This window comes from Lethenteron reissneri, chromosome 49 (genome assembly GCF_015708825.2).
Source record: "Lethenteron reissneri isolate LAM-NWPU_2019-01 chromosome 49, ASM1570882v1, whole genome shotgun sequence".
NCBI classification, from domain to species: Eukaryota; Metazoa; Chordata; class Hyperoartia; order Petromyzontiformes; family Petromyzontidae; genus Lethenteron; species Lethenteron reissneri.
Window position 1 is genome coordinate 5,666,215 of NC_083827.1, and position 144,179 is coordinate 5,810,393.

The window sequence follows — 144,179 nt, forward strand, 5'->3', positions numbered from 1 at the left end:
GGCGTGGTGCTGGCCACCCACCCCCTCGTGTACCGTTCCGGCCTTCATAGGTGCTCGCTAACAGCACTTGCCCCTACAGTCTGTTAAGGCTATACGGGGGATCTTTGTCTTTGTCTTTGGAGTGGGGAGCGGTGGTATAGTGGTTAGCGCGCTGCGCTACGAACCTGGCGACACGGGTTCGATTCCCGCTCACGGCCAACACCGGTGACGATTATCTGAACCGGTCCCGGGCCTCCCCTAGGTCGACTCAGCCTCAAATGAGTACCTGGTGCGGTGTGTAAACATCGCCGCTAGGGAGACAAAGTCGGCCGGGCGTGGTGTTGGCCACCCACCCCCTCGTGTGCTGTGCTAGCCTTTATAGGTTCTCGCAAACAGCACTTGCCCCTACAGTCTGTTATGGTTATACGGGGGATCTTTGTGTTTGTTGTATTTAGCCACGGTGATGATGGTGTCGATGGTGCGTGTACGTTGAACTTCTTTCGCACCGTACGTAGCCAAGCATATATTTACGTGTTATGAAGAAGGGTCATTGCCCGAAACGTTAGCTGTTATTTTTTTTTTCGTTCAAGGCCACGGTGTCATTGACGATTGTGTTAAATTTTGTTTGTTTGTTAACTTTGCGCGTCCATCACTGCCAACGCAGCACCGGCTTCATCACCACCACCAAACAACGTGCTGTTGTGAACGGTGGTGTGGTGGTGGTGCGGTGGTGGTCCGGTGGTGGTGCGGTGGTGCAGTGGTGGTGCAGTGGTGGTGCAGTGGTGGTCTAGCGGTGGTGTATCGGTGGTGTAGCGGTGGTGTAGTGGTGGTGTGTGGTGGTGTAGTGGTGGTCTAGTGGTGGTCTAGTGGTGGTCTAGTGGTGGTGCAGCGGTGGTGCGGTGGTGTGGTGTGGTGGTGTAGTGGTGGTGCAGCGGTGGTGTGTGGTGGTGTGGTGTGGTGGTGTAGTGGTGGTGTAGTGGTGGTGCAGCGGTGGTGCAGCGGTGGTGTGTGGTGGTGTAGTGGTGGTGTGTGGTGGTGTGTGGTGGTGTAGTGGTGGTGTGTGGTGGTGTAGTGGTGGTGTAGTGGTGGTGTGTGGTGGTGTAGTGGTGGTGTAGTACGTTGCAGCGGTGGTGCAGCGGTGGTGCAGCGGTGAGTGCACCGCGCAACGAACGCGGCGACCCAGGTTCGATTCCCGCTGACGGATAAACAATCGGCGATGGGATCACTGAACCGTTTTAGGATGGACAGTAACATCACCAATACCACCGTACATATGCAATGGATTAGTGCCATTTCGCCGAATAAATATGCGCCATGAATTAGGGCCATTTCCCGAAACGTCAGTACACCGTTTGAAATTTTTAAGGCCACAGCTTTATTGACGTATACGAGAACGAATAGATACACACAGTAGGGAGGGGAGAAGGCACATCTCTGCGTAGACTCATATCGTAAGATATATTTTAACTAACAATAAAAATGCGCGTGCAATCGTCCCTGGCCCCCGGGGGGGGGGGGGGGGGGGGGGGGCTATGTCACTTTGTCGTAAGAGAAATTGTTCGGGGCTTTTCAAAGCGGCCGGTGCCTGTCAGGGGCTCGACACGCGCCAGCCACGTTGGAGGTGGCTGGGTGTCTTATTAACGCCAAACGGATTCGTCGCCTTCAAAGGCCAAGCGAGACGCGCCTCTTCCTCAGCGCAGTCGCTCAGGTGTCATTGAGCGACTGGGCGGGTAGGTGACAGACACCTCGAGAAGCATGCGAAAAAATAAAGACAAAGATCTCCCCCCCCCCGCCTGCAATGCCTCGACAGCATATTGGGGCAAGTGCTGTTAGCGAGCAGCACCTGTGAAGGCCGGCACTGTGGCACACGAGGGGGTGGGTGGCCAACAAACGCGCTCGGCCGCCTTTGTCTCCCTCGCGGCGAGGTTTACGCGTCGCACCAGGTACTCGTTTGAGGTTGAGTCGACCTAGGGGAGGCCCAATACCGGTTGACATAATCGTCACTGGCGTTGGCCGTGAGCGGGAATCGAACCCGGGTCTCCAGGTTCGTAGCGCAGCGCGCTAACCGCTACACTACCGCTCCCCACTAGAAGCACACACACGCGCACACACACGCACACACACGCGCACACGTGCACGCGCACAGGTGCACGCGCACGCACGTGTCCCAGTCGCGCAGTCTGTGACACACCGCCTCTCCCTAGCACGCCTGGCCCCTGTGTGCGCTAACCGCAGCGCCACCGCTCCCTCCACCGTCGTCATCAACAACAACAATCACAACCACCACCTTCCGTGCACGAACCCGCGAAATAGAATATACGAAAGGCAAAGATGTCCCGTGTAGTCTACATAGGTTGTGGAGGGCAAGTGCTGTGAGGATGGAGGCTCTGAAAGGCGCACGATGGGATGGTGTGACCAGTACTACCCGACTCGGCCGCCTTTGTCTCCCTCGTGGTGATGTTTACACCTCGTACCAGCTACTCATTTGAGGCTGAGTCGACCTAGGGGAAGGCCCAGGACCGGTTGAGATAATAGTCACTGGAGTTGTTGGCCTGTGAGTGGGAATCTAACTCGGGTCGCCGGGTTCGTAAATACGACCGCGCAGACACACACACACGCACACAAATCCCTAACCATGCCCTCGTATCATCCCATAATTCACCAGCATTTGATTCAAGCAAAGCCTGATTCTGCTGATGAGGCACTGAATGCTGAAACCGATCCAGAGTGTATCAGTACCGTGTTGAACCACCGTTACTGAACGTATGCACTCCGAGGTGGGATGCGTGTAAAAATAAAATAAACGATAGACACACTTTCACAAGGTTTTTTTCGTTTTCGTAGAAGGGCAAATGTCGAGAGGAGGCGAGGTGGCACCCTTATCCATTCAGTTCGCAGGTGTGGTGGGACGGCACGTGAACACATCCGTGACAAACACGACTCATAGGTGCCGTGGTGCCTGCAACAACAAACAAGAACAAGCAACAACAACAGCCGGTCGCCGATAATCATGTTATTTTACCAGGTCAGAAAGCGACCTTGCTACCACAAATGATAGCTCAACGAAGTGGTTTATCATCATGTGGACATTTAATGCAATAGCAGTTGACTCTAAACGCACGTTGATTCTGAATGTGACCACGGGGAGAGGGACACGCAAACTCCAAATATACAGCAGGCGTCAGGGTCGGGATCGAACCCACGACCTCCTGTAGACCAGGCGAGGTAGTTAACATCTCCTAGCCACCGTGATGATGATGAGATAGAAACACCGCAAACTCCAAATATACAGCAGGCGTCAGGGTCGGGATCGAACCCACGACCACTTGTGTACCAGGCGAGGTAGTTAACATCTCCTAGCCACCGTGATGATGATGATGAGAGAGACACGCAAACTCCAAATATACAGCAGGCGTCAGGGTCGGGATCGAACCCACGACCTCCTGTATACCAGGCGAGGTAGTTAACATCTCCTAGCCACCGTGATGATGATGAGAGAGAGGCGCAAACTCCAAATATACAGCAGCAGGCGTCAGGGTCGGGATCGAGTCCACGACCACTTGTATACCAGGCGAGGCAGTTAACATCTCATAGCCACCGTGATGATGATGAGAGAGACACGCAAACTCCGAATACACAGCAGGCGTCAGGGTCGGGATCGAACCCACGACCTCCTGTATACCAGGCGAGGTAATTAACATACTCGCCACGGTGACACCCTGACGGTGATTCTCGCCACAACACCTGTGCCAGGCTCGGTGCACGTTGCGGCTATCAAGTGAAGTGTGGGGAAATAAATGAATTAGAATGTATCGCTGGCCGGTGGCAGAAGGTCGCGCGGAACAGACCCAGGTGCTATGAGTTGACCGACTCGGATGACCGGGATGACAGATGCACCACCTGTGCTCCCCATATGTTAAGCGTGTGCACAAAGACAAAGATTTCCCACCGTATAGGCTTAACAAGCTCTTGGGGCAAGTGCTGTTCGCGACTAGCACCGCGTCTGCCCGAACGCCTTTGTCTCCCCACTGGCGATGGTTATACACCGCACCAGGTACTCATTTGAGGCCGAGTCGACCTAGGGCGCGGAAGCCCAAGACCGGTTCAGACAATCGCCACTGGCATTGGTAGCCCTGAGCAGGAATCGAACTCAGGTCTCTGGGTTCATACCGCAGCGCGCTCACACAACAAAGATCAAAGATCCCCCGTATAGCCTTAACAGACTGTAGGGGCAAGTGCTGTTAGCGAGCACCTATGAAGGCCGGAACGGTACACGAACGAGGGGGTGGGTGGCCAGCAGCACGCCCGACCGCCCTTGTCTCCCCAGTGGCGATGTTTACACATCGCATCAGGTACTCATTTAAGGCTGAGTCGACCTAGGGGAGGCCCAGGACCGGTTCAGATAATCGTCACTGGTGTTAGCCGTGAGCGGGAATCGAACCCGGGTCGCCAGGTTCATAGCGCAGCGCGCTAACCGCTACACACACACATCCACACATCATCTAACCTTATTACTTCTGCTGCTCGCTAAATGTGCCATATATATTACAAGACAAAGAACCACCGTATAGGCTGGTGGGGCAAGTGCGTTTTGCTTATCGTCACAGGTAATGTACACACGAGTTTACAATGTTATTCTGTAGACACGTTGGTAAGGTGATTTGCATTAAGTGAGAGTAGAGTGAGGTGTGTGTGTGTGCATGTATGTCAGTCAGTCGACCCGTGGCACCTGGGTCTGCCCCGTGACCTTCTGCCAGCGAGCGTTCGACACTTCACGTGGCCTCAAGGTGCACATGGCCTGGCACAAGCGTCGTGGTGACGTCACCGCCACTTAGTGGCGAATGGCGGTTGTTGTATAATATGAGCTCCTGGACCTCCTCTAAGTCGACTCAGCCTCAAACAAGTGCCTGATGCGGTGTTTAAACTTTGGCACTGGGGAGACAAAGGCGGCCGGGCCTAATCTAGACAACCCATCCCGTCGTGTGCCATGCGGACCTTCAAATTTGCTCGGCTAACAGCACTTGCCCCAACAGCCCGTTGAAGGCTATACGGGGGGATCGTTGCCTTTGTATGATTTTGCTCCGCTTAATTTGAATGTAGGCATGCTTATGAAATATCCTAATATATGAGAAATGCAATATTAAATATCGGAGTCATTCTCGGAGGCTTATGCAGTGCGTTGTCGCCACCAAGTGGCCTCGAGATGTAAGTTATAAATTACCCCCCCCCCCCCACCTTTGGCATAGAATCAATTCCACTTTCAGTTTGGATACAGCAAGTCCTCGTTTAGCGCGGTAGATGCGTTCCTGAAAAGTTGCCGCGTCAAGCGAGCAAAACGCGTTCAGCGGAAACAAATTTGCCCATGAACAATGTAGTAACGATAATTGTTTTTTCCCTTTTATCTGGCAACAAAACTGACACCTTTTTTTACAAGGAGTCATGTTTGCATAGATCACAATACCTGCAGTCATAATGCAAACAAAAAACATAACTCTGATAATGTATGCACTGTCCTTGAAGTTTTTTGGTCCACACCCGAGACAGCTTTCCAAAAGGCCTTTTGGCGTCATCTGGTCCAACCCATGTGAGACTAGGCTCTAAGGAAAGCTGTCTCGGGTGTGGACCAATCAACTTCAAGGACAGTGCATACATTATCAGAGTTATGTTTTTTGTTTGCATTCCGACTGCAGGTATTGTGGTCTATGCAAACATGACTCCTTGTAAAAAAAGTGTCAGTTTTGTTGCCAGATAAAAGGGTAAAAAAAAACAATTATATTTTTCTACTGGCAAATGAGGTTCCAATGGTGTAAATGGAGTGACGATGAAGGTTACCGATATAGGACCAGTGCTGGTAGTCGTTGCCGATTGGCGAGCGTATTAGGATTAGAAGGTGAAGACCGGTGATTGGCCGGTTAGGGTTAGGGCTAGTGCCAGTACTCGAAGCTGATTGGCCGGTGTGTTAGGATTACGATTTAAACATCGGTGATGGCTGGTTAGGGTAAGGCTCTAGTCCGAGTAGTCGTAGCCGATTGTTGAGTGTGTTAGGATTACGAGTTAAACACCGGTGTTCGGCCGGTTAGGGTTAGGGCTAGTGCCAGTACTCGAAGCCGATTGGCCGGTGTGTTAGGATTACGAGTTAAACACTGGTGATTGGCCGGTTAGGGTTAGGGCTAGTGCCAGTACTCGAAGCTGATTGGCCGGTGTGTTAGGATTACGAGTTAAACATCGGTGATGGCTGGTAAGGGTCAGGGCTAGTGCAATTACTCCTATCCTATTGGCCGGTGTGTTAGGATTAGGAGGTGGAACACTGATGATTGCCTTGTTAGGGTCAGGGCTAGTGCCAGTACTCGTAGCCGATTGGCCGGCGGGCGCGTTAGTGGATTTGGAGGGTGGGCGAGAGGCGAGGGGTGGGTGGCGATGGTTCGGTGGTGGTTGCGGCGATTGTTCATTTAAATGTGGCAGCGCGCGTGAACGCGAGCGGGCGGGCAGGAGCCTCTCGTGATCGAATTACTCAACACTCGTGAAGATCAACACGGATATGCGATTACTGCCGTCACCTTCACCCCGCTAACGCACTCAGAGGCCACCAGCACCCAACCACCCCCCCCCCCCCGTCTGTCCGTCCGCAGTCTACTCGGCTGAAGGCTGAGCGTGGGTAGGGGCCACGCGAAATCGAATCAACTTTAGAATGCATTTCCTAGAGCCCCCACCCGCTAACCCCCCCCGCCCCCCCCCAATCTCGTTTCTAATTCACTTAGCAGGCGAAGCCATCATTGCGTGCTCTGCCCAAACGAATTTAGCCCTGGATAAATAATAATAATAATTATGGGGGTTTTTTCTATCAACAATACTTAGATTTTTATTTTATTTTGTACCAATAATGATGATGAATATTTATATAATATATAGTTTATATAGTAAGACTCAGAGAGACAGTACGACTCAGAGAGAGAGGACGACTAAGAGAGAGAGGACGACTCAGAGAGAGGACGACTCAGAGAGAGAGGGGGCGACTCAAAGATAGAGGACGACTCAGAAAGAGAGGGGACGACTCAGAGAGAGACGACGACTCAGAGAGAGATGACGACTCAGGGAGACAGAGGACGACTCAGAGGGGACGACTCAGGGAGAGAGAGGACGACTCAGAGAGAGAGATGACGACTCAGAGAGAGAGGACGACTCAGGGAGAGAGGACGACTCAGAGATAGAGGACGACTCGGAGAGAGAGGACGACTCGGAGAGAGGGGATGACTCAGGGAGAGAGGACGACTCGGGGAGACAGAGGACGACTCAGAGAGAGAGACGACCGAGAGAGGACGACTCAGACAGAGAGGACGACTCAGAGAGAGAGAGAGGACGACTCGGAGAGAGATAGGACGACTCGGAGAGAGGAAGAGGACGACTCAGAGAGAGAGGATGACTCGAGAGAGAGGGCGATTCAGAGAGAGAGGGCGACTCAGAGAGAGAGGACGACTCAGAGAGAGAGAGAGCGGGCGACTCAGAGAGAGAGGACGACTCAAAGAGAGAGGACGACTCAGAGAGAGAGCGGGCGACTCTGAGAGAGAGGACGACTCAGAGAGAGAGGGCGACTCAGAGAGAGAGGACGACTCAAAGAGAGAGGCCGACTCAGAGAGAGAGCGGGCGACTCTGAGAGAGAGGACGACTCAGAGAGAGAGGGCGACTCAGAGAGAGAGAGGACGACTCAGAGAGAGAGCGGGCGACTCAGAGAGAGAGAGAGAGGACGACTCAGAGAGAGGGGGCGACCCAGAGAAAGAGAGGACGGCTCAGAGAGAGAGGGCGACTCAGAGAGAGAGGACGACTCAGAGAGAGAGGGCGACTCAGAGACACCAGGAGGAGGAACCACAAACGAGGGGTGGGAAGGCAGCAGCAGCAGCCACGCGGCCATGGGCCCACGCTACCAACAATCGCCCCCCAAGCTCTGCGATCCTCGGCATATGAAGATGTTTTGAGCCAACAGAAACTACACCTCCTTCCTAACCTCCCCACCACCACACTGCAGGTCGTGTGACCTGCAGTGTGGTGGTGGTTGAACACTGTGGTGGTGGTGGTGGTGATGGTGGTTGAACACTGTGGTGGTGGTAGTGGTTGAACACAGTGTGGTGGTGGTGTGGTGGTGGTAGTGGTGGTGGTGGTGGTTGAACACAGTGTGGTGGTGGTGGTGGTGGTTGTTGAACACAGTGTGGTGGTGGTGGTGGTTGAACACAGTGTGGTGGTGGTGGTGGTTGAGCACAGTGTGGTGGTAGTGGTGGTGGTTGAGCACAGGGTGGTGGATGAGGTGACACAAGTGAGTTCGGGAGACCGAGTCCCCAACGTGGGTGGAGTGAAGTTCACGGCAGGTACAAGTCGTCTGTTCCGTGACCTCCTGCCAGCAGGCCTTTGACACTTCACGTGGCACTCAAAGTGTACCTAGCCTGGCACGAGCGCCGTGGTTACGTCACCGTCACTTAGTGGCGAACGGCGGTTGTTGTTGTTGTGGTTGTTGTTGTTGTTGTTTAGCGTGAAACTAGGAGCAGGAATGTGGAACTTTTGGCTGAGCCCCGACGAGAGAAAGTTCCGCGGCCTGAATTCGAACATTTAGCTTCGTGCCAAACAAATCAGCTCTCTCTAGCCCGTCTAGAACATCATTAGACGGTCATCCATATATAATAAGAGCATTTTGGCATCAAAATCAAACCGACCATCTGTCGTGAAGTAACAGGTCTGTGACACCCACTTCGTGTTTGCTGATAAAATAAAATACAAATTTTAAAAAAAAGATGCCCCCCCCCCCCTCCCTGTAGCCTCCACAGACTATTTGGGGCAAGTGTTGTCAGCAAGCACCTATTAAGGCCAGCACGGCACGCCTATCAGGGGGGGGGTGGTGTGGCCAACACCACAGAAGCCGGCCACCTTTCGTTTCGCCCGAACGCCGATTCTTAAGCACCGCGCCAGGTCACTCATTTAAGGCTGAGTCGACCTAAGGGAGGCCCAGGTCCGGCTACAATATTCGCCGCTGCTATTCGTCGCGAGTGGGAATCTGGGCTCGCCGGGTTCCTAGCGCAGTCACGCGAACCACACCGCACCACCGCTCACCATTCCATACACAGCAACAATAATACTGGTAGGAACCACCTGGTTCTACCAGCCCACAGGGGATTATTGTGTCCGTCCGTCCGTCGTGAATCCAAAAATGGGAGGGGTGGGGCTGGGTGGAGAGGGGAGGGTGGTGAGGGGCTGGGTGGGGAAGGTGGGGAGGGGCTGGGTGGGGAGGGTGGGGAGGGGCTGGGTGGGGAGGGGCTGGGTGGGGAGGGTGGGGAGGGGCTGGGTGGGGAGGGTGGGGAGGGCCTGGGTAGGGAGGGTGGGGCTGGGTGGGGCTGGGTGGGGAGGAGCGGGTCACCCCGTGGTGCCCTTATAAAACTCAACGTTTAACCTACTCACGACCGACTTGTGCCCGCACTCACAGTCGACCATATTTGCGGAATACACCACGCCGCCGTTGACCCTGGCCATTGACCGAGCAACCCAACGTTCCTACCAGCTCCCTCCCCAGCAGGACAATGTGTTTCCCTGTCTAGAATCGTCTTGGCGGGCTGTCGGTGCAAATGCTGCGAGGTCGGCACGGCACACGAGCACGTGGAGTTGAGCAGCACCACGTCTGCCCGAACGCCTTTGTCACCCCAATGCCAATTCTCACGGCAACCATGTCCTCATTTAAGGTTGAGCCGACCAATGGGAGGAGAGACCAGGAAACGGTTCAGATAATCGTCTCTGGTGTTGGGGCGAGTGCTGTTAGCGGCACACGAGGGGGTGGGTGGCCAACACCACGCCCGGCCGCCTTTGTCTCCCTAGTGTCGGTGGCCTTGAGCGAGAATCGAATTGGCTGACACACAAACATTGATGCACAGACATTGACGCACAGACATTGACGCACAGACATTGGCACGAGATAAAGATCCCTCGTATATCCTGAAAAGTGCTGTCAGCGAGCACCTATGAAGTCTGACACGGCACACGAAGGGGTGGGTGGCCGAGACCACGCCCGGCCGCCTTTGTCTCCCCATTGGCGATGTTTACGCACCGCACCAGGTACTCATTTGAGGCCGAGTTGACCTAGGGAGACCCATTACCGGCTCAGATAATCGTCACTGGTGTTGGTGGCTGTGAGCGGGAATCGAACTCGGGTCGCCGGGTTCATAGCGCAGCGCGCTAACCGCTACACCACCACTTCCCACACACTGACACACAAAGACAAAGATCCCCCGTGTAGCCTTAACAGACTGTTGGGGCAAGTGCTGCTAGCGAGCACCTATAAAGACCGGCACGGAACACCACGCCCGGCCGCCTTTGTCTCCCAAGCGTTGGTGGCCGTGAGCGAGAATCGAACTCGCTGACACACGGATACGCTGACACACAAACAACAACAACAACCGTCATTCAACACTAAGTGGCGGTGACGTCACCACGACGCTTGTGCCAGGCCATGTGCACCTTGAGGCTACCACGTGAAGTGTCGAACGCCCGCTGGCAGGAGGTCACGGGGCAGACCCAGCAGGTGCCACGAGTCGACTGACTGAGATGACCGAGATGACTGGCTGATGCACCACCTGTGCCCCCTACTGTGCCAATTTGCTGTGCTTTAGCCACCCGGCGCTCCGCTCGTTGTTGTGGAGGACGTATTGGACGAGGACGTGGAGCTGAGTGGACTTGCCGATGACCGGTACCAGCGGTGTCAAGATCGGCCTCTGTGGAGGAGGCTCGTGAAGGACGCTGCTACTGGGCAGTTGGAGGCAGTCGCCCTCCAACAACAACGGAGGGCGGAGGAGCGACGCTCACAACAACGAGCTCACAACAACGCTGACACACACACACTGACACACACTCGTGCCAGAATCACAGCAATAGCTGGCTTAACGAGGCAGCCCTCACCATCAATAACCATCAGTGAGTGTCTCCCCTGAAAATTACTCACCCACTAATCCGATTTGCCACCGCGGCAAGCATTTACCTGTGTCAATCAAAATCTAATAAGCGCTCTCTCTCTCTCTCCACTCCGCACTCTGCAAAGACAAAGATCCCCCGTGTAGCCTTTTTTTTATTGCAGACTTGTCGGGGCAAGTGCTGTTCGCACAGCACAGGAAGGGAGGGAGCGAGGTGGGTAACACCACGCCCGGCCGCCTTTGTCTCCCCAGAGCTGATGGTTGTTGTTGTCATACACACCGCACCGAGTACTAATTTAAGGCTGAGTCGACCTAGACGAGCGACCGACATTGGTTCAAATATTCGTCACTGATGTTGGCCCTGAAATCATACACCCGAAATACAAAGGTGCCAGGGTAGCCTCGGCAGGTTGTTCGGGGCAAGAGCTGTTATCGAGCACACATACGTTCACACACAACAGACAAAGGTACCCCATATAGACTATAGACTGTTGGGGGAACGCACCTTCACACGCAATCTAACAATGTTCCCTTCCTGCATGCATCACATCCACCCTGTTCTCATCATCATCAGCATCAGCAGCAGCTGCTGCCATGTTCAATCCACTGCTGGACAAAGGCTCTCCCCGAAACCTTCGCCACATCTCACGATCCCGACATCGATCAATCACACTCAGCAACGAATTTAATCGCTCCTTCTCCTGAGCGGTCGTCCCACTTACTCATTCCTCTCCCATTGCTCTCTCAATCTTCTTTCGTTCCTCTTTCGTTCATCTTTCATTCCTCTCTCATTCCTCTCTCAATCTTCTTTCGTTCCTCTTTCGTTCCTCTTTCATTCCCCTCTCATTCCTCTCCCATTCCTTTCATTTTTTTTCCGTTTCTCTTTCATTCCTCTCTCATTCCTCTCTCATTGCTCTTTAATTCCTATTTCATTCCTCTTTCATTACTCTCCCTTTCCTTTCTCATTCGTCTTTCATTCCTCTCTCATTCATCTCTCATTCCTCTCTCATTCCTCTCTCATTGCTCTTTCATTCTCCTTTAATTCTTCTTTCATTCCTCTCTCATTCCTCTTTCATTCTTCTTTCATTCCTCTTTCATTCCCCTCTTATTCCTCTCCCAATGCTCTTTCGCTCCTCTCTCATTCCTCTTTCATTCCTCTCTCATTGTTCTTTCATTCCTCTTTCATTCATCTCCCTTTCCTTTCTCATTCTTCTTTAAATCCTCTCTCATTCCTCTCTCATTCTTCTCTAATTCCTCTCTCGCGCGCAAGTTTATTTGTTTCGGGAGTGTGAAGGCAAAGGGATCATGGGGGAGAGGGGTGGGGGCTGCCTTCACCCCCCCCCCGCTCCCTCCCCTCACAGCCCCCCTCCCCCCTGTCCCACCTCGATCTAATTTCTGTTTCCTCTCCCCCCGTAGGCGAAATTGTTTTAAGTGGGGGCCAGATGGGGAGGGGGTGGGAGGGAAGTGGAGAAGATGGGGGGCGGGGGGAGGAAGTTCTCAGTGGCTGTGTTCTAAATTACATTAGCGATGGTGTCACCTTCATACATAGCAACACTCGCCTCTTATTAGGATGGCGTGCGCGCGTGTGCGTCTACGCTGGGTGGTGCGCGTGTACGCCTGGTGCGGTTTCGGCACGAAAACATCGCCGCTCGGAAGACAAAGGCGGCCGGGCGTGGTTTTGCTGGCCGCCCAGGGAACAACGTGTGCCGCCGTGTCGGCCTTCATAGTTGTGCTGCTACTCGCGAGCAGCGCTTGCCCCAAAAAGTCTGTTGAGGCTATGCGGGGGATCTTTGTCTTTGTGCGTCGTGCGCGCGTATGTGTGTAGGGGTGTGTGTGTGTAGGTGTGTGTAGGTGTTGTTGGGAGTGGTGGGTGTAGTGGTTAGCGCGCTGCGCTATGAACCCGGCGACACGGCTTCGATTCCCGCTCACGGCCAACACCAGTGACGATTATCTGAACCGGTCCTGGGCCTCCCCTAGGTCGACTCAGCCTCAAATGAGTACCTGGTGCGGTGTGTAAACATCGCCACTGGGGCGACAAAGGCGGTCGGGCGTGGTGCTGGCCACCCACCCCCTCGTGTACCGTTCCGGCCTTCATAGGTGCTCGCTAACAGCACTTGCCCCAACAGTCTGTTAAGGCTAAATGGGGGATCTTTATCTTTATGTGCGTGTGTGACGCTGTGTGCATGTGCGTCATCATCGTCATCATCGTCGTCATCGTCATGATCGTCATCATCGCCATGATCGTCATCATCGTCGTCGTCATCGTCGTCATTATCATCGTCATCATCGTCATGATCGTCATCATCGTCATCATCATCATCGTCGTCATCATCTTCATCGTCGTCATCATCGTCATCGTCGTCATCATCATTATCGTCGGCATCATCGTCGTCATTGTCGTCATAATCATCATCATCGTCGTCATCGTCGTCATCATCATCGTCGTCATCGTCATCATCATCGTCATTGTCGTCATCATCAGTCGTCATGATCGCGAGATATCGTGACAACTTGGGAGGGCGCGTTCCCTTTTCATCCAGCAGTGGATAGTTCACGGCTCACGATGGTGGTGCATGGAATATATTATCCCACACGGAAGACAGAATCGAAAGTGACATAAGACACACACACAAGGACAAAGGTCCCCCGTATAGCCTTAATAGACGTATGGGTGCAAGTGCTATTAGTGAGCTCCTATGAAGGCCGGCGCTGCATACTCAGAGATGGGTGGCCAGCACCACGTTCCGACCGCACTCTGTCGATGTTTTTGTTACACACAGGACCAGGTACTCACTTCAGGCTCAGAGTCGATCTCGGGGGAGGCCCGGGAACGGTGAAAACAATCGTCACTAATGTTGGCCGTGAACTCGGGGGTCATCAGGTTCGTAGCGCAACGCGCTAACCAAAGCACCACCGCCCCAAACTTAAAGGTAACGAAAGGTAACGAACCCCCCCCCCCCCCCCGTACAGCCTTGGGCACGTGCTGTTAGCGAGCAACTATGAAGGCCGGGACAGAAACGAGGGGCTGGGTGGCCAGCATCACCCCCGACCACCGTTGCTTCCCCAGGACTGACGTTTACGCACCGCACAGGGTACTCACTTAAGGCTGCGTCGACCTAGGCGAGGGCCAGGACCGGTTCAGATCATCGTCACCGATCTTGGCCGTGGGCAGGAATCGAACTCGGGTGGCCAGGGTCCGTGGCGCAGCCGCGCTAACCGCTGCACCACCGCTCCCCATATAGGACACGCGCGCACACGCGCACGCGCGCGCGCGTGCAGCCAAAAAAAACCACCCCCAAAACACACGAACACCAAACCTCTGTTTATGAGCTAAGAGACCTCGTCGCAGACAGCTGTGGAACAATAACCGCGGTCAGTCCCTGGAGACGGAGCCGCGGGTTTGTTAGTGGAGTCGTAATCCCCTTTAAGGGAGGGGGGGGGGCAGTCAGGGTGGGTGAGGGGCGGGGGGAAGAGGAGAGTGCGAGAGCGAAGGGACTCCCTGACTCATTACTCTACCCCCCCCCCCCCCCCCACTTCTCTCGCTTTCCACGCTCTCTCGCCATCGTCCCAAACGCAATCTTTTTACGACGCCCGGCGGCCCAACTTCTCCAACTGCCCCCCAATCCCCCCCACCCCGCCCCCCCCATCCCCCCACCCCCGCCCCCCCACCACACCCCCATCCCCCCACCCCGCCCCCCCCCACCAGCCTCCCACCAAAGTAATGCCCCCTAATTGTTTTGTGTGTGTCTCTCTCTCGCTCTCCTTTTCTCAATAAACTCGTTTTTTGTTATTATTTTGTATCACCGGTGAACTGATAAACAAGATTTGTGTTTCTTTTTTCAAATCGTTCGTCTCTCTCTCTCTCGGGAACTAAAAGTTGCGACTGCGGTTATGAACTCCAAAGCACGGAGCGTAATAACACTTCACACTGCCGAACGTATTTTTTGTTAGTTTGTTATTGTTGTTGTTATTATTACTACAAAAGTCTACACTTTGTTTACCCAGGAAAGCATCCACTGAGCCTCAATTGCTCGTTTGTCGAGAGGGTCCTGCCGTATTGTCGCCAGGAGGGAGCTGCTTGCCCCGCGCGTGTGATCCTTGCCGACTGATCCCAGTCTAGATTTGAAGCTTTCGTGACTGCAAGGATTCATATTTTGGGTTTTTTCGGTAAAGTCACGTATGTAAAAAATTACAATTAAAATTAAATTAATTTTAATTTAAAATTAATTTTAATAAGGCTGGGATGATATTCTTAGGTTTTTTTCGGTAAAGTCAAGTAGGTAAAAATTTAAATTAAATTAATTTTAATTTTAAATTAATTTTTTTTACCTAAGAATATCATCCCAGTCTACTTGTAGATTTATTGTAAGGGCTGAGTCGACCTTACGGGGAGCAGAGAGGTCCCGGGACCTGGAATCAGACATACGGGGTGATACAAAAAAAGATTACACGTATATGGGACCATCGTTTATAATTGAAAAAGAACGGATAATACATTGTAACATGATAACAATTCATCTTCTTGGTTCTTTCGGTAAAGTCACGTAGAAGGGAAAAAATAAAATAATAAAAATAAAACATAATGTCTTTTGTTTGTATTTATGACTGCAGGTATTGCGGTCTATGCAAACATGACTCCTTGCAAAAAGGTGTCAGTTTTGTTGCCAGAGAGAAGGGTAAAGAACCAATTATCATATTTTTACTGGCAAATGAGGTCCCCATAGTGTAGATGCTTGCCCCGAGCTCTCATACTCTGATGGTGCATTGTCCTTGAGTTGTGCGCCTTTTGGCGTCATCTGGTCCAACCCATATGAGACTAGGCTCGAAGGAAAGCTGTCTCGGGTGTGGACCAATCAACTTCAAGGACAGTGCACATTATCAGTATTCTCACGACGTTTCGGCCACAACGCAAGCAGCCGTCCTCAGGTGAAGAACAGGTCTGTCGGAAAGACAGCGTCAATAGCTTCAAAAAGTCTTCACTTGTTCGCGATCATTGTCAACGCGTACCTGGGAATTTTCTCCAGGTGGTCTCCAGAGCCGGGAGGTAGATTTCTTGCGGTTTTGTTGCAAATTCTCAGAAGTGTTCACATTTTTTTGAAGCACCCTGTACGTTGTGTATCGACTTTGTACGTGAGCTGGGAAAGAACCCGAGTCGCGGAGTTTGTAAGCGCATTTGCGTTAACCACTGCACCACCGCTCCCCGCACAGACACACACTAAATCACAATCAGCGACACCCGTACACAGAAGCCACAGAAATACGCAAAGGCAAATGTCCCCCCTATAGCCTTTAACAAACTGTTGGGACAAGTGCTGTTAGCGAGCACCTATGAAGGCTGGCACGGCACAAGAGGGAGTGGATGACCAGCACCACGCCCGGCTGCCTTTGTCTCCCCAGTGGCGATGTTTACACACCGCACAAGGTACTCGTTTGAGGCTGAGTCGACCTAGGGGGAGGCCCAGGACCGGTTCAGATAATCGTCACCGGTGTTGGCCGTGGGCGGGAAGCGAACCCGTGTCGCCAGGTTCGTAGCGCAGTGCGCTAACCGCTACACCACACACAGACAGACAGACACACAGACAGACAGACAGTCACACACTCACGCACTCACGCACTAATAATGGGGTCTTAATCAACCCTGCGAATTGATTTTGGCCGGAAGGTTTCAGCAGGCGAGGAATTCCAAGATAAAGCGTCGATCAACGCGTGTTCACTATCGCCTTACACGTCTCGCCTGCCCACAAAGACAAAGAGGCCCCGTATAGCCTTGAACAGGCTGTTGGGGCAAGTGCTGTTAGCGAGTAGCACCTTTGAGGGCCGGAACAGCACACGAGGGGGTGGGTGACCAGCACCACGCCTGGCCGCCTTTATCTTCTCCCCAGTGGCGATGTTTACACACCGCACCAGGTACTCATTTGAGGCTGAGTCGATCTAGGGAAGCCCCAGGACCGGTTCAGATAATCGTCACTGGTGTCGGCCGTGAGCGGGAATCGAACTCGGGTGGTCAGGTTCATAGTGGAGCACGCTAACCGCTGCACCACCGCACGTAACAAAGCCAAAGATCCCCCGTATAGCCTGTAGCAGACTGTTGGGGCAAGTGCTATTAGCGAGCACCTATAAAGGCCGGCACGGCACACGAGGGGGTCGTTGGCCGCACATAACGACCACACACACACATGCACGCGCGCTACTCAGTCCTGCAATCGTACTCAATGATCTTGTGATGCTGCGTTGCCAGCGGTACACAACCACAAACACGTGTGCTCATGGGGTAGGGGCCATTGTCCGAAACGTCGGATATCTTTGTATTATTATTTTCAATTCAAGGCCGTGGCGTTGACCACGTGCGTTGAGTTTGATGTGGTAATCGTAATGGGATTTGTTCTGTTTGCGGACACGAGCCATTGAGATGATGGCTCACCGTTGTCAAGCTGTGTGTATTAGTGGTCGGCAGGGTGTATCACATCTCGATGATGTTATGAACGACACCGACCCTGCCTAATGGGCTAAAGTGTTAGCCCACAGAGTGGCTATTGTGGTCACTAACCTCATCAAGTACTCACTGCGGTGCTACTCAGCCTCGCTTATATCCGCGCTGTAACATTGTACGAGCGTAAAATGTATATATGTATTCCGAAGATATCAGCAGTTTCAGAAACCCATCACTTTATCCATTAGGGGAAGAGTGCGACCCAACAGACACGGGATTTGTCTTCTTATCTCACACGACGTTCAGCCACCACCACCCTGCAGGTCACAACAACACACTCACCCACCCACTCAGTCACTGACACACTCACCCACTCACTCACCGACTCACCCACCCACCCACCCACTCACCCACCCACCCACCCACTCACTCACTCACCCACTCACCCACTCACCCACTCACTCACTCACCCACCCACCCACTCACTCACCCACTCACCCACCACTCACCCACCCACTCAGTCACTGACACACTCACCCACTCACTCACCCACTCACCCACTCACTCACCCACCCACCCACCCACTCACCCACCCACCCACCCACTCACTCACTCACCCACTCACCCACCACTCACTCACCCACTCACCCACCCACTCCGTCATTAACACACTCACCCACTCACTCGTACAAAGACAAAGATCATCAGTGTAGCCTTACTAGACTGTTGGGGCAAGTGATGTTAGCGAGCACCTATGAAGGCCGGCACGCCGCACGAGGAGGTGGGTGGCCAGCACCACGCCCGGCCGCTTTTGTTTACCCAGTGAGGATGTTTAAACACAGCACCAGGTACTCATTCGATGCTGAGTCAACCTAAGGGAGGCCCAGAACCGGTTCAGATAAATGTCACTGATATTGGGCGTGAGCTGGACTCGAACTCGGTTCGCCGGGTTCGTAGTGCAGCAGGGCTCACCAGTGCGCCACCGCTCACTCATCCACCAACTCACCCACCCACTCACTCACTAACCCACCCACTTACTAACCCACTCACTCACTCACCCACTCACTCACTCACCCACTCACTCACCCACTCACTCACTCACCCACTCACTCACTCACTCACCCACCCACCCACTAACTCACTCACTCACCCACTCACTCACCCACTCACTCACCCACTCACCCACTCACTCACCCACCCACCCACTCACCCACCCACCCACCCACTCACTCTCTCACCCACTCACTCACTCACTCACCCACCACTCACTCACCCACTCACCCACCCACTCACTCACTCACCCAACCACTCACCCACTCACGCACCCACTCACTCACCCACTCACCCACCCACTCACTCACCCACTCACCCACCCACTCACGCACTCACCCACCCACTCACCCGCCCACTCACTCGCCCACTCACGCACCCACTCACCTAGCCACTCACCCACCCACTCACTCACCCACCCACTCACCCACCCACTCACCCACTCACGCACCAAATCACTCACCCACCCACTCACCCACTCACCCACGCACTCACCCACTCACCCACCCACTCACCTACCCACTCAATCACCCACTCACTCACTCACCCACCCACCCACTCACCCACCACACTGCAGGCCACCTCACTAAAATTTCTGCTTCTAACCCTCGCATTGCTCCACTTTGGAATTCCCTCCTCCCGTCATCATCATCATCGTCACCATCATCGTCGTCGTCATCATCATAATCATCATCATTGTCGTCATCATCGTCGTCGTCATCATCATCATCGTTATCATCGTCGTCGTCATCATCGTCGTCATCATCATCATCGTCGTCGTCATCATCGTCGTCCCCTTTTCCCCCTAGCCCTCATCATCACCTTGATCTACTCGAGAAACGCGTTACACACTCCTCTTAACTGTTACAACTCTGATAGTGCTGTTAGTTTCCGGACGCTTGACGTTTTGGGCCTTTGGGCCTATATGTAATTATCATTATTATAACAGTACATTTTCCGAGCAACTTAATTGGGGGTTTTTTGGGGCGAATTGTCGACTCTTTTGTTGTGTTTCGTACTTAAAACTAATAATTAGCATTTCATTATTTATCTATATATAGTAATTATGTAATTATATTCATTATAATATTAATAACAAACAGCATATTTGAGGGGCGGTCTGATATTATATTATATTGTTATATTATTTTATTATGTTTTATTTTTATTACTTTATTATTTTCATTCTACGTGACTTTACCGAAAGAACCAAGAAGAATTACAACCAGCTTCATCAGGCAGACAGCCAGATGTGTGTTAAAAGCCTACGTCTTGAATAAAATAACAACAGTCCATCTCAATGGCCGAAGATGGGTGGCCAAAGGGGTCGTCCATAAATGACGTCACGCGATTTTGGACGATTTTTTACCCCCCCCACCCCCCCCCCCCTAGTCACACGGCGTCACAAAAAGTCAGACCCCCCCTCAAATATGACGTCACAAAGCTCTGCCCCCCCCCCATCCCAAAAAAACATGCTTCAAATCGCTTTAAACTATTGTCATTGTTGTGCGTATTTAATGTGGCGCTGCACTCTGATGTTGTAGGAGAAAACATTTATTACAAAGTCTAATTAAGTAGAACGTGTTGTCTATTTAGAAGTTGCGCATTTTGATGTGACGTCACATTTCTCAAACCCCCCTCCCTCTCATCACACATCGTCACAAATGTCTGACCCCCCCCCCCCCCCTAGGTGCGTGACGTCATTTATGGACGGCCCCAAACCCACTGATTGACGCACACGTGGGAAGAAGAGGGCGACTTTGCGCCCTGGGATATCCCCGCTTCCTTTTTGCACGGATGTCTGACGCCCTCTGGTGGCAAGACGGAGACACTGACGCCCCTGGCAGAAAGGAAATAATTTGGGTTCAATAAAACACATTGTCCTGCGGAGGGAGCTGGTAGGAACGTCGGGTTGCTCGGTCAATGGCCAGGGTCAACGGCGGCGTGGTGTATTCCGCAAATATGCCCTACTGTGAGGGCGGGCACAAGCCGGCGTGAGTAGGTTAAACGTTGAGTTTTATAAGGGCACCACGGGGTGACCAGCCCCTCCCCACCCAGCCCCTCCCTCCCCTCCCCACCCTCCCCACCCAGCCCCTCCCTCTCCACCCAGCCCCTCCCTCCCTACCCAGCCCCACCCTCCCCACCCTCCCCTCCCCACCCAGCCCCTCCCTCCCCACCCAGCCCTCCCCACCCTCCCCACCCAGCCCCTCCCTCCCCACCCAGCCCCTCCCCACCCTCCCCTCCCCACCCAGCCCCTCCCCACCCTCCCCACCCAGCCCCACCCTCCCCACCCTCCCCTCCCCACCCAGCCCCTCCCTCCCCACCCAACCCCTCCCTGCACGACGGACGGACGGACACAATAATCTCCTGTGGGCTGGTGTAACCAGGAGGTTCCTTACCAATAAAAATTGATTCTGAGTCTCAATGGAAATTTCTGATTCAGCCAATTAGGATAATTGGGCGCATGACGTCACACCTTCAAAGGAGCCGTTCTTAATTGTAATGTCACGTGGCGATCTACGTCACCGGCTCACGCGCGCTTACCGATTGGTCGATTTGAGATTTCCCCCCTCCCCCCGCCCCCCAAAGTTTTGCATAAATTATCTCTTAACCAATCACAAACGAGATCCGGGCCATGTAAGTGATGGGAGAGTCGTGCATCGATTCGCGCGAGTGCGATCCGATTATCTTGAAATTATTTTCAGTTGTGTGAGATTTGTTCCAGCCAACTATTAAAACTGAAACTATTTACGATTATTTTATTTTACCAGAGGGGTTATGGTATAATAGAAAAAAAAACCGGTCATCACAAATGATAAGCTCAACAAAATGAGGGGTTCGATCATATAACAGCCAAATACTTCGAAAAGTACTTTCGGCATGTAAACAATTTCGCCAAATTGCGATTAAAATAAATTGTCTCGATGACGTCCGATTATTTTATTTATTTTATTGCATCCCCCTCGGTTAAAGTACGAACATTGCCAACAGGTTGTAGAGAATCGAAAGCGATACGATTGCATCCTTAACGGAATCGATTCCACCCGTTCGCTAGAGCTATAGCAAATGCACTTTGTGTGAATCGACGAATCGAATCGACGTTCGTACTCCGTGGTCCGCTCGCTGGTTGACTCCGCATCCAAGCGCTGCTTAGTATTAGGAATCGATTCCTGAAACGATTCCTGAACGAGAATCGAAACGAGAAATGGAGTCGATACAAGCGTAGAAGCCGCGGAGAGAGAGACCGGAGGCTTAGAAAGGTACCTGTTACATTTAATAGCAACATTTATAATTACGTAAAACAACAATTACACGGTTTATTTGATCGATGTTGCGCTGATTAGGCCGCGATAACCTCCGCTGATGTTCGGATTGTGCTCGCGTAGCGGCAAGAGACGCGATTCGCGAGTTTTGTATTAAATGTAACGGGTTTTGATTTCGCACAACGGATAAGCAAAGGGCAGGGAGGCCCTATTGTAAATGGTATTATGTATTGGCGATGGTGTCGTTTTTTTGCTGTGAATGGTAATCATGTAACGGATGCTAATTAAATAAAACATTTGCTGTGCGTTTATTGTATTCGTCATTGTCATAAGGCGAGATTAATCCACTGCTGGTTGATTATCTCCCTGTATTATTTAATTATTATTGCTCCTGGGGCAATGCTACTCACTGCATACTCAGGATGGCTATGAGATGTTAACTACCTCGCCTGGTGTGCAGGAGGTCGTGGGTTCGATCACTACCCTGACGCCTGCTGCTGTATATTTGAAGTTTGCGTGTCTCTCTCTCATCATCATCATCATCACTGTGGCTAGGAGATGTTAACTACCTCGCCTGGTGTACAGGAGGTCGTGGGTTCGATCACTACCCTGACGCCTGCTGCTGTATATTTGAAGTTTGCGTGTCTCTCTCTTATCATCATCATCACTGTGGCTAGGAGATGTTAACCACCTCGCCAGGTGTGCAGGAGGTCGTGGGTTCGATCACTACCCTGACGCCTGCTGCATATTTGGAGTTTGCGGTGTCTCTCTATCTTTCTCATCATCATCACGGTGGCTAGGAGATGTTAACTACCTCGCCTGGTGTGCAGGAGGTCGTGGGTTCGATCACTACCCTGACGCCTGCTGCTGTATATTTGGAGTTTTCGTGTCTCTCTCCCCGTGGTCGCGTGGGTTTTTCTCCGGGTCCTCCGGGTTTTCCCCTCCACATTTTGAATCAACAACATCACTCATTGAGAGTATTTGGCTGCTGCTGGTAAAATAAAAAAAAGTTTAGTTTTTTATTTTATTATGTTTTATTTTTATTACTTTATTATTTCCCTTCTACGTGACTTTACCGAAAGAACCAAGAAGAAGTTTAGTTTACTCTTGACGCCAATTTAAAGCTGGTAATCATTATTCTAGGAATAATATAGGTAAAGGGGCAGCCCTGCAATAGCATGTTCGCGCCACTGCTGGCCTAAGGGCCTCCACTAGAGGGAGCTCTAGGGTGTATTTGGCCTACTCTTCCATGCTCCATGATGGCCCCGATGTCTTGGACCAAGTTGGCAGTACCCACATTATACCCCCACCGCTCGCTCGCAGCCTGCAGATCCCCTTTCCACCCGTGTATCGATAGTTCAACTTTAATGTGCAACTTTATTGAGGAACTACTACTGTGTGTTTGTCTTGCTGTGTGCTCTGGTACCGTTGTTGTTGTGTTGCTTCCCTGCCCCAAGCTTGCATTTAGTGTTGACAAATCGGCAGATATTTGTGGACTTTTGTACTTTTACAAGTACAATTACTTTTATTCATCTGTGGTGACTTGCATACCTATTTCTCTTATTTTGAACTCCTATCGGGTGCTGTTTCTTCCTGTAAGCGATTTGCTGATCCCGTGCCTCTACTGGACAGTCCAAATAAAGATGCTGATTCTGACCCACAAACTGCGGCGTATATACCCATTTAGACGGCTAACACTACAATAAAGTCTTCTTGGTTCTTTCGGTAAAGTCACGTAGAAGGGAAGTAATAAAATAATAAAAATAAAACATAATAAAATAATTCTCACGACGTTTCGGCTCCAGGCTTGGAGCGTCTATTTATGCTGGGAGCGTGCCATTCAGACTCTGTCTACTGGACGGACCTGTTCTCCACCTGAGGACGGCTGCTTGCGTTGTGGCCGAAACGTCGTGAGAATTATTTTATTATGTTTTATTTTTATTATTTTATTATTTCCCTTCTACGTGACTTTACCGAAAGAACCAAGAAGATGAATCCCTGCAGTCACGAAAGCTTTAAATCGAAACTACAATAAAGTGTTTATGTTTAATCGTCCATCGTCACCATCATCAGCCATGATCGATCCCCTGCTAGATAAAGGTCTCCATATCATTATTTCATTATTCAGTGATTTTTATTTTGTATGATATCGTTTGTTCAATGGTAATGAAATATATTGATGTTACGCATTGTTATTTAATGATGTGAACATCGCTGCGCATTGCTGCTACACTGAGAATGCTGTCGATAGTGTTGCTATGATATTGTTAATGCTGAAAACAAGACACAAATGATCGATCATTGGATCAGTGCGACCCCAAATCATGACAGTTGATCTCTGGGTAAACACATTCCTGCGGAGGGAGATGGTAGGAACGTTGGGTTGCTCGGTCAATGGCCAGGGTCAACGGCGCCGTGGTGTATTCCGCAAATATGCCCGACTGTGAGGGCGGGCACAAGCCGGCGTGAGTAGGTTAAACGTTGAGTTTTATAAGGGCACCACGGGGTGACCTGCCCCTCCCCTCCCACCCCCCATCCAGCCCCACCCTCCCCACCCAGCCCCTCCCCACCCAGCCACTCCCCACCCTCCCCTCCCCACCCAGCCCCACCCAGCCCCTCCCCACCCTCCAACTCCCCACCCAGCCCCTCCCTCCCCACCCAGCCCCTCCCTGCACGACGGACACAATAATCCCTTGTGGGCTGGTGTAACCAGGAGGTTCCTACCAGTATTAAATTGTTCCATCGTAGGAGATTGGTTGCATATGAGATAGTGACTGCACTGTGTATGTATGTATGTTGATCTTCTCGCACCATATGTAGACAACCGCGCTAATCGGAGGTGCGGGGGAAGGAATCGGAGGTGCGGGGGATGACGACACTAATGACAATGATGATTACACATTTTATGATGATGCTTGTGATAACTTTGACAATTATGATGGTTATGAAAATGAAGATTTGAAAATGATGGCAATGATAATTACAATGATGATAACGATAATGACAGCGATCCTATCATCTCATTACAGGACTCGACTTATATTCCACCAAGCGTTGATGATCTCGAGCCATCACCAGACCAATTCTCTTCCCAAGAAAACTGAAGCGACAATCTTCAACCGCACCTCAATGGGTTTGTGTTTAACAAGACCTCTGGCAAACTTGCAACATTGGCTTCGGCGTTCACCGACGAAAGGCAACACGCATTTACGCCACTCGGCTGCAATGTAAATGGATGTTTAAAAATACATGCGCTTGCGCAGAAGACATGGCCAGAAGAGAACTGGCAAACGATGTTCGCGCGATGGCCATCGGCAAAAGAAAAACGGGAATGGAGGTTGGAATGACGAGTGCAGCGATGCCATGCGTACAGGAGTGCGGTTCCGGCTCTGTGAATCGTAGATTTTTCCTACCCATACCCGAGACGTGGCCAGGATTTTGAGACTGCTGCGGTGAGAAGATCAACGTGGATTTTTTTTATAGATGACTAATTTATTGGAAATTTAGTTTAAAAAAAAAAGATTAAACTGCCAGATTGGTCGCCTTGTGAGCAAGCCCAAAAGTAAACCAACTCTTGTGAAGTTTTTACGGACTCTGCAAGCCCACTCTCTCAAGGATTCTCTCCGTTACGAAGCAACGATAACTCGCTGCGTAATTCGCCAGGCTTGGCTCGCAAAGTGTGGCTCCTCCCACCTGGTCCCAAGACGTCTCGCCAGCGTGGAAGTAGGAGGCCAAAATACCTTCTGGTGGGGTCCTCTCGTGCCCCCTTGGATTGGAGACCCTTCTGTCAGCGGTGGCGTGTGCGGAATAATTGCAGGGCTGCACCTTTCATTTCCGTCCATGTTCAATGAGGACACTTGTCTGCACGAGTAATGTTTGCGCCGGGCCTCCCATCGGCCAACGACAGTAACTCCGACGATTAGCACATTTGGCTACGTGCGAGAAGAAGTACAACACATTCAGCTTGCCGATCTTCATTATCATCATCGCTTAATGTCCATACCACCCCGTCTATACGGCACATCTTGACGTGCCAGACCCAAGGGACGTTTGAGATCATTACTCGGCAAGGAAGTAGCGATCGCAGGTCAAATACGATGTTCATAAACGATACAAGTTAGACGGAACACCCAACGATTGCCATCACGTGACCCGGTTGGACCAATCGGAGGCAGGCTGGCTGACCTCGGATCCGAAAGAAAGCATTGCTGGAAGGTGAAGGGAAATATCGACAAGCTGCGGAATTTTGAGTAACGCCACAATTTGTGAAATATCCGATATTTTGAGATTGGCGGATTTTCAAGAGCAGCAGCTTTTTGGGGGAAACGAACGGTGAAATTTGTCGTGAACCTTTGGGATTTTGGCGAACAGCGGGTATATCCGCAGGTGGCAATTTTTTTTGAAGAACAGCTGATTTTGGAGTTCAGCGGAAAATTTGTGGGGAATCGAACGGAGGACTTTTTGCAAGAACGGCAGAATATTAGCGAACGGATTTTTTTCGGTGGATTTTGGTGGTTGGTGGGGTGGCGACGGCGACGCACCACGGAGTTTGGGGGATTTCCGCCGGAGATTGACGTCGGCCATGGCGGAGCACGCGGACCTGATGGCCGAGCTGACGTCGGTGGAGCGGATGAGTGCCCAGGAGCGACTGCGCCACGCGCAGAAGCGCCGTGCGCAGCAGCTGAAGCGATGGACGCAGCACGAGAAGGAGGAGCAGCACGGCAAGCGGAAAAAGAAGAGAGCGGGCGGCAAAGGGGGAGGAGAAGGAGGTTCGGGAGATGCAAAGACGGGTTTGGCCGGGACGTCCGGTAAAGCATCGCCCCAGAAAGGCGTGCGTTTTACTCCCAACATCACCCTGTTGGAGGCTGCAGCACGGAACGACGTCGCTGAAGGTGATGTAAAACTGGCAGGACGGGGTGGGTTAGAGCTGTTTGTAACGATGCCATTGGTTGATGTGGATGAATGTCGATTGTTTGGCTCGTTACGCATGTTGGAAAGCATGTGTAAGGTCCATGTTTTTAAATTTGTGTATGTTGCACGTGTTTCCCTGCTTTGGCTGTCATTCCGTGATCAGTCTCTACCACCGAACATCGTCAACTGTGGACGGTGGAGCGATGAATCGGCTCGTGTGCAGGAGATGGATTGTTGCACAGGATAAGGGATGGTGACGGTTTTTGGGAGGGCCTTCATTCAGCAGTGGATAGATCATGGCCTCCGATGATATGTTGTATTCAATGGGTTCACATGACCTCTGTATGTCCACCATAGGCGCTGCAATTCACCGGAATGTTTTTCAACAACGCAAAATAATTCGAATCGCAGCTCTGGACCGAGACGGCGCTCTATAAAGTGACGTTCACTCTGTAAATTAGATTATTGCATATAAGGGCGGTATGCATCACTGCTGTAAGGGATGATGGTCTCTGGTCAAGACTCATCACGGAATGTCAGCCAAAGTCGCGACAACACGCCCTACTTCAGATATGATCTCTGAACCACGCGGCCACTTCACGTGTATATTTATATCCATAGTTTGCTCTCGTGTGTTAGTTCAGTGCAGTGTAGCTGCTGAGCTTGAAGGAGGCAATGCACACGGAGAAATACGTCCACAGCGGAGATGGAGCAATGCGATCGGCTAGCGTGCAGCAGGAACTAGATCGATCGTTGCATCAGAGATGTGTCAGCGGCTTGGGGAGACCTCCGTTCAGCAGTGGATGGAGTGTTGTCCTTCCCCCGTACCTCTTTAATTGTTGTTGATGATGTGATGATGATGCCATATTCTGGCTGCCCGTCATAGTGATTTAGCATTGCCACAACCCTCCCTGAAGCGTCAGCGGAGATGAGCACTATCCCATACCACTCTTTAACAGGGAGGAATGTCACTCTCCTTTACATCTGTATACGGTTTCTTCCCACCCATGTGACGTGGACCCAACGTATGTAATACAGACGCGAATCCAGTAGCATTGACTCTTCTTACACGGGCGATTCGATGCATCTGTCACGGGTTTAAGAATTGATTATAATCAATACATTGTTACAACTTGTTCTGGTCGTATGGGTCTATATTCGTGCACTTCTATGTGGATGCGAGTGTCAAAAGTGCTCATCTCCTGTTTAGAGCCTTGAGCCAGTGGTGGAAATTCCACATTCCTTTGGCAGGGGTAAGTCTATCCTTCGGACAACCATTGTTGACCCCCCCCCCCTAAAAGTGGTGCTCATTTTATCGACCCAGGAGAGATGATGGTCTGGGCTAAGCAAGCCCCAACCAGGACTTAAACCCCAAACTTTCTGTTTACGAGCTGCTCGCGTTACCGCTGACCCGCCTGGTGTGTACACACGTGAGGGATGCGTGCACGTGGAGCGGTGGCGCATTGGTTAGGGCGGTGAGATGTTAACTACCTCGCCTACTATACAGGAGGTCGTGGGTTCGATCTCAACCCTGACAACTGTATTTTTGGAGTTTGCATGTTCTCCCCGTGGTCGCGTGGATTTTTCTCCGAGTCCTCCGGTTTTTCCCAGCACATTTAGAATCAACGTGCATTTAGGGCAGAGGTCGCAAACGGGTTTTGATTCCTAACCTGTACCCGTACCCAGCCGCACCAGGGTCGCAAACGGGTACCCGTACCCGACCGTACCCGTACCCTACCCGTACCTGGCCGGGTACGGGTAGGGTACGGGTATCGGGTACCTGATTGCGACCTCTGGGATGAAGCCATGCTGCAGGCGCGGGTGGGTTGATTCTAGGAACTTGAATTGTGAGAAGAGACAAGACGTTGGGAAATGAGTGACAAGCAGTTACTCACCAGTGACTCACCGTCTACCCGTACCCGGCCGCACCAGGGTCGCAAACGGCTAACCGTACCCGGCCGGGTACGGTTAGCCGGGTATCGGGTAGGGTACGGGTATCGGGTTCCCGGTTGCGACCTCTGATTTAGGGTATTTGGCTGCTGCTATAAATTTCCACGTGATAAGCCACTTTGTTTAGCCGTCATGTGTGGGCTGGTCACGTCTGAAAAGAGCTACGTAGCCCAGTGGGCCTTACCTGGTAAAATAAAAATTTCGATTTAAAGCTTTCGTGACTGCATTGTCTTCTCGACAGACCTGGTCTTCACCTGAGGACGGCTGCTTGTGTTGTGGCCGAAACGTCGTGAGAATAATTTTATTATGTTTTATTTTTATTATTTTATTACTTCCCTTCTACGTGACTTTACCGAAAGAACCAAGAAGAAGAAAAATAAAAATAGTTTATAGCTTTACACAGTAAAACCTTGGATTGCAAGTAACTTGGTCTGCGAGTGTTTTGCAAGACGAGCACATTTTTTTATAAATATTAATTTGATAAACGAGCGAGGTCTTGCAATACGAGTAGTACGTGTATACGCTTTGTCTGCCGAGTGTCACGTGATCACAACTGATATACGAGTGCTTTGATATACGAGTGCTTTAGATTACAAACACGTTTAGGGAACGAATTATGCTCGCAATCCAAGGTTTTACTGTAGTTTCAATTCCCACCCACGCCAAACATCAGTGACGAGTAATATTTTAACCGTTCCTGGGTTTCCACTAGGTCTGCTTGGCCTTGAATGAGTACCCGTCACCGTGCTTTAAACATCAGCACCGTGCCACCCTGAATAGGTGCTTGCGGACAGCACTTGCCCCAGCTGTCTGCGAATCTCTCTGGGGGGGGGGGGGGGATCTTTGTCTTTTGTTTATAATGTAGTAATAGTAATTTACATTTATCAAGTGCGATTCGTCCAGGGATCTCAGCGCATTGCTAATCCGACTGTACCAGGCAAAAATGCCGAGTATTTGTGGAATTTAATCAGAAAAGTTTTTACCTAATCCCTGAACGTCGATCAGACTTTCAGCCCAAGTTCTACACACGCAGGAAAATATTTCAACTTGACTGCACAGGATTGCACATTAGTCATCGTGAGTTATCATCAGCCTTGGTCGATCCACTGCTGGATGCTGGCTTTGCCAAGCTGCCTCCACACCTCTCACGGCCCGGCGATGTGAACGGTCCACGTAGCATCTTCTGCCCACGAGCTGATTTCTTTACCACTGCCATCTCATCGGTGGATGACCTCACGTTAATTTGTTTTACTACTATGAGACCTCCTTTACCAGTGGCAAAATATAGTAATAGGTTTTTACCCTTTCAACTGGTACAAAAACTGACACCTTTATACAAGGCGTCATGTTTGCAATAACCACAACACAAGCAATCAAAATGCAAACAAAAAGAAACAACTCTGATGATGATAATGATATGTTTGCATTTTGACTGCTTGTGTTGTCGTTATTGCAAACATGACGCCTTGTATAAAGGTGTCAGTTTTTGTACCAGTTGAAAGGGTAAAAATCTATTACTACTTTAATTTGTTTGTTAGATTGGTTGAGTGTTTATTGGTGGTTAGTTCTGCAAGTACGTACGTATGTTGGACTTCTTTCGCACCGCACGTAGCCAACCGTACTAATCGTAGTTTGCGGAGAAAGGACAACAAACTGAACACAAAAAACAGTTTCCCAGTTGGATTCCAAATATGAGTAGCGAGTGACATCCAAACCGGCCCTGTGAGTCAACCCCTCCACCTTCACCCGTCCGCACTGACCATCGTGGTGAAGTATGGTTAAAACAACCCCCCATGGTGAACTAGACTTCCATAGTGAACTCGACTTCTATTGTGAACTAGACTTCGATGATGAACTGAACTTCCGTGGTAAACTGGACTCCCATGGTAAATTGGACGACTTCCATGGTGAACTGGACTTCCATGGTAAACTGTACGACTTCCATGGTATACTGGACTTCCATAGTGAACTGAATTTCCATGGTAAACTGTACGACTTAAATGGTGAACTGGACTTCCATGGTGAACTGGACTTCCAAGGTGAACTGGACTTCCAAGGTGAACTGGACTTCCACGGTGAACTGGACTTCCATGGTGAACTGGACTTCCACGGTGGACTGGACGTTAATGATAAACTGGACTTCCATGGTGAACTGGACTTTCATGGTAAACTGGACTTCCATGGTGAACTGGACTTCCGTGGTAAACTGGACTTCCATGGTGAACTGGACTTTAATGATAAACTGGACTTCCACGGTAAACTGGACTTCCATGGTGAACTGGACTTCCATGATGAACTGGACTTCCGTGGTAAACTGGACTTCCATGGTGAACTGGACTTCGATGGTCAGGGGTCAGCATCCCAAATAACAAGAAGAGACTTTTTTTTTCTTTCAAATTTTAAGAGCCGCGCTGCAGTCCTTAGAGAGCCACCACATGCAGCTCCAGAGACACGTAGGTTGCAGACCGCTGCTCGACTCAAACGTCAAAATTAATCCGTTGCATCGTTTTACCATAAAAGCGCCTGGGGAACAGATATTTTGACGTACATTGTGCTGGGACTTTTTTTTTTCCTCCACAATTTTGATCGAGATGTCACGGGACGGAGAATGCGACGTTCTGGAAGGGTCGTTGGCACCACTCTGCGAGGTAAGAGATCGGCCAGTGCAAGTGAGCATCACAGAACTACCCCCGAACATCCCTTCGAGTGACATCGTCCACCTTCGGAGGCAGTACTCTCTAAACTAAAACTTGTTTTACAGCAGGCGTCGGGGTTGGGATCAAAGCCACAAGCTACTGCATACCAGGCGAGCGAGTCAACATCTCGCCACCGTGGCACCCCAGCCACAGAGAAGTTCCTTCGGATCGTCTTCTATCTAAGTACTCCGAGGTCAAGGTTCATTTCCTGGGAGTGATCGGGATTTTGGCAGTGCGGCCCCCAAGCTTTACGAACGCTTTCCTGATGCGACAATCAGAATCGTTAGATCTGTGTAAGTCCCGTCTTGAAAACTCACCCCTTTAAAAAACTGGCCTTTACCCTCCGCTAGTTCTGGCCGTTTACCCCCCCCCCCCCCCCCCCCCCCCGCAGGTTCTGTTAATTTCCTGGCTTTCCATACACGGTGATGACGCATTGGTGGGGATCTACGGACACAATGCGCCACTTACAAAAGTATATTATCGTTGATGTTCGTCACAGGTCTGTCAACCAGATTTTTGTAAATTCTCAGAGCTGGAATTTAGCCAACTTAAGTGCAGAACCACAAATTAAGGTGAATGTTTTTTTTTTATTCAGAACAGTCATTGGTGACCGGGTTAAAGCCATCAACTCAATATATTTGTGAACCCTGTTTAAATACAACTAAGTCTCCGTGAACCTGTGGGTCCCTATGCGAGTCAATGGTGACCAGCTTACTACTCCTGAGAACCCGGTTTAATAACGGACGATTGAATCCCGGACTGGAACTCAGAACCACAGCGGTACCAACTCTGTGCTCTTAACGTCTGAGTCATCGACAACCTATATTTGATGTTTCAAACCGTACCAGGTAAGGTTGAGTCGACCCAGGGGGAAGCTTGTGATCGGTTCAGATTTTCGAAAGTGTTTGCCGTGGCCGAGAATCGAACAGGGCCACTGGGTTAATAACGGAGTCCGCTGACCGCTACACACGACTGCTCCGCACACAAATGTGTGCGCACACACACCAAACACTCGCACAAGGAAACGCATACAAAACACTCACACGCTCACACACACACACTGGACTCAAGGAGCGGCAACCGCAAGCAGCTGAACCGCTCAATAATTAACGACGGCTGATGAAAAGCCACTTAGGGCAACGTGACACCGGGCAGCAGCTCCCCCCTCCGCCCTCCGCTCACCGCCGTGCGCAGAGAAACTCTAACCGGACGCAAAGCCTCGCAAAGCCTCACGCAGGGGTCCGCTCTCGTCAACACGCTCGCTCACTGGCTCGCTCACTCGCTGTCCCACAAAACACTCGCAAAACATCGTGCATACCCCTCCCACCTACCACCACCCCCTTCCGCCCCCCCCCCTCCCGCAACCCCCGGGGCAATAATTCACTCTGGCGTACTGTGTAGCTGTTTGGCTGTTGTTAGTTCGCGGTTGTGTCGATGTGCTTCTCGTGGTGTTGTTACTCGTCTCGGTTTACCTGTGGCGGAACGCCACCACCCACCCCGGTCGTTGTTGTTGTTGTTGGTCGTGTCTGCGCGAACGTGCGTGCGCGCGCATTCCGTGCGTGCGCCCTTCTCGGCTTCGTATTTATATTTGGGCAAACATTGCGGTCTGCTGCTGCTCCCGTTCGCTTGCAAGGCAGGTGCTGGGTGGATTGTTCCATCGCCGGGGTCTTGAGATATGACGGGCGGCTTGAGGAGGACCTCATCCAGCAGTGGATTGACCGTGGCTAACGATGGTAGTGGAGTCTTGGTTCTGCTTTGCCCCAGCAATGGAATGTCCCACTGTTACCTCGCCAGGTATACAGGAGGTCATGGGTTCGATCCCGACCCTGACGCTTGCTGTATATTTGGAGTTGCGTGTCTCTTTCTCATCATCATCACAGTGGCTAGGAAATGTTACCTCCCTCGCCCGGTACACAGGAGGTCGTGGGTTCGATCCCGACCCTGACGCCTGCTGCTGTATATTTGGAGTTGCGTGTCTCTCTCCCCGTGGTCGCGTGGGTTCTTCTCCGGGCCCCTCCGGCTTTTCCCCACCACATTTTGAAACACGCGTTTTAGAGTAATTGCATGCTTCAAATTTCCACGCCATGATAAGCCGCTTCATTGAGCTATCAATTTGTGGCCAGGTCGCCTCTGAAAAAGAGCAGTATTTATGATGATGGTGGCATACATTATAATGTTAGACTTGAGTCTACATTGATAAATTTGATGGACAGCATTTAATTTATTGTGTGTGTGTTTAAAGAAAGTGGGCAGTGATGGTACAGTAGTCAGCATGGTCCGTTGCGGACCCCGATGACCCAAGTTTGATATCCGGCCACGGGCTAACATCAGCGGCGAGTAAAAAATATAAATGTCTAAAAATATAAAACTGGTCCTGGGCTTTCCCGAGGTTGTATTGCAATGTACAGCCCTTTATCACTGCACCGCTCAACAAATGCTTCCCCACATCTCTCGGCCATGGAGGTTGTTTGATCACACATTGCAAGTTACAAAACACTGGCCAGCCCCGGTTGGTGATGGTTGGGTGGCGGGGGGTACCCTGGACATGTTCAGATGTCACCCGCTACCCACGTTAGTCGTGGCTAGTAATGGAAATCGTGCCGGGTTCGTGGCGCAGTGCGCCAAGCACTAACGCCGCAGCGTCGCCCGAGGTTTGCTCATCCTCCAGTGATACCTCGTGCAGAGTGTGGACATCAGCACTGGGGAGACAAAGGCAGCCGGGGTCGTGGTGCCGGCCAAAACTAGCTAACCTCGAATACCACGGCTGGCCTTCGAATGTGCTCGCTATAAACGTACTTGCCCCGACGGCCAATGTAGGCTGCACGGGGTGCAGTGTCTATTCTACCACCAGGCCCACCTCATCAATTGCTTGAGGTGCACCGGGTGACTCAGGTCAGCCCGCTGAGCCGGTAACGCTGAGATCCTGTGTTCGCATTCAGGTTTCAGCCACGCCTGATTAAACCAGTTCGTACAAAGTTGATGGTCTCTGTAGGGCCCCGGCCAATGACTGCACGATAAAATAATTCCGAGTAAAAAATTGTAATTCTTAATTTAAATTCACTCTTAGCTTAATTTTTTGTTTTAAACTCCAGCTCTGAGAATTAAAATATGGGGTTTGCTGCATTGCGACGAATACCAATCCCATAGCAGAGTGAGTGGGAAAGTGAATCCCTAAGTTGTGTGAAGATTTATTTTTTTAAATGCCACCTGAAGTATTTCTCAATTGAAGTCCAATAAATATCTCTTGTGCAACAGTCCTCTGACACACGGGGGTCACGGGATGTCCAAATGAACGCTTCGTCTAATGACACAATAGTGCGCTGGGAATAAATAAAAAAAATTGGAATTGATTCTCCCGCTCACGAAACGCGCATCAAATCAAGCGTGTGACAATCCAGTGCGTGATAATTTTTTTTGCTTCTGAATGAAAATCTATCTAAATCAGCTCAAGCCCTCCCGCAGTCATGTGACCCGTGTGTGGTCACCCCCACCCTGCATCCCACCCCTCTCCCCCCGCCCACTGTGAAGACAGACTCCGCTCAATTCGTGCAGATCACTTCTCTCTGCTTCCACTCTTCCCTTCTCTCATCATCACCACAACCCCCTCATCCCCTTTGACATCTTGGCTTAGTCATTCCGTCTCCCCCTCCTCCTCGCCTTCCTTCACCGGGACTCCTCTTCTCTTCCCGCTGCCACTGCGGCAAGATGTTAACGGCCTCGCCCGGTATACAGGAGGTCTTGGGTTCGATGCCGATGTCTGTATATTTGGAGTTGGTATGTTCTCCCCGCTGCCCATTGTCCCCTCTAGCCATGACGTGTCCTAACCCAAGCTCACTCTTAAGCTGTCTTAAACCTGCATATGTAAACTAAACTACTTAAAGTTATTTAGTTTTTTTACCAGGTAAGGCCCGCTCAACTGTTTAGCTCTTTTAGCAGAAGTGACCTGGCCACATGTGATAGGCTCAACGAGGTGGCTTATCGCTTGGAAATCTATCACAGCCATGTACTCTAAGCGCGTGTTGATTATAAATGTGGAGTAAAAACCGCAGGGCCCGTAGAAAAATCCACGCGACCACGGGGAGAGAGACACGCAAACTCCAAATATACAGCAGGCGTCGTCAGGGTCGGGATCGAACCCACGACCTCCCGCATACCAGGCGAGGTAGTTAACATCTCGCGACCACGGCGCCCCACTAGTCCACGTGTTCCTCTTCCTGTCTCTCGGTTTAATTTGGCACCGCTGAACACCGGTGAAAAAGATCTCCGTAGTTCATCACTGCCTCTTCCGGCTCAAATGTCTTTTTGTTTAAACGTCTTAACGACTTCAAAGCATGTGCGCGCTCCGCGATCCTTTCTTTTGCACGCCGCTCAGCTCTTGTTTCGTTTGCGCGTGTTTCGTTTACGAGCGTCGTTAAATACCTTGTTTGTTAGTCGCACAAAATTACTTTAAAAGGCCGCCGCCCGCAGCTGGACTCTTTCTCTTGCGATGTTGATGTTTGTTGTCTTTGTTGTTGGTGTTGTTGTTGCTGTGATCACGCAGCACCACCCACCTCTCATGTAAAAGAGCCGGGCAACTAGTGCTAAGCAAGTCCATCGACATCATCATCATCCGTGTAACAAATGAAAATAAAATCGAGTCAATCGATTAAGTGCCTTAGCAGGGAGAGATGGGGAGCACTGGTCAATGCAAGATTATTTTGCTCAAAGAGATAGGGGTGAGTCTCATATGCAAGAGTGGCGTGGGTACTATTATAATTATATTATTATTATGACGATTTACAGTCTCTTTGGCCAACCCTTTGCTGTATGAAGATCCTCCCCATGCCTTGCTGAACATGGGGGATATTTTGACCGATTTTTTTTCGTGTTGTCCGATTTGAATGTGTAATTCAGTGGAGAATAAGCGGAACAATTGGTTACTAGAATTAAACGGATGGCAGCCCCTCTCTAATTTGACTCTGTGTGTGTGTTTATTGACGCGTGCAGTGAAACAGATTCTGGAGACCCGAGTTAACCCCGACCTCTGCAATGAAGATGGACTCACCGCCCTCCACCAGGTTGGGATGAGTTATTAACAAACTCCCACTCCACATAAAACACTCGTTTTCACTAAACTGCTTACGTTCCTCCCTTAAAACCCATCTCTTCTCCCGTGCCTACCCTACTGCTACTCCCTGCCCCGGCCACCCAGCTACGACCAGGCCTACCCCAACCCCTATCACTCACTACCCCAACCCCTATCACTCACTACCACAACCCCTATCACTCACTACCCCAACCCCTATCACTCACTATCCCAACTCCTATCACTCACTACCCCAACCCCTATCACTCACTACCCCAACTCCTATCACTACCCCAACCCCTATCACTCACTACCCCAACCCCTATCACTACCCCAACCCCTATCACTACCCCAACCCCTATCACTCACTACCCCAACCCCTATCACTACCCCAACCCCTATCACTACCCCAACCCCTATCACTACCCCAACCCCTATCACTCACTACCCCAACCCCTATCACTCACTACCCCTATCACTACCCCAACCCCTATCACTCACTACCCCTATCACTCACTACCCAACCCCTATCACTACCCAACCCCTATCACTCACCCCCAACCCCTATCACTCACTACCCCAACCCCTATCACTACCCCAACCCCTATCACTCACTACCCCAAACCCCTATCCCTACCCCAACCCTATCACTACCCCAACCCCTATCACTCACTACCCCAACCCCTATCACTACCCCAACCCCTATCACTCACTACCCCAACCCCTATCACTACCCCAACCCCTATCACTACCCCAACCCCTCTCACTCACCACCCCAACCCCTATCACTCCCCCAACCCCTATCACTCACTACCCCAACCCCTATCACTACCCCAACCCCTATCACTCACTACCCCAACCCCTATCACTACCCCAACCCCTATCACTCACTACCCAACCCCTATCACTCACTACCCCAACCCCTATCACTACCCCCACCCCTATCACTACCCCAACCCCTATCACTACCCCAACCCCTATCACTCACTACCCAACCCCTATCACTCACTACCCCAACCCTATCACTCGCTTCCCCAACCCCTATCACTACCCCTATCACTACCCCAACCCCTATCACTCACTACCCAACCCCTATCACTCACTACCCCAACCCCTATCACTACCCCAACCCCTATCACTACCCCAACCCCTATCACTACCCCAACCCCTATCACTACCCCAACCCCTATCACTCACTACCCCAACCCCTATCACTCACTACCCCAACCCCTATCACTCACTACCCCTACCCCTATCACTCACTACCTTAACCCCTATCACTCACTACCCCAACCCCTATCACTCACTATCCCAACCCCTATCACTCAACCCCAACCCCTACCACTCACTACCCCAACCCCTATCACTACCCCAACCCCTATCACTACCCCAACCCCTATCACTCACTACCCCAACCCCTATCACTACCCCAACCCCTATCACTCACTACCCCAACCCCTATCACTCACTACCCCAACCCCTATCACTACCCCAACCCCTATCACTCACTACCCCAACCCCTATCACTCACTACCCCAACCCCTATCACTCGCTTCCCCAACCCCTATCACTACCCCAACCCCTATCACTACCCCAACCCCTATCACTCACTACCCCAACCCCTATCACTCGCTACCCCAACCCCTCTTTAATAATTGCCACATGTCCTCACACCGTCACCATAGCCACACCACCAATCTTAATAGCCACACTCTTTATTTGAGCCACTATCATCTCATGTACAATTTTATAATATAATTATTGTAAAGTGCCCTGGGCCAAGGCGCTACCTAAATCTACAAAAAAATAAGTTAGGCACCCAGACGTGGTGCCAGCTGCTGCAAATTGTATCCCATGGCAAGATGTTAACTCCCTCGCCTGGTATGCAGGGGGTCGTGGGTTCGATCCCGACCCTGACGCCTGCTGCATATTTGGAGTTTGCGTCTCTCTCTCCACCCCCCCATGGTCTCGTACATATTTTTCCGGGTCCTCCGGTTTTCCCCTCCACATTTAGAATCGACGTGCGTTTACAGTATTGGGCTGCTATAAATTTCCACGTGAAGAGCCAGTTCGTTGAGCTATCATTTGTGGCCTGGTCGCCTCTGAAACAGAGCTATGAAGCTCAGTGGGTCTCGGTAAAAATAAAACATAGTAGTAGTTAGTAAGTTAAAGTTAACTTCGGGAAGGCGTTCGCAATATTTTTTGCGTGCGGTCAACCACCAACCCTCACTGCTGCTGCAGCTGCCGCCACAATTTTTTGTTTAAATAGTTTAGTGAACGTGACATACCGGACTTGTAGTCCACAGGTCACCAGGGTTCAATTTAATCTCCTTACACAGCGGTTGAAATGTTGGGGCAACTTTCTCAAATTGCCCCCCCCCCTCCTCGCCCCCCCCCCCCCCCCACCATCACCGCCCCCTATGTCCACCCCGCAATGCAATGAATGGGTTCAACACGGTTAGTTGATCGGCAGGTCGTTTGTGGTAGGGTAATGTGTGGGTGCTCCCATTTCCTCGAGCGGAACCTCTTTCTACAGCAGTGACGTGACAACGGAATCACAGAGCTGCACCTCAATCTGCTAATCTCTCACATTTAACATAGCCACCTCCGCGCCGTCATTGCGGAGGTCACCATCTGATCTCACATTAACATGCTAATTTATACCAATAACATCACTAGCCCCGCCCACTTCGTTTATGACCCTTAGGCTACACCCATTTTAAACTTATAAAACAGTCGGTCTCAGCAGCTATCTACGTGACTTTACCGAAAGACCCAAAGAATATGTATTCCTGCAGCAACGAAAGCTTTACGTCAAGATTTAGCTGGCCAGATGTGACCCTCTTGCGAATGAATCCAGAGACTCGGTAAGGCGTGTATATATGTGTGTGTGTTACATGTGTAGCGCACAGCGCTATAAAATCGGCGGCCCAACATCAATGACGGTTATCTGAACCAGTTCTGGGCCTCCCCTAGGTTGACTCGGCATCAAATGAGTACCTGGTGCTGTGTGTAAACATCGCCACTGGGAAGACAAAAACGGCCGGGCGTGGTGCTGGCCACCTACCCCCCTCGTGCGCCGTGCCGGCCTTCATAGGTGCTCGCTTACAGCACTTGCCCCAGCAGTCTGTTAAGGCTATATGGGGGATCTTTGTTACATGTGTAAAGGAGATCCAGCCCGGGTAAGCCGTGAATTTCGTCTATATTACATGGTCGGCGCAGAGCGTCACACATCAGGGAATTATCTTCTTGGTTCTTTCGGTAAAGTCACATAATAAAACATAATATTTTATTATAATAAAATAATAAAAATAAAACATTATATTTTATTATGTTTTATTTTTATTATTGTATTACTTCCCTTCTACGTGACTTTACCGAAAGAACCAAGAAGATGAATCCCTGCAGTCACGAAAGCTTTAAATCGAAACAGAATTATTTAATTAGTTTTTATTTTTCTTCTTTTATTATTTCCCTTCTACGTGACTTTACCGAAAGAACCAAGAAGATGAATCCCTACAGTCACGAAAGCTTTAAATCGAAATCAGGGAATTACTTCGTTCAGGTGCCGCCCTGAACCCGCTTCTCTCCGCCCCTTTTGTCCCCTTCCCCCTTCCTTTCCGGAACTTTTCCTGACTCCACCAAACCCCTTCGTCGTTTCTCCAAACAGTCTCGCAACCGGCTCCTCATTTCTACTGGGTTCCCCCCTTCCTTCTAGATTTGAAGCTTTCGTGACTGCAAGGATTCATATTCTTAGGTTTTTTCGGTAAAGTCACGTAGGTAAAAAATTAAAATTAAAATTAATAAAAGTAAAATAAAAAATAAAAATCACGACGTTTCGGAGGCAACACAAGCTTCCGTCTTCAGGTGGAACCATCACAGCCCGACAGCTGTATCAAGTAAATGAGGGATTACAGGAGATACCACTCCGTATATATAATTGTTGAGGGGGGGCAGGGCCAGGAACGGCACACTTTTTATTAATATGGTAAGGTGAGGCTTAAGACTAAGAATAGACTGCATAACAAATGACTGAGCCTTTCAAATTCACCCTGACGACCAATCGGATTTGGACGGTCCTCCACCTTCCAATCAGATTGCGGGCCCTATGTAGGCTCCTCCCCCTGGGGACAGCTCCTTGGCCAATGAGAGTCAAGCGCACTGTTCGAACAACTCACGAGTCATTACGTTACGTCCGCAAATTTGCGCGCGTTATAAATTGCGTTATTTTTATTATAAAGACCCGGTGGGCATTTATTTATTTCCTAGCCGGGGTCTTGGCAACCAAAATAGCAAGAAGAGACAATTTTTTTCGAATTCGGTACCAGACTCAATATTCCAATAGCCGCAATGCATGTGAGTACATACGTACGTACACTCAAGTTCAAGTTCCTGTATTAGGTACAGCCATGTGAGCCATTCGGCTCTTGAATCGGGTGCAACCGCAACAAACAAAAAACAAAAACATGAACAAGTAAACATCTTAAAGTGACTATGTGCAAACAGAAAATCCAAGAAAAGACAGCAAAATATTGCAGAAAAAGCACCTTTACACACCAACGCTGTGTGCAAAAATCCCAGTGGGATACAAGTCAAACAACAACAACCACAAGACAACTTAGATTAAGGCCATCAGTCTAACTCTGTACTACAACAAACGAACATGGCCAAACCAAAAAACTTTTCGAAAATCACCAAAATAAAGCCATGAAAGCAATGAAACAGTGATCATAGGAACTGTGACCGAATTTTCACAATAAACGACGTTAACAACATGTGCTACCAAACCCTGTAGCCCTAGCTGGCTGCATGAGTCACTCCACAACAGCAGGAGCATCAGTCGGAGTATCAACATTTTTCAAAGCACCTTTAAGATCAGCACACTAAATCAAAACACAGATCATACTTTGCAGCGATCATCCGGAGCGAAACATTGTATTTTCGGCCACTGAATTGCAGGGGCAGCTAGGGGTGTACAACTCCTCTAGAGCATGAAGCATTCTGTGAAGAGCCACAAGCGGCTCCGGAGCCACAGGTTTGCCCACCCCTGACATCGCCCTTTTGTCAATCCACTGCTGGATGAGGGCCTCCCCACGTGTTGGGTTTATGGTAGGGGTTAATTGATCGCACATCACCACGCTGATCCGTTGCAAATCGGCGAAGGCGGATGGGAGGAAAAACATCTAGGAGCATAGAAGTACAGCGCAACCCTTGGATGCTGCTGTCCGCTACGTGGCCCCGCATGCGCTATGACGACCCGTTTGTGTATGGTGGTGCTCGCCCATCCAAGCACTAGCCAGCCTCACCAACCGCTTAGCTTTTGAGATCGTCAGGCGATATCCCCAGGCGATTTGACTATAGGCGGCGGGGCGTTAATGGGTGAATACATAATTTATATTGGTATTCTGTTGAACGCGATCGGTGTTTTCACGACACACACACACACACACACACCGCGGCAAAAATTTTTGACCAGCAATACAGCATTGTTCAGCATATTTCCCTTGAATTCAAAAGTTTCCACCGTGACTTACACACACACACACACAAGGGCACGCATCCATGCACGCGCGCACACACAAAATAACTCGTAAACAAAGCATAGAAGAATGCTGTCGACTGCCATTTGATATGGGCGTAAACAATGAAGAAAAACCATGCAGAAGCATTGAATTGTGTTGTAACGCCTTTCAACACCTGCTTGAAGTGTTTAAGTAGCGATAATAACAATGGTAGCGCTCGGGCCAAACGTATTGGAAGCAGTTTGTCCACAGGCCGCGAGGAAACCATGGGGCTTGCATAGCAGCTCTGCCCAGGATGGTGCACCTAAGCAGGCAGGACCGGGACACCGTGGCGTGTCCTTTTAGCGCTGGTTTTGTCTCGTTCACATTTTTAAATGCTGCTCTTTTTACGTATTTTTGCGTTTTGTTGGATAGTTATGGTTGCCCAGCCTGCACTATTATTATTATTGGGTTTTCTTGTCATTTACAAATTCTATTTTTGTTGGCATTAGCCAAACTCGTGTGGCCCATAAAGTGGAGGTGGGCACTCCACACACCGTACACAGTTCCCAGAGGCAGACTTTGCAGCAGTGAGCATTGCTGACGATGTTGTGCCGATGAGTTCTAATGAGGACAAAACTGATCCCCAGTTTGTCATCGATGCATCACTGCTGCTGTTGCCAGTCGGCCATGGTGACCACAATGCAATTCTTCAGGAAACGCTGCTGGGTTTTTTTTACACACGTGTAAGTCTCGTTAGAAACGCAATTTTTTTTATCAAACATTTTTTTAAAAAATTCTGGTTTTCTCTCAGAATAAGTCTCGAATAATAACAAAGTTTTGTTCATATCGAATCATCATTACAAGAGTTGCAGTACCCATCCCCCCCTTACGGATGGACGGAGAGAGTGACGGAGGTTTAGGCAGAAACGATTTCGAGCTTAGTTGGGCAACCGTTAAGAAAAACACATCGATTGACCTCTCTCGGAGTAAGGGTCACCTCTTGACCGAAACTTGGCGGGCCGCGTTCCTCACCGGTGTCGCGTTGCCAAGCTATTTTAAATGCGTGAAGGCGATGACGTTACGTAAGCAGGGGGAGCGGAGCCGGCACTGCCAAAAATTTCAGCTTGGGGTTTGCATTTAACAGCCGGTTGAAGTCACGGTCGGGGGTCGAACGAGCCCCTTCGTCACACCGAGATCCTTGGCGTAACGGTCAGCACGCTGGACTTTCGATCCAGAGGTCACCGATTCGATCCGATCTCCCGGCAGTGCGACTGGAATGTTTGGGAGAGTTCACGAAATCCCCACCCCCTTGCCTTTCTCCATCTAGCGGTATAAATGGGTACATTCCATTTGGAGTCTTAACGGCAAGACGCGCGTGGTGGGGTAAAGTGTGGGTACCCCTACCCAGCGTGAAAGAGTAGACCAAATGCACTTTTAAGAGGGAAGTTTTCCATTGCTCCCTCTAGCAGAGTGCCCTTTCTGTCAGCAGTGGCGCGAGTAGGATATTTCACGGCTGCACTTCTATCTTCTTTCAACGATGAAACGAGTAGTGCCAGAGGTGACCAGGTGGGCTCGGAGATGAGAGTGCCGAACTGGCACCGCTGAAGGCGCCCTGGGTTCGACTCTGGGTTTCAATCGCTGATATCAAGCGTACGTTTTGGTGGTGGCTATGCATGCCTGTAATCCGGCGCTGTGGAGGCGGTGAGGGTTGACGGATCACTGTGGGCGTCGAGGAGGGAGCCTGCAGCCTGGGTTGCCAGGAGAAGTCGGCACCGCAAAAATGTGGACTTCACCTGTTCCATTTGTATGGGATTGAGCGTTGCCCCCTCGCACGTGCGCTTGGGTTTTCTCCGGGTGCTCCGGTTTCCTCCCACGTGTGTAAACATTCATGAATTGGCCAAAAACACCTTCATATATAGAGGACCGCAGAGCTTGCGGGGGAGGGGGAGGAAATTTTGTGTCGGCACACCGAGTGACCTCTGCCTTTCCTGCTCACCCACGGTTCATCATCGCTCCTCTGAGTCGTCCCCTCTGTTGTAGAGCGAGCGAATACCGCGCGGTGGCGTGTTAAACGAGTTGAAAGTCTGTTAACTATTATTTTCCACTTGCCTAATTCCCTAACAGCAACGCAGCGATTAACTGTAAACGACGTCCACACTGCGTCATCTTGACGAGAGCTACCGTGAGCCAAGATTATAGACAGACGGACGGAGCTAATGCGTTAACAAGTACAGCCGTCGTTGCAAAGGCCGAACGTTTATCTTGTCATGTGTAGCTTTTATGTAGCGCCTTAACCCAAGGCACTTACCCCATTGGTCAACACACTTTTTCTGGCATAAGGTATTCCAACGGTTTTAAGGTAATTTTGGGGTGCTGATTCCAAATGTGGCATCAGTTTTTGTCTATCACATCAGTTTTTTGAGATATCAAATATTGCATTTTTAATACAAACTGCAGAATAAAAATATTAAATAAATGTGGATATCTACATAAATTTATATTATAAACACACTATCCTAAAAATACAGCACCATATTTTAACACTAAAGCAGTCACTGACTCGCAACAACTTGCAATCATAAGTGACAGGGTTAATTTCGGGTAAATTCAATGAAAATGGGGTACGCCGATAGCATAAAAATGTTGATGTGATCTGAGATCAGATTTGGAATCAGCACCCTGAAATTAGTCTAAAACAGCTGCAAAAGTCCAGGCCAGAAAAAAACTTTTTTTTTGTTGACCAGTGTAATATTGTGTGTGAGATTGATAGTGGTTAAATAAAGAGTGGGGTTATTCAAAGTGGTGGTATCGTTGTTGTGGTCACGGTTAGGAGGACAGGAGGGAGTGGTTAAGAAGTGGTTGGGTAGGCCTGGTCGTAGCCGGGGGGCAGGGAGTAGCAGTAGGGGTTGGAGTAGTGGTAGGGGTTGGGATAGGGATAAGGGTAGTGGTAGGGGTAGTGATAGGGGTAGTGATACGGGTAGGGGTAGTGATAGGGGTAGTGATTGGGGTAGTTATTGGGGTAGTGATAGGGGTAGTGATTGGGGTAGTGATAGGGGTAGTGATTGGGGTAGTGATTGGGGTAGTGATAGGGGTTGGGGTATTGATAGGGGTAGTGATAGGGGTTGGGGTAGTGATAGGGGTAGTGATATGGGTAGTCATTGGGGTAGTGATTGTGGTAGTGATTGGGGTAGTGATAGGGGTTGGGGTAGTGATAGGGGTAGTGATAGGGCTAGTGATGGGGGTAGTGACATGGGTAGTGATATGGGTAGTGATAGGGGTTGGGGTAGTGATAGGGGTATTGATAATGGTAGTGATAGGGGTAGTGATATGGATAGTGATAGGGATAGTGATAAGGGTAGTGATAGGGGTAGTGATAGGGGTAGTGATTGGGGTAGTGATAGGGGTAGTGATAGGGGTAGTGATAGGGGTAGTGATAGGGGTAGTGATAGGGGTAGTGATTGGGGTAGTGATAGGGGTAGTGATAGGGGTTGGGGTATTGATAGGGGTTGGGGTAGTGATAGGGGTAGTGATATGGGTAGTCATTGGGGTAGTGATTGTGGTAGTGATTGGGGTAGTGATAGGGGTAGTGATAGGGGTTGGGGTAGTGATAGGGGTAGTGATATGAGTAGTGATTGGGGTAGTGATTGGGGTAGTGATAGGGGTAGTGATAGGGGTTGGGGTAGTGATAGGGGTAGTGATAGGGGTAGTGATATGGGTAGTGATAGGGGTTGGGGTAGTGATAGAGGTATTGATATGGGTAGTGATAGGGGTAGTGATATGGATAGTGATAGCGATAGTGATAGGGGTAGTGATAGGGGTAGTTATAGGAGTAGTGATAGGGGTAGTGATAGGGGTAGTGATAGGGGTAGTAATAGGGGTAGTGATAGGGGTAGTAATAAGGGTAGTGATTGGGGTAGTGATAGGGGTAGTGATAGGGGTAGTGATAGGGGTAGTTATAGGGGTAGTGATAGGGGTAGTGATAGGGGTAGTGATAGGGGTAGTAATAGGGGTAGTGATTGGGGTAGTGATAGGGGTAGTAATAGGGGTAGTGATAGGGGTAGTGATAGGGGTAGTTATAGGGGTAGTGATAGGGGTAGTGATAGGGGTAGTGATAGGGGTAGTAATAGGGGTAGTGATTGGGGTAGTGATAGGGGTAGTAATAGGGGTAGTGATAGGCGTAGTGATAGGGGTAGTGATAGGGGTAGTGATAGGGGTAGTGATAGGGGTAGTGATAGGGGTAGTGATAGGGGTAGTGATAGGGGTAGTGATAGGGGTAGTGATAGGGGTAGTGATAGGGGTAGTGATAGGGGTAGTGATAGGGGTAGTGATAGGGGTAGTGATAGGGGTAGTGATAGGGGTAGTGATAGGGGTAGTGATAGGGCTAGTGATAGTGCTAGTGATAGGGCTAGTGATAGGGCTAGTGATAGGGCTAGTGATAGGGGTAGTGGTAGGGGTAGTGGTATGGGTAGTGGTAGGGGTAGTGATAGGGGTAGTGATAGGGATAGTGATGGGGGTAGTGATAGGAGTAGTTATAGGGGTAGTGATAGGGGTAGTGATAGGGGTAGTGATAGGGGTTGCGGTAAGCCTGGTCGTAGCTGGGGGGGCGGGAGCAGGGAGTAGCAGTTGCAGGATGAGCTAAGGGAGACGGGATGGGGGAGTTGTTTTAAGGGAGGAATGGCTCATTGACTTTCGCTATCCCCCCCCCCATCCTAGTGCTGCATCGATGACTTCGAGGAGGTGCTCAAGCTGTTGCTGGCGTTCGGCGCCAGCGTCAACGCTGTGGACAGCGAGCTGTGGACGCCCCTGCACGCGGCCGCCACCTGTGGCCACCTGCACCTCGCCCGGCAGCTCGTCGAGCAGTGAGTGGCGGAGCGGGCGCTGAGTGATGGCAGTGGAGAGCCTACGGCCCAAGGGCCGGATGTGGTCCACAACTGCATTGATAATGGGCCACGGGCCATATAGGACCTGTGACTTCATTCCACACCTATGAATTCACTTCACACGACCCATGACTTCCCGTCACACGGCCCACAACTTACATTCCACACAGCCCGTGTTTTCATTCCACACAGCCCGTGTTTTCATTCCACATGACCCATGACTTCCTTCTACATGACCCATGACCTCATTCCACACGACCCATGACTTCACGTCACAAGGCGCACAACTTCATTCCACACAGCCCGTGTTTTCATTCCACACGACCCATGACCTCATTCCACATGACCCATGACCTCATTCCACACGACCCGTGACCTCATTCCACACGACCCGTGACTTCATTCCACACGACCCGTGACCTCATTCCACATGACCCATGACCTCATTCCACACGACCCGTGACCTCATTCCACACGACCCGTGACTTCATTCCACACGACCCGTGACCTCATTCCACATGACCCATGACCTCATTCCACATGACCCATGACCTCATTCCACACGACCCGTGTTTTCATTCCACACGACCCGTGACTTCATTCCACACGGCCTACTTTCCCGGTGGACCCGAGGTCGATTTCCGCTCACGGCCAACACCAGTGACAATTATCTGAACCGGTCCTGGGCGCTCCCCTAGGTCAACTCGGCCTCAAATGAGTACTAAGTGCCATGTGTAATAACGTTGCCGGGCGTGGTGCTGGCGACCCGCCCCCTCATGTGCCGTGCCGGCCTTCATAGGTGCTCGCTAACAGCACTTGCCCCTACAGTCTGTTCAGGCTACACGGGGGGATGTTTGTCTTTGCATGGCAGTGGCGCGGATCTGCTGGCCGTGAACGCCGACGGGAACATGCCCTACGACATCTGCGAGGATGAGGTCACCCTCGACTACATAGAGACTGCCATGGCCTCCAAAGGTACGACGGCTGTGTCCGATGCCATTCTCTATCCGCCACCAACGCCGCAAGCGGTGGCGTTTACGGTGTTGGCGGTGATTTTGCTGGTGGTGATGGAATTGCTGGTCGCGGTGTTATTGATGTTGCTAGTGGTACCTACTCAAGCACTGACTCAATTACTCATCCACTCACTTATCCACTCACCCACTCACTCACTCACCCGCATGTTTGTACTCACCCATTCACACACTCGTGTTTGTGTGTCTCATGTGTGACCTCCACATTTCTGCTCGTTGCTACTGCCGATTCTGCTGTTGCTGCTGCTGCTGTTGTTTGCTGTTGCAGGCATCACCCAGGAAACCATCAACAGCAAGCGCTGCGCCACCGAGCTGAGCATGATCCACGACATACAGGAAGTGTCACGCAGCGGAGAGAACCTGGACGGACGCGACGAGCACGGGGCCACGCTGGTGATGACATCATACTGCCCCCCCCCCCTCCCCCCACTTCATATCATTATTATTGAAATTTTGTATGCAGTTAATTCCCATTGAACGCGCGTTTTTGCTTTAACGCGTTTTTTTTCTTTCCGAAACGTTTTTTCCTTGACGCGCCACCGCGCCCGCTGTAACACGAGTCTGGTAACACGTGACGGACGACTTTTCTCAGCGGCATGGGCATTGGCAGCGTTGTCCGGTGATACTGGGAGCTGGCGCTGTAGTACTCAGTACCGGTACTGTAGTACTATACCGTAGTACTGATACATGCTTTGATACACATCGTGCCCTCCCCTTCTTCCTTGGCTCTTGTTCCAGCGGCATGATTGTGTGCATAGCGTCAACACGTAGCAACATCTCTAGAAATACTACGCAAACACATTTAAAACGGCGTACTGCAGTGTCAAATAACAACGATAAAACGACAGGCTGGATAGAATGGCACCGCCCCCCCTCCCCGCCTTTGAATTTTCAGGAACGCAACCTCCTCTGCGTTAGGCGAGGACTCGCCGTCCGCATGCATACATACACACATACATACACATTTATATACTTTTATGGGATGCTGCCGTGGTGTAACGGTCAGCACGCTTATCTTGCGATGGTAAGGTCCCTGGCTTCAATTCCATCTCCCGGCGCGGCGGTTTGAAACAATTGAGGCGAGTTTCTTAAACCCCCCCTCCCCCCGCCGCCTCTGTCCACCGAGGGGTGTGAATGGGTCGCGACACGGTTAATCGGCGGCTTGCACAATGGAAAGTTTTGGTGCTCCCACCGCTTCCAAAGGTGTCCGGACCAGCGTGGAAGTGTAAAGGTGGTCTAATAATTAAGCCCCTCCGGAGTAGGCTGTCGATCTCCCCCTTGTGGGGGGGAGAGGCGCCTCTCACCAGCGGGGATCTGAAGAAAAGAGATATTGCGGGGTTGCACCTTTACCTTGTCTATGCGGGCATGTGTGTGTGTGTGCGTGTGTGTGTGGCTGTGTGTGTGTGTGTCTGTGTATGGGGAGCGGTAGTGTAGTGGTTAGCGTGCTGCGCTACGAACCTGGCGACCCGGGTTCGATTCCTGCTCACGGCCAACATCAGTGACGATTATCTGAACCGGTCCTGGGCCTCCCCTAGGTCGACTCAGCCTAAAATGAGTACCTGGTGCGGTGTGTAAACATCGCCACTGGGGAGACAAAGGCGGCCGGGCGTGGTTCTGGCCACCCACCCCCTCGTGTGCCGTTCCGGCCTTCATAGGTGCTCGCTAACAGCACTTGCCCATACAGTCTGTTAAGGCTATACGGGGGATCTTTGTTTTTGTGTGTGTGTGCGTGTGGTTGCAGCAATATTGTAGCGGTTAGCGCGCTGCGCTATGAGCCCGCCAACCCGAGTTCAGTTCCCACTCACGGCCAACACCAGTGACGATTATCTGAACCGGTCCTGGGCCTCCCCCTAGGTCGACTCAGCCTCAAATGAGTAACTGGCGCAGTGTGTGAACATCGCAACTGGGGAGACAAAGGCGGCCGGGCGTGGTGCTGGCCACCCACCCTCTAGTGCGCCGTTCCGGCCTTCATTGGTGCTCGCTTAACAGCACTTGCCCCAACAGTCTGTTAAGGCTACGCGGGGGATCTTTGTCTTTGCAGCTGCACATAGCGGCGGCGCACGGCTACCTGCGTGCCGCGGAGCTGCTGCTGGAGCTGGGGGTGAGCGTGGAGTGCAAGGACCGCGACGGCTGGGAGCCACTGCACGCAGCCGCGTGCTGGGGTCAGGTAGGGTCACGGTGGCTAGGAGATGTCAACCAGCATCGCCTGGTCGTGCAGGAGGTCGTGGGTTCGATCCCGACCCTGACGACGCTTGTTGTCTATTTGGAGTTTGCGTCCCTCTCTCCCTCTCTCTCTCCCCGTGGTCGCGTGGATTTTTCTCCGGGTCCTCCGGTTTTTGCCTCCGCCTGGAGAATCAACGTCACGCTTTTAGAGTATTTGGCCTCGATACATTTCCACGTGATAAGCCACTTCGTTGGGCTATCATTTGTGGCCAGGTCGCTTGTGAAAAAGAGCCAGGAAGCTCAATGGGCCTTACCTGGGAAAATACAAAGTTTATTTTTATAGTTTAAGGGTGAGCCCACAAAGGCAACAGATACCCCTGTACAGCCTTAAAAGATTGTTGGAGAAAGCGAACATCTATGAAGGCCGGCACGGCACACGAGGGAGTGGGTGGCCAACACCACGTCAAACAAACCCGCCTTTGTTTCCTTGCTGCTGGTGTTAACACACCGCACGACATTATTTAAGGCCGAGTCGACCTAGGGGAGGCCCAGGACTGGTTCAGATATTCGTCATCGATGTCGGATGTCAGTTGCCAATCAAACACGGGTCGCCAACTTTGTGCAGTGAGCACTAACTACTCCACTTCTGCCCCCTATACACAGCAGATAGAAAGAGAAGGACAAACATCCCCCGTATAACCTTTAACAGGATACTGGGGCAAGTGCTGTTAGCAAGCACCTGTAAAGACCAATCTACGCACGAGGCGGTGGCGTGGCCAGCACCACGCCCGGCTGCTGTTGCATCCCCCGTACCGACCTCAAAAATTGTCCGCAAACGGTTCAAATACCACTTCGCGCACAGCTGCTGACTGAAGCGCGAGGTCGACATGACCCTCGTGGGTTTTTTCACAGTCGTGCTGTCCAGGGGATGATGTCCGACGTTTCATTCCGAGCAACTGGGAGCTTCTTCAGAAACGGAACATTCGGCGATTCGATCGACTCGTTCGTTCGCTCATTCGTTCCTTCGCAATCCCCTCCTTTCCCCGCGTCCGCAGCTGGAAATGGCCGAGGTGCTGGTGTCTCACGGAGCGAGCTTCGATGCCAAGACCTACCAAGACGAGACACCGGTTGGTGAGTTGAGTGGGCCAGGTTTCGGTTGCGGTGACGCGCGGCCCTCCCACAGCGGTATAGCCGCGTTCGCCGCTTGTTTGCAAGGCGCGCGCGGTTCGAAGCCGGGCAGGTCGCCCTGGTCAACACGTCTGCTTCACCGGTGGACGTTCAAGGTCCCGCCGACGTGAATCGTCGAGAGTAGAGGCCGTCGCGTCCTCGCCGCCTTCACAGTCCACACTTTCGTCAAATTTAATAACCATAACAAAAAGTGCACACGGCAAGATGACGCGATTGAGGTTTACAGAAACAGAATCGGAATGTTTATTTATACTGGAGGAATACGACGAGCTATAAAGCGCTCTTTCACAGATGTTCAACAGGGACGGGTAAGAAGTTACAACAACAGACGATACAAGAAAGGCAAACAATCAACGAAAAACATGCAAATAAAACTAAACCACATCCCCATCTTTACCCGGCAAAGCCCACTGAGGTTCCACATCATAGCAATATCGCCGCCCTTCTCTCTGTGAAGCCTCACGTCTCCGCGTGCCCGTGCCGCGTCTCACACTGGCGCGCACTTCCGCCAGCAGCGGTGTCAGCCAGCTATTGCAGGGCTGCACCTTTTGCCGATTCGATCTCCCGGCACGCACGTTGAAATGATGGGGGAAGTTTCTTAAAATCCGCACCCCCCACTCCCACCACCTCCGTCCACAGTTAGTTGATGGTCGCATGTGGTGGAGTAGAGTTTGGGTACTCCTACCCCTTCCAAGACGTCTGCCCAGTGTGAAAAATTAGTCCAAAATGCCCTCTATGGGGGGGGGGGGGGGGGATCATCTCGGAGTATTCCTTCCGCCAGCAGTGGCCGTGAGCGAGTAACTGCAGGGCTGCACCTTTGATCGCTCCCACGTCTCGTAACGCGATGGCGCGACGCTGCTGCTGCTGCCCACGACAGACCTGTGCGAGGACGACGACATGCGGCAGAGGCTAGTGGACCTGAAGATGAAGAGGGACGCCATCATGAGGACTCAGGGCCACGCGAGGTCCTCGCTGCAGAGGAAGACTTCCAGCGTTGGCAGCCGGGGGTACGTGACGATGAGATTTATTTTTTACGGGCGGCAGAGCAGCACATTGCTTACACTCGTGGCTCAGGGCGCGTGGGAAGGGCCCCTGGGTTAATGTGTGGGAGGTTGGACGTTCTCCCCCCCTACCCTGTTCTGCAGAATGTGTGTGTGTGTTATTCTTGCGTGTGAGTGAGTCGGTGGGAAGCGGTAGTGCAACGGTTAGCACGCTGCGCTACGAACCTGGCGACCCAAGTTCAATTCCCGCTCACAGCCAACAACATTGACGATTTTCTGAACCGGTCCTGAGCCTCCCCTTGGTCGACTCGGCCTCAAATGCATACCTGGCCCGGTGTGTAAACATTGCCTTTGGGGAGACAAAGGCGGCCGGGCGTGATACTGGCCACCTATCCCCTCGTGTGCCGTGCTGGCCTTCATAGGTGCTCATTAACAGTACTTTCCCTAACAGCCTGTTTGGGCTAGACTCGTTGGTCTTTGGTCTTGTCTGAGTGTGTAAATACAGTACAGGTAATACTCTACTTAGGATGGAGATGCGTTACGACGACCCCATCGTAAGTCGAAAATATCGTAAGTCGAAGATAGCCTAGCCTACCCAGGAGTCTTACAGAATGGTGATAATTTAGCAAAACAGAGCAAATTACAGTAGCGTACTGTATAAACTATATACTGTATGTATTTATTAATTACAATACTGTATTGCACAGTAAAATGTAAAGTAATAAAAACAAGGTACATTCTTAGCCTACCTATATGACCTGCAATTTAATAGAAAGTTTTTTTCAGGAAACAATCCTATCTGCTATAAAAACAACTTTTAACATGCATTGAACATATCGTATCGTGGTAACCTTAAAATGAAATCGCTAAAGTTACGTATCATACATGCATTCAACGTATCGTAACGTACCATAATGCACTGGACTCACCAAGATTCTGTCCGTCGTCTGCACACTTGAACAATGTTAGGTGGTTCATGGCAATTTTGTCGTGTCGCTATCGCCATCGTAAGATCTAAATATCGTACGTCGGACCCCATCGTAACTCGGGGACTACCTGTATATGTGAGTGGGGAGCGGTAGTGTGGCGGTTTGCACTGCGCTACGAACCCGGCGACCCGAGTTCGATTCCCAGCCACAACCAAGAACAGTGGCGATTATCTGAACCGGTCCTGGGCCTCTCCTAGGTCGACTCAGCCTCGTGTGTAAACGGAATAAGAATCAACATCAGACATTGGAGAGACAATGTGGCCGGGGGCGTGGTGCTGGCCACCCACCTGAAACGTGTGCCGTGATGGCCTTCACAGGTGCTGCTTGCTAACGACACTTGCCCCAACAGCCTGTCAAGAGTCACGGGTGATCTCTGCCCATAATGAACGGTTGTTGTTTATGGGTTAGATCGCGTAAATATAAATGTGTCATTAACCCACCACCACCACCGGACACAGTCCATTAGTAACGTTTTGTCACATGAACAAGACGTGCCATTTGTTAGTTACTACTTAAGCACACCGGCGTGTTGGAGAGTAAACCCGCAACGTTTACAATCTGGGTAACTGTGGCGCTTCGCCGGTGACGACAACAACCACCTTCAATCGGGGATTTTTGCTAGAAGTGGGTTAACGATGCATTTACACTCACGCGTTCTACATACCTGTCAGCCCGCACGGTTTACCCGTATTCTTGTGCAGGGAAATTGAGTTTTCAGGTCCATACGGCATACGGCCGTTTCAATACGTGCAGAAAAAATGTGTCTATTTGTTTGTGTTTTTCCATTGTGATGAACTTTGGGATTTATAAGGGCACGGGGTGACCAATAAGATATGAATTTGTCTGTCATAAGGTAGGCACTGATAAGGGGTTGACAGATATGGAGACCCACAGAGATCTCACAGAGACCCCACAGAGACCCCACAGAGACCCCACAGAGACCCCACAGAGACCCCACAGAGACCCCACAGAGACCCCACAGAGACCCCACAGAGACCCCACAGACCCCACAGAGACCCCACAGAGACCCCACAGAGACCCCACAGAGACCCCACAGAGACCCCATAGAGACCCACAGACCCGCAGAGATGCTTAGCTGTCAACCCACATGGCTTACCCCATATTCTTGTACGGGGGAAATTGAGTTTTCAGGTCCGTGCGGCATACAGCTGTTTCAATACGGGCAGCAACAAACATCGCTATTTGTGTTTCTCCCTTGTGACTTTGTCGGATGAACGTTGAGATGTATGAGGGGCACGGAGTGACCAACACGGTCTGAATTGGTCTGTAATGAGGTAGGCACCGATAAGGGGTTGACAGCTATGGCTCTAACCCGTGAAAACCTCCATTGTGAATGACGTGGGTCCTACGTGCGAAAGGGGGGGGGGCGATCTACGTCGGGGTGATCTCCGCCTGTTGTGCGTGCGACGCAGCAAGGTGAGCCGCCGCGTGAGCGTCAACGAACGCAGCGACCTCTACCGGCGCGAGCACCGCGAGGAGGCCACCCTGTGGATGAAGTTGGACAGCGCCGGGGTCGGTGCGCGGGCGGCGGCGGCGGCCGACGACGACGACGACGCAGACGGCGCCGGGCCGCAGGCCGGACAGAGAGCGCGGCAGGTGAGGGTGTGGGTGGGTGGCGGCGGTGGTGGCGGCGACGCTGGGGAGGAGCAGTCGCGCTTGTCGCGCTGCGCTACGAACCCGGCGACCCGAGTTCGATTCCCCGCTCACGGCACAACGCCGGTGACGATTATCTGAACCGGTGCTGGGCCTCCCCTAGGTCGACTCGGCCTCAAATGAGTAGCTGGTGCGGTGTGTCAACGTCGCCACTGGGGAGACGAGGGGTGGTGCTGAAAACCCAACCCCTCATGTGCCGTGTCAGCCTTCATAGGCGCTCGCTTAACAGCACTTGGCCCCAACAGACTGTTAAGGCTATGTGGCGACTCTTTGTCTTTGGTGGCGGTGATGAGAGTTGGCACAGTAGGAGGCACAGCTGGTGCATCTGCCAGTCATCTCAGTTATGCAACTCCCGGCGCCTGGGTCTGTCCCGTGACCTCCTGTCAGCGAGCCTTCGACACTTCACGTTGCCTCAGAGTGCATCTGGCCTGGCACAGGCGCCGTGGTGCCGTCACCATCACTTCGTGGTGAATGACGGCTTTTATTGATGAGAGGTTGTGATGAGCATGGTGATGTTGATGGTGGTGGTAACGATGTTGATAGAGTTGGTGATGGCGGGTGGTGGCAACAACGTTGACTATAATGATGACCGGTGATTATACTTGTAATGACCATTATGGTAAAGATGATGATAATAATGTTGATGATGACGGTGGTGGTGACAATGTGGATGACGACGATGACGGTGACGATGATGACGACAATCGTGGCAATAGCGGCAGCGGTGACAACCGTGCCGGCGTTAACCAATATTGTCGGTCAACACGGCGGTCAAAGTCACGACGAGGACAACGTTGACCGATGGAGGGTCATGGGTGCCACCCCGACCCTGACGCCTGCTGTATATTTGGAGTTTGCGTGTCTCTCTCTCTCTCTCCGCGTGACCGTGTGGATTTTTCTCCGGGTCCCCTGGTTTTCCCCTCCACATTTAGAATCAACATCACGCGTTTAGAGTATTTGGCTGCTGTATATTTCCCCGTGATGATGATGAGCCACTTCGTTGAGCCATCATTTGTGGCCAAGTCGCTTCTGAAAAAAGAGCCACATAGCTCAGTGGGCCTCACCTGGTAAAATACAAAATTTGTTTAAGTAGTTACTTCGATGACGACGTTGACTGATTCACTTGTATGCCGCGCAGAACGGGGGACTCGCCGAGGCCCCTAGCCGCAACGCCGCTCCGCACAAATCCGGCAGAGCCCCCAAACCGCCGCACCAAGCAGCTTCCGTGTGCTCCCCGCGGGCCTCCGGGCAGCCGCACGCCACCGCCTCCACGTCGTCGGCTGCGGCGGTGACGGTGGCGGTGACGGCGGCGGTGGCGGCGGCGGCCGCGGTGGCAACCGGCGCCGCCCGCGTCCCGGCGTTCCTGGACGACGCCGTCGCGGTCGCCGCCGCCGCCGAACCCGCGGCGCTCCACCGCACGCCGTCGTACGTCGACACGCTGCGCAGGCGCGCCGGCAACTCTGGGCTGGCCCATCACTCCACGTCGTCGCTGCACCACCACCACCACCATCACCACCACCATCAGCACCAGCAACAGCAGCACGAACAGGAATCGTCCGCCTCCGACGGTCACCTGACCAACCTCTCGTCGCCCGACGAAGTGAAACTTTCGTCGGGCTCTCCGACGCCGCCCGCTAGCCTCTCCCCTCCTCCCCCGGCTGGCGGCGGCGGCAGCGTCGGCGATGCAACCGGGGTGGAGGCGGAGCCGGCCATGAGCCGGGCTCGCTCTCGGCAGACGCTCGCCGAGCTCAAGCGGCAGCGTGCGGCGGCGATGCTGCGCGGGAGGGCGCTCTCCCTCGAGGGGCTCGCCCTCTCGCTGCTGCCGTCCGCTGCCGGCAGAACGTTGGCCGTCAACGGGGGACTGCCCGTCGTTCCGGAGGAGGCGTCGGCCGCAGGAGGGCGAGGAGGAGGAGGAGTGGCGCCGCGTCCCGCCGCAGTCGTACACTTCGTTGACGGCGACGCCGCCGCAGTACGACCCGCCTCTCATCAAGTTCCGCTCGATGAACTCGCTGGACATCGTCGGAGAGGCGAGGAACACGCGGTGCTGCGTCGTGATGTGATGACGGATGTGGCGATGACGACTGCGACCGATAACACCCGGATTTGTCCCGTGGCCCCTTGCCAGCAGAGAGCAAGCCTTCCGCGCTCGCACGCGTTGGCCTCAAAGTGCACACTCGCAAGGCGCTTGCATCGTGGTGACATCTCCGCCACCTGGTGGCGAATAGGGGATAATTGGCAGTAGCAGCCACGGTATTGAAGTCGCATGTATGTATGTATGTTGTTTGTTTCCTGGCCGACTGGTGTTTTTCGGGCCGTTTGGGCCTCGGTTCGGCAACCGTAATATAATATAAAAAAAAACGTCCAAAAAGTCTTAAGCATGCTGTGAAAACCCTAACTGGAGGAACACAAAAGTCACAAACCTGAAGGAGCCAAGAGGTTTTGAAATGGAAGTCCTGTTGGCTTTGTAATTTGAACGACCGCTTTGCAAACGGTTGCGTTTTATACTGTAATTCAAAGTGGTACCTTGTGAGCTCGACATTGCAATATCGTTATTTTCTAACGGTTTGATTTTGCTTTTTATTTATGATCGTTAACTCGGACGGAGCCTGCAAATGTGCGATATTTCTTAATTTTCATCGTCTCCAAATGCGGTTGCAATCGAACACTTTCGTAATCCTTGTTCGTGTTGTCGTGCTATCAACGATGGAACCTTTCCCACCGCAGACAAACTATTTAGCGGGATGTTTTGTCCTCACGTAAGAAACTGTTGCGGTCCTTTCCCGTACAAAATAGTAGAACCAGAAAACCCCGAACTTAGACGTCACATTTATTTTCGACAGCCCAGCGCGCGCACCCTCGAGCGATTACTTCCTCTCGAAGTAATCTCGCGACTCGATCAAATCGCCGGCGACTGCTTTTTCCGCACCCGGGGTGAGCAGCCGCGCGGCGAGCGAACTGAAACGGAGCGTTCAGGATCGCAGCTTGCAGCGCGTAACGAAACCCGTCGGTCCCATCTCCACTGAGGGCAAAGCCGGTTTGCGCAGGTTGCTTGCAACTCGTTGCAAGAGACGTCCATGTACAAACGATTTGGGTTGTGCGCATCCAGGTTGCGCAACGGATCGCTTGGGTGCGGAGGTGTACGACGTGGCGTTGGTTTTCGCGGTTGTGTGTTTTTGGGTTGTACCGCGTGTTAAGGGGCGCCACGGTGGCTAGGAGATGTTAACTACCTCGCCTGGTATACAGGACGTCGTGGGTTTGATCCCGACCCTGACGCCTGGGTATATTTGGAGTTTGCGTGTCTCTCTCCCCGTGGTCGCGTGGATTTCTCTCCTGGTCCTCCGTTTTTTTCCCCTCCACATTTAGGATCAACGTCACGCGTTTAAGAGTATTTGGCCAATTTCCTTTGTGGCCAGGTCGCTTCTGAAAAAGAGCCACATAGCTCAGTGGGGCCCTCCCGGAGAAAAACAATCCACCCGGTATTAACCAGGGCGGCGGCCGCTGGGTTCGAAACCGCGAGACCTCTGTGACCTTTGCGACCTCTGCGACAAGCGGGCGAACTCGCTCTCGCTAGCTGCCGCCGGGCCCCGTCGTTGCTGCCCGCCACCCCCTCCCAACGTGAACCGCTCCACGCGCTCGAAGCTCCTTCAAGAGAGGGTGAACGCCTCGTATCCCGATCGAGCTGCCAGCGTGCGGAGCGTGCGGAGCGAAACGTCGGACAACGCGCGGTACAACCCCTCCGAGCTGCGATGGAGGGTCAGTTCGCTTCTACTGTGAAGTTGCGAACGCGCATCGTGGCAAGATATCCATAAAACAGTTTTAACACGTAGTAGTACGGCTTTCGCGACCAATATTATATCCATAGAAAAGTTTTTTTTGGGTTAGACCGCCACCACCTGTGAAAAAGCACATTCCTGCGGAGGGAGCTGGTAGGAACGTTGGGTTGCTCGTTCAATGGCCAGGGTCAACGGCGGCGTGGTGTATTCCGCAAATATGCCTGATTGTGAGGGCGAGCACAATCCGGCGTGAGTTGGTTAAACGTTGAGTTTTATAAGGGCACCACGGGGTGACCAGCCCCTCCCCACCCAGCCCCTCCCCACCCTCCCCTCCTCACCCAGCCCCACCCTCCTTACCCAGCCCCTCCCAACCCTCCCCTCTCCACCCAGCCCCACCCCTCCCATTTTTGGATGCACGACGGACGGACACAATAATCCCCTGTGGGCTGGTGGAACCAGGAGGTTCCTACCAGTAAAAGGTGCCAATTAGTTACTGCTTCAGCACTAACCTGTCTGTTGGGGACTAAACCCACAACATTTACTATTCGAGTTTGACATTTCGCTGGTGATTACAACCAACCTCATCGGCGAAACGGGGGACTTCTTCGTAGTTCTCACTAATCGGTTTAACGACGCATTTATATTTACCCGATCTAACCCAAAACAACTTTTATTATGGATATCCAGAAACACCGAGTGACCAATAAGCAAATATCCCTGAAATCTGACACGGCGAATGTAGCATTTAGCAACTCCAAAGAGTTGGAACAGAGTTCGCTAAACCTTTTAGATGGTTCTCGAAGGTCGATTGTCTCTCGCTCTCTGCGCCGCGCCGTCAAAGATAATCATCTCAACGTGAAGCGTTTACCCACGAAGGCCTCGCTGATTCTCCGTCCTCTCGTTATTGGGTGATGGGGGGGGGGTTAGAGGGGGGAGATTTCCCGCTTGGGATTTTTTATATTCCAATATCAGCTATGACGATGGTAATAACGCGAGCGCATAAGCACCTGGAGGACTGAGGACACTCGTGCTTACTAAAGATCACTAAAGCTACGCCGTGCTGCCCGAGGCCTTAACCTACTTGCTGTACAGCCCTTGTGTAACCACGCCACTTCGTGGTCCTACACACGTGGTTCTCGCATACCATCGTCATCTCCCGATTTTGCGACAAATCGGCAAGTTCTGAAAGCTCATACCTTCGTGAGTCACCAACCCCGCCACCTACCTTGACAACCATATGCACACGTACAGCCCACTGGATGAGCTCCCCTGCAGTCCTCGGCGAGACGGGATGTGCCGACGTTGTGCCGTGGTGGGCTTTTTTTTTGTTCCCCCGAAGCCGGGCACGCAAACGTCCGATCGATGCCCTTGGTTGACGCATGGGAAGCGTAGCCTATCGCTACGCTTCACAGACGGCTTAAAGTCTAATTCTAGATCTGAAGCTTTCGTGACTGCAAGGATTCATACTCTTAGGTTTTTTCGATAAAGTCACGTAGGTAAAAAAATGATAAAAATAAAATAAGTGAGTTATTTGATTTATTGTTATTTATTATTATTTTTTACCTACGTGACTTTACCGAAAAAACCTAAGAGGCTTAAAGTCCACCAGTAGGGAGCAACGGTGGCTGTGTGTAATCCCAATTGAGTGTGCATTTACGGGTAGTTAAACCTAACAAAAAAATGGCATATTTGGACTGTAGAGACAGTGGCGCGCAACAGTGGCCCCCGCTCCGTGAACCAGCGAGCGCGCGCGGGTACGGTCGATACGCGCCAACCGCCGCGGTATTAACCAGGGCGGGCGCTCGCTTCAAACCGCGGAAAACCTTTGCCGCCAGGCCGCGTCACCGCAAGCCGGGTCTCTGACCGTCGCACCTGTAACCTGGCGGCTCGATTTTGCGAGTTAATTTTTATTTGTTTCTTCTTCTAACGTCTGAAGTCGTTTTCAGCGAAACGTCGTCGGGGCGGCGGCGAGAGTTTCGTCCAGTCGTTTGCGAAACACCCCGCCGTGGTTATTCCGTCCGCTAGTTTTATTTCGACAGATTTACCCCCTGATGTAAGGGAGGGAGGGGCGGGGAGGGTGGGTTAACTCCGCCACCACTTAACTTATACACTGGATTTTGTTGTTGTTGTTGTATTTATTGTCGCACGCTTTCATTCTCGGGCGGAACTTTTCCGTCGAGTGCAATTTTGTAAAAGCGACGGCGGTGAGGGCGGAATGATAAAAGTGATCACCACGAGAGCTCCAACGGGGCGCGCGCTCCGGCTGCTGTGAATTCACGGTCGAGCAAAAAAAAAAGTCACTCTCTCTCCGCATTCTCCAGATTTTGAGACGCTCCAGAAAGTAGGACGCACCCCACCCAAATCCGGTCACACGCAACAACGGCGACGACATTACAGATAAGTGGCGGTGTGACGTCACCGCGCCACTTGTGCCAGGCCTAGGTGCACTTCGAGGCCGTCGCGTGGAGCGTCGAAGGCTACGCGCCACTGGCAGGAGTTTCACGGGACAGACTCCGGTGTTATGGGATGACTGACTTGAGATGACTGGCAGATGCACCGCACGTGCTCCCCACTGTGCCAACAATGAATGGGCGAAGACAAAAGATGCCCCTCCGTGTAGCCTTTAACAGGCTGTCGGGGCAAGTGCTGTCAGCGAACACCTATGAAGGCTGGAACAGTACACGAGGGGGTGGGTGGCCAGCACCACGGTTCCTCGCACTAACACATTAACACGCGCACACACATAGCTACCGAATTATAGATGCACCTCAAACTTTTGCTTCAAAATACTGGAGAATACGGTAATGTGTTTTGCCTTCCGTAGCATTTCTGTGAATTCTCAATATTTTTTTGGGGTGGGGGTGTTTTGTCCCCCGCCCGTCTCATCTCGAATGTTGCTATCGGCGTTGTGTTCGTGGGGTGAGTGTTTATTGAAACCCCATTCGGAGCCCTCGCGAGTGAGCAGTGCACCACCTTGAGTAAGCGAATTGCCTGCTTGGTCGTGATTGTAATTGTTGTTGTTCCTGACAGGGCGCCATTTACGGCATGGCAACTTGAGAGGGAGCGCGTTGAGACGCGGCTAAGCGACTCTCATCTCACCGCATCTCATCTCACCGCATCTCATCTCACCGCATCTCATCTCACCGCATCTCATCTCACCGCATCTCATCTCACCGCATCCGAGAGGGATACTCCCCTCCCCCCACCTCCCTCCCGGTGGCAGCTTTCCCTGTGCAGCGCAAGGCGACTCGGCACACTGCCAGTAGGAAGCGCAGGGGGCACGAGGGTTACGCAGAGCAATCATCGCGTCCACCGCCCCCCTACTGGCATAGGCTGGCAGTAGGGGGGGTGGTGGGCACGGTGATTGCTGTGCGTTTCTCAGTCGAGTCGATTGCAGGCGGTTTTGTGAAAATACGGCAAGTGTGAACCACGCCGCCGCCGGCAAACGATGGCCGGTCCGTCGTGGACTTGCACCGTGTTTTTTGGGCCGGTTGACGCTCGCCGCCGCAGTAACGTTACCGGCGTCCCCTCCTCCATCCCGCGGTGGGGCTTTCGAAGGGCGTCGCGCGGGACATGACCATTATGAACGGATTGTCGGGCGAATGCAACGTGACGCTAAATCCCAATTTCGGTCGGCGTGACTGCGTTCGCCGGTGCAGTGTTCGTGCCTTAAGCTTGAAATGGTAACCCGTTAGGAAGGTAGATATTTTTGGAAAGTTTTGTCTGCAGAATTTTTCACGAAACTTGCGACGGTGTCGAACGCTTTTCGCCTCTCAACTCGCCAGACAATCGCAGTCGCTGTTCGTCGTTTTTTTTGGGTAATAATTTTTTCCCCGTGATTATCACCACCGCGTTCGACGCCGCGGTCGTGCTGCCGTCCGACGTTATTCCCCCCTCCCCCCCCCTCAAGTCGTGCCGCTCTGCGTCTTGATCGATGTTTCGCTTGCCTAAAGAAGCTGTGGGCGCGCGAAACGTCGGACATCGTGCCGAACGACGACGACAACGACGATGACAACACGTGGCACTGCCCGAGGGCACAAATGAGAGCCAACAGTGACGAGAGTGATCACTGTGTTACCCAGCAAACCCTCGAATTGAGTCTCGAGACGCATTTTCAAGAGGGTCCTGCTGCAGGGTGTTTTTAGCCACCTTGATGGCATTCGTATTAATCGTGCGAGGAAACTGAAGGTAACACACTCGGCCTCCTCACAGAGAGGTCTGCATCCAGCTTGCTGTGCAGCCTAATGCTGTCACATCTTAGCCATGAGCGTATATCGTTCTCGCACACACGCAATGGCCTTCTGACCGAATCGGATCGCCGAAACCAAGCAGGCTGGCGCCTGGATGGCGCACGGATGGGCGACCACCGTGCACTGATAGCAGGGCAGCCAAATCCATTGTTGTACTGTACCACACTCTATGTTCCCGCATCTACCAACCGCGTACTTTCACCGACCGGTGCGGTGAAGTATGGTCCAATAACCCCCTCTACCAGAAGCCGCACGGCGTAGGAAGGAGGCCTTCATCCAGCAGTGGATTTATAGAGGCTGTACAGTGCTCGTGTACTCAGTGGCTTGTCAGCGTGTTGCCACCATTCGTTTGTTTCAAGTGAATAAATTGCGCAAATTTTTTCCATCGTTTTCGTCTTAAACATTCCCTATCTTTTTTTGAAAGAAAAAATAAAAAAAATGTTTTGGCTCTTGCCAAATTATATTTTTATTTGTGGGGGGGGGAGGTGGAATTTCCCGCCCCCCAATTCCACAAAGAGGAAAGCGGTCCGTTGACGCGAATGTTAAATCGTAGCTTTTTAATGTTCAGTAGGAAATGTATATACACAAAAAATAAACAAATATCGCCGGTATATTTTGGGAAAAGATGATTTCACTAACTTGAGAGAGGGGGCAAAAAAAACACACAAATCGTGTAAACGAGTTGACATTGTAGGTGCTTAGTCACTGTGACTGACATAGAGTTTATTCTAAACTGTTTAGAAAAAAATACCACACGTGTCGCGTGAGCTGTCAACATTGCATCGTGCCTAGGATTGTTTAAATGCATCCCCGGGGGCGGAAGGGGGGTTAGTTTCTCGCACTGAATGTGCGTTTTGATTGTTTGACTACTGCTGCTGCTGCTGCGTTGGCAGTGGTGGACAAGCACGGGTAAACAACAACAACAACAGCAGCAACTCAGCACGTTCGTCAATAAAACTGTGTCCTTTTAACAAAAATGTAAAAATGTTTATAATCGATGACGTTTCGGACCTTTTGATCAATAAAATATTTTGTGCTCAGAAGTGTCTGTCACTGCCCCGAAACGTTGCCTGTTTTTTTTTCTTTTAAAGCCACACACACGAGTGTTACTTTTGAACATGTAGGCTTTCGCGACCAATATCATCCATAATTTTGTGGGGTTAGATCGCGTAAATATATAAATGTGTCGTTAAACCAAACACTACAGGCTCAGTCCTTTATTAGGTAGACTAGCCGTAGTCTCAAGCCGCACCTTACCATAATAATAATAATAAAAAGGGGGCCTGTCCTGCCCCCCCCCCTCAACCAGTATATATACGGGGTAGTATCTCTTGGAATCTCTCATTTACTTGATACAGCTATCGTGCTGTGACGGTTCCACCTGAAGACGGAAGCTTGTGTTGCCTCCGAAACGTCGTGATTTTTATTTTATTTTTATTTTACTTTTATTAATTTTAATTTTTTACCTACGTGACTTTACCGAAAAAAAAACCTAAGAATACCAACACTACCCGACAGCCAATTGGTAAGGTTTGTCACGTAAACACGACTGGCATGTTCTGTGACGGGTTTAACGCCACATGCGATCTAACCCCAAAATAAGTATAACCCGTAAAAACAAAGTTTTTCACTCTAAATCCTTTATATGCATGGCGGCTAGAGTCCTCTCGTCCTCTGGCTTGAGATGGCTGCCACCTATGGGTCAGATGATTGTCTGCCAGCATTAAGCAATTGGTAATTAAATGTTTAATGTGTTTTCCCTAAACAGTGTAAAACGTTAGAAAAATTTTTTCACGAACATCAATTGTCTCGCACAACGAGTCTGTGTGCAAAATGTCAGCTCGATTGGATCACGGGAAGTGGGTTAAAAAACGACCGAAAGATTTGCACGGTCGTAAGCGCGCAAGCAAGCAAGCGAACTTAATATAAAGGATTTAAAAACTGTATTATGGAAGTGTTATTATTCACGAATGTGTTGTAGGTGACACGTGACTTCGTATGAGTCACAGCCCTCGCGAGAAGGTTGATATACTGGATGTGGTGCGCTGCATGTGGACAATATTTACTGAGTCGCTAAACCGGACGGAGACCCGGCTGAAGTTAAGCCCCTTGGGGATGCAAGTTTAAAATCAATTGTTTGGTTGTCGTAAATATTTTTTTGTTTATTACAATTGGTGGAACTTTGAACATTAAATCTTTGATTGGTTATTTTTTGCAACACTGAGTAAATATATGTAACTCTTAATTTGTATTTCTATTAAACTACTGACAATTTAAAACTATAATAATCTGGCCGCTGTCACGAATTCAATTTACAGTCCGAAATTCGGCGACAACCTAAAACATTTTTATTGGGTGGTGTAAAAAAAGCTGTGAAATTTTTGACAATACCGCCGTTGATTGCGAAAAGTCTACGATTGTAGCCTCATGCACTTGATTTAATTAATCTTTCACGCATTCGAGCATTAAACTGTTCACACCAGCGTACACACGTGTACTTGTCATGTTACACACATGGCAATTCAGTTTAATTTTCGTCGACGTCTGAACTCTATCGCTGCCACCCATGGTCAGTGACTGTTCCCAAAAACGCACTCATTGTTCACTCCCTCCGTGTTGGGGACTCTAACAGACACTGCCTGCTCCACCTTCACCACACTGCACGTCACAACAACAACAACACTTGGTGACTCACCCCTCCTCACCAACCCACCCACCACTCACCAACCCACCCACCCCACCCCTCCTCACCAACCCCACCCCTCCTCACCAACCCACCCACCCCACCCCTCCTCACCAACCCACCCACCCCTTCTCACCAACCCACCCCACCCACCCCTCCTCACCAACCCACCCGCCCCACCCCTCCTCACCAACCCACCCACCCCACCCCTCCTCACCAACCCACCCACCCCTTCTCACCAACCCACCCACCCCACCCCTCCTCACCAACCCACCCACCCCACCCCTCCTCACCAACCCACCCACCTCACCACCCCACCCGCCCCACCCCTCCTCACCACCCCACCCACCCCACCCCTCCTCACCAACCCACCCGCCCCACCCCTCCTCACCAACCCACCCACCCCACCCCTCCTCACCAACCCACCCACCCCTTCTCACCAACCCACCCACCCCACCCCTCCTCACCAACCCACCCACCCCACCCCTCCTCACCAACCCACCCACCTCACCACCCCACCCGCCCCACCCCTCCTCACCAACCCACCCACCCCACCCCTCCTCACCACCCCACCCGCCCCACCCCTCCTCACCAACCCACCCACCCCACCCCTCCTCACCAACCCACCCACCCCTCCTCACCAACCCACCCACCTCACCACCCCACCCGCCCCACCCCTCCTCACCAACCCACCCACCCCACCCCTCCTCACCAACCCACCCACCCCACCCCTTCTCACCAACCCACCCACCCCACCCCTCCCCACCAACCCACCCACCCCACCCCTCCTCACCAACCCACCCACCCCACCCCTTCTCACCAACCCACCCCTCCTCACCAACCCACCCACCCCTTCTCACCAACCCACCCACCCCACCCCTCCTCACCAACCCACCCACCCCACCCCTCCTCACCAACCCACCCACCTCACCACCCCACCCGCCCCACCCCTCCTCACCAACCCACCCACCCCACCCCTCCTCACCACCCCACCCCTCATCACCACCCCACCCCTCCTGACCAATCAACCCACCCCACCCCTACTCACCAACCCACCCCTCCTCACCAACCCACCCACCCCACCCCTACTCACCAACCCACCCCTCCTCACTAACCCACCCCTCCTCACCAACCCACCCACCCCACCCCTCCTCACCAACCCACCCGCTCCACCCCTTCTCACCACCCCACTCACTCACCCCAAAGACAAAGATCCCCCGTATAGCCTTAACAGACTGTCCGGGGCAAGTGCTGTTAGCGAGCACCTATGAAGGCCGACACGGCGCACGAGGGGGTGGGTGGCCAGCACCACGCCCGGCCGCCTTTGTCTCCCCAGTAACGAAGTTTACATACCGCACCAGATACTCATTTGAGGCTGAGACGACCTAGGGGAGGCCCAGGACCGGTTCAGATAATCGCCACCGGTGTTGGCCGTGAACGGGAATCGAACTCGGACCGCAGCACTACCGCTCCCCGCTCAAGTGACGGTGTCGTCACCACGGCGCTCGTGCCAGGCTAGGTGCACTTTTTAAGTCCACCACCGTCGTGACGTCATGTAACCGTTTCCTCCCGAGGCCTCGTGGCGGTGACGTCAGCGCCAACTCGGAAACGGCGTCACGTGGCCACATCCGAAATCACTTCCCCCTTTGGACTGAGAGCTGCAACAACTAAAATTTAACGAACGGAGCCGCTGATTTTTTTTTAAACACAAACTCTTAAGTCTTACGCGTTGTTGTTATTTTTTTTTCACAGATTGTTATTCCGTTGATTTATTTCGGGTTTTTTTTTTTTACATTTATATATCCAGGATGGCTTACCATCAACAGTACGCGCAGCCCGGTGGAGCATATGCGGGCGGTGTTCAAGATCAGAATTTCCTGTGGACCATGTTCCAGAGGTGAGGTTGGCTTTCACCTCCTCCGTCAGCACGTGTGTCGTAAAATTATACATATTCGTAGATAGTCTTTGTAATTGTGAGATTCTCGTTTGATGGGGGGGTGGTGGTGGTGAGGATGGTGATGATGGTGGTGGTGGTGAGGATGGTGATGATGGTGGTGGTGGTGATGATGGTGAGGATGGTGGTGATGGTGGTAGTGGTGATGGTGAGGATGGTGGTGATGGTGAGGATGGTGGTGATGGTGGTGGTGGTGATGATGGTGAGGATGGTGGTGATGGTGGTAGTGGTGATGGTGAGGATGGTGGTGGTGGTGAGGATGGTGGTGATGGTGAGGATGGTGGTGATGGTGAGGATGGTGGTGATGGTGAGGATGGTGGTGGTGGTGAGGATGGTGGTGGTGGTGGTGAGGATGGTGATGGTGATGTTGGTGAGGATGAGGATGGTGGTGAGGGTTGTGATGGTGAGGATGGTGGTGGTGGTGAGGATGGTGGTGGTGGTGAGGATGGTGGTGGTGGTGAGGGTGGTGATGGTGGTGATGGTGGTGAGGATGAGGATGGTGGTGATGGTGAGGATGGTGAGGATGGTGGTGATGGTTGTGATGGTGAGGATGGTGGTGGTGGTGAGGATGGTGGTGAGGATGATGAGGGTGGTGGTGATGGTGGTAGTGGTGAGGATGGTGAGGATGATGATGATGGTGGTGATGATGATGGTGGTGATGGTGAGGATGGTGGTGATGGTAGTGATGGTGATGGCAGCCGGTGTATAATAGACGTACCCGGCACGCACCTCACGATTTGCACGGTTGGTTACGTACGGTGCAGAAAAAGTTCCGCATACACAGAGACCCACAGACACCCAGACCCACAGACACCCAGACCCACAGACACCCAGACCCACAGACACCCAGACCCACAGACACCCAGACCCACAGACACCCAGACCCACAGACACTCAGACCCACAGACACCCAGACCCACAGACACCCATAGATTAGCGCGGTTGTCTACGTACGGTGCGAAAGAAGTTCTACATACACGGGGCGTGGAGGCTGGTTGATGGATTGTGTTTCACATCGCGGGCTCGTGAGAGGGAGAGCGTTTTCATCCAGCAGCGGATAGACCACGGCTGCTGCAGCTGCTGATGATGATGATGTTAGAATCTGGTGTCGGTCATGATTCAATCGTCGTTGTCATACGCATCGTCATCACTGCAGCGTCTTCTGTCATTGTCATGAAGGGCATCATCAACAGTGCCATCATCATCAGCAGTGCCATCATCATCAGCAGTGGCATCATGAGCAGCGGCTTTAGCAGCAGCAGCGCTATCATCAGCAGTGGCAACAGCATCATCAGCAGTGACATCATCAGCGGCGCAATCATCAGCAGCGGCGCAATCATCATCAGCGGCATCATCATCAGCAGTGCCATCATCATCAGCGGCAACATCATCATCAGCAGTGCCATCATCATCAGCGGCATCATCAGCAGCAGTGCCATCATAAGCGGCATCATCATCAGCAGCAGTGCCATCATAATCAGCAGTACAATCATCAGCAGTGGCATCAGCATCAGCGGCATCAGCAGCAGTGCAATCATCATCAGCAGTGCCATCATCATCAGCGGCATCATCATCATCAGCAGTGCAATCGTAATCAGCAGTGCAATCATCAGCAGTGGCATCATCAGCATCATCATCAGCAGCGGCGGCATCATCAGCAGTGGCATCAGCATTAACAGCGCTATCATCACCATCAGCGGCATCATCAGCATCATCATCAGCATCATCATCAGCAGTGCAATCATCATCAGCAGTGCAATCATCATCAGCAGTGCAATCATCAGCAGTGGCATCATCAGCATCATCATCAGCGGCATCATCAGCAGTGGCATCAGCATTAACAGCGCTATCATCACCATCAGCGGCATCATCATCAGCAGCAGCATCATCAGCAGCAGCATCATCAGCAGCATCATCGTTATTGGCATTTTTAAAACCATCATCATCCGCAGTAGAGAGACGCGTGCAGAGTACTTGAGAGTAACCCGCAGTGGTTCGAGTTGGCGAGGCGTGTAAGTTACTGTACATGTTGGTATGTACTGTATGTGTAAGCACGTGTTGTAGGTATGTGTAGATACAGGAACAGCACATGCTGTTGGCATGTATATTATGGTATGTACAGCATGTGTAGGTACATGCTGACTGTATGTGCCTGTAGGTATGTGTTGGTAGATACAGCATGTGTATGTACATGCTGTTGGCAGGTACAGCATGTGTAGTTACAGCATGTGTAGGTACATGCTGTTGGTACGTGCTGTTGGTAGGTACAGCATGAGTAGGTACAGCATGAGTAGGTACGTGCTGTTGGTAGGTACAGCATGTGTAGGTACAGCATGTCTAGGTACATGCTGTTGGTAGGTACAGCATGTGTAGGTACATGCTGTCTGTATGTGCCTGTAGGTATGTGTAAGTACATGCTGTCTGTATGTGTTAGTAGGTACAGCAAGTGTAGGTACGTGCTGTTGGTAGGTACAGCATGTGTAGGTACATGCTGTGTGTATGTGCCTGTAGGTATGTGCATACACGCTCTGTAGGCATGTGTCCTGTACGTGTGTGTGTGTACGTGAATTAGCAGGTTAAGTATTCGGTATGTAGGATCATGTACATGAACATCCTCTATGTTTGAGTAGTAGGGTAAGTACATGGGATCATGTACATGAATATCTTCTATGTTTGAGTAGTAGGGTAAGTACATGGGATCATGTACATGAACATCCTCTATGTTTGAGTAGTAGGGTAAGTACATGGGATCATGTACATGAATATCCTCTATGTTTTAGTAGTAGGGTAAGTACATGGGATCATGTACATGAACATCCTCTATGTTTGAGTAGTAGGGTAAGTACATGGGATCATGTACATGAATATCCTCTATGTTTTAGTAGTAGGGTAAGTACATGGGATCATGTACATGAACATCCTCTATGTTTGAGTAGTAGGGTAAGTACATGGGATCATGTACATGAATATCTTCTATGTTTGAGTAGTAGGGTAAGTACATGGGATCATGTACATGAATATCTTCTATGTTTGAGTAGTAGGGTAAGTACATGGGATCATGTACATGAATATCTTCTATGTTTGAGTAGTAGGGTAAGTACATGGGATCATGTACATGAATATCTTCTATGTTTGAGTAGTAGGGTAAGTACATGGGATCATGTACATGAATATCTTCTATGTTTGAGTAGTAGGGTAAGTACATGGGATCATGTACATGAATATCTTCTATGTTTAAGTAGTAGGGTAAGTACATGGGATCATGTACATGAATATCTTCTATGTTTGAGTAGTAGGGTAAGTACATGGGATCATGTACATGAATATCCTCTATGTTTGAGTAGTAGGGTAAGTACATGGGATCATGTACATGAACATCTTCTATGTTTGAGTAGTAGGGTAAGTACATGGGATCATGTACATGAACATCCTCTATGTTTGAATAGTAGGGTAAGTACATGGGATCATGTACATGAACATCTTCTATGTTTGAGTAGTAGGGTAAGTACATGGGATCATGTACATGAATATCTTCTATGTTTGAGTAGTAGGGTAAGTACATGGGATCATGTACATGAATATCTTCTATGTTTGAGTAGTAGGGTAAGTACATGGGATCATGTACATGAATATCTTCTATGTTTGAGTAGTAGGGTAAGTACATGGGATCATGTACATGAATATCTTCTATGTTTGAGTAGTAGGGTAAGTACATGGGATCATGTACATGAACATCCTCTATGTTTGAATAGTAGGGTAAGTACATGGGATCATGTACATGAACATCTTCTATGTTTGAGTAGTAGGGTAAGTACATGGGATCATGTTGTTTACAGGTGTAGAGGTCAGGCCTGAAATTGCTCTCTCACTCAGCCACTACTGACGGCAGGGGGTGTTTTGGCCTACTCTTCCACGTTGTGCCAGGCGTCTTGAACAGGGTGGGGTGCAGGCAAGTTACCCGCGGCCTTCGCTCCACCGCCATCAACTTGGTTGGACAGAAGTTTGATTTAAAGCTTTCGTTACTGCAGGTATCCATACTCTTTGGTTCTTTCGGTAAAGTCACGTAGGTAGAACATAACTTAAATCACGACGTTTCGGGCGCAACACAAGCGTCCGTCATCAGGTGGGAAAGCATGGTCTGCTTCTGAGGCAGACTGTTTTTAAAAGGTTTGAAATGGGTGTAGCTCAAGGGTCATAAAGAAGTGGCCGGGGCTGGTGATGTTACTGTGAGAGATTAGCATGATGTTAATGTGAGACATTAGCATGATGTTAATGTGAGAAATTAGCTTGATGTTAATGTGAGAGATTAGCATGATGTTAATGTGAGAAATTAGAGGGCACGGAAGTGGCTGGTAATGTGAGAGATTAGCATGATGTTAATGTGAGAGATTAGCATGATGTTAAAGTGAGAAATTAGCATGATGTTAATGTGAGAAATTAGCATTATGTTAAAGTGAGAAATTAGCATGATGTTATTGTGAGAAATTAGCATAATGTTATTGTGAGAAATTAGCATGTTGCTGTAAGATAGGAGGAGAGCGGCCTTCTCGACGAGGGCACGGAAGTGCTTTCCCACCTGATGACGGACGCTTGTGTTGCGCCCGAAACGTCGTGATTTATTATTTTTCTACCTACGCGACTTTACCGAAAGAACCAAAGGGTATGGTTGGACAGAGGCGGCGGGGGAGGGGAGCGATTTGAGACGGTGCAAGGATGTTTTTTCAGCTGCCGCGCCTGGAGATAGTGCTTCTCGCAGCGTGGTGTCGTGGCGAGGGGGTGAGCGACACACGGGGCCTGCAGATCCACAGGTTCCATCTTCCCGGGGGGGGGGGGGGGGGGGGGGGAGATCGTTGACACTGGAATGCTTGTTGTGTTATTGTTGTTTTTATGGTTGTTGTGTTGTTGTTGTTTTTTTTCTCTCTTCCTCCGTTTTCATCCCAGAGTCGATAAAGACCGGAGTGGAGCCATTTCTGCGAATGAACTTCAGCAAGCTCTGAGCAATGGTGACTCGGCCACACACATACACACATACACATACATACACCGACACTCACACACACACCCACACACAAACACACCCACATACACACCCACTCACACACACACCCACACACACACCCACACTCTCACACACACACACACCCACACAAACACCCACACACACCCACACACACCCACACACACACAAACACACACACACACACAAACACCCACACACACCCACACACACACACCCACACACACACACCCACACACACACCCACACACACCCACACACACACACTCACACACACACACCCACACACACCCACAAACACACCCACACACACACACCACACACACCCACCCACACACCCACCCACACACACACCCACACACTCCCACACACCCCCACAAACACACACAGACCACACACCCACACACAAAGACCCCCCCCCATAGCCTGTAACAGACTGCAGGGGCAAGTGCCGTTAGCGAGCCGGCACGGCACACGAGGGGGTGGGTGGCCAGCACCTCGCCCGACCGCCTTTGTCTCCCCAGTGGCGATGTTTGCTCACTGCACCAGGTGCTCGCTTGAGGCCGAGTCGACCTAGGGGAGGCCCAAAACCGGTGCAGATAACCGCCGTTGACCGTGAGCGGGAATCGAACTCCGTCTCGCCGTTGTTGTGCCTTTATCGCGGACGCGCGAACCGCTACGCCACCGCTGACCCGCTCGCAAACGACACAACGCGCAAACGACACAACGCGCAAACGACACAACGCGCAAACGACACAATGCGCGCGCGTTGCTGACAAGACGGTCGCGCGCAACATCCCTTTGCCGCGCTGACCAACGCGTCATTTGTTCGCGCGCCCTCGTGCTTGCGTGTGACGCCCGCGTTTCTCGATTGTGTTCGCAGGAACGTGGACCCCGTTTAACATGCAGACGGTGCAGCTCATGATGGGTATGACGACGACACGCGTGTGGGGGGGGGGGGGGACCCCCCTTCCCGTTCCACCTGTGGGGGCCCAGCGCGGCGGGGAGAGAAAAACACACGGTGGTGTTACTGGATCTAGAATATCTCCGCTCCCCACACAACTCTAGTGCCCGATCAGTGCAGCTAGGGTGCTGCCATTGATAGAACTTAACGTATTGGCGGTACACCGGTGGTGCGCACTATCTAATTTTAAAAAAAGCAGCTAATTTTTTTCCCAATTATTTTCCCCGCGATTCGCAACCCCGGTGAGAAACGCTGGTGGTGGTGCGTCAAAATCAGTTCTCGTGATGACGTGCGAAAGAATTCCAACGTACGTGCGAACATTCAGGGCTACGATCTGTGTAAGGTGACAAAATGGCACGAGAGAAATATGGATCGTAAGTTGAAGTCAAATATGGGCGGACCGAACGAGATCGCTGTCAACCCTTTATCGGTGCCTGCCTTATTACAGGCCAATTCAGACCTTAGTGGTCACCCCGTGCCCCTTATACATCTCAACGTTCATCCTACAAAGTCCCGTCACAAGGGAGAAAAACAAACAAATATACGAAACTAATTATTTTGCCCGTAGTGAATTGGCAGTACGCCGTATGGACTTGTCGATGACATCACTGCGCCAACCAATCAGCGGCAGCGAGCGCCCATGGCAACATGGCTGGCATGACATCATCACCCACGTGCGGTTTTTTAGCCGGTCCATGGCCGACTCGCGTACGTTGATTAACATAATGTGAATTATATTAGCGATATTAGTCTTGTTGATAACGTGGACGATGTTCTGTCAATTATTTTTTTTTCATTCGTTACATTGCGTTATTAAGTTAACGATAGACTTGTGCGTCTTCCTGACAATTCACGAATTATTTAAAGCTTTACCAAAACATCATCGTGACTTTCTTGCGTGCTCAGAGTTAAGAGACTTCTTAACATCAACTCCACTCGTGACATTACTTCGCCATAACGATCCATGTTGAGTTAGTCCACATAACGATCCATGTTGAGTTAGTTAGTCCGCCAAAATTCTTGTCATGAACCCTCCACCACCTGACAGGATTTTCACGTTGACAAACATTAAATCGTTGTTAACTACCTCGCCTGGTATACAGGAGGTCGTCAGTTCGATCCCAACTCTGATGCCTGCTGTGTATTTGGAGTTTGCGGTGTCTCATCATCATCATGGTGGCTAGGAGATGTTAACTACCTCGCCTGGTATACTGGAGGTCGTCAGTTTGATCCCAACCCTGACGCCTGCTGTGTATTTGGAGTTTGCGGTGTCTCTCATCATCATCATGGTGGCTAGGAGATGTTAACTACCTCGCCTGGTATACAGGAGGTCGTCAGTTTGATCCCAACCCTGACGCCTGCTGTGTATTTGGAGTTTGCGGTGTCTCTCATCATCATCATGGTGGCTAGGAGATGTTAACTACCTCGCCTGGTATACAGGAGGTCGTCAGTTCGATCTCAACCCTGACGCCTGCTGTGTATTTGGAGTTTGCGGTGTCTCTCATCATCATCATGGTGGCTCGGAGATGTTAACTACCTCGCCTGGTATACAGGAGGTCGTCAGTTCGATCCCAACCCTGATGCCTGCTGCGTATTTGGAGTTTGCGGTGTCTCTCATCATCATCATCATGGTGGCTAGGAGATGTTAACTACCTCGCCTGGTATACAGGAGGTCGTCAGTTCGATCCCAACCCTGACGCCTGCTGTATATTTGGAGTTTGCATGTCTCTCTCTCCGTGGTCGTGTCGATTTTCCTCCGGGTCCTCCGGTTTTTCCCTCCACATTTAGAAACACGCCTTTAGAGTATTCAGCTACTTAACATTTCCACGCGACATGCCGCTTCGTTGAGCTATTATTTGTGGTAGCCAGGTCGCTTCTGAAAACGAGCTACACATCGCTCAGTGGGGCCTTACCTGGTAAAATAAAACAGTTTGAGTTTAAATTTCGATTTAAAGCTTTCGTGACTGCTGGGATTCAGATGAAGAACAGGTCTGATGATGGCTGCTTGCGTTGTGGCCGAAACGTCGTGAGAATTATGTTATTATTTTTTATTTTTATTATTTTATTACTTCCATTCTACGTGACTTTACCGAAGGAACCAAGAAGTTTGAGTTTAGTTAATCAATTCTGACCAATAAGGCCGCTCAACATCGGTGAGCCAAACTTTTCACAACAGAATTCAACATCGACGACCCGACATTTTCGCTCACGACTGGCTTTGTGAGCCCTCGGTGGGGGGGGATCGAGCGTGCCGCTTCGCGCCTTTCTCGTGCCTCTCTCCGCACGCAACGCGAGAAAAAACCCACGCCGGGCGTTGCCGTGCACGCCGCCCCCACGTTCGCCGCTCTGGCCGTCTCGACGCGCAGGAATGTTCGACCGCGAACGCAAGGGCACCATCGGCTTCGCCGAGTTTGCTGGACTCTGGAAGTACGTGACGGACTGGCAGGGCGTCTTCCGCTCCTTCGACCGCGACAACTCGGGCTTCATCGACAAGCAGGAGCTCAAGGGGGCCCTCTCCAGCTTCGGTGAGATCGTTGTCGTCATCGTTAGGAGCGCGTGGGCACCGGAGGAGAGGGGGAAGGGGAGCATAGAGGGAGAGTGTAACGATTGATTTCTGCTGCACCGCCAGCAGCCTACAGCAGCTGGCGTGGACGCTGGTCACCCGTCCGAGCGCGCGCTACGCCGTGTAACATGGCCCAACGTTGGTGGGGTCCTAGTCGCGGTTGAGCCCAAAATTATAATCGCGTCACTTTCATTCATTCAGCCGCTGCATAATCGCCGGAGTCAACAAAATCCGCGCGGTCCACGCGCTCCCTCGTAGCTCTCCGCTGAACTTGTCGCGACACACGACATCGTTTGCGTCGTGCCCACAGCTGCAGTTGTCGGTCGTCGGGAAGACCCCCAGCGGTGGAGCTTGGCTCCACAGAGAGGCACTGGCCCCGTGTCTGGAAGCTGCCCGGCAAGGCCCACTTAAACGGCGTGGCAGGGTGAAGCCGGGCCTTGAGGATTTGCGATAAGGAATTGGTTTGGGCGTTGATTTCGTCCCCCGGTTCTTCCCTCCCCGCCAACCGCTCTCCGCAGTCGTACCCGTGGCTGCCTTAGTGCCGTGACCGAAGGAAGACGTGCGGGAATCGCGCCGCTCCCAACGGCCTTCGGCGTTGCTCCCGGAGCAGTTCCACGGCAATACGGGGCTGTGGGCTTGGCGATGGGGGGAGGGGGGGAGGGAGGAGGGAGCTTCACCGTTTGTCCGTTGCGCTCATCCGCAGGGTACCGCTTCTCGGACCAGCTGCTGGACCTGCTGGTCTGGAGGTTCGACCGCCAGGGCCGGCAGCAGGTGGCGTTCGACGACTTCATCCAGTGCTGCATCGCGCTGCAGGTGAGGAGGATGCGGGGCGCGCGTGGGAAAGTGGGTACGCGGGCGGGCACGTGGGTGGGCACGTGGGCGCGGGTGGGCACGCGGGCGTGGGTGGGCACGTGGGCGTGGACGCCATGCCGGGAATTCCGCTTGCGAGCAACTTGGTGGGAGGTGGGGCGGGGGGGGGGGGGCTTCCGAGTCGATCGCGGCAGGAAAGGTGTTCCGGTTGTCGGCTCGTTCATCAAATGATACTGCCATTGGGCGATTGCCCAAAGCGTCGCCTGTTTTATAGAAATATTTACGTAGATCTGTCCTCTGAAGGCCTACGGCTGGGGTCGGGCAACGAAAATCACAAGAAGAGGTATTTTCTCGGGGGGGGATTCTGTGTAAAAAACAAAACCTCAATATTTCAAGAGCCGCAATCGCAGCAGCCCTTCAGGAGAGAAACCGCCCGCGGCTACAGGGCCGCGGGTTGCCCACCCCTGGCCACGCGGTGTAGTTGACGAGCGTGCCGAGTTGTTCTGCTGTTTGTGATTGTGCACCGCTGCCGACGCCGCAGCAGCAGCGTCGCCAAATCATTTATTGATAGATGTGATCGGGAAGAGGAGGAGGTGGTTGCGCGCGATGGGTGGGACACGCGTGCGGGAAGGAAGAGGGTGTACGGGAAGCGACTTTGGAGGTTCTGCGTAGAGGTGGCAGGGGTGGTGTTCGCGATAATGGTTTAACAGTGGTAATAATGGAGATGTTGATTGCGATTGTGGTGGTCACGACGACGACGATGATGATGGTCGTTACGTCGGCGATGGTGGTGGTGGTGGTGTTGATGGTCACGCGAATGACCTTGATGCTCAACATTATGTCCCGTTTTCCTCTTCTCCAGACTCTGACCGGGGCATTCCGGATGCACGACACGGATCAAGACGGCTGGATCCGGATTTCCTACGAGCAGTTCCTGAGCATGGTGTTCAGCATGCGGTCCTGAAGATCCGCATCCGGAGTTTGTGCCACCCGACTAACTTCGCCATACAGTTGGGATATAATCAGTAGGCATGTAACGATGCGTCAATTTGTCAATGCATTCTTTTTTACAAAAATCAACAGGCGTGGTCAAAGGCGCCCAAAAGCCACAGCCGTCTCTCGCGATCTTGCGAAGTTACAATCCACCCATCGCCTGCATAAATTGCCGATTTAATCACTCCATCTCCTCCGCGGTGGCCACACGCCCCTTGTTCGCCGCTCCATCGTCCACTCGAGCTGACCGCTCGGTTACGTCGTGTGGCGAAGTTGAATTTGAACAATCGCGATTGGATTGAATGGAGACGGTTTAATGTGGAGCAAAAAAAGCAAAATAATCGATTTTTTTATTTGCATGTATTATTGGATCGTTACCCCTTGATCGCGGGTGGGGAGGTCGGGTGGTCGCATCGTTACATTCTGAATTTCGTTTGCGATACAATGCCAAAAAGATGTAACAAGCGGTTATCAAAAGTAGCACTTGGGAAACATATTTGGGTAACAGACAACAACAAAAGTTGCATTTATAATGAGAGCCTTGTTTAAACTTTCGTTTTGTGTTTGTTTCTTTTTTAACCGACCATTGATAACATTTATGCTTAAACTAGATTGTGGCCATATCACAGCCTTATTATCGCACAAAAGCCAACGATTACAAGGCTTGTGACAAGACGGGGGAAAAAAGCGCGCTTACCGACAGGAATCAAACGCAACACACAGCAGGGTTTTCGCAGCCCCCCTCCAATCCCGCGATTCACGAATAGATTGCCGGGAGTTGGATCCGACCTGACCAAATCTGTGCCATTAAACCCCCGCCCCAAGCACCCAGTGGCACGGCCGAACAGATTTCGATGGACACGTTGGAGCGGCGAACGATTTGTTCAACGACTCGCCGGCGACTTGCGGCCGGTTTCGTTTCGGTTCGCTCCCTCGCTCGCTCAGCGGGAAAGCCGAAGAGCTAATTCCCGCGACCGAGCATCTTCAGAAATGCAGGAAGTCAATCTGGCTTTCTTAATTTTATTTGTTAAAAATGATTATTCGGCTATGTTGGGGTGGCGGGCTGTTTTAAGACACACATGGGCAGATCTTCACGTGACCTAACTCCCTCCAAATGAATGTATATTAATGAATCGGTGCCAACACACTCGAGGAGATTTCTAGGCAGCATATGGTGCTCTCGTGACGGTAGAATCGGTCCTCCCATTATCCCGCACCTCCGATTAGCACGGTTGGTCGCGTACGGTGCGAAAAGAGTTCAACATACACACGTGCCTTACATGTCACGTGACATAACCGCACTGCGTGTATATTGACAAGGAGCGCCAGCCTTGCTTGGACCACCGTAGTTACGTTGGCAACGGGACAATGAAACGACTGCTTCACCTTTCTATTTAAAGCTTTCGTGACTGCAGGGATTCATCTTCTTGGTTCTTTCGGTAAAGTCACGTAGAAGGGAAATAATAAAATAAAAATAAAACATAATAAAATATGTTAAATTTCGATTTGAAGCTTTCGTGACTGCAGGGATTCATCTTCTTGGTTCTTTCGGTAAAGTCACGTAGAAGGGAAATCATAAAATAATAACAATACAACATAATAAAATAATTAACTTTCGATTTAAAGCTTTCGTGACTGCAGGGATTCATCTTCTTGGTTCTTTCGGTAAAGTCACGTAGAAGGGAAATAATAAAATAATAAAAATAAAACATTAAATATGTTTTCTTTTTATTATTTAAAATAATACAAATAAAACATAATAAAATATATTTTATTTTTATTATTTAAAATGATAAAAATAAAACATAATAAAATATGTTTTATTTGTATTGTTTAAAATGATCAAAATTAAACATAATAAAATATGTTTTATTTTTATTATTTTATCATTTCCCTTCTACGTGACTTTACCGAAAGAACCAAGAAGACTGCTATAACGCTTTTATCCTCGATTAGTAGGGAGTCTCGTAACTACAGGGACAACGTCGCCGCTAATTTCCTGCCGCTGGGTCGTACCTCGCTCGGGGGGGCGAGGGGGTTTCGCGATCCGTGTCAATTTAATTCTGTATTGTCAAAGGGCCGTGTTCTCGCTTGTCTTGTTGTTTATTACACTGGTTACATATTCCGAGAGCTGTGAAGCCGCGTTGTCGTTTGCGTCTCAAAGCGAGCGAGTCGTGAAGTTCCAATGCGCGACAACTACTGCTGCTACTACTGCTGCTGCTATTCTTATTTGCCGGGTAAGGGCCCACTGAGCGATGATGTGGCTCTCTTTCAGAAGCGACCTGGCCAGCAAATGTGAGCTCGACAAAGTGGGTTCATCACTCAACAATTCACCGTCGTTGCCACATCTCGTCCGCTGCCCATCGTCCCCTCTCGCCGTGACGTGTCCTAGCGCAAGCACGCTTACTTTTCTCAGCGATCAATACGCCGACTTAAACCTGCGTATGTAACCCAAACCGCTTGAAGTTTTTTTGTTTTATATTTTTTTACCAGGTAAGGCCCCACCTGAGCTTTGTAGCTTTTTGTCAGAAGCGACCTGGCCACAAATGATAGCCCAGCGGGAAGTGGCTTGTCGTCACGTGGACATTTATAGCAGTCGAATAACCCCAATCGCGTGATGTTGATTCTAAATGCGGAGGGAAAAGACTGGAGGTCTCGGAGAGAAATCCAAGCCACCATGGAGAGAGAGAGACACCACAAACTCCAAACTTCCAGCAGGCATCAGCCTAGGGGATATAACCCACGACCTCCTGCACACCAGGCGAGGGAGTTAACATCTAGCCACCGCGGCGCCCAGTAAAATGAACGCGTACACCCGGTAAACTTGACACGTTGAGCCAACGTAAGGCCAACGTTCGGTCCAACGGTTTCAACCACGTGCAACAACGCGTTACCCACACCTCCCCCCCCCCCCCAACGTGTGTTGCACGTCTACCGAGCAGTCGGTGGAGACGGAATATTTGAAGAGGTTTCTATTCGAAGGGTCTGCACGGAGAGAGAGGAGATAGAGAGATGTGCAAGGCTTGGAGTTTGTTGAAGTGAGACGGAGAGAGAAGCACGTGGGACCTGACAGGCGCAGATTTAAATGCTCCGTCGTTCTCTGCACAAGCCATCGGTGACCGGCCTGGTGTGACCACCAACACGCCGCACGTGAGAAACTCCGGCTTGTGTGTACGTGCGTACGTTGAACTTCTTTCGCGCCGTACGTAGCCAACCGTGCCAATCGGAGGCGCGGGGGGAATGATGACAAGCTGCGCACAGAAAAAGCAGTTCGCGAAGAAATTAGTTCGTCAATCTGGATGTAAAAGTGGACTGCTTCCAGTGGATTCCTGATATCGCAAGGAAGAGCGTTCCAGACGACTCGTCTGTGTGTGTCTGGTTCTCTGTGTGAGTCTATGGGTCTCTCGGTGAGTCTATGGGTCTATCTGTGAGTTCTATGGGTCTCTGTGTGAGTCTGTTCATCTCTCTGTGAGTGTATGGGTCTCTTTGTGAGTCTGTTCATCTCTCTGTGAGTCTGGGTCTTTGTGTGAGTCTGTGGTTCTCTGTGTGAGTATCGGGCTCTTTGTGAGTATGTTCTTCCCTGTTGTGAGTCTATGGGTCTCTGTGTGAGTCTGTGGTTATCTGTGTGAGTCTATGGGTCTCTCTGAGTCTGTTCTCTCTGTGAGTGTATGGGTCTCTCTGTGAGTCTGTGGTTCTCTGTGAGTCTATGGGTCTCTCTGTGAGTCTGTTCTTCTCTCTGTGAGTGTATGGGTCTCTCTGTGAGTCTATGGTTCTCTGTGTGAGTCTATGGGTCTCTGTGGTTCTCTGTGTGAGTCTATGGGTCTCTCTGAGTCTGTTCTCTCTGTGTGAGTATCGGGCTCTTTGTGAGTCTGTTCTCTGTTTTGAGTCGACGGTTCTCCACGCAAGCCATCGGCGGACCTGGGCCTATAACCACCAACATCTGCACACTTGAGCACCCCCCTGAATCGCGTGCGGCTGGAAATCCATCTTCAAGCCCCGATAATCTCAGCTGCGCTCGCTCCGCACTCTGACCTCAGAACACCAGGGGTCGGCCGCTCTTAGCCAATTCCCAATTAATATCGCAGCTCTCCGTACAATTGCCCGCACCGTCCAATGATTTCTCCAGCAACATTTTTTTTGGAAGATCCCAGAGCCCGAGCGGCTTTCGATGCAGGTGATAGATTATTCTGTTGAAACAGCTGACGATTGTGCTGCTGACGATGCCAGTACAGCCATTGTTGGACATTAAACCGCTGGTTCACGTGGTGCTGCTGATTATAACACATTCCTGCCGAGGGAGCTGGTAGGAACGTTGGGTTTCTCGGTCAATGGCCAGGGTCAACGGCGGCGTGGTGTATTCCGCAAATATGGCCGACTGTGAGGGTGGGCACAAGCCGGCGTGAGTAGGTGAAACGTTGAGTTTTATAAGGGCACCACGGAGTGAGCAGCCCCACCCCTCCCACCCAGCCCCACCCTCCCCACCCCTCCCACCCCCCACCCAGCCCCACCCTCCCCACCCAGCCCCTCCCCACCCTCCCCACCCAGCCCCTCCCCACCCTCCCCTCTCCACCCAGCCCCACTCCTCCCACCCCCCACCCAGCCTCACCCTCCCCACCCAGCCCCACCCTCCCAACCCAGCCCCTCCCTCCCCACCCAGCCCCTCCCTGCACGACGGACACAATAATCCCCTGTGGGCTGGTGTAACCAGGAGGTTCCTACCAGGAATGCTCATGCCTGTTGCACGACCGCTCGCTAGTGACACCAGCGGCATCAGGATGGAAATAAAAAACTAACGCGACTCCACCCAGTCGTTGTTAGTTTGCATGAAGACCAGGACACAAAGTGACGTTCAACATGAAACACTTTAATCGCACAATACTGTCACTTTACAAAGGTCGAGAGGTCGTCACGGCCAGTGCCGTTGAGGCCACGGCGCAGCGCCATCGCTTCCTTCCTTCTGCCAGAGCCTGCAGCTTTTGCACAGTCGAAACCCGACCTATCGGACCTATTTGACACTCTCATCATCACCACCACCCCCGCCTGGCCTTAGGTCTTCTCTTCCCCTTGGTCACTCACATCTGGGTGCCACTGCTGTCCTGCACACCACGTGTCCCACCCATCACTACCTCTTCCTATTCACAAACGCCAAGTCGCTTCACCCCATCCCACTCCATCCTGCACACCACGTGTCCCACCCATCACGACCTCTTCCTATTCACAACCTACAAGTCGCTTCACCCCATCCCCCTCCACCCTACCACACCACGTGTCCCACCGATATCGATAATTGAACTTCAATTTTAAAACACTTTTTTTGCACAGTGTATATATGTGTATGCATACTTGCATATCCAGTATATTTAGGCCACGATACAATATTTTTTTTGCAAACAAATAGAAACATTCCATTACGCCTACCTGCAGCCTGGCATGGGTCTATAGCAAAGGAGGGATTTGCCGGTCAACTTAATCTTACCCGCAATAATACAAAAAAAAAACGTGCGGATAATTGGACACCGTTCCGCAAAGACCCCCTGGGATAAATTAGCGGATGATTGGAAGATCTTTGTCGCGGGTAAATAGATTTTTGTTACACGCGTTTTATTAACTCACTGTTGTTGTCGTATTCCCAAATCTTGTAACTCAATTTTAACCCACTTCCCAATGTGCTATCGACTACAAACTTGGTATACTTATGTCATCCTCATGACAATTCGATATTCTATCATACAAATACAAATTATATATTTTTAAACATTATTTGTATATGTTATGTTTCGGCTTGGGTCTAATTGTCCACGCTCAACTGACGTTGGCTGTAATTGGCCACGGCCCCTTACGCTATGGCAAGCTTCGGGGCCACTTCCTGGAGTCATGGAGTTCTGCCATTACTAGTACATTTCATAAAAGCGTGTTTTTCAAAAAGTTGTTTTTTTATATTACTTGTTTTTTGGGGAACCCTACTGCTCCTGCAGATGATAGAATTCGCTGATTAGAGGTCTGCATATGATGCAGCGGTACATTGCAAAGCGCATTCAAGTCAAGTTGCCTCCCTCTCTGTCTGTGCTGACCTCTTCTGCTTTTCGAGATGCTGATGAACTTTCTACGGTATCCTCAGCGTCGTCGTCATCATCAGCAACAGCAGCAACATCAGTGGCATTACACCATAGCCTGGCGCCTGGTCTCGTCCGGGGATGCAGTTATACGCCCGCACACTCGATAGCTCCGCAGATGATCATCAGCAGGAGCATCGCGAAGCAATTCGCAGTCGCTCTGATCAGCAATCGTCTTCATAATTTCCATTACATCCATCATAATTCATCACTATCACTTGCGTTTCCAGCAGTTGTACAGCACCGGCATTGCAGAGCCGTGATTAAAAAAAACGTCATCAGCACTATTAATCCTAGATTTGAAGCTTTCGTGACTGCAAGGATTCATACTCTTAGGTTTTTTCGGTAAAGTCACGTAGGTAAAAAAATAATAATAAAATAAAATTATAATAAATGATAATAACTACATTAAATCATTTATTATTATTTTATTACTATTTTTTCCCTACGTGACTTTACCGAAAAAAAACCTAAGAGTAGCAGCACTATTATCATCAGCAGAAGCAGTAATGGCATCATAATCATCATCAGCAGTAGCACTAGCAGCAGCATCATCATCAGCAATAGTGGAGGCATTATCATCAGCAGCAGCAGCAGTGGCAGTCCAATCAGCATCACCAAAGAATGTGTTTATATGGATGAACGTGTGGGTGTGGGGAACGGTGGCGTAGTGGTTGACGCAACGCGCTACGAAACCCGCCCACCCGAGTTCGATTCCTGCCTGCGGCTTCAAGGCCGCGCGTCCCTCTTGAAGGACTGCTGCCTTCGTTGTGAAGGGCCGTCCATAAATGACGTCACGCGATTTTGGACGATTTTTGACCCCCCCCTCCCTCGTCACACGGCGTCACCAAAAGTCAGACCCCCCTCTCAAATATAACGTCATAATTCTAGATTTGAAGCTTTCGTGACTGCAAGGATTCATACTCTTAGTTCTTTCTGTAAAGTCACGTGACTTTACCGAAAGAACTAAGAGTATGACGTCACAAAGCTCTGCCCCCCCCCCCAAAACCATATTTCCATTTTGAAAATAAAACATGCTTCAAATCGCTTTAAACTATTGTCATTGTAGTGCGTATTTAATGTGGCGCTGCACTCTGATGTTGTAGGAGTGTTGTTGTAACAATTAGTGTTGTTATAACAATTCTATATTTATTTAAAGTTGCGCATTTTGATGTGACATTTCTCAACCCCCCCCCCCCCCCTCGTCACACATCGTCACAAATGTCTGAACCCCCCCCCCCTAGGTGTGTGACGTCATTTATGGACGGCCCCTGACGCATCGTTTATGAAGGACCCAACGCCGTCTCGTATTCACCACCGCAATGCATTCGTCGACCGAATTCTCGAAAAAAAATCCCTCTTTGTTCAGTCGATGTCCAACCCCCCTGTAGCGTTTTCTCAAGGGCACAAATCTCATAGCTGGAATTCCGACAAATTATAGAACACAAAACAAACGTAAGAACCCGAGCTGTTAATTGCGTTGATGTTTTCATTGCCTTTTTTGCGCTCTTTCTTACTGTGGCAGAATGAATACTGGAGGTCGGTGAAAACAAGGAGCTTTATATCTTCCTGGTTCTTTGGGTAAAGTCACGTAGAAGGGAAGTAATACAATAATAAAAATAAAAATATTTTATATTATTTTATATTATTATATTATTTTATTATGTTTTATTTTTATTATTGTATTACTTCCCTTCTACGTGACTTTACCGAAAGAACCAGGAAGATGAATCCCTGCAGTCACGAAAGCTTTAAATCGAAATTTAAGGAGCTTTATAGCTTGTCGGATTCCTCCAGGATAAATACAGATTCTGTTTCGCCTTTTTTTTGGGGGGGGGGGGTCCTCTGGTCCTAAGACTGGCGCAGCAAGCAGCCGGTTCAAAGACATCGCGCTACACGTTATTATCAAAGCATGCTTGTTTGCATGTTGCTTACCACAAGCATGATTTGTGATGAATGCAGACTTGACGCCTTGCTAAATAGGTTGGCAATGTGGCGTTTGAGCATTTTAACGCCTCTTGTATTATTGTCGGAAGGGTTAAAGCAGTTTAACACATAGACTTTCGCGACCAATATCCATAATAGAGAGGGGGGGGGGGGGTTGGGTTAGATCGCGTAAATATAAATGTGTCGTTAAAACCGCCACCACCCGACACAGCCAATTAACAAGGTTTGTCAAATTGGCCAATAAGCACGGTTTGTCAAATTGGCGTGTTTTGTTTACAAAACAACCTTAATAATTGGCTGTGGCGGGTGGTGGCGGGTTTAACGACACATTTATATTTACGCGATCTCACCTAAAAAAAACTCTATCAATGTTAAAGCATATTCGTTTTTAAAATCAAATTTAACAGGTTGTTGTTTTGTGTCCAGTCGCTGGTACCACGCATTTCGACTATAACAGTTTACAACAGCAATGTCAGAACACACGGACACCACGGCAATATATATAACCTCTGCTTTGTTCACACAATACCAACTTGTAAACAAATAACGAGCACATTGCTACGACTGTTTTCTAATCCCGATCTCATTTCACAAATAAAAAAAAATAACCCTCAACACATTGTGTGTGTGGCCTTTATCGGGGGAAAATATAGAATAAATATATAATAGGCGACGTTTCGGGCAATGGCCCTCTTTCATTGCATTAAACGTCCCTGCATATTTATACATTTTTTAAGTTAAGGCCACGTGTTGAGTTGTTGCTTGTGCACTGTCAACGCAGCAGCAGCAGCACCACCGAATAATCTGTTCAATCAAGAAGGGCACGAGGCTGTGATAGGTGGGTAATGCATACCAGCAAGATGTTTATCCCTTTTGCATTCCGATGACGTCTACGTCGTAAAAACATTTTCGTCCCACCCCCCAATTCCGTTCCGATCACGTACATACACACGCGTGTACGTCATCAAACCGGAAGTTAAAAGGCCATGCAGTAGGGACGTGTGGCACGGTTTGGCACCGGCTATCGTAGAGCGCGGCGGTCGTGTCGCTGCGGTTCTCTGCGGTGACGACGTCTTCAAAAACGACGGCGCTGCTACGCCTCTATAAATAAAATGAACAAGATTCGGCGGTGAACAGGACACCCACCGCAACCTGCAGTCGTCTCGGAACGGGAAAGGGGTTAATCGAATTCCGCATTGCCGTCTAGGCTACACTGACACCCTTCGGCGTGCTTCCCAGATGCCACGCTGGGCAGCCGTTTTGCAGCAGTGAGCGTTGCTGACCGTACCTTGCTGATGAGTCCTTAATGAGGCCGAAAGCAAATGCACCACCACGTTTGTCATCGCTACGTCATTTGCTCGAATCAGTCTGTCACGGCGATCCAAGACGACGAGCTGCCGCGATGCTGTACAGTTCTTTAAGAGCTGCTGGTGGAGGTTTATTTTTAAATCATTTATATTAAGTTCGCTTGCTTGCTTACGACCGTGCAAATCTTTCGGTCGTTTTTTAACCCACTTCCCGTGATCCAATCGAGCTGACATTTTGCACACAGACTCGTTGTGCGAGACAATTAATGTTCGTGAAATTTTTTTTCCAAAATTTTACACTGTTTAGGGAAAACAAATTAAATATTTAATTACCAATTGCTTAATACTGGCAGACAATCATCTGACCCATAGGTGGCAGCCATCTCAAACCAGAGGACGAGAGGACTCTAGCCGCCACGCATATAAAGGATTTAGAGTGAAAAACTTTGTTTTTACGGGTTATACTTATTAACAGTTGTCGTTACGCACATTTTGTCTCACGTGATTTTGACACCTTTTTACGCGATTGTCGTCGTCGGTTGTAAACGTACTAGTTTCCCAGCTTGCACCCGTGATCCTGTTGCGACGACAACGACAACGATGATGGCGATTATGATGGCGGTGGTTCGTGTCGTTGTTTAAACATTTCATGAAAGCCACACCAACAACAACAACAGCAGCAGCGAAATAATGTTGGCCATTCCCTGCCACGTGGCCCGGCTTGTGAATAGAGTACAGTAGTTGCCAAGCAACGCACTCACACACAACCACGTGTACGATACAACAGCAGGAGAGACAAGGCCACGTTACTTTTGAGCACAGCAGGAAAGCAACAGCTCTATAAACTAAAACTGTTTTTATTATTTGACCAGGTAAGGGTCCACTGAGCTACGTAGATCTTTTTCAGAAGCGACCTGGCCACAATTGATAGCTCAAAGAAGTGGCTTATCAAGTGGAAATTCACGTCGATCAAACACTTTAAACGCGTGGTGTTGATTCTAAATGTGGAGGGGAAAAACCGGAGGACCCGTAGAAAAATCCACGCGACCACAGCAAGAGACTATGAGACATCTCCTTTACCAGTGGCAAAATATAGTAATAGGTTTTTACCCTTTCAACTGGTACAAAAAAGGTGTCAGTTTTTGTACCAATTGAAAGGGTAAAAAGGGTAAAAAACCTATTACCACAGCAAGAGAGTTGAGACACGCAAACTCCAAATACACAGCAGGCGTCATGGTCGTGATCGAGCCCACGACCTCCTGTACACCAGGCGAGATCGTTAACTCACCACATCATTCGGCTCATGCAAAAACCTCGCAACCCACGCGAGACTACGACGGGACAGGTGCAGTGTGAGTGGTGCACATCAGCCTGCAATACAGCCGCTTGAGGGGCAAGGGGTTGATGGGTCACGCAGAGATGGTGGGAAACTGCCGAAACCCGCTGTATGGGAACCATGGGTAAAGGCGGTTAGGAGAGAGCAGTCAGATGCATCAAGGGGATTATCTCGATTATTTTTGCTGATATAAATTCCCACGTGATCAGCCCACTTCGTTGAGCCATCATTTGTGAGCAGGTCGCTTCTGAATAAGAAGCTAATAGCTCAGTGGGCCTCACCTGGTAAAATAAAAACAATTGTTTGGTTTTATTTTTTTCTATTTTAAAGGGATTAGTTTACCTTTCCTATACTTTGCACTCCTATCGTGTTTTTGTATTGTGTTTGTTATCACGTTCTGACCTGCCCCTCCCACTGGACATCTGTGGAAAAAGAGCTTTATCGCCCACTGGATTCATCTTCCAGTAGAAATAAATATTCCGATTCTGTAGCAGAGCTTTAATGAGATGCCCAGATTTGTTGCTGTTGCTGCCATGTCTTCTCCTGGCGAGGCAGGCTTACGAGTTTCACAACATCTTGTGTGTGCGGTGACACACCAACCCTCGCAACAGCCACGTGCAGCAGCGGCAGCAGCAGCGTAAGTCACCGCCGCCCGGCTTTTACTTCGAAGAGTTCCACAATGGTCTAAAAAAACACGCCACACCCTTACGAAAGGTTAACGTAAAAAGAAACACATTTGTGTGACAAGTTGTATAAGCTCCTACGTTTAAAAAGGCCTTTTATATTTTACAATTATTTGGACAAGAAACTAATTGGAAAATATTTTACTCAATTCGTCTTAGGCACCCGGTCCAAAGGTCCATTTAAAATACGAGTGGCCATAGATTTGTTGTATCAAAGCACAGGATTGTGGGTAAAAGTCAGGACGATGCTTTTAAGTCGTTAAAAAGTGGCATTTAAACAAATCTAAAATGCAAAACTAGACGGACCCACGTTGGCTCGGCTCGGATGTGGCAGTGGAAAAGTTGTATAAATGAAAAAAAACTCCCAATTGCTTACGAAGAGAGCCGTTATTTCACCCGCGCATTCACTTGTCAATTGCTAGCTTAGCTAAACATTCCGTGTGTGTGCGTGTGTAATGTGTATATGGTGTTTTTTTTTTTACAAAGGGGACCACTTAAACCCGCGATCACATGTGCCCGTAGCCGCCGTTTCACGCCTCCAGTTTGTCGGCCATTTTACTCGAGTCGCCTCCCGCCTCTGCGCGATTGGCCGAGGGCTCGGTCACGTGCTCGGCCGCCATTTTGTCGTCAGAGTCCGCCTTCGCCGCCACGTGCGTTTCCTCGGGGTAAACGACGACGCACATCTTCTGGCACAAATAGGTGATGCATTCTGGGGGAGGAAGATAAAGAACAATTAGAAGATATCCGTTGATTAAACCCGCTGTACCGAGTGTCGCCAGTCTATATAAAAATGTAAGTGGCTTATCACGTGTAAATGTATAGCAGTAAGAACCAGAGGACCTGGAGAAAATTCCACACATCCACGGTGAGAGAAACACGCAAACTCCAAATATAGAGGCGTTGCCAGGATCGGGATCGAACTCACGACCTCCTGCATAGCAGGCGAGGTAGTTAACATCTCGCCAGAGAGGACGAATCGGAGAGCGGGGGGACGACTCAGAGAGGACGACTAGAGAGGGGATGACTCAGAGAGAGAGTGGATTACTCTAAGAGAGAGAGGATGACTCAGAGAGAGAGTGGATGACTCTAAGAGAGAGGATGACTCAGAGAGAGAGTGGATGACTCTAAGAGAGAGGATGACTCGGAGAGAGAGTGGATGACTCTAAGAGAGAGAGGATGACTCGGAGAGAGAGTGGATGACTCTAAGAGAGAGAGAGGATGACTCAGAGAGAGAGAGGATGACTCTAAGAGAGAGAGGATGACTCAGAGAGAGAGGATGACTCTAAGAGAGAGGATGACTTGGAGAGAGAGGGGGGATGACTCTACGAAAGAGAGGATGACTCAGAGAGAGAGGGGATGACTCTAAGAGAGGGGATGACTCAGAGAGAGAGAGTGGATGACTCTGAGAGAGAGGGAATGACTCGGAGAGAGAGGGGATGACTCTAAGAGAGAGAGAGAGGATGACTCAGAGAGAGAGTGGATGACTCTAAGAGAGAGGATGACTCGGAGAGAGGGGATGACTCTAAGAGAGGGGATGACTCAGAGAGAGAGAGGGGATGACTCTAAGAGAGAGAGGATGACTCAGAGAAAGTGGATGACTCTAAGAGAGAGAGGATGACTCAGAGAGAGAGAGGATGACTCTAAGAGAGAGAGGATGACTCAGAGAGAGAGGATGACTCTAAGAGAGAGGATGACTTGGAGAGAGAGGGGGGATGACTCTACGAAAGAGAGGATGACTCAGAGAGAGAGGGGATGACTCTAAGAGAGGGGATGACTCAGAGAGAGAGTGGATGACTCTGAGAGAGAGGGAATGACTCGGAGAGAGAGGGGATGACTCTAAGAGAGAGAGAGGATGACTCAGAGAGAGAGTGGATGACTCTAAGAGAGAGGATGACTCGGAGAGAGGGGATGACTCTAAGAGAGGGGATGACTCAGAGAGAGAGGGGATGACTCTACGAGAGACAGGATGACTCAGAGAGAGAGTGGATGACTCTAAGAGAGAGGATGACTCAGAGAGAGAGGGGATTACTCGGAGAGAGAGAGAGAGGACGACTCGGAGAGAGAGAGGACGACTCGGAGAGAGAGAGGACGACTCAGAAGCGCCAGAAGGTGCAAGAACCGCAGGCGAGTGGGGAAGGAGCCAGCGTCAGCGGCGTCACCCCTCAGCCGGCGTACCGACGAAGCTGTCCAGGCACTTGGGCTTGTTGTGCCAGTAGACGGCCATGTAATAGACGGGCACGCCGGTGAGCATGATGGCGAGGCCCACGCCACACACCACGGGCTCCGACACGAGGCTGAAGATGAGCAGGAAGGCCCAGAAGAGGAGGTAGACGATGGGGAACGCGACGCTCACCTGCGCGCGGCGCGACAAGGTGGAGTCGGCGGGGGCGACACCAATGCCGGATTATAATCCTAGTAGCAAAAGTAGCTGCATGTGTAGTAGCAACTACATGTGTAGTAGCTACATGTGTAGTAGCTACATGTGTAGTAACTACATGTGTAGTAGCTACATGTGTAGTAGCTACATGTGTAGTAGCTGCATGTGTAGTAGCTGCATGTGTAGTAGCTACATGTGTAGTAGCTGCATGTGTAGTAGCTGCACGTGTAGTAACTACATGTGTAGTAGCTACATGTGTAGTAGCTACATGTGTAGTAGCTGCATGTGTAGTAGCTACATGTGTAGTAGCTACATGTGTAGTAGCTACATGTGTAGTAGCTGCACGTGTAGTAACTACACGTGTAGTAGCTGCATGTGTAGTAGCTGCATGTGTAGTAGCTGCACGTGTAGTAGCTACACGTGTAGTAGCTGCATGTGTAGTAGCTACATGTGTAGTAGCTACATGTGTAGTCGTTACACGTGTAGTAGCTACATGTGTAGTAGCTACATGTGTAGTAACTACATGTGTAGTAGCTACATGTGTAGTAGCTGCACGTGTAGTAGCTACACGTGTAGTAGCTGCATGTGTAGTAGCTACATGTGTAGTAGCTACATGTGTAGTCGTTACACGTGTAGTAGCTACATGTGTAGTAGCTACATGTGTAGTAACTACATGTGTAGTAGCTACATGTGTAGTAGCTGCACGTGTAGTAGCTACACGTGTAGTAGCTGCATGTGTAGTAGCTACATGTGTAGTCGTTACACGTGTAGTAGCTACATGTGTAGTAACTACATGTGTAGTAGCTACATGTGTAGTAGCTGCATGTGTAGTAGCTGCACGTGTAGTAGCTACACGTGTAGTAGCTGCATGTGTAGTAGCTACATGTGTAGTCGTTACACGTGTAGTAGCTACATGTGTAGTAGCTACATGTGTAGTAACTACATGTGTAGTAGCTACATGTGTAGTAGCTGCATGTGTAGTAGCTACACGTCTAGTAGTTGCGTGTGTTGTCGCTACATGTGTAGTAGCTACACGTGTAGTAGCTACACGTGTAGTAGCTACATGTGTAGTAGCTACATGTGTAGTAGCTACATGTGTAGTCGCTACACGTGCAGTAGCTGCATGTGTAGTAACTACACAAGTAGCTACGGGTCCCGCACTTTCAAGGGACCCGCGCTAGATACTTTCAAGCTATCAATTCCGGTTCAGTGATTCTGCACTTGCTCTATTACTATAGTACTATACCGCCTTCAGCTTTTACGAACGACTGGGTGTTTAAGGTTAGCGATTTGTCGTATTATCTGGCTGTATAGCAAATGAAAAAAATACAATTACTTTATTATGCAAGTAAAAAATGTGTGTTTTAATATTTACGTATTTTTATTTTATTTTGGGCCCCTTTATAACATTTGCTACAGGCCTCGCACTAGCTTAGTCCGCCACTGGGCGAGACGGCTGCACCACGGCCATCGCAACCTAATTTAGTTCATCATTGTTTTGCTATTTCAATGCGAGTTCGGTACAGGGCGGGGTGGTGGGAAGAGGTGGGGCAGACATTCCACGAGAAAAAAGTAAGAGACCAGCGCAACCATCGTGACCTTGAACCCGTCCACCACCGCTCTGTCTGGCTCTCTGTCTGTCTGGCGCTCTGTCTGTCTCTCTATCTGTCTGTCTGTCTCTCTGTCTGTCTGTCTCTGTCTGTCTGGCTCTCTGTTTGTCTGTCTTTGTCTATCTGGCTCTCTGTCTGTCTGGCTGTCTGTCTGTATGTCTACCTGCTGCTGCTGTGCGTGTGGTGCGGCGGCTCTTAAATTATTTCGGTAAAAAGACCAAAACCAAAAAACATGTCTCTTGTTTGAAAATTTGCCGATGCCGAGTCGGGAGTTCGCGTCTCTCTCTCTCTCTCCGTGCTCGCTTGGATTTTTCTCCGGATCCTCCGCGTTTTTTTTTCCCCACTCCACATTTACAAACGACATCACGCGTTTACAGTATTTGTCTGCTGCCATAAATTTCCACGTGATGATAAGCCACTAAGTTGAGGTGTCATTTGTGGCCAGGTCGCCTCTGAAAAAGAGCTACACAGCTCAGTGGGGTAAAATCAAAAATAGTTAAGTTTATAGTTTAGTTTAGATGTGCGTGTGTTAACGCGCTGCACTACGAACCCACTACAGATAATTTTGGCTGCTGCTGTGAATTTCGACGCGCTGATGATGAGAAGCCACTGCTCGTCGAGCCATCATTCGTGACAGCCAGAACTGCATAGCTCAGTGGGGCCTTACCTGGTCAAATAAAATAAAGTTGAATTTTTATATAGACTGGCGACACTCGGTACAGCGGGTTTAATCAAAGGATATCTTCTAATTGTTCTTTATCTTCCTCCCCCAGAATGCATCACCTATTTGTGCCAGAAGATGTGCGTCGTCGTTTACCCCGAGGAAACGCACGTGACGGCGAAGGCGGACTCTGACGACAAAATGGCGGCCGAGCACGTGACCGAGCCCTCGGCCAATCGCGCAGAGGCGGGAGGCGACTCGAGTAAAATGGCCGACAAACTGGAGGCGTGAAACGGCGGCTACGAGCACGTGCGATCGCGGTTTCATCAAAGGAAATGCCTTCTAATCGTTTCATTACAATTTTTGTCCCCTTCCAATGCATCGCTGAGGTCATATCAATCTGCGGCGTCGTCACCGCGCCTAAACCGCCCCCCGGCTACCTTGATCGGCCGTGGGATGTCCGGCTTCGTCCACCGCAGCACGAGCAGCCCCGCCACAGCCACCCCGTAGAAGAGGTAGTTGATGAAGCCGACGTAGTTGATGAGGGTGTACATGTCGCTCGTCAGCAGCATCAGCAGCGTCGTCACGCACTGCGAGAGAGAGAGACGCAGGAGCCGTTCTCGACTGGAGCCTCAACCGAGTGGCGCCAGTAACCACGGCCGCCTTTGTCTCCCTAGCGTCGACATTTACGCGTCGCACCGGTTACTCGTTTGAGGCCGAGTCGACCCAGGGGAGGCCCTGGACCGGTGCAGATAAATCGCCCCTGGTGGCGGTGGCCGCGAGCGGGAATCGAACTCGGCTCGCCGGGTTCATAGTGCAGCGTGCGAGCTGACCGCTGCACCACACGCGCGCACATACAAAAAGATCCCCCGTATAGCCTTAACAGACTGTTGGGGCAAGTGCTGTTAGCGAGCACCTATGAAGGCCGGCACGGTACACGAGGGTGTGGGTGGCCAGCACCATGCCCGACCGCCTTTGTCTCCCCAGTGGCGATGTTTACACACCGCACCGGGTACTTATTTGAAGCCGCGTCGACCTAGGGGAGGCCCTGGACCGGTTCAGATAATCGTCACCGGTGTTTGCCGTGACCGGGAATCGAACCCGGGTCGCCGGGTTCGCAACGCAGCTAACCGCTACACCACCGCTCCCCACGCACACACAAAAGACAAAGATCCACCCCCCTCCCCGTGTATAGCCTCAACAGACTTTGTGGGGCAAGTGCAGGAGTCAGCCAGCGGCTTGGCCTCCCCCGCGGTGTTGTAGTACAGAGTTAGACTCATAACTTTAATCTAAATTGTCTTATGGTTGTTATTGTTTGACTTGCATCCCACTGGGATTGTTGCACACATCATTTATATACGGTGCTGTTTCTGGAAGACTTTGCTGTTTTTTCCTGAATGTTTCTGTTACGCGTAGTCACTTTAAGATGTTCTTTGTTCATGTTGTTGTTTGTTGCGGTTGCACCCAAGTCAAGAGCCGCATGGCTCACAGGGCTATCTGCACATATATATATATATAAGGCAAAGCTGTGATTATGTGTGTCTGTTCAAGATGTTTAGCTACTTCCTGACATGCAACAAACTGGAAATTTGCCATGTGGGTACTTTCCAGACTGTAAACCATGCACAAATTATAAAAATAGACTTTATAGGGGGGGGGGGGGGGGAGCTCAATAATGCATTTATTTTTTGCACGGCAAGTGAGCTGTGACTTCAAATCTGTCATGTGACCCGCGCACGTGGAAACGTAACGCGTCGTAGTGTAGCGGGTAGCGCACTGCGCTACGAACCCGGCGACCCGAGTTCGATTCCCGCTCACGGCCACCACCGGTGACGATTATTTGAACCGCTCCTGGGCCTCCCCTAGGTCGACTCAGCCTCAAACAATTACCTGGTGTGGTGTGTGAACATCGCCACTGGGGAGACAAAGGCCGGCCGGGCGTGGCGAATTAAGTCCCGGGCGAAGCCGGGTAGTGACGCTAGTACCTAATCAATGAAACTGAAGGTCGCGAGCCCAGCGGGGCGAGAAGGTCCGGGCACTCCCGCCGAGACGTCTTTGCCGGCGCGGAAGAGTAGGCCAAACATCCTCCACCAGGACGGCCTCTGCCGCGGAGGCCGCGGGCAATTGTAAGGGTCTGCGCCTTTACGTTTTGATCGCAGCTGGATGGGAGGGTGGGGTGGGGGGGTTACCGTGAAGAGCAGCGCGGGGATGGGGGTGCACCGTTCCACGTGGATCATGGCGAGCAGCCCCGGCAGGTGGCCCTCACGCGCACCGGCAAAGAACAGCCTGGGGACACACAGACAGACAGACGGACAGACATATAGACAGACGGACGGACAGACGGACGAGCGGACACGTGGACAGATGGACGGACGGATTGACGGGCTGAAGGTTCGACTTGCGGATGGTGTAACAACGCTCGGCTTGTCTGTGTTGTTGTTGTTGGTGTAACAACGCTCGGCTTGTCTGTGTTGTTGTTGTTGGTGTAACAACGCTCGGCTTGTCTGTGTTGTTGTTGTTGTTGGTGTAACAACGCTCGGCCTGTCTGTGTTGTTGTTGTTGGTGTAACAACGCTCGGCCTGTCTGTGTTGTTGTTGTTGGTGGTGGTGTAACAACGCTCGGCTTGTCTGTGTTGTTGTTGTTGGTGTAACAACGCTCGGCCTGTCTGTGTTGTTGTTGTTGGTGTTGGTGTAACAACGCTCGGCCTGTCTGTGTTGTTGTTGTTGGTGTTGGTGTAACAACGCTCGGCTTGTCTGTGATGTTAGTGGTGGTGGTGTAACAACGCTCGGCCTGTCTGTGTTGTTGTTGTTGGTGGTGGTGTAACAACGCTCGGCTTGTCTGTGATGTTAGTGGTGGTGGTGTAACAACGCTCGGCCTGTCTGTATCGACCTGGAGGAGGTGAAGAGGGAGCCGTTGACTCCGCCAAACGTTGACAGCGCCACGGAGAACGGCATCAGCATGGAGAGGGGGCCGAGCAGCTTCTCTCCAAATGTCTGGGGGGGTGGGGGCACGCACCGGGAAGAGAGGGGGGGCACGGGGAGGTGGAGAGGGGATGCGTCGATGTGAAGTTAAACTTGAGACTCAAGTTGAATGACGTTGTACCCACAGCTAATTTAACCTCGTTACAGGTGACGACGACGATGATGATGTGCTGACGACGTCGATGATGACGACGTTACTGCTGACGATGACAATGATGACGATGTTGCTACTGATGATGATGCTGATGGCGATGTTACTGCTGATGACGTCGATGATGACGATGTTACTGCTGATGATGACAATGATGACGATGTTACTGCTGATGATGACGATGATGACGATGTTACTGCTGATGATGACGATGATGACGATGTTACTGCTGATGATGACGATGATGACGATGTTACTGCTGATGATGACGATGATGACGATGTTACTGCTGATGATGACGACGATCACAACGTTACTGCTGACGACGTCGACGATGATGACGACGTTACTGCTGACGACGATGATGACGATGTTACTGCTGATGATGACGATGATGACGATGTTACTGCTGATGATGACGATGATGACGATGTTACTGCTGATGATGACGACGATCACAACGTTACTGCTGATGACGACGACGATGATGACGACGTTACTGCTGACGACGATGATGACGACGTTGCTTCTGACGACGACGTAGCCGACGACGACTCACCACGGCCACGGCGTTGGAAGCGAGCAGCTCGTGGGGAGACATGGCGGTGACGTAGGCGATGTTGGCCGACACGTAGACGATGGTGACGAGCGGGATGGAGATGAAGATCGCTCGCGGGAGATTCCTGCACGCGAGCGAGAGAGAGGGAGGGAGAGCCGTGACGCGACGAGAGGGACCACCAAGTGGAACCGCAGGGAGGCACCGCCGGAGGGACCACCAAGTGGGACCACCGGAGGGACCGCCGGAGGGACCGCCGGAGGGACCGCCGGAGGGACCGTCGGAGGGATCGCCGGAGACACCGTCGGAGGGACCGCCAGAGGGACCGCCGGAGGGACCGTCGGAGGGACCGCCGGAGACACCGTCGGAGGGACCGTCGGAGGGACCGCCGGAGGGACCGTCGGAGGGACCGTCGGAGGGACCACCGGAGGGACCACCGGAGGAACCGCCGGAGGGACCGCCGGAGGGACCGTCGGAGGGATCGCCGGAGACACCGTCGGAGGGACCGCCAGAGGGACCGCCGGAGGGACCGTCGGAGGGACCGCCGGAGACACCGTCGGAGGGACCGTCGGAGGGACCGCCGGAGGGACCGTCGGAGGGACCGTCGGAGGGACCACCGGAGGGACCACCGGAGGAACCGCCGGAGGGACCGCCGGAGGGACCGTCGGAGGGACCACCGAAGGGACCGTCAGAGGGACCGTCGGAGGGACCGTCGGAGGGACCGCCAGAGGGACCGTCTGAAGGACCGCCGGAGGAACCGCCGGAGGGACCGCCAGAGGGACCGCCGGAGGGACCACCGGAGGGACCGCCGCTCGCCCACCGGTAGGGGTCGACGAGCTCCTCGGTGACGTAGTTGAGGAAGTTCCACCCCCCGTAGGCGAAGGAGCCCTGCAGGAACGCGAGCGCCACGGCCCCCACGTGCACCTCCTGCCACGGGCGGAACGCCACGGCGGGCACCAGCCAGTGGTACTCACCTGGGACGCGGGGGCGGGCGGTAGGCGGAGGGATGGATGAGTGGACAGGTGGATGGATGGACGGGAAGATGGATGGTCGGAGAGTTAGCCAGACAGATATTTTGACGGATGAACGGACAGAGACCCAGAGCCCAGAGATTCACACAGAGACTCATAGGCTCACGTAATGATATATAAGATTCAGTGAGGATTTACTGCAGGGTCATTGTCTGAAACGTCGCCTGTATAATATACACTTGAGTTGTTTTGTTGTGCTTGTGCACCTCTGCTGACATGCAAAGGTGCACACAGAGGCCCAGAGACTCACAGACACGCACAGAGATCCTTAGATTCAGATGCAGACGTACAGACACAGAGCCCCATAGACTCGCACACAGATCAATCGGAGACATCATCATCATCATCGTAACCACAGCGACAGACAACTCGGCCACTCCTGACGCCAATTGTCCGTGGAAGCCGACGTATTTCGGTATCGCGAAAGAGAGAATTGTGTAATTAAAGATCGTTATCGCGTGGCAAGTGGCAGTGGCGTCACTCGGGGTGTGTGGGAGGTGCGGAGCGCACTGGGTGCCACCATCAGAGGGGGTGACCCTAAAATAACTGTCTATAAACAATTTTTGTGCAGTGTTTTTGCAGAATTTTTTTAATTAAAAAATATCCCTGTAGTTTTATAACAAAAATATTTTCGTAAGCCCAGCTTACATGTACTGTATCCAATATACCTACAAGGCTATAGCAGCATCCAAATACTCGAAACGAGTGACGCTGATTCTAAATGTGGAGGGGAAGCACCAGAGGACCCGGAGGAAATTCCACGTGACCACGGGGCGAGAGAGAGAGACACGCAAACTCCAAATATATAGCAGCAGGCGTCGGCAGGGTCGGGATCGAACCCACGACCTCCTATATACCAGGCGAGGTAGTTAACATCTCCTAACCACCGTGATGATGATTAGAGAGAGAGACACCGCAAACTCCAAATATACAGCAGCAGGCGTCAGGATCGGGATCGAACCCACGACCTCCTGTGTATCGGGCGAGGGAGTTAACATCTCCTATTCACCGTAATGATGATGAGAGAGAGAGAGACACGCAAACTCCAAAAACACAGCAGCAGGCGTCAGGATCGGGATCGAACCCACGACTTCCTGCGTACCAGGCGAGGTACGTAACATCTCCCAGTCGACCAGCGGCACCCTCTGTGCCGCTCACTCACCCTTGCAGATCTGCACGAGGCCCATGACGACGATGAGCGCCAGTGCGAGGAGCTTGCCTGCCGTGAACACGTCTTGGACACGTGTTGCCCAGCGCACGCTCCAGCAGTTGATCCACGTGAGCAGCACTGGGCAAGGTCGGGGTGGTGGGGGGGTAGTCACCAGGTCAGGTGTGTGTGTGTATGTTGAAGTCTATGGGGAGCGGTAGTGTAGCGGTTAGCGCGCTGCGCTATGAAGCCGGCGACACGGGTTCGATTCCCGCTCACGGCCAACACCAGTGACGATTATCTGAACCGGTCCCGGGCCTCCCCTAGGTCGACTCAGCCTCAAATGAGTACCTGGTGCGGTGTGTAAACATCGCCACTAGGGAGACAAGGCGGTCGGGCGTGGTGCTGGCCCACCCACCCCCTCGTGTGCCGTGCTGGCCTTCATAGGTGCTCGCTAACAGCACTTGCCCCAACAGTCTGTTCCAGGCTATATGGGGGTCTTTGTCTTTGTTGAAGTCTATTGCATGCATCTGCCATCTCACAGCTGTTGCATGTGTCTCTCTCGTCTCGCCCCACCTCTTCTCTCACCTGCATATCTCCTCGCACCTCACCGGGGAGTTCATAAATCGAGGCAAAAATAAATTGACGCTCGGGCCGCCGTAACCACCACCACGTGCGGTGATCACGTGAACGTGCCGTACGTGGACTTCTTTGGCACCGTACTTAGCCCACCGTGCTCATCGGAGTGACGGCGGCTCGCGACCGTTGCCCGTCTGCTGCGTCGCTGAGCTGCATTGGCTTCCGGTTTTTGCCGCACGAATATCAGAATAGCACAAGAACGCAATCTACACTCGCGCTGGAGGAATTCGATGAGCTGAAAAGCTCTTTCTAAATCCTTTATATTAAGTTCACTTGCTTGCGCGCTTACGACCGTGCAAATCTTTCGGTCGTTTTTTAACCCACTTCCCGTGATCCAATCGAGCTGACATTTTGCACACAGACTCGTTGTGCGAGACAATTTATTTTCGTGAAAAATTTTTTCCAAAATGTTCCACTTTTTAGGAATTTTTTTTTCATATTTAATTTAAAATACCAATGTGATAAAAATGAAACTCTTACTCGAGAAAAACAGAAATGAATAATAAAATAAAACCGATGCCACGCATATAAAGGATTTATAGTGAAAAACTTTGTTTTTACGGGTTAATTTTTTTACACATGTCCAGTAGGGGGCACATGGATCAGAACGTTCCGGTGATCGAATCGATACAAAAACACGATTAGGAGTGCAAAGTGCTGTCGAGGAAAGGTTAACAATTCACTCAAAGAACAAAAACCATGAAGAGGTCGCAATCATCACACACACAAAGTGCCCATAATGCCACCTCGCAGACATCGTCACAAAGCTCTGCCCCCCCCCACAAAACATATTTCCAATTTGAAAATAAAACATGCTTCAAATCGCTTTAAACTATTGTCATTGTAGTGCGAATTTAATGTGGCGCTGCACTCTGATGTTGTAGGAGTGTTGTTATAACAATTAGCGTTGTTATAACAATTCTATATTTATTTAAAGTTGTGTGTTTTGATGTGACGTCACATTTCTCAACCCCCCCTCGTCACACGGCGTCACAAAAAGTCAGACCCCCCCCCCTCAAATATGACGTCACAAAGCTCTGCCCCCCCCCCCCCAAAACCATATTTCCAATTTGAAAATAAAACATGCTTCAATTCTCTTTAAACTATTGTCATTGTAGTGCGAATTTAATGTGGCGCTCCACTCATCCCCTCTCCACCCTCCTCAGCTATATAAAGTTTAGCTACCTGATAGTTTATATTCATATCCACATCTCCGGTCTTTTATTTCCCAGCCTTGCACACTAACCATCACTAGGAAATTTGACGTGCAGTGTTTCAATCGTGCAAATGTGTCCACCCCACCCACTCTCCCCCCCCCACATCCTATGTACAGGAGCAGTAGGATCAGTATGGCCAGGAGCATTACGTCCACCCCAGAGGTCGCAACCGGGTACCCGATACCCGTACCCTACCCGATACCCGGCTACTCGTACCCGGCCAGGTACGGGTACGGGTACCCGTTTGCGACCCTGGTGCGGCCGGGTACGGGTACGGGTAGGCCGTGAGTCACTGGTGAGTAACCGTTTGTCACTCATTTCGGGTAGGGTACGGGTACGGGTAGGGAACGGGTACGGCCGGGTACGGGTAAGGAATCAAAACCCGTTTGCGACCTCTGGTCCACCCTGAGGATTAGCCTCTCCAACCCACTCCCTGCCCCCACACTCACCCTGCCCTCGTTCCCCCCACCCCCACCCTGCTCAGCTATATAAACCCTTGTCAGAGCCATCTCTCTTTGGCATACCTCAGCAACTGTTCTCGCTGTGGTGGTCCCCACCTGATGAAGGGCGCTTGTGTTGCGCCCGAAACGTCGTGATTTAATTTAGTTGTTTTCACTTTCTTATTGTATTTTCTTATTATTTTCTACCTACGTGACTTTACCGAAAGAACCAAAGAGTATGGATCCTTGCAGTCACGAAAACTTCACATCTAGAATTTATGAAAAAGTCGATTTAATTAAGTAGAACGTGTTGTTTATATTTATTTAAAGTTGCGCATTTTTATGTGACGTCACATTTCTCAAACCCCCCCCCCCCCCGTCACACATCGTCACAAATGTCTAACCCCCCCCCCCAGGTGCGTGACGTCATTTATGGACGGCCCCATAAACCATCAACATGTGGACTCTGGCGGTCATCCTCACAGCGGCAGAGGATTTTGGACGATGATCTCAGCGACGATGATCACAATAACGACGATGATTATAACGACGACAATCACAACAACAACAACAACGATGATCACAACAACAACAACAACGATGATCCACCGAGAGTGCGTGCGAGTCTCACGGAGGCAGAGCGCGGCGAGGAGTCGCAGCGCAAGGTCGGGCGAGAGGCAGGAGGGGAAGGCGGGCTGCAGCGCGTAGCGGGAGAAGGTGAGCGCGATCACCGCCTGGTTCGTCGGGTAGATGACCAGCACGGCGATCCAGAGGCGCAGGAAGCTGCCCAGTGGTGGTGGTGGCGGTAGTGGCAACGTCACACGGGAAAGGGGGAGCAGAGTCAAGGGGGTGTGGGACGCGGCGCCCCCCCCTCACCGCCCCCCCCCCACCGCCCCCCCCCCACCGCCCCCACCCACCGCCCCCCCCACCGGCCCCCCCCCACCGCCCCCCCTCAACCGATATTCGTCACCGGCGTTAGTGGCCGTGAGTAGGAATCGAACTCGTGTTGTCGGTGTTCGGAGCGCTAATCACTACACCACCGTTCCCCCCCACCCACCAGCCCCCCCCCCCACCGGCCCCCCCCCACTGCCCCCCCATTGCCCCCCCCCCCCCCACCGATATTCGTCACCGGCGTTAGTGGCCGTGAGTGGGAATCGAACTCGTGTTGTTGGTGTTCGGAGCGCTAACCGCTAAACCAGCGCTCCCCCCGCCCCCCCCCCCCCCCCATATACACATGCAAAGACACTGTCACATATACCGTACTTTGCATTTTACCAGGTAAGTTCCACTGAGCTCTATAACTCTTTGTTTCAGAAGCTACCTAGCCACACAGGTCGCTTGCACGTGGCTTACCACGTGGAAATAAACAGCAGCCAAAACTCGAAGACGCACGCTGATGCCAAGTGGGGAGGGGAAAACCGGAGGACCCGGAGAAAAATCCACGCGGCTACGGGAGGAGAGACACCGCAAACTGTTAAAAATACAACAGGCGTCGGGGTCGGGATCCAAATCCACGTCCTCCCGCATACCAGGCGAGGGAGTTAACATCTCCTAGCCACCGTGGCGGCCACAAACTCGTGATTGGAACGTGTTGAGAGAGTTTCGGCCCGCGCAGGAGATGGAGCGATGAAATCGGCAAAAGTCTGTGCGTGATGCTGTACGGGAGTGTCGCATCGGTGGCAGGAGCGTGCGTGGGAGGTGGCGACGGCTCGGAGTGGCCTTCATCCAGCAGTAGATAGATGATGATGGATGAAAAACACGCTGGCAACACTCCTTGATATTGCAGGAGATTGCAACGCTACCCCCTAACCTCCCAATCCTCATCACCCCCCTCCTGAGTTTTTATATTCCCCCTCCCTTCTCGCCCCCAACTTTATTTTTGGGTCCCCAAATCCCCCCTCCCACCCCCACCCCACTTTAATTCCATAAAAGCCTCGTGACGTGACAGGAGAGAAATTATCAAGGGAGATAGGGGGGGTGATGACGATGAGAAGTGCGCTGCTGTCGACGGGAATAGATTCGAGGGACTGAGAGATGAGAGAGGAGAGATTCAGACCCGAGAGATGGAGATTGAGGGTGTTGTACGGAGTAGAGACGTGGACACTGACAACAAAAGCAACAAAAAGGCTCGAAGCTTTCGAGATGTGGCTGTATCGAAGGATGCTGAAAATCCCATGGACAGCCAAAACCACCAACACACAAGTTCTGCAAGATATGGGCACTGACAGGCAACTGCTGAAGACCATCATTAGCAGGAAGTGTTACTACCTAGGCCACATTGCCCGAAACGACCACAAATACCAGCTATTAAAGCAAATCCTGGAAGGAAAATGGAAGGGAAAAAACGACCAGGACGGCCAAAAACGACATGGCTCAGTAACATCAAAGCATGGCTACAATTAACAACAGCACAAACTCTACACGCCGTGCTAGACCGGGACCAATATCATCGTGAAGTCGCACACGCCGTTAGGCAGCACTAAAGAAGAAGAAGGGGGGAGGAGGAGGAGAGAGATTAATTAGCGGTCGATGTTAATTCGCTCGTTAATTATTCCTGGGACTGTGCCTGTGCATCGATGAAGAGGGTGATCGTCGCCACAGAGGCGCGCGGGCAAAGCACCCTCGCAAGCCCCTCCAAAGCTCTGCGATCCTATAGTTGGGTGCTGTATTCCTGGCACCTGGGTCTGCCCCGTGACCTCCTGCCAGCGGGCGTTCGACACTTCACGTGGCCTCAAGGTGCACATGGCCTGGCACAAGCGTCGTGGTGACGTCACCGCCACTTAGTGGCGAATGGCGGTTGTTGTTGTTATTGTGTGCGCGCATGTGTAAGTCTGCGTGTGCGTGTGTGCGTGGCGGGGAGTCGTAGCGAAGCGGTTAGTGCGCTGCGCTACGAAACTGACAACCCGAGTTAGATTCACGCTCACGGACAAAACCAGTGACTATTATCTGAACTGGTCCTCCCCTAGGTCGACTCCGCCACAAATGAGTGCCTGGTGCGGTGTGTAAACATCGCCACTGGGGCCTTCATAAGTGCTCGCTAACAGCACTTGCCCCAACAGCCTGTTAAGGCTACACGGGGGATCTTTGTCTTGTGTGCGTGCGCGTGTGAACGAGACACAGCCGGCATGATTGCAATCGGCGGAGGCGTTGAGAGCGCGCGCGTCATCCCACGATGATTGCCGCGGGGCTCTTCTCGCGATGCCGCCGCCGCCGTCATCGGATATCAGCTGCGTCCTGGCCCGCCCGTCGCAGCGTGAACCTCCCCGTGCCGTCCGCACATCTCTCGGTCTTGATTCACCCACCCCACTCGCTCACCCAATCACCCCATTCACTCACCCACCCCACTCACCCATTCGCCCACCCCACTCGCTCACCATTCACCCACCCACCCATTCACTCACCCAGCCACCCATTCACTCACCCACCCATTCACTCACCCACCCACCCATTTACCCACCCATCCACCCACTCACCCATCCACCCATTCACCCACCCCACTCACTCACCCATTCACCATCCCCACTCACTCACCCATTCACCATCCCCACCCACCCATCCACCCCACTCGCTCACCCAATCACCCACCCACCCCACTCACTCACCCATCCACCCACCCAACCCACTTACTCACTCATTCAACCACCCACTCACTTACCCATTCACCCATCCACCCACCCACCAACTCACTCAACGACGCATGAACTCACCCACCCGCCAACTCACTCAACGACGCATGAACTCACCCACCCGCTCAACCCGCTCATCCATTCTTCCTCCTTTCCACCCACTCACTCAACCACTCATTAACTCACTCACCTGTTCACCCTCCCACCCACTCACTCAATCACCAATTGACTCAACCGTCCATCCACCCACTCATTCACCCAGCCATTGACTTACCCGTCCACCCAACCACCGACCTACTCAACCACCTATTGACTCACCCACCCACTCACCCGTTCATCCATCCTCCCAACCACTCACTCAACCACCCACTCACCCGTTCATCTATCCTCCCTCCTACCCACCCACTCACTCAACCACCCACTCACCCGTTCATCCATCCTCCCACCCACTCACTCAACCACCCATTGACTCACCCATCCACCAACTCACTCAATCACCCACTGACTCACCCGTCCACCCACCTGTCCATCCATCCATCCTCCCACCCACCCACTGACCCACTCACCCAGCCAGGCTGCCGAATATATCGGTGACGTAGCTGTAGTCTCCGCCGGACTTGGGGATGGTGACCCCCAGCTCGGCGTAGCAGAGCGCGCCGATGGCGGTGATGACGCCGGTGACGATCCAAACGACCAGAGCCAGCCCCACCGAGCCGGCGTTCTCCATCACCCCCTTGGGCGACACGAAGATCCCCGAGCCGATGATGTTACCTGCGGGGCCCAGGGAGAAGGAGGGGGAGGTCTTAGAGCCTGCACTTACATAGGCGCAGAGTCCCTGGGTCCCTATGCCAGTCTGTGGCTCTCTGTGTGAGTTTATAGCTCTTTGTGTGAGTCTGGATCTCTGAGTTAGTAAATGTCTCTCTGTGTGGATCTATGACTCTCTGTGTGAGTTTGTGGCTCTCTGTGTGAGTCTGGATCTCTGAGTTAGTCAATGTCTCTCTGTGTGGGTCTATGACTCTCTGTGTGAGTTTGTGGCTCTCTGTGTGAGTTTCTGGCGCTCTGTCTGAGTCTATGGCTCTCTGTGCGAGTCTGGGTCTTTGTGTGAGTCTATGACTCTCTGTGTGAGTATGTTGCTCTCTGTGTGAGTCTATGGCTCTCTGTGTGAGTCTGTGGCTCTCTGTGTGAGTCTATGGCTCTCTGTGTGAGTCTGTGGCTCTCTGTGTGAGTTTCTGGCTCTCTGTCTGAGTATGTGGCTCTCTGTGAGTCTGTGGCTCTCTGTGTGAGTCTGTGGCTCTCTGTGTGAGTCTGTGGCTCTCTGTGTTAGTCTGTGGCTCTCTGTGTGAGTCTATGGCTCTCTGTGTGAGTCTGTGTCTCTGTGTGAGTCTATGGCTCTCTGTGTGAGTCTTTGTCTCTCTGTGTGAGTCTTTGGCTCTCTGTGTGAGTCTGTGGATCTCTGTGTGAGTCTGTGGCTCTCTGTGTGAGTCTATGGCTCTCTGTGTGAGTCTGTGTCTCTGTGTGAGTCTATGGCTCTCTGTGTGAGTCTTTGGCTCTCTGTGTGAGTCTTTGGCTCTCTGTGTGAGTCTGTGGATCTCTGTGTGAGTCTGTGTCTCTGTGTGAGTCTATGGCTCTCTGTGTGAGTTTGGGTCTCTGTGTGAGTCTATGGGTCTCTGTGTCAGTCTTTGGCTCTCTGTGTGAGTCTGGGTCTCTGTGTGTGAGACTATGGCTCTTTGTGTGAGTCTGGGTCTCTGTGTGAGTCTCTGAGACAACCAACTCATCACCACTGGAGGACCCAGTTTAATAACGGGTGGCTGAAACCAGGAATTTAGCTCAGCAGTGCCGGCCCATCACTCTGAACCACCCTAGCCACCCCATTAAACGTGGGGGGTTTTTAATTCCGTGAATTTGCGTCGATGAAGCCGAATCTAGGTCATCGCCGAGGCTAATTTTAAACCCTCGAATGACATGCGCCGTGTAAACATCCCATTTGCTAATTGCAGGGCGGATTTTCGTGGGGATTGAACCTTTCGACTCTGACACAAAGTGGCACGGTGGCCATTGGCAGACACGTTGTCAAATAATGGTAATTATGGGAATTAAATGATGATGGTGTGTGTTATGGTTGCCACCCGTCCTGGCTTTTCCCGGAACCGTCCGATGTCTGTTCTCCTACAACGCGGTGTTCCTAAGGGACAGGTCACACCGCTGAGGCTAAAGAACGCCGCGTTTTTGTAAACATCGCGTTATCATCAATAATGTATAACACGGAGAGTAAAGCACAGTCAGCGGTGACACGCGAGATGCCTACGATGTTGCGTGTGGCTCGCATCTAGAAGCATCCAGCAACGCCGAGGCAGCCGTCACAGCCGCAAATTTCTAACTCGTGCTGCGACGTCGTTCCGTTCACTCGATCGCGTTACATCCAATTCGCATCCGCGTTATAAAAAGTGTGGTCCCTCTAATACATTCATCGCGTTATATATCCAATTCGCGGTGTGCGAGAACGGACTGTAACTGCTGTCCTAGGGCATATGTAATGCTTCCTTCATTCAGACGCTGTCTCCCCGACAGACCTGGTCTTCACCCGAGGACGGCTGCTTGCGTTGTGGCCGAAACGTCGTGAGAATTATTTTATTATGTTTTATTTTTATTATTTTATTATTTCCATTCTACGTGACTTTACCGAAAGAACTAAGAAGATACTTCCTAGGGCTTTTGAGATTCCCCGTTTTTTGTCGTCTTACTTCGTCAGGTATTTCCTTTTTGTTTCTACGATGCGTCCCGGGGTTTCTTTTTTGTCGCTCAGAGTTGGCAACCGTCGGCGGTCGGTGATTGAATGATGGAAATGGGATAATCTTGATTTGAAGCTTTCGTGACTGCAGGAATCCATACTCTTTGGTTGTTTCGGTAAAGTCGCGTAGGTATAAGATAAAATAAATCACGACGTTTCGGGCGCAACACAAGCGTCCGTCATCAGGTGTAGCCCAAGGGCCCAAGGGCTACACCCATTTCAAACCTTTTAAAACAGTCTGTCTCAGCAGCAGACCACGATGCTTTCCCACCTGATGACGGACGCTTGTGTTGCGCCCGAAACGTCGTGATTTACCGAAAGAACCAAAGAGTATGGAAACGGGATAGTTTGGGAACGGAATGATTGTGATTAGGGTGGTAGGGTAGCAGTGCCGGATAAGGCGAGTGCGGGGCCTGTAGCAAATGTTATAAAGGGGCCCTAAATTTGAAAAAAACACGTAAATATTAAAACACAAATGTTTGACTTGCATAGTAAAGTAATTGTATGTTTTCATTCGCTATACAGCCAGATAATATGACAAATCGCTAACCTTAAACACCGAGTTGTTCATAAAAGTTGAAGGTGGTATATTACTATACTAATAGAGCAAGTGAAGAATCACTGGACCGGAATTGATAGTTTGAAAAGAGGCAACATTTGCTGTAGCAAGCGTGCTGTGACGGTTCCACCTGAAGACGGAAGCTTGTGTTGCCTCCGAAACGTCGTGATTTTTATTTTATTTTTATTTAACTTTTATTAATTTTAATTTTTTACCTACGTGACTTCACCGAAAAAACCTAAGAATATGAATCCTTGCAGTCACGAAAGCTTCAAATCTAGCTTGAAAGCATTTAGCGCGGGGCCCTTGAAAGTGCGGGGCCAATAGCATGTGTAGCTACTTTTGCTACTGGGATAATCCGGCACTGTAGTGTAGCGGTTAGCGCTACGCTGCACTACGAACCCGGCGACCCGAGTTCTATTCCCGCTCACGGCCAACACCGGTGACGATTAATTGAAACTGTCCAGGCCTCCACTAGGTCTATTCAGCCTCAAATGAGTACCTGGTGTGGCGTGTAAACATCGCCATTAGAGAGACAAAGGCGGCCGGGCGTGGTGCTGGCAATCCACCCCCTCGTATACCGTGCCGGCCTTCATGTATGTTGAACTTCTTTCGCACCGTACGTAGCTAACCGTGCAAGTCGGAGGTAGCGGGTGAAGGACAACAAACCAAACACAAAAAGCAGTTTTGAAGAAACGAGCGTTGTCAATCTAGACGACGACGATTTACAAGCGGCACAGCTCCCAGTGGCTTCCTCATATCGTAAGGAAGAACGTTCCAGACGGCCGCAGGAGCGCGTCTGAAAGCGCTCGCGACGCCGCATTTGTTCGACGGCCGCGCCAAGTCAAGGGCCGCGTGGCTCACGGGGTTATACCGAATAAATGAAACTGATATGAAACTGAAATGACCGCCGGAGTTGGGTCTCTGCTGGTCAATTCTCCTTGACGAAATCAAGCGACCAGGTGCCGGTGTGGCTCGCTTGCGGCGAGCGCTCTGTGTGTGACGAGTGCTACAATGGCCCCACTCTTGCCAACGACGTCAAGGGGGAGGGGGGGGTGAGTGAGCCAGGCGGCGGGTAACCTCACCTCTTCTCTATCCCCCCACGATCTCATCGCTCCCCTCGCTTCCTCAACTCCCTTCCCATCCATCCCGCTACTCCTTCGCGACGCCCCAAGTGCCGCCACCATCCAGAGAACGCCAAAAGGCGAACAGCACAAGGGCAATGCACTATCAGGGCGTTTATAGCTCGTGGCGAGCAGACACATCGTGGGACCTTTCTTGCAAGTATCAAAGTATAAGAATAGGTTTGACCCTTGCTGGCAATGCAACGGCTGTTAAGGGGCCATCCATTTAGTAGGTACGCATGGAGGGGGAGGGGGGGTTAACCTAAATGCGTACGCTTGCGTTTGGGGGGGTCTATTACAATGTGCGTACGCATAGGAAACGGGGGGGGGGGGTGATGCCTCGATAATAATTCGTCTATATTGGCCTTCAAATGAGTTAGATAGTCCGGCGGTGGACTATCTGTTTGCTTAAACACGTTAATATGATTAACCCTTGATCGTTTTTGCGTGGATTAAATATCGGCCGTTCTATAGGATTCGGGGGGGGGGGGTGCGTTAAGGTGGGGGGTGTAAAAAGTCCGCGTGCGTACAGGGAGGGGGGGGGTCAAGTTTTGACATATTTTTTGCGTACCTACTAAATGGATGGCCCCTACCTAAGATGTTCAAACATCAAACAGGAACCTTTCGCAAGGAATCAAGTCTCTGCATTAACCACACACAGTCCTTGCGGTGAACATGCAAACAAACATTACCAGAGCACGTTGTGTTTGCATGTCCGCCACAAGCACTATGTGTGGTTGATGCAGTACTTGATCACTTGAAAAAGGTTTCTATTCGGTGTTTGAACATGTTAGCACAACTCCTGTTATTGCCAAAAAGGTTAAAACCGATTATAATTTTTTCATGCTTTGATAATGGCAAAAAGGTCCCATTTTTTTCTATGATGTTCGGTAAAAGTACCGCGTGCTGACGATGATTCAATAACCTGCTACACTGTGGCAATGAACACGCGGTGGTGGTTTACATAACGGCGTGAACAGCAGCAATAGACAGAACGTGTCGGCAGCGATGATGATGCTCCTGCTGATGCTCCTGCTGATGCTGCTCCTGATGATTCTACTGATGATTCTGCTGATGATTCTGATGATGATTCTGCTGATGATTTTGCTGATGATTCTGATGATGATTCTGCTGATGATTCTGCTGATGATCTTGCTGATGATTCTGCTGATGATCCTGCTGATGATTCTGATGATGATTCTGCTGATGATTCTGCTGATGATCTTGCTGATGATTCTGCTGATGATCCTGCTGATGATTCTGATGATGATTCTGCTGATGATTCTGCTGATGATCCTGCTGATGATTCTGCTGATGATCCTGCTGATGATTCTGATGATGATTCTGCTGATGATTCTGCTGATGATCCTGCTGATGATTCTGCTGATGATCCTGCTGATTATTCTGATGATTATTCTGCTGATGATTCTGCTGATGATCCTGCTGATGATTCTGCTGATGCTCCTGCTGATGATTCTGCTGATGATTCTGCTGATGATCTTGCTGATGATTCTGCTGATGATTCTGCTGATGCTCCTGCTGATGATTCTCCTGATGATTCTGCTGATGCTCCTGCTGATGATTCTGCTGATGATTCTGCTGATGATTCTGCTGATGATCCTGCTGATGATTCTGCTGATGGTTCTGCTGATGATTCTACTGATGATTCTGCTGATGCTCCTGCTGATGATTCTGCTACTCGTGATTCTGCTGCTGACCATGTTGATGCTTCCGCTGCTGCTGCTGATGATGATAATGATTTTGCTGATGATGCTTCTGCTGCTCCTGCCCATATTGATGATTATGGTGCTGATGATGATTCTGCTGCTGATGATTATTTTGCTTCTACTAATAATGCTGCTTCTGCTGCTGCTGATGATGATATTCTGCTGATGGCAACTATGACGATAATCATGCTGTTGATGACACTTTGCTGCTGATGATGATGATTCTTCTGCATCTAACGGATTTATTTATGCTTCTGATGATATTGCTACATCTGCTGCTGCTGCTAATGATGACGATGACAAAACAACTTAAAATATTCATCAACAAAACCGCCTTCAATTAAAATAAAAACATTTTACGTACTTTATGAAGAAGGGCCATTGCCTGAAACGTCGACTGTTATATACTTTTTCTTTTCAGGTCACACACAATGTTATTGACGAATGTATTTAGATTCGTGCACCACTTCCAACGCAGCTGCATGAGTACCGATGACGATAATAACGACGATGATGACGACGATGGCGACGATGATGATGACTATGAGGATGATGATGACGACGATAATGATGACGATGACGATGACGACGTCACAATGGCAATGTTGCCATGGTGACGATGACGTCAGACCAAGATGGCGACGGTGGCGATGATTGCGCACGAGGCTGGGAACAATGGAGGTCACGTGACGCAGAGGCCCACGCACCCACGATGATGCCGCACGCGCTCACGAGGCCGATCTCCTGCTTGAGGGTCACTCCGCGGCCCTCGCCGACCCCTCGCTCAGGCGACGCCGTCTCCGTCGTCGTCATGGCCGGAGCTCCGTCACCTCCCGCGGACTTCGTCGAACGCTTTCTCGCCGCCGGGCCGCCGTCGCCGTCCATAGCTGGGGGAGTTTGCGGGGCAGCGGGTGCGCGATTTGAGGTTCTGCGACGATCTGCGGCGACGTTGAGGAGGCTGCAGGCGATTTTTTCTTTTACTTCTGGCGCGCGCAAGGAGGTGGGGGAGGAGGGGAGGAGGTCACTCCCCGCGTGTAGATTGAGACGGGAGGGGTGGAGGAGCAACCTACTCGCTCACTGGCTCGATAAAGCGACTCAACTTACGTCTAACTAACGATGTCGTGATGTCACTCAATTAGTCTTGTGATGATGCTGCTGCTGCTGATGATCTGATGAATCCTTAAATGATGAACTGATCGTAATGTTACCTCGTGACGACGTCCCGACGTCACTCCGCTCGCCTTGCGCTGATGCTACTGCTGATCCTCGACTTGTGTTCTCGACAGGAGCCCTCGACGATCACCCAATGTCGCTCATCCAATATCGCCTCTTGTCTTCATGACATCGACAAACTCCTTCCGAAACACGTTCCTCGTACAGTATCTTCTCTAGTGGCTCGCTGTCGCGATGGTTGATCGCAGCATCTGTCCGTCTCAATGAACTCTCGCCGCACGCAAATTTCTCCCCCGAGCACCAACGATGACTCAATTCTCTCTGTCCGTCCGTGCGTCCGCCAGTGCGTCCGTCCGTCCGCCGAGCAATGTGATCTCCTACTCCCAATCTCTTCGGATAATTCAGTCAATCACCGCCGCTCGCAACGCTACGGACGCAGCAATCAACACGCCGTGCCGCGCGCGCACGCTGTTACGCAACCAACTCTTGTACGATGAACACGCGAGCGGGAATGCGAACGCCGCTGCGTTACACGCGCACTTCGTAGACCCCGCTTGCATGTCCCCCGTGCAGCACAAGCTCGAGCTCGCCACACACCACACGCACACGGAGTGTGTGCAGACAAGCGTGGCGGCAACGTCGCCTATGAATACCTCTCTGTATTTAATTGTTATTATTATTGTTGTTGTTGTCTCACTATTATATTGGGAGCGCAGCGAGGGAGAGAGAGAGAGAGCGGGACGTATTGGTGAGGCTTTGGAGGCGACAGCCTTGGGTTGGGTCTGGTGGGTAATGTGTTACTCCCCCCCCCCCCACTCTGTATATGTGGGCGGTTCCGGCTTCGAGACTGCCTCGATTGGGGATTACTTTATTCATGAGCGCCGGCTCGGTTTGCGTCATCCCTTCTCTCGCTGTGCGTCACGCCAACACCGGCTCTCGCAACAGCAAACCGCTGGCTGGAGGCGGAGACAGAATCAGCACCAGGGCGCTGTCCATTTCAATTGCATTGCAAATGGACCCCACGCGTCGCGAACGGTTGGTGATCAAGTGCGGTCGGACTGAAGATTGTATCATTTCATCAGCTGGTAGTTAAGCCGCCCCCCCCCCCCACCACATTGAGCCAGGGAGCTCTGTTGGCAAGGACAGTCACGGCCCAAGATCGTCGGCAGTAGCGGCCGTTAAAGGACATTGCAGCCGTATAGAGTTGTCTTTTTGTTCACTAAGATTCATAGAACTTTACACCGACGGATTATCACAGAGTGGTGAGAGATGGCTTGGAGAAGGTTTCCATCCAGCAGTGGATTGATCGTGCCTGACGATGTCAGTCGCCGATTAACTCCCACACTGGTATCAGTGCGACGGGTGAAGAGGGTTTTTACGGACGACGCCGCACGATACTGGTGCAATAGCCAAGGGCTTGTAACATACCTGTCAACTCCTTATCAGTGCCCTAACGTATTACAGACCAATTCAGACCTTATTGGTCACCCCGTGCCCTCATAAATCTCAACGTTCATCCTACAAAGTGCCATCACAAGGGAGAAACACAAACAAATATACAGCATTTTTAGTTATTTATTTGCCCGTATTGAAACGGCTGTCCGCTGTATGGACCTGAAAACTAAATTTCCCCTGGACAAGAATATGGGGTAAGCCATATGGGTTGACAGCTATACATCTCTGTGTATCTCTGTGGGTCTCCGTGTATCTCTGTGGGTCTCCATACCTGTCAACCCCTTATCAGTGCCCTACCTTATTACAGACCAATTCAGACCTTACTGGTCACCCCGTGCCCTCATAAATCTCAACGTTCATCCTACAAAGTGCCATCACAAGGGAGAACACACAAATAGACGTTGTTTTGTTGTTGCCCGCATTGAAACTGCCAGCCGCCGTATGGACCTGAAAACTCAATTTCCCTGCACAAGAATACGGAGTAAACCGCGTGGCTTGACACGGTATGTTGTACGCTACGTGATCGTAAATTATTCATCCTCCGACAAGAATCGAGTTTTCAAATCCTTTATATTAAGTTCGCATGCTTGCTTGCTTGCGTGCTTGCTTGCTTACGACCGTGCAAATCTTTCGGTCGTTTTTTAACCCACTTCCCGTGATCCAATCGAGCTGACATTTTGCACACAGACTCGTTGTGCGTGACAATTAATTTTCGTGAAAATTTTTTTTCAAAATTTTACACTGTTTAGGGGAAAATATATATATTTAATTACCAATTGCTTAATGCTGGCAGACAATCATCTGACACATAGGTGGCAGCCATCTCAAGCCAGAGGACGAGAGGACTCTAGCCGCCACGCATATAAAGGATTTAGAGTGAAAAACTTTGTTTAATTTTTTTTTAAACATCGCGGGTGAGGCGACCTCTAGTGGACGAACGAGTCACGTGAAGACATTTCTCGATAAGCAGCGACTTGCCCAATCGAATAACGCCCATCGTGTTTGAGGCTGTATCTGAATTATAATTACGACGGCAGATTTTACTTCGCATTCTGTAGATATACAGCGTGGTATTTGATGAGAATCTATGTTGAACTTAATTTTTCTTGAAACAAAAAGAATTGATCTAGGTTTGAAGTTTTCGTGACTGCAGGGATCCATATTCTTTGGTTCTTTCGGTAAAGTCACGTAGGTATAAAATTAAACAAATTAAATCACGACGTTTCGGGCGCAACACAAGCGAACTTCATCAGGTGAGACAACCACAGCAATTGTTTCTTGCTGTGCGTGACGGACGCTTGTGTTGCGCCCGAAACGTCGTGATTTAATTTATTTTATACCTAGTCTTCACCTGAGGACGGCTGCTTGTGTTGTGGCCGAAACGTCGTGAGAATTATTTTATTATGTTTTATTTTTATTATTTTATTACTTCCCTTCTACGTGACTTTACCGAAAGAACCAAGAAGATGAATCCCTGCAGTCACGAAAGCTTTAAATCGAAATTTACCGAAAGAACCAAAGAGTATAAAAATAATGGATATTGCGATTATGATTTGTTAACTTTTTTTTATTTCTCATCCGCTATTGTTTAGTGACTCGTTGCGTTCATCATATAGTTTTTATAGTTAGATTGCGTAAATATAAATCTGTCGTTAAACCCGCCACCACCCGACACAGCCAACAAGGTAAGGGGTTTGTCACGTAAACAGAACGTGCCAATTCCTTACTAGCACAGCACACCGGTGTGTTGGAGAGCACACCCACAACATTTACAACCTGAGTACGACGTATTGCCAGTAATAACAACTAGCTTCATCAGGCGACAGCCAGATTTGTAGAGAAATCCTCCTGTTTCGTTCCTTAAATAGAGGTGTAGATGTGATGAAGTCACTTGTGAGCTCTTTACGTGCGAAGGGGGGGGGGGGGGTTAATGAATGCGTTGCGTTTTTCTGTGGTGTTGCTTGTGTTGATGAAACCCGATTTAAGAGCTTCTTGGCTTACGGGGTACTTCAAAATAAACTGACCTGAAACTGAATCGCAAACATCGATTTGTTTTTACACAACCGATTCCACAAACCACGTGTTACGGTGTGGCCGTCTCCACGTGTTCCGGTGTGTCTGAAAAACCACGTGTTCCTGCGTAGCCGAACCACGTGGTCTGGTGTGGCCGTTACCACGTGTTGCGGTGTGACTGAAAAACCACGTGTTCCTGTGTAGCCGAACCACGTGGTCTGGTGTAGCCAAACCACGTGTTCCGGTGTAGCAGTAAAAACCACGTGTTGCTGCGTAGCCGAACCACGTGGTCTGGTGTGGCCGTTACCACGTGTTCCTGTGTAGCCGAACCACGTGGTCTGGTGTAGCAGTAAAAACCACGTGTTCCAGTGTAGCAGTAAAAACCACGTGTTCCAGTGTAGCAGTAAAAACCACGTGTTCCAGTGTAGCAGTAAAAACCACGTGTTCCTGTGTAGCAGTAAAAACCACGTGTTCCAGTGTAGCAGTAAAAACCACGTGTTCCGGTGTAGCAGTAAAAACCACGTGTTCCGGTGTTACCGCCCCACGTGTTCCGTCGTAGCCCCTCCCCCCCAGCCCACGTGTTCCGGTAAAAATAGGCGGGAATAACCCCGGAAGTGATTCTCGCGTGCTCCACCTCCACCCACCCACCCACCACCTCCTCCCCCATCACTGGAGGGGTCATCGCTCATGGCGGACAGCGGAGTGAACGCGTCGCGAGCGGGTGAATGAAATCCTCCTCCTCTTCCTCCTCCTCCTTCTCCTCCTCTTCCTCCTCCTCCCTCGCCCGTCACCTCTTTTCTGCTTCGACAGCTCGCCGTCGGGCCTCGGAAACTCCAAAAGCCGCCGCTGTGGTTCCGAGACTCGGGATGATAGCCGGCGTCGTCGTCGTCGTAGTCACTCACTGCTGCTGCTGCCAGTGCGGGCGCAGCAATGCCGCTGTTGTACTCTACTCTCTATGCTCTCTCGCGTCGGTCGATTCACTCCCCTCCACACCCCACACCACCGCTTTGCACTGACCAGCAGCGGTGAGGTTCGTGGTTAGAAGCAAACCCACCACCCCCCTTCCTACTCGCGGTCATCCAGCAGTGGATTGTGAATGATTTGCTCATAATCTTAGGTTTTTTCGGTAAAGTCACGTAGGTAAAACATCAAAATTGATAAAAAATAAATAATAATAAAAAATAAAGATCACGACGTTTCCGAAACGTCGTGATCTTTATTTTATTTTTATTAATTTTGATTTTTTTACCTACGTGACTTTACCGAAAAAACCTAAGATTATGAATCATTGCAGTCACGAAAGCTTCAAATCTAGAATGCTTTGCTCGTCGTGCAGACACATCTGTGGGTCGCCGTGGGGTGCTCACGCAGTGCCGGACTAAGCTCGCACGGGGCCTGTAGCAAATGTTATTAAGGGGCTCTAAATAAAATAAAAACAAGCACGGGGCACGCAAAATACAACTACTTTTTTGCATCAAACCCGATGTGTTTATTGATATTGTAAAACAAATTTGGAGGCTTAAGAACCAAAGGGGCGCAAGTTTCGATTTAAAGCTTTCGTGACTGCAGGGGTTCATCTTCTTGGTTCTTTCGGTAAAGTCACTTAGAGGGGAAATAATAAAATAATAAAACAATTAAATTCTCACGACGTTTCGGCCACAACGCAAGCAGCCGTCCTCAGGTGAAGAACAGGTCTGTAGGACGGCTGCTTGCGTTGTGGCCGAAACGTGAGAATTGTATGTTATTATGTTTTATTTGTATTATTTCCCTTCTACGTGTCTTTACCGAAAGAACCAAGAAGCTGCAGTAAAGGTTATGAATCACTGATGTAGATCAACTCAAGCCTTCTGTACATCCCGTGACTTGTATTCGGGCATCCCGACTCGTGAAAACAGATGCCGCTTCTTCCGTGCAGCTCAACTTCACTCGCTCCTTCTTTCCTTCCCTCTTCTCCCCTCATTGTTACTACCACCACCATCCTCTCATCACCACCACCATCCTCTCATCACCACCACCATCCTCTCATCACCACCACCATCCTCTCATCATCACCACCACCACCACACTCTCATCACCACCATCTTCTCATCACCACCACCACACTTTCATCACCATCACCACCCTCTCATCACCACCACCACCCTCTCATCAACATCACCACCACCCTCTCATCATCATCATGACCACCATCACCACCACCATCCTCTCATCACCACCACGACACTTTCATCACCATCACCACCCTCTCATCACCACCACCCTCTCATCAACATCACCACCCTCTCATCACCACCACCCTCTCATCATCACCATCACCACCACCACCCTCTCATCACCACCACCCTCTCACCACCACCACCCTCTCATCATCACCACCCTCTCATCACCATCACCACCCTCTCATCATCACCATCACCACCCTCTCATCATCACCACCACCACCCTCTCATCATCACCACCACCACCTTCTCATCACCATCACCACCCTCTCATCACCACCATCACCACCCTCTCATCATCATCACCACCCACTCATCACCACCACCACCCTCTCTCATCACCACCATCTGCTTTCTTCCTTCCTTAAATAGAGGGGTAGATGTGATGACGATGCAACCCAAAACAACCTGTATTATGTATGATATTGGTCGCGAAAGCCCTACGGGGTAATGCTTGTTTTAATGTCAGATTTAATGAAGGAAGACGTCGGGTTGAAGGCGAACGGGCTTGGTCGGAACCCGTCGGCAAGGAGGCACGAAGGGGTGACGGCACCCAAACGGATTGGAACGCTTCCGAAAAGGACGCGGCCACCCAAGGGGAGATGGAGCGATGACATCGGTCCATGTGCGGGTTTTGTAAGGATTTGACTCATCGCCAGGGTCGTGAAAGGTGGCGGTGGTGGCTTGCGGAGGCCTTCATTCAGCAGTGGATCGATCGTGGCTCTGATGGTGATAATGATGAGTTGCCCTCAACGTAATGAAGCTGTACTTCGTGTGCGTGTGTGTGTGCGGTGTGATTGCTGTGTGTTGCGTAAGCAGAAGTCGGTCCAAGGCAGGAGGCAGTTGCCGGTGGAGTGAAGAGGAATGCTCGAGATTCAGACGAGGAGGATGGCGCCACTGCTGCTAAGGTATCTCCTCATTCTCGCTGGGCCGTGATCCGACTAATCTGGTCATCTAAAAACCATGAACAAACTTTTTTTATTTTACCAGGCAAGCTATTTGGCTCTTTCAGAAGCGACCCGGCCACAAATGATAGCTCAACGAAGTGGGACTTAGGTGTCGATTTAAAGCTTTCGTGACTGCAGGGATTCATCTTCTTGGTTCTTTCGGTAAAGTCACGTAGAATGGAAATAATAAAATAATAAAAAGAAAACATAATAAAATAATTCTCACGACGTTTCGGCCACAACGCAAGCAGCCGTCCTCAGGTGAAGAACAGGTCTGTCAGAAAGACAGCGTCTGACGCTTATTTTATAATGTTTTATTCTTATTATTTTATTATTTCCATTCGTGACTTTACCGAAAGAACCAAGAAGATGGGACTTAGGTGGTCAAATAAGAAATAGTTTAGTTTTTAGTTTAGGTAGACTCTGCCTTAAATGAGTGAGTACCTGTTGCGGTGTATAAACATCATCACTGGGGAGAATTAGGCAGCCGAGCGAGCGTGGCGATGACAAAAACGATTCCTCCTACGCCGCGCCGGTCTTGACTTAGCCAAGCGCACACAGTCAGTAATCCAGCACTCTCGACAGAGCGAGGGTTGGCGGATCGCGCAAAGATGTCGCGAAACTCCCTTCCTGTAGCCGCCGAGAAGGTGCCCGTAACCTGGCCCGTCAGGAGAAGGCGGTACGGCAAAATATTTGCATTCCATTTGTTCCATCTGTACGGGGATAGAGCGTTGCCCCCTCGCACGCGAGCGTGGGTTATCTCCAGGTGCTCCGGTTTTCTCCCACGTGTGTGCAAGCCCTCGTTTAAGTGTCTGAGAATTTTTTTTTCATAAAAAAACATCCAATGCGGGACCCTCCTGTGAATAACAGTCCTTTCACTCAGTGTGGATTTTTTCGGATAAATGTGTTATTATAATTGTTTAGTACTGGGACAGGGAACTGCCTGGGTGTTGTAAGCTTAGGCTGAAATCTTCTTGGTTCTTTCGGTAAAGTCACGTAGAAAGAATTTCATAAAATAATAAAAATAAAACATAATAAAATAATTCTCACGACGTTTCGGCCACAACGCAAGTAGCCGTCTTCAGGTGAAGAACAGGTCTGTCAAGGATATTCTGTCTCCTTGACAGACCTTGCGTTGTGGCTGAAACGTCGTGAGAATTATTTTATTATGTTTTATTTTTATTATTTTATGAAATTCTTTCTACGTGACTTTACCGAAAGAACCAAGAAGATGAATCCCTGCAGTCACGAAAGCTTTAAATCGAAACTTAGGCTGAAAGTTCGTACGTACGTACGTTGAACCTCTTTCGCGCCGTACGTAGCCAGCCGTGCTAATCGGAGGTGCGGGGGCAGCAAGGAAAATGGGAGTAAAACTGTGGATTCGTAAATCGATCTGTGTGGAGCTTTTAAGTGCGTGTGTGGGTGGTTTTCTGTGGGCACTACAAAAACCTTCCCATGTGAAGCTTTGTGTAGTTTCCCGGGTAAACAAGTATTTTTGTTGTATTATCGCTTGCTAACAGCACTTGCACCACCAACAAGTCTGAATGACTACGCGGGAGATCTTTACCTTTGTGTGTGTGTGTGGGCAGCGTGGACCGGGGCTTGGCAGCGTAGTCGCCACTCACTACAATCAGCTCCAGGAGGTGGGGCGAGATGCGCGGAGCCACAGCCGCATCCTCTACATGCGCAACTTCAACAATTGGCTCAAGAGCGTGCTCATCAGTGAGGCTTGCGCACAATACTCGCAGCACCACACGCACTACGCACCACGCTATGCCGCACGCCACACTCCCAGTACGCCGTGAAGCACGCTGCTCGCTCTAAACCCCACCCCACCTCGCACACTCCCACACACTATTAAGCACGCGCGCGCGCCCGCGCACTCAACACTGCACATTTCGTCATTTGTTTCCACTTTGCTCTGTCTCGTGCCAATACGCCCGAGTAGTGGACACATCTTTCTGGCAAAAACCTCTCATGATATTCTTGGTTCTTTCGGTAAAGTCACGTAGAAGGGAAATAATAAAGTAATAAAATATCAAACAATAAAAATTCTCACGACGTTTCGATCGCAATCATCATCAGGTGTGAAATCCACAGCAAGAAAATTTGGTTCTTCACGTTCTGCAGATGTAGATGCCACTGGTTCTTCATGTTCTGCAGATGTAGATGCCAACGGTTCCTCATGTTCTGTAGATGTAGATGCCACTGGTTCTTCACTTTTTGTAGATGTAGATGCCACTGGTTCTTCACGTTCTGCAGATGTAGATGCCACTGGTTCTTCATGTTCTGCAGATGTAGATGCCACTGGTTCTTCATGTTTGATAGATGTAGATGCCACCACCGCCGCACAGGTGACTGGACGTACGGACCAGGTTTGTTCGTATCTCTGAAATGTTCACAAGTTGAACGTTCGTAGGTAGAGGTGTCCCCATATGTACGTATTGCGATGTCTGCGTGCAGACGAGTTTGTGCAGAAGGTGCGGGCGGACGGGCGCGGCGGGGCGCTGTCCGTTCTCGACCTCGGCTGCGGCAAGGGAGGGGACATGCTCAAGTGGCGTCGTGCCTCCATCGGCCACCTCGTCTGCGCAGGTGAGCGTGCGTGCGTGCGCGCGCGCAACGGGTTTCACGCTTCGTCGGCGAGGAGGGAAGGCCGGGGAAAGCCGTCGGAGCGGAAGAGTCCGTGGAGTGATCTCCCGCTCCGTTTGGTGTGGACACGCAAGAAAGGAGGAGGGAGGAGAGAGAGAGAGAGTTGCCTGTTGAGATATCCAGAGCGAGATTGTCTGCTGATACGTGTGGGCGCTGCAGATAGGAGAGATGCGTGGGTGATGATTGTGGGTGTCTGTGTCTCTGTGTCTATTACATCACGTGGTTGATGATTGTGGGTGTCTGTGTCTCTGTGTCTATTACATCACGTGGTTGATGATTGTGGGTCTCGGGTGTCTCTGTGTCTATTGAAACTCGTGGGTGGTGATCGTGGGTCTCGGTGTCTCTGTGTCTATTGAAACTCGTGGGTGATGATTGTGGGTCTCTGTGTCTATTTAAACTCGTGGGTGACGATTGTGGGTCTCTGTGTCTATTGAAACTCGTGGGTGGTGATCGTGGGTCTCGGTGTCTCTGTGTCTATTGAAACTCGTGGGTGATGATTGTGGGTGTCTGTGTCTATTGAAACTCGTGGGTGGTGATCGTGGGTCTCGGTGTCTCTGTGTCTATTGAAACTCGTGGGTGGTGATTGTGGGTGTCTGTGTCTCTGTCTATTGAAACTCGTGGGTGATGATTGTGGGTGTCTGTGTCTCTGTGTCTATTGAAACTCGTGGGTGATGATTGTGGGTGTCTGTATCTCTGTGTCTATTGAAACACGTGGGTGATGATTGTGGGTGTCTGTGTCTCTGTGTCTATTGAAACTCGTTGGTGGTGATTGTGGGTCTCGGTCTCTCTGTCTATTGAAACACGTGGGTGATGATTGTGGGTGTCTCTGTGTCTATTGAAACTCGTGGGTGATGATTGTGGGTGTCTGTGTCTCTGTGTCTATTGAAACTCGTGGGTGGTGATTGTGGGTCTCGGTGTCTCTGCGTGGGTGCAGACATCGCTGCGACGTCAGTGGATCAGTGCCGGCAGCGGTACAACGACATGCGGGGACGCGGCGGAGGAGGCCCCATCTTCTCCGCCGAGTTCATCGCTGCCGACTGCAGCAAGGTGTGGACTTGTAGTGTAGCGTGTGTGTAGTGTAGCGTGTGTAGTGTAGTGTGTGTGTAGTGTACGTGTAGCTTGTGTGTAGCGTACGTGTAGCTTGTGTCTAGTGTACACGTAGTGTATGTGTACGAGTTTTGGTCGTTACTGTTGGGGTCTTTCTGACGAGAAGAAAAATCGTTAAAGCGGGGGGGCCTGGGGACACCTCCGTCTTGCAACGGATTGATCCTGGACGGTGATGATGATGATGGTGGGTGGTGGCGGCAATCGTGATGATGGGCACCACCTCCCACCTCCCCCACCACCACCCCCCCACCTCCCCCCGCACCTCCCGCACCTCCCCCACCACGCTACCACAGGAGCTCCTGTCGGACCGCTTTGAGGACCGCTCACGCACCTTCGACCTCGTGAGCTGCCAGTTCGTGTACCACTACTCGATGGAGAGCCAAGCGCAGGCAGACACGATGCTGCGCAACGCCTGCGAGCGTCTGAAACCGGGAGGCATCTTCTTCGGGACGACGCCGGATGCCCGGGAACTCGTGTGAGCGGTGTTAGGTCATCATTGCCGTCGCCGTTATCGCTCGGTTAAACTAAAACTAAACTGTTGTTATTTTATTTTAGCAGGCAAGACCCGCCGAGCTACATAGCTCTTTTTTTCAGAGGCGGCCTGGCCACAAATGATAGCTCGACGGAGCGGAGTATCACGTGCTCAAGCGGAATATCACATGTCGAGGGAAAAACCGGAGAAAAATCCACGCGGCCACGGGGAGAGAGACACGCAAACTCCAAATATACAGCAGGCGTCAGGGTCGGGATCTAACCCACGACCTCCTGCATACCAGGCGAGGTAGTTAACATCTCCTAGCCACCTTGGGCACCACCTGCTATGGTAAAACTGTGGTACTTCCGATTTATTTTGCACGGCCAATACGCGTGCAACATTTGATCACCCCACTCATTTCAAGCGGTTATCACAGACCCCACTGTTATTGGCTTAATCGGAAAATTGGAACCGCTGTAGTTATGCCAGCACAGGCGGTGCGGACGTCCGGTCTGGGCTCATGGGACTCTGCGGCTTGAACGCTTGTGCGTGCGCGCGTGTAGGTGTGGAACGGTCGCGCAGCGATGCACGCACCGGTGCAACGAAGCCGGCAGCTATGATTTCGAGCGATATCAAAGCAATTTCTGGGTCTCCCCTAGGTCTACTCGGCCGTAAATGGGTACCGGGTTGCGGTGCGTTCACATCGGCATCGGGGGAGGCAAAGGCGATCGGGAGAGATGCCGGCCGCACCACCACCCGTTGTGCTCGCTCCTTCACCGTAGGCGCTCCTCGCTCTAACGGCGCTTGCCCCAACAGTTTGTTAAATGCTGCACGGCGGGGGTGAGTGGGGATCTTCTCTGTCGTTTTGTAGGAAGCGTCTGATGAAGGCGGAGGGGCTGTCATTCGGTAACGAGGTGTACTCGGTCCGCTTCCCCGACAAGACCTCGTTCCCCCTCTTCGGGTGCAAGTACGACTTCCACCTGGAGGGCGTCGTGGACTGCCCCGAGTTCCTCGTCTACTTCCCTCTCCTGCAGGAGTCCGTCGCGCACGCGCACGCACGCACACACGCACACACTCGCAAGCACATAAGCACTCGCACTTACACACGCGCCACGCACGCATACGCGCGCACACACACACATATACGCACACACACACTCGCAAGCACATAAGCACTCGCACTTACACACGCGCCACGCACGCATACGCGCGCACACACACACTCGCAAGCACATAAGCACTCGCACACACGCACACACGCACTCGCAAGCACTCGTACACACACTAGCGCGCACACGCGCGTGCACACGCACATACACACTCACGCACACAAACACACGCTTCACGCTCGCTCGCACACACACACTCGCAAGCACTCGTACACATACACTAGCGCGCACACAAACACGCACTCACGCTCGCTTGCACACATTCACACGCTCATATGCATGCACACACGTATACACATGCACTCGCACTCGTACACACTAGCGCGCACACAAACACGCACTAACGCTCACCTGCACACCCTCACTCGCTCGCACAGACACTCGCGCACACAAACACACACGCTCGCACACAAACACACACACTCGCTCGCACACACACGCACGACGTAACGCGCCAAGTGACGTCTTTGTGCGGCTTGAAACGTGACGCAGCCGGGTGGCCGTAGTGTCTACGCTGCCTCACGTGGCTGCCTGTAATCCAGCGCTGTGGAGGCAGCAGCAGCTGCGAGGGTTGGTGAATCGCCGCACCATTGTTGCGAAACTCCCTTCCCGTGCTGTACCCTGGCTCTCCAGGAAATCATGGTACAGCCAAAATGTGGATTCCATCTGCCCCATGTGTATGGGGATCGAGCGTTGCCCCCTCACAAAAGTGGATTTTCTCCCGATGCTCCGGTTTCCTCCCACATGTAAACACTCATTAATTGAATTGTCCGATAACACCACGATATATAGAGGACCGCAGAGCTTGAGGGGGACGAAATTGGGCACCGGCTGCTGCTACTGCCTTCCCGCTCGCCTGTGGTGGTTCCCCCTGGCGCCTACTGAGTCGTCCTCTGTCCGAGTCAGCCTCTCCGAGTCGTCCTCCCTCTTTCCGAAGAGTGAATTCTGTGTGACAACGACGGCGCAGAAGTTACAAGTTGAAATATACATCCTAATCGCTAATTAAATACTGCCGGGGACAAACGCTTGTTGGGAAGCCTTTCAGAATCCGTGCGTGTGCGTGGTTTTTCTTCCTCGCATGCGTCGTGCTTTCCCTGTAACTCCCGAGTCGCCCCTCCCGTGTCGCCCGACGGTTTTGTAGGATGGCCAAGAAGCACGGCATGAAGCTGCTGATGAACAAGACGTTCGCCGAATACTTCCGGCAAAAGAGCCAGGAGAAGGAGCACAGGATACTGATGGAGAGAATGCAGGCGATGGAGGTAGAAACATGTTGAAATGTTAAAATCACGTTAAAAATCATGTTAAAATCACGATGAGGAAACGTGTGTGTGTGTGTGTGTGCCGTTCCGGCCTTCATAGGTGCTCGCTAACAACACTTGCCCCAACAGTATTTAAGGTTATACGGGGGATCTTTGGCTTTGTGTCATTCTGGCTTTTATAGGTTCTCGCTAGCAGCACTTGCCCCTACAGTCTGTTGAGGCTATACAGGGGATCTTTGTGTGCGGTGGAGAGTGATGTGTTTGTTTGTGACACTGGGGCGAGTGTGTGTACATGTGTGCGGTTAGCGCGATGTGCTACGAATCCGGCGACCCTGGTTCGATTCCCGCTCACGGCCACCACCGGTGACGATTATTTGAACCTGTCCTGGGCCTCCCCTAGGTCGACTCAGCCTCAAATGAGCACCTGGTGCGATGTGTAAACATCGCCACTAAGGAGACAAAGGCAGCCCGGGCGTGATGTTGGCCACCCACCCGCTTGTGTGCCGTGCCGGCCTTAATAGCTGCTTGCTGACAGCACTTGCCCCAACAGTATGTTAAAGGCTATACAGGGGATCTTTGTCTTTGGTGGTCGATTCAGCCTCAAATGAGTACCTGGTGCGGTGTGTAAACATCGCCACTATGGAGACAACGGCAGCCCGGGCGTGATGTTGGCCACCCACCCGCTTGTGTGCCGTGCCGGCCTTAATAGCTGCTTGCTGACAGCACTTGCCCCAACAGTATATTAAAGGCTACACGGGGATCTTTGTCTTTGTGGCAGGCGTACCCACCAGGGCCAGGCTCAAGTCTGGTGAGCGGCAACCTTGAGGACTACGAGCACGTGAAAACCAGCCTGCAGGAGAGCAACCAGCCCCACGGCAACGTGGTAATGAGCTCAACCTGGGATCCGCACACACGAGCACAGACGCGCGCGCCCACGTACCGCTAGCTTATGTGCGGTGGCTGCGCTGCACTCCGCCTGTAAGCCGACGACGATGGAGGCAGCAGCGAGAGGGGTTGGCAGATCGTCGCACAAATGCGGTGAAAGGAGAGGAGTTGTATCGTGGATCGCCAGGAGAGGGCGGTAAAAGCGAAAATGTGGATTTCTACCTGTTCCGTATTTGTGGCCACCTCATCCACGTGGGTTGAATTTCTTTCGCGCCGTACGTAGCCAACTGTGTTAATCGGAGGTGCGGGGGAAGGAAAACAAACTAAACACAAAAAGCAGTTATAAAGAAATTCGTTTTCCGGGTGCTCTGGTTTCTTCTCAAGTTAAAACACATTACTATATAGAGGACCGTAGAGCTTGCAGGAGAATTTGGCGCTGGCTCACTGTTCCTTCCCCGCTCGTCCGTGGTTCCTCCTCCTGGCGCCTCCGAGTCGGCCTCTCTGTCTCTGCGAGCGGGTACCGTGCGGCGCGCTTCAAGTTGACGTTATTTGCCGCTCCGAATGTGTACGCGGGAAAAGTCCTCGCCGAGTCTCGCGACTCGTTTTCCACGGGGGGGGCCCCATTAAACAAACAAATCGATAAAAAAAACGAAACGCATCTGTGCTTGGCAATATGAACATTTGATTGGCGTCATGCGCGTTTTGTGTATTCACGCCGAAGGTTGTTTGCGTTTTTAACTGGTACAAAACTGACACCTTTATTCAAGGCATCATGTTTGCAATGACCACAACACAAGTAGTCAAAAAAGCAAACAAAAAGAAGCAACTCTGATAAGGATGATAATATGCACTGTCCTTGAAGTTGATTGGCCCACACCCGAGACGGCTTTCTTTAGAGCCTAGTCCCCATTGGTGTAGGGCCAGATGACACCAGAAGGCGTACAACTCAAACACAGTGCAATATCAGAGTATTGAGAGCTCGGGGTAAGCATTTACACTATGAGATCTCTTTTACCAGTGGCAAAATATAATAGTAGGTTTTTACCCTTTTAACTGGTACAAAACTGACACCTTTATTCAAGGCATCATGTTTGCAATGACCACAACACAAGTAGTCAAAAAAGCAAACAAAAAGAAGCAACTCTGATAAGGATGATAATATGCACTGTCCTTGAAGTTGATTGGCCCACACCCGAGACGGCTTTCTTTAGAGCCTAGTCCCCATTGGTGTAGGGCCAGATGACACCAGAAGGCGTACAACTCAAACACAGTGCAATATCAGAGTATTGAGAGCTCGGGGTAAGCATTTACACTATGAGATCTCTTTTACCAGTGGCAAAATATAATAGTAGGTTTTTACCCTTTTAACTGGTACAAAACTGACACCTTTATTCAAGGCATCATGTTTGCAATGACCACAACACAAGTAGTCAAAAAAGCAAACAAAAAGAAGCAACTCTGATAAGGATGATAATATGCACTGTCCTTGAAGTTGATTGGCCCACACCCGAGACGGCTTTCTTTAGAGCCTAGTCCCCATTGGTGTAGGGCCAGATGACACCAGAAGGCGTACAACTCAAACACAGTGCAATATCAGAGTATTGAGAGCTCGGGGTAAGCATTTACACTATGAGATCTCTTTTACCAGTGGCAAAATATAATAGTAGGTTTTTACCCTTTTAACTGGTACAAAACTGACACCTTTATTCAAGGCATCATGTTTGCAATGACCACAACACAAGTAGTCAAAAAAGCAAACAAAAAGAAGCAACTCTGATAAGGATGATAATATGCACTGTCCTTGAAGTTGATTGGCCCACACCCGAGACGGCTTTCTTTAGAGCCTAGTCCCCATTGGTGTAGGGCCAGATGACACCAGAAGGCGTACAACTCAAACACAGTGCAATATCAGAGTATTGAGAGCTCGGGGTAAGCATTTACACTATGAGATCTCTTTTACCAGTGGCAAAATATAATAGTAGGTTTTTACCCTTTTAACTGGTACAAAACTGACACCTTTATTCAAGGCATCATGTTTGCAATGACCACAACACAAGTAGTCAAAAAAGCAAACAAAAAGAAGCAACTCTGATAAGGATGATAATATGCACTGTCCTTGAAGTTGATTGGCCCACACCCGAGACGGCTTTCTTTAGAGCCTAGTCCCCATTGGTGTAGGGCCAGATGACACCAGAAGGCGTACAACTCAAACACAGTGCAATATCAGAGTATTGAGAGCTCGGGGTAAGCATTTACACTATGAGATCTCTTTTACCAGTGGCAAAATATAATAGTAGGTTTTTACCCTTTTAACTGGTACAAAACTGACACCTTTATTCAAGGCATCATGTTTGCAATGACCACAACACAAGTAGTCAAAAAAGCAAACAAAAAGAAGCAACTCTGATAAGGATGATAATATGCACTGTCCTTGAAGTTGATTGGCCCACACCCGAGACGGCTTTCTTTAGAGCCTAGTCCCCATTGGTGTAGGGCCAGATGACACCAGAAGGCGTACAACTCAAACACAGTGCAATATCAGAGTATTGAGAGCTCGGGGTAAGCATTTACACTATGAGATCTCTTTTACCAGTGGCAAAATATAATAGTAGGTTTTTACCCTTTTAACTGGTACAAAACTGACACCTTTATTCAAGGCATCATGTTTGCAATGACCACAACACAAGTAGTCAAAAAAGCAAACAAAAAGAAGCAACTCTGATAAGGATGATAATATGCACTGTCCTTGAAGTTGATTGGCCCACACCCGAGACGGCTTTCTTTAGAGCCTAGTCCCCATTGGTGTAGGGCCAGATGACACCAGAAGGCGTACAACTCAAACACAGTGCAATATCAGAGTATTGAGAGCTCGGGGTAAGCATTTACACTATGAGATCTCTTTTACCAGTGGCAAAATATAATAGTAGGTTTTTACCCTTTTAACTGGTACAAAACTGACACCTTTATTCAAGGCATCATGTTTGCAATGACCACAACACAAGTAGTCAAAAAAGCAAACAAAAAGAAGCAACTCTGATAAGGATGATAATATGCACTGTCCTTGAAGTTGATTGGCCCACACCCGAGACGGCTTTCTTTAGAGCCTAGTCCCCATTGGTGTAGGGCCAGATGACACCAGAAGGCGTACAACTCAAACACAGTGCAATATCAGAGTATTGAGAGCTCGGGGTAAGCATTTACACTATGAGATCTCTTTTACCAGTGGCAAAATATAATAGTAGGTTTTTACCCTTTTAACTGGTACAAAACTGACACCTTTATTCAAGGCATCATGTTTGCAATGACCACAACACAAGTAGTCAAAAAAGCAAACAAAAAGAAGCAACTCTGATAAGGATGATAATATGCACTGTCCTTGAAGTTGATTGGCCCACACCCGAGACGGCTTTCTTTAGAGCCTAGTCCCCATTGGTGTAGGGCCAGATGACACCAGAAGGCGTACAACTCAAACACAGTGCAATATCAGAGTATTGAGAGCTCGGGGTAAGCATTTACACTATGAGATCTCTTTTACCAGTGGCAAAATATAATAGTAGGTTTTTACCCTTTTAACTGGTACAAAACTGACACCTTTATTCAAGGCATCATGTTTGCAATGACCACAACACAAGTAGTCAAAAAAGCAAACAAAAAGAAGCAACTCTGATAAGGATGATAATATGCACTGTCCTTGAAGTTGATTGGCCCACACCCGAGACGGCTTTCTTTAGAGCCTAGTCCCCATTGGTGTAGGGCCAGATGACACCAGAAGGCGTACAACTCAAACACAGTGCAATATCAGAGTATTGAGAGCTCGGGGTAAGCATTTACACTATGAGATCTCTTTTACCAGTGGCAAAATATAATAGTAGGTTTTTACCCTTTTAACTGGTACAAAACTGACACCTTTATTCAAGGCATCATGTTTGCAATGACCACAACACAAGTAGTCAAAAAAGCAAACAAAAAGAAGCAACTCTGATAAGGATGATAATATGCACTGTCCTTGAAGTTGATTGGCCCACACCCGAGACGGCTTTCTTTAGAGCCTAGTCCCCATTGGTGTAGGGCCAGATGACACCAGAAGGCGTACAACTCAAACACAGTGCAATATCAGAGTATTGAGAGCTCGGGGTAAGCATTTACACTATGAGATCTCTTTTACCAGTGGCAAAATATAATAGTAGGTTTTTACCCTTTTAACTGGTACAAAACTGACACCTTTATTCAAGGCATCATGTTTGCAATGACCACAACACAAGTAGTCAAAAAAGCAAACAAAAAGAAGCAACTCTGATAAGGATGATAATATGCACTGTCCTTGAAGTTGATTGGCCCACACCCGAGACGGCTTTCTTTAGAGCCTAGTCCCCATTGGTGTAGGGCCAGATGACACCAGAAGGCGTACAACTCAAACACAGTGCAATATCAGAGTATTGAGAGCTCGGGGTAAGCATTTACACTATGAGATCTCTTTTACCAGTGGCAAAATATAATAGTAGGTTTTTACCCTTTTAACTGGTACAAAACTGACACCTTTATTCAAGGCATCATGTTTGCAATGACCACAACACAAGTAGTCAAAAAAGCAAACAAAAAGAAGCAACTCTGATAAGGATGATAATATGCACTGTCCTTGAAGTTGATTGGCCCACACCCGAGACGGCTTTCTTTAGAGCCTAGTCCCCATTGGTGTAGGGCCAGATGACACCAGAAGGCGTACAACTCAAACACAGTGCAATATCAGAGTATTGAGAGCTCGGGGTAAGCATTTACACTATGAGATCTCTTTTACCAGTGGCAAAATATAATAGTAGGTTTTTACCCTTTTAACTGGTACAAAACTGACACCTTTATTCAAGGCATCATGTTTGCAATGACCACAACACAAGTAGTCAAAAAAGCAAACAAAAAGAAGCAACTCTGATAAGGATGATAATATGCACTGTCCTTGAAGTTGATTGGCCCACACCCGAGACGGCTTTCTTTAGAGCCTAGTCCCCATTGGTGTAGGGCCAGATGACACCAGAAGGCGTACAACTCAAACACAGTGCAATATCAGAGTATTGAGAGCTCGGGGTAAGCATTTACACTATGAGATCTCTTTTACCAGTGGCAAAATATAATAGTAGGTTTTTACCCTTTTAACTGGTACAAAACTGACACCTTTATTCAAGGCATCATGTTTGCAATGACCACAACACAAGTAGTCAAAAAAGCAAACAAAAAGAAGCAACTCTGATAAGGATGATAATATGCACTGTCCTTGAAGTTGATTGGCCCACACCCGAGACGGCTTTCTTTAGAGCCTAGTCCCCATTGGTGTAGGGCCAGATGACACCAGAAGGCGTACAACTCAAACACAGTGCAATATCAGAGTATTGAGAGCTCGGGGTAAGCATTTACACTATGAGATCTCTTTTACCAGTGGCAAAATATAATAGTAGGTTTTTACCCTTTTAACTGGTACAAAACTGACACCTTTATTCAAGGCATCATGTTTGCAATGACCACAACACAAGTAGTCAAAAAAGCAAACAAAAAGAAGCAACTCTGATAAGGATGATAATATGCACTGTCCTTGAAGTTGATTGGCCCACACCCGAGACGGCTTTCTTTAGAGCCTAGTCCCCATTGTTTGCTTTTTTGACTACTTGTGTTGTGGTCATTGCAAACATGATGCCTTGAATAAAGGTGTCAGTTTTGTACCAGTTAAAAGGGTAAAAACCTACTATTATATTTTGCCACTGGTAAAAGAGATCTCATAGTGTAAATGCTTACCCCGAGCTCTCAATACTCTGATATTGCACTGTGTTTGAGTTGTACGCCTTCTGGTGTCATCTGGCCCTACACCAATGGGGACTAGGCTCTAAAGAAAGCCGTCTCGGGTGTGGGCCAATCAACTTCAAGGACAGTGCATATTATCATCCTTATCAGAGTTGCTTCTTTTTGTTTGCTTTTTTGACTACTTGTGTTGTGGTCATTGCAAACATGATGCCTTGAATAAAGGTGTCAGTTTTGTACCAGTTAAAAGGGTAAAAACCTACTATTATATTTTGCCACTGGTAAAAGAGATCTCATAGTGTAAATGCTTACCCCGAGCTCTCAATACTCTGATATTGCACTGTGTTTGAGTTGTACGCCTTCTGGTGTCATCTGGCCCTACACCAATGGGGACTAGGCTCTAAAGAAAGCCGTCTCGGGTGTGGGCCAATCAACTTCAAGGACAGTGCATATTATCATCCTTATCAGAGTTGCTTCTTTTTGTTTGCTTTTTTGACTACTTGTGTTGTGGTCATTGCAAACATGATGCCTTGAATAAAGGTGTCAGTTTTGTACCAGTTAAAAGGGTAAAAACCTACTATTATATTTTGCCACTGGTAAAAGAGATCTCATAGTGTAAATGCTTACCCCGAGCTCTCAATACTCTGATATTGCACTGTGTTTGAGTTGTACGCCTTCTGGTGTCATCTGGCCCTACACCAATGGGGACTAGGCTCTAAAGAAAGCCGTCTCGGGTGTGGGCCAATCAACTTCAAGGACAGTGCATATTATCATCCTTATCAGAGTTGCTTCTTTTTGTTTGCTTTTTTGACTACTTGTGTTGTGGTCATTGCAAACATGATGCCTTGAATAAAGGTGTCAGTTTTGTACCAGTTAAAAGGGTAAAAACCTACTATTATATTTTGCCACTGGTAAAAGAGATCTCATAGTGTAAATGCTTACCCCGAGCTCTCAATACTCTGATATTGCACTGTGTTTGAGTTGTACGCCTTCTGGTGTCATCTGGCCCTACACCAATGGGGACTAGGCTCTAAAGAAAGCCGTCTCGGGTGTGGGCCAATCAACTTCAAGGACAGTGCATATTATCATCCTTATCAGAGTTGCTTCTTTTTGTTTGCTTTTTTGACTACTTGTGTTGTGGTCATTGCAAACATGATGCCTTGAATAAAGGTGTCAGTTTTGTACCAGTTAAAAGGGTAAAAACCTACTATTATATTTTGCCACTGGTAAAAGAGATCTCATAGTGTTGTTTGCGTTCTGTCTCTCCACATCTCCCGTCACGTAGGGAACGATGACCAAGTCGGAATGGGAAGCCACAAGTGAGTGACTCGCACCCAGACACCCAGACACAGTCCCCAGCCTCGGTGCCTGGAGGAGAGTGGAGTGAGATGAGAGAGGAGAGGCAGGAGACTGCGAAGAGGAGAGTAGAGTGAGGTGAGAGGTAGAAGAGTGCGTGGAGGGGAGTAGAGTGAGATGAGAGGGGAGAGGCAGGAGAGAGCGTGGAGGGGAGTAGAGTGAGATGAGAGGGGAGAGGTAGGAGAGTACGTGGAGCGGAGTAGAGTGAGATGAGAGGGGAGAAGTAGGAGAGTGTGTGGAGGGGAGTAGAGCGAGATGAGAGGGGAGAAGTAGGAGAATGTGTGGAGGGGAGTAGAGTGAGATGAGAGGGGAGAGGCAGGAGAGAGCGTGGAGGGGAGTAGAGTGAGATGAGAGGGGAGAGGTAGGAGAGTACGTGGAGCGGAGTAGAGTGAGATGAGAGGGGAGAAGTAGGAGAGTGTGTGGAGGGGAGTAGAGCGAGATGAGAGGGGAGAGGTAGGAGAGTGCGTGGAGGGGAGTGGAGTGAGATGAGAGGGGAGAGGCAGGAGAGTGCGTGGAGGAGAGTAGAGTGAGATGAGAGTGGAGAGGTAGGAGAGTGTGTGGAGGAGAGTAGAGTGAGATGAGAGGGGAGAGGCAGGAGAGTGCTTGGAGGAGAGTAGAGTGAGATGAGAGTGGAGAGGTAGGAGAGTGTGTGGAGGAGAGTAGAGTGAGATGAGAGGGGAGAGGCAGGAGAGTGCGTGGAGGAGAGTAGAGTGAGATGAAGGGGGAGAGGTAGAAGAGTGCGTGGAGGGGAGTAGAGTGAGATGAGAGGGGAGAGGCAGGAGAGAGCGTGGAGGGGAGTAGAGTGAGATGAGAGGGGAGAGGTAGGAGAGTACGTGGAGCGGAGTAGAGTGAGATGAGAGGGGAGAAGTAGGAGAGTGTGTGGAGGGGAGTAGAGCGAGATGAGAGGGGAGAGGTAGGAGAGTGCGTGGAGGGGAGTGGAGTGAGATGAGAGGGGAGAGGCAGGAGAGTGCGTGGAGGGGAGTAGAGTGAGATGAAGCGGGAGAGGTAGGAGAGTGCGTGGAGGGGAGTCGAGTGATAGGAGAGAGGTGGGCAGGAGGGAGTCAATGGAGTGTCTTGAGGACCGTGAGTGCGATCGTGAAATGGATCTGGGATTGGATTAGAAACCAGTGGAGGGATCGGGACATTGTAGAGGAGAATTCTGGTCGCGACATTTTTGATTTTCTGGAATTGGAAGATGGGGTATATTGAGGAGATGAGGAATATGGGGAGGTGAGGGAAGAGGAGCGATGTGGGGAAGATGGGGATGCTGTGGGGGGGGCGAGAGAGTTGCGGCCGATGAGTCGTGTTGCGATGAAGGCCCGGATGAGGATGATGGTCTCCGGGTCGTGAGCAGAGGTCGCAACCGGGTACCCGATACCCGTACCCTACCCGATACCCGGCTACCCGTACCCGGCCGGGTACGGGTACCCATTTGCGACCCTGGTGCGGCCGGGTACGGGTAGGCCGTGAGTCACTGGTGAGTAACCGTTTGTCACTCATTTCGGGTAGGGAACGGCTACCCGTACCCGGGTACGGATAGCCGTTTGCGACCCTGGTGCGGCCGGGTACGGGTAAGGAATCAAAACCCGTTTGCGACCTCTGGTCGTGAGTGACCTCCCAGAGGAACCGTAACGCTCACTTCTCACGGCTCGCTCCCTGTGTCTTGTCTCTCCAGGCCTCTACTTGGCCTTTGCCTTCGTCAAGGAGAAGTAAGCAGACCAGGAAGCCGGTGGCATCCGCCTCTAACCCTGAGGTGGCGAAGCAGTGCGCAGTGCAGGCTGTTCGGCCTGTGCGGTGTAAAGATGTACGCACGACAACAACAACCGCCGTTCGCCACGAAGGGGCGGTGACGTCACCGCGGCGATTGTGCCGTGCTAGGTGCACGCACACACGCACACACGGTACCACCACTCGCTAGGTGTCTGGATAGACGTCTACAACACTCGCAAACACGCACACTTAGAACAAAGATCCCTCTTGTACTCTTAGGTTTTTTCGGTAAAGTCACGTAGGTAAAAATAAATCATAAAAATAATAGAAATACAATTTTAATAATTATAATAATACTTATTTTATTTCTATTGTTATTTTTATTTAATATTATTTCTTTTTTACCTACGTGACTTTACCGAAAAAACCTAAGAGTATGAATCCTTGCAGTCACGAAAGCTTCAAATCTAGAAATCCCTCTTGTAGCCATACAGACTTGGGGCGAGTGCCGTCAGCGTGCACACATTTAGAATCTTGCACGGTACACGAGGGGGTGATGCGGGCTGAACCACATCCCGGCCGCCTTTGTCTCTCCTGTGCTTACGTTTATTGCGCACTGTGCCAGGATCTCATTTAAGGTTGAGTCGATCTAACACTTACCACTGATGTTAGCCGTGGCCAGGTATCGAACTCGGCTCACCGGCCTTGTCGTGCTGCCGGGGAATCACTGACACACACACAAAGTTGGTAAATACATGGTGATCCATTTATAGATGCCCCACTCAAATAATAGGGAGAAAATAACATTGTAATTCAGAGCCTATACATTTCCTCCCACCAACCTCAAAGCACCTGCTATATGTAAATCGGTTAACATGCTCCGGACGCGCTCTATCCTACACAACGGGTCTGTGGTTTATTTTTTTATTTTTACAAAGCTTTTGACAGGGCCATCGGAAATCGGTGGGATGTCTGTAAATGGATCGCCGTGTATCTTCCAACTGTAACCGGCAGACAATCCGAAGGGTGCCCTCCACTGCGTCCTGTGCTGTGTCTTACGTTCAGATAAATGAATGCTCGTGAAACATCACCGCAGTAATCATTGACTACTTCCTTGTAACATTGATTACTGACGACATTTTGCAGAAATTATGAACGGACACCAATCACCGGTTTGATGCACATCCTAATGATCATTCTCTTGGCTTACAACCGTAAAGAAAAAACAATGTAACTGATATTGGCCAAAAACTACCCCAGGTAAGGCCCACTGAGTTGTGTAGCTCTTTTTATCAGACGCAACCTGCCCACAAATGATAGCGCCAAAGAAGTGACGTCATTTTGAAATTCATGGCAACCAAATACTCGAAAAGGCATGTTTCTAAATGTGGAGGGGAAAACGGGAGGACGCGGAGAAAAATCCACGCGACCACGGAGAGAAGGTGCAAATTACAAATATGCAGGTGTCAGGGTCGGGATGAAACCCACAACCTCCTGTATACGGGCAAGGGAGTTAACATCTCGCCACCGTGACGCTCATCTGGGACTTATATCTTCACCACATCCGCCCCCGCCCCTACTCCGACAAACTTGGCAGGACCCTCCAGACAAAAAAAAGAGTCTTGAGACACTGCGAGTCTTTCCTGGTTAAAGCAGTGTCAGAGCAGTAATAATGACAACAGGTTTATGGTTGTAGCTTTGGACGCATTTTTTTTCTCCGCATTTTTGTTATTTGGGCCCACCAAAAAAAATGTCCAGACCGCGCATGTCCATTTGGTTTCATTTGTTGCGTAGGGTCACCCTCTTTCGCGCCGTACGTAGCCAACCACACAGCCAACCACACAGCCAACCGTCGACCGTCCAGGTGTCCGTCGCTCTCGGCCTCGCGCTAAACACGCACGGGCCCAGCAACTCGCTTGCGGGTGGAGTGGTGGCGCAGCGATTGACGCAACGCGCCATCAAACCCCCATCGAACCCAGTTCCATTCCCGGCCACGGCTAACATCAGTGACGAGCGAAATCTGAAGCGGGGCTGCTGTGGCCCATCCAGCCCCGCCTTTTCAAACCTGCGTCGACCAGCGTGTGGTGAAGTAGTCAAACGACCCCCTGCTCCCCCCCGTCCCCCCTTACACGTACGACACGGAGCAGGGCGGCCTTCATCCAGCAGTTGATTGACAAGGGCACAGCAGAAATAATGCCTCCGTTGTTACAAGGCAGTGTTGCGAGTGGTGGCACTCCCGTGACCTTGCGTCTGTGCGGACCAGAGGTCGCAACCGAGTACCCGATACCCTACCCGATACCCGGCTACCCGTACCCGGCCAGGTACGGGTACCCGTTTGCGACCCTGGTGTGGCTGGGTATGGGTAGGCCGTGAGTCACTGGTGAGTAACTATTTGTCACTCATTTCCCAACGTCTTGTCTCTTCTCACAATTCAAGTTCCTAGAATCAACCCACCCGCGCCTGCAACATGGCTTCATCCCAGAGGTCGCAATCGGGTACCCGATACCCGTACCCTACCCGTACCCGGCCGGATACGGGTACCCGTTTGCGACCCTGGTGCGGCCGGGTACGGGTAAGGAATCAAAACCCGTTTGCGACCTCTGGTGTGGACCTTTGTGCCAACGCGAGGGAATGGTTGCGCTTTCAGACGACACGCCGCAAACCGCTTTACACTCTCCTGGTCGTGTCTTCGCGTCGCATGCGCGCGTCTGGCGGTCGAGGCGACGTTTCGCTGCACGTGTCGGGTAGCTTTCGTCAGCGACTGCTGCCAGTCCAGCACGTGGGAGCGAAAACGTCGTCGGAACGCGGTGTTGAACGACGCAGCAGCAGCACGACCGCGCAATAACCTAATCGGTGTGGCCACGCGGCTTTTCTCAGTTTTCGGGCAGATGGTTCGGAATTTTGATTGAGCAAAGGTTGTTTTAGTGTTTATCTTGTTTAGCAGACGTTTTGCTTTGTCATCATTTCCCGGATTGCTTGGTTCATCTCGTACGTACGGGAAATATTTTGCTCGTACTGAAAATCAGTTTTAAGTTTGTACTTTTATTCTCCGACTTGTGAGAGGGTCAGTATTTTACTTTCGATTGTCGCAACGAACGAACGTTTACCTGTCTTTCATACGAAAAACCGTGAATATTACGTTTTGTAAATTTCGTAATGACGGAACTCTGTAGTTAAGCGCTCGGCGTGCGTGTAGATAACGTCTTATTTTCGTCTTCATTTTATTGCTTTGTCCCATTTTCGCAGACCAGTATTTAGGAATTATAGGCATCCAAAAAGGTCATTTGCTGTTGTTCCATGATCTGTGTGTTCCTTGCTCGCATACCTCTTTTCCACTGCACAACCGAACCCCACCGGGGCCGTGCCGTTGCCAGGCCTGCGTGGCTCAGAGGCACCAGGTTGTTCTTCCACCACACAACCGAACCGAGCCAGGGCTGTGTCGAGCCAGCCCAGCCCGGCGCGGGTCAGGAAGCGCCAGGTTGTTTTTCCACTACCGAACCGAGCCAGGGCCGTGCCATGCCGGCCCTGGCGTGGCTCAGGAGGCGCCAGGCTCGTTTCCGACTGCAGAAGCAGTGCCGAGCCGTGCCCTGGATGTCACGCTCAACGAACGATTCAACGATGCACGTAGATAATACAGTGACAGCGTCCTCACAATACCGACTGACGTCACGCAAAATTACCCTGTCTGGCTCGGTAATGACATTGCCAGTGGAAAACCGCGACTCCGACACTGGCCCGGCTCTGATGTGCAAGTGGATAAAAGTAGTAGCCAGCGTAATTCCAAGCATGCAATTCCATATATTAACACAAACGCAAACACGAGGGTGACATGACCCATATAACCCGAAGTGCGCCCAGTTTCATCTGATCTCGTAAGCTGAGCAAGCTGGGGATACCTGGGCAGTGCTGAAAAATGTCATGACCAGCATGCACCAAAAGCAGGTGTTGGTGGGACGGCAGATGGCATTGCAGTATAATCCACTGCAGTACTCTTGCAGTACTCTGACACGGGCGGCAGCTGACACAGTGGGGCATCTTCTTGGTTCTTTCGGTAAAGTCACGTAGAAGGGAAATAATAAATAATAAAAATAAAATCATTCTCACGATGTTTCGACCACAACGCAAGCGGCCGTCCTCAGGTGAAGAACAGATCTGTCGGAAAGACAGCGTCTGAATGAACACCACCAGGCTTGGCAGCGTATATTTAAGCTGGGTTGGAGGACGGCTGCTTGCGTTGTGGCCAAAACGTCGTGAGAATGATTTTATTTTATTTTTAAATCCTTTATATTAAGTTCACTTGCTTGCTTGCACGCTTACGACCGTGCAAATCTTTCGGTCGTTTTTTAACCCACTTCCCGTGATCCAATCGAGCTGACATTTTGCACACAGACTCGTTGTGCGTGACAATGTATTTTCGTGAAAAAAAATTTCCTAAATTTTACACTTTTTAGGAAAAAATAAATTATATTTAATTACCAATTGCTTAATGGTGGCAGACAATCATCTGACCCATAGGTGGCAGCCATCTCAAGCCAGAGGACGAGAGGACTCTCGCACGCATATAAAGGATTTATAGTGAAAAACTTTGTTTTTACGGGTTAATTTTTTATTATTATTTCCCTTCTACTTGACTTTACCGAAAGAACCAAGAAGATGAATCCCTGCAGTCACGAAAGCTGTAAATCGAAACAGTGGGGCATGTTCTGAAATCACCGCCCCCAACCCTCGCCCCGTTCCGGCCAGCAGTGCGAGGTGGGTTGCAGCCACACGGCTTCGTCGATCGGGCAGATCGCATGCGGTGTGGGCAAAGTGCTGGTCTCCCTTGCCGCCTCTGCCATTGTAGAAGAGCAGGCCGCATACCGTCATCCTAAAGCGGCTGTCGCATGGAGGCGCCTCCTGCCAGCAGTGTCAGAGGCACGGCGATCCAGCTGCTGGACGAGTGGCCTCCGTGCGTGGTAGCAGGGCTGCAACTTTGCATCCGGGAGGAGGGCGTTTGAGTGACACCAAAATAAAAACGGGAGAGATTGCGTTATTGTTATTGTTTATATTTCACCATTCTGGGTTATCCTCTCCCCGCTGTGAGTCTGATCGCGGGGGGCTCTGGCGCAAAACAAACAAAAACAAACGTCTGCTGCCCCACGTCAACCGGCGTGCACTCGAGTTCATCGCGTCTCGAAAGCTAAGCCGGGTTTTTTTTTGCCTGGACAGGGTTCGGATGTACGTACGTTGAACTTCTTCCGCACCGCACAGGAGCAAACCGCACTGGTCGGAGGTGCAGGGTAAGAACAAACTAAACAAATGTCGGTTCTAAATAAATTAGTTTTCCGTTTTAGAGTGCATAGCTCCAGTGGCTTCCGAATATCGGAAGAGCGTTCCAGACGGCCGCAGAAGCGCATCTGGAAGCGCGCGGTGCGGTGACCGCCGTCTTTGTTGTCCATGGCTGTGCCAAAAGCCGCTGCTGTGAGCGGTGACCGGAGTTCGTGTGCTGGTGGATTTATGCTCCTTGACGACATCTGAAAGGTTTTGTGGTTCATCTGTGGCAAGCGCTTTCGCGTGTGATGACTCGGACCTTACAATGTATTCGTTGGGCCAGGATGGAGTGACCACCGGTGCATAATACCCAAGTGTGATGTGCAGCAGAGGGCACTCGAATCCTTGGTACTGCACAACCCCCTAAATACAAAGACCCCCCGTATAGCCTTATCAGACTGCTGGGACAAGTGCTGTTTGCGAGTATCAGACCATGCGGTGGGAATTCCATGCCCTCAAATTGCTGCACAACACTCAAACCCACGCACGCACATACATACACAACAACAGTCCCATACATACACATCCATACACAACACATCCATAAACAACACAGCAGACATACACACACATCAATACTCAACCACACATCTATACAAAGACAAAGATCCCCGTATAGCCTGCAATAGACTGTTGAGGAAAGTGCTGTTAAGCGAGCACCTGCGAAGGCCGGCACGGCACACGAGGGGATGGGTGGCCAACACCAAGCCTGGCCCCCTTTGTCTCCCCAGTGGCGATGTTTTTTACGCACCAGCGTACTCATTTGAGGCCGAGTCGACCTCGGGGAGGCCCAGGACCGGTTCAGATAATCGTCACCGGTGTTAGGCGTGAGCAGAAATTGAACTCGGGCCGCCGGGTTCATAGCGCTGCCACACCACCACCAAGCCGCCACTGCCCAGCGTGGTGAAGTATGGTCAGTGAATTGACTGCTGCGAGACGACACGATTGCCGCCAGCTGCCCTGGTTTTTTTCCCACGATCGTAATCCTTGGGAAAGCTGGTGGACATTCATAATAGGGGGGGGGGGGGGGTTAGATCGCGTAGGTATGTGTCGTTAAACCCGCCACCACCCGGCACAGCCAAGTTAGTAAGAGGTTGTCACGTCAACAGAACGTGGCCAATTCGTCACTAGTACAGCACCACCGGTGTTTTGGAGAGCAAATCCACAACATTTACAATCCGAGTACGACGTTTCGCCAGTAATTACAACTAGCTTCATCAGGCGACAGCCAGAGTTGTGGAGATATCCTCTTCACTATGGGAACCTCATTTGCCAGTAAATATCTAATTGTTTTTTTTACCCTTCTATCTGGCAACAAAACTGACACCTTTTTACAAGGAGTCATGTTTGCATAGACCGCAATATCTGCAGTCATAATACAAACAAAAGACATAACTCTGATAATGGCGTCATCTGGTCCAACCCATGTGAGACTAGGCTCTAAGGAAAGCTGTCTCGGATGTGGACCAATCAACTTCAAGGACAGTGCATACATTATCAGAGTTATGTTTTTGTTTGTATTATGACTGCAGATATTGCGGTCTATGCAAACATGACTCCTTGTAATAAGGTGTCAGTTTTGTTGCCAGATAGAAGGGTAAAAAACCAATGATCAGATATCCTCTTGTTTCGTTCCTTAAATAGAGGGGTAGGTGTGATGGCGTCTCCTGTGAGCCCTTCACGTGCGAAGGGGGGGGGGGTTAATGAATGTGTATGAATTACAATGGTTATCCATTTATATTGACACGATCTAACCCCCCCCCCCCAAAAAAAAAAACCTATATAATGGATGAAATTAGTCGCGAAAGCCTACGTGTTAAACATGTCGACATTACTAAAGGTCCCTGGTTTTTTGTGTCAATTGCATAACAGTGGTGCATCACTCACGACAATGCCATAATACCACGCTGTTCTGCCTTCTGATGCGACTGCGAGATTCTCTTCTACCCGCACAGCGTCCCAGTTGTTGTTGTAGCACAGAGGTGATGGCAGCCTTCATCTGCCGTGCTACGTAGACTTTGTCGACTGAAGATGAGCTCAGTGGTGTGGCGGGCAACAACAGCGCCCCCCCCCAACACCAAACACTCTAAAAAATATAACAAGTATAACCCGTAAAAACAATGTTTTTCACTATAAATCCTTTATATGCGTGGCGGCGAGAGTCCTCTCGTCCTCTGGCTTGAGATGGCTGCCACCTATGGGTCAGATGATTGCATTGCACCATTAAGCAATTGGTAATTAAATCTAATATTTTTGTCCTAAAAAGTGTAAAATTTTGGGGAAAAAAATTCACGAACATTAATTGTCACGCACAACGAGTCTGTGTGGAAAATGTCAGCTCGATTGGATCACGGGAAGTGGGTTAAAAAACGACCGAAATATTTGCACGGTCGTAAGCAAGCAAGCAAGTGAACTTAATATAAAGGATTTTAAAAGACGCTCAAACGAGAGCAGCACCTTGAGGCTCTCCCGAGTCAGCGCTACGCTCGTCCACCGTCGCGTATTCAGTCCACCTCCTCACTGTCTCTCTTCTATCGCTGCTACTGTTGCTGCTGCCACCACCGTGGCGACTGTTGCTGTGAGCTTCACGCTTTCATTTCGCCCACCCGCGTTGAGTAACCCGGGCTGATTCGTCTCGGCCTACCGGACATCTGTGAAAGGAATAGCGCTTTGCAGCTCATCGGATTCCTCCAGTGGAAACGAGTTTATTTATTTATTCTGTGTTCACGGCAACGCCGCAGGTCACAACAGACACCAAACTCGCCGCGCACTGCAATGCAACGACACTTGCTTTTCCTTCTTACCCTTTCCACTGCTTCACTTTGAAACTTCCCTTCTCCCATCATCATCGTCTCTCCCCTCCCCCCAAAGCTGTTCCAATAATTTTCGATTTAAAGCTTTCGTGACTGCAGGGATGCATCTGCTTGGTT

General features: G+C 50.6%; 4 protein-coding genes across 5 annotated transcripts; 3 read left to right on the top strand and 1 right to left on the bottom strand.

Annotated features, from left to right (window-relative positions):
* The first annotated feature begins 21,606 nt into the window (after positions 1 to 21,606).
* On the top strand, positions 21,607 to 59,397 carry LOC133354808 (protein phosphatase 1 regulatory subunit 16A-like). The gene is made up of 11 exons (XM_061571947.1): positions 21,607 to 21,656; positions 24,689 to 26,551; positions 36,203 to 36,273; positions 46,499 to 46,644; positions 47,537 to 47,640; positions 47,965 to 48,089; positions 49,738 to 49,863; positions 50,915 to 50,990; positions 51,925 to 52,054; positions 54,471 to 54,654; positions 55,850 to 59,397. Exons 2-11 carry the CDS (start codon positions 26,242 to 26,244, stop codon positions 56,951 to 56,953), a joined length of 2,376 nt encoding a protein of 791 aa, XP_061427931.1. The 5' UTR covers positions 21,607 to 21,656; positions 24,689 to 26,241; the 3' UTR covers positions 56,954 to 59,397.
* A 7,633-nt stretch (positions 59,398 to 67,030) lies between these two features.
* On the top strand, positions 67,031 to 79,843 carry PDCD6 (programmed cell death 6). The gene is made up of 6 exons (XM_061572162.1): positions 67,031 to 67,314; positions 72,313 to 72,374; positions 73,272 to 73,316; positions 75,719 to 75,877; positions 76,619 to 76,728; positions 77,588 to 79,843. Exons 1-6 carry the CDS (start codon positions 67,226 to 67,228, stop codon positions 77,687 to 77,689), a joined length of 567 nt encoding a protein of 188 aa, XP_061428146.1. The 5' UTR covers positions 67,031 to 67,225; the 3' UTR covers positions 77,690 to 79,843.
* Positions 79,844 to 85,957: 6,114 nt separating this feature from the next.
* Positions 85,958 to 113,658, bottom strand: LOC133354945 (large neutral amino acids transporter small subunit 2-like). Of its 2 annotated transcripts, none has more exons than XM_061572161.1 (11): positions 112,446 to 113,658; positions 106,107 to 106,311; positions 102,546 to 102,697; positions 99,634 to 99,759; positions 98,261 to 98,414; positions 97,444 to 97,567; positions 96,642 to 96,745; positions 95,942 to 96,038; positions 94,193 to 94,342; positions 91,280 to 91,398; positions 85,958 to 89,813 (listed from the first exon to the last, which is right to left on the bottom strand). In XM_061572161.1, the coding sequence occupies exons 1-11, from the start codon at positions 112,621 to 112,623 to the stop codon at positions 89,732 to 89,734; spliced, it is 1,491 nt and encodes a 496-aa protein (XP_061428145.1). In that variant the 5' UTR covers positions 112,624 to 113,658; the 3' UTR covers positions 85,958 to 89,731. The 2 variants fall into 2 exon arrangements, with proteins under 2 accessions (XP_061428145.1, XP_061428143.1); XM_061572159.1 differs by having other exon boundaries at positions 91,280 to 91,457.
* A 3,340-nt stretch (positions 113,659 to 116,998) lies between these two features.
* On the top strand, positions 116,999 to 140,966 carry RNMT (RNA guanine-7 methyltransferase). Its single transcript, XM_061572158.1, has 11 exons — positions 116,999 to 117,100; positions 119,418 to 119,506; positions 121,135 to 121,267; positions 122,009 to 122,137; positions 123,129 to 123,241; positions 123,595 to 123,776; positions 124,648 to 124,812; positions 126,087 to 126,204; positions 126,983 to 127,087; positions 134,159 to 134,192; positions 135,905 to 140,966. The coding sequence occupies exons 1-11, from the start codon at positions 117,067 to 117,069 to the stop codon at positions 135,940 to 135,942; spliced, it is 1,140 nt and encodes a 379-aa protein (XP_061428142.1). The 5' UTR covers positions 116,999 to 117,066; the 3' UTR covers positions 135,943 to 140,966.
* The last annotated feature ends 3,213 nt before the right edge of the window (positions 140,967 to 144,179 follow it).

Bases quoted from the DNA above. Each gene is read 5' to 3' on its own strand.
- LOC133354945 (XM_061572159.1), bottom strand. From the start codon at position 112,623: ATGGACGGCGACGGCGGCCCGGCGGCGAGAAAGCGTTCGACGAAGTCC. The intron at 99,760-102,545 runs GTGAGACTCGCA...GACCTTGCCCAG, and splicing joins CCTCGCCGCGCTCTGCCTCC to TGCTGCTCACGTGGATCAAC. The intron at 97,568-98,260 runs GTGGGCGAGCGG...GCTCGCGTGCAG, and splicing joins GAGCTCGTCGACCCCTACCG to GAATCTCCCGCGAGCGATCT.
- LOC133354808 (XM_061571947.1), top strand. From the start codon at position 26,242: ATGGCGGAGCACGCGGACCTGATGGCCGAGCTGACGTCGGTGGAGCGG. The intron at 26,552-36,202 runs GTGATGTAAAAC...TGACGCGTGCAG, and splicing joins ACGGAACGACGTCGCTGAAG to TGAAACAGATTCTGGAGACC. The intron at 52,055-54,470 runs GTACGTGACGAT...CGTGCGACGCAG, and splicing joins TCCAGCGTTGGCAGCCGGGG to CAAGGTGAGCCGCCGCGTGA.
- PDCD6 (XM_061572162.1), top strand. From the start codon at position 67,226: ATGGCTTACCATCAACAGTACGCGCAGCCCGGTGGAGCATATGCGGGC. The intron at 67,315-72,312 runs GTGAGGTTGGCT...TTTTCATCCCAG, and splicing joins CTGTGGACCATGTTCCAGAG to AGTCGATAAAGACCGGAGTG. The intron at 76,729-77,587 runs GTGAGGAGGATG...CCTCTTCTCCAG, and splicing joins AGTGCTGCATCGCGCTGCAG to ACTCTGACCGGGGCATTCCG.
- RNMT (XM_061572158.1), top strand. From the start codon at position 117,067: ATGGCGGACAGCGGAGTGAACGCGTCGCGAGCGG. The intron at 124,813-126,086 runs GTCCGTCGCGCA...ACGGTTTTGTAG, and splicing joins TACTTCCCTCTCCTGCAGGA to GATGGCCAAGAAGCACGGCA. The intron at 126,205-126,982 runs GTAGAAACATGT...TCTTTGTGGCAG, and splicing joins AGAGAATGCAGGCGATGGAG to GCGTACCCACCAGGGCCAGG.